The sequence below is a fragment of the Scleropages formosus genome, chromosome 3 (genome assembly GCF_900964775.1).
Source record: "Scleropages formosus chromosome 3, fSclFor1.1, whole genome shotgun sequence".
NCBI lineage: Eukaryota > Metazoa > Chordata > Actinopteri > Osteoglossiformes > Osteoglossidae > Scleropages > Scleropages formosus.
This window is the reverse complement of record NC_041808.1, coordinates 14,244,300-14,359,493: the sequence shown is the minus strand read 5'-3', so window position 1 is coordinate 14,359,493 and position 115,194 is coordinate 14,244,300. Positions and strand designations below refer to the sequence as shown.

The 115,194-nt window shown below is 44.1% G+C and overlaps 4 protein-coding genes, 1 long non-coding RNA gene, 4 other non-coding genes and 1 pseudogene across 17 annotated transcripts; all 10 read right to left on the bottom strand.

The window, feature by feature from the left end:
- Nucleotides 1-2,325: 2,325 nt before the first annotated feature.
- LOC108935170 (tetratricopeptide repeat protein 39A-like) lies at nt 2,326-30,349 on the bottom strand. Of its 6 annotated transcripts, XM_018753549.2 has the most exons (21): nt 30,082-30,349; nt 27,311-27,361; nt 26,289-26,339; nt 25,885-25,938; nt 16,224-16,328; nt 12,238-12,369; nt 9,315-9,367; nt 9,067-9,134; nt 8,820-8,884; nt 8,067-8,166; nt 7,794-7,859; nt 7,586-7,694; nt 6,725-6,792; nt 6,325-6,384; nt 5,846-6,007; nt 5,651-5,742; nt 5,408-5,528; nt 4,544-4,655; nt 4,163-4,277; nt 3,600-3,716; nt 2,326-3,274 (listed from the first exon to the last, which is right to left on the bottom strand). In XM_018753549.2, exons 1-21 carry the CDS (start codon nt 30,132-30,134, stop codon nt 3,157-3,159), a joined length of 1,872 nt encoding a protein of 623 aa, XP_018609065.1. In that variant the 5' UTR covers nt 30,135-30,349; the 3' UTR covers nt 2,326-3,156. The 6 variants fall into 6 exon arrangements, with proteins under 6 accessions (XP_018609065.1, XP_018609062.1, XP_018609066.1 ...); XM_018753546.2 differs by having other exon boundaries at nt 7,586-7,859; XM_018753550.2 differs by lacking the exon at nt 30,082-30,349 and adding an exon at nt 27,535-27,641 and having other exon boundaries at nt 7,586-7,859.
- A 4,259-nt stretch (nt 30,350-34,608) lies between these two features.
- Nucleotides 34,609-44,496, bottom strand: LOC108935219 (epidermal growth factor receptor substrate 15-like). The gene is made up of 12 exons (XM_018753654.1): nt 43,730-44,496; nt 42,096-42,257; nt 40,940-41,137; nt 40,524-40,766; nt 40,241-40,324; nt 39,520-39,640; nt 39,330-39,374; nt 38,070-38,386; nt 37,880-37,952; nt 37,560-37,630; nt 36,956-37,103; nt 34,609-36,318 (listed from the first exon to the last, which is right to left on the bottom strand). The coding sequence occupies exons 1-12, from the start codon at nt 44,081-44,083 to the stop codon at nt 36,077-36,079; spliced, it is 2,058 nt and encodes a 685-aa protein (XP_018609170.1). The 5' UTR covers nt 44,084-44,496; the 3' UTR covers nt 34,609-36,076.
- A 5,117-nt stretch (nt 44,497-49,613) lies between these two features.
- On the bottom strand, nt 49,614-57,045 carry LOC108935221 (calreticulin-like; annotated as a pseudogene).
- LOC114910300 (small nucleolar RNA snR60/Z15/Z230/Z193/J17) lies at nt 56,431-56,512 on the bottom strand. Its single transcript, XR_003797602.1, has one exon. It is a non-coding gene; the product is annotated as a small nucleolar RNA snR60/Z15/Z230/Z193/J17 (small nucleolar RNA).
- Nucleotides 56,904-56,985, bottom strand: LOC114910301 (small nucleolar RNA snR60/Z15/Z230/Z193/J17). Its single transcript, XR_003797603.1, has one exon. It is a non-coding gene; the product is annotated as a small nucleolar RNA snR60/Z15/Z230/Z193/J17 (small nucleolar RNA).
- Nucleotides 57,046-57,130: 85 nt separating the features above from the next.
- On the bottom strand, nt 57,131-58,644 carry LOC108935222 (uncharacterized). Its single transcript, XR_001966190.1, has 4 exons — nt 58,592-58,644; nt 58,081-58,121; nt 57,504-57,534; nt 57,131-57,315 (listed from the first exon to the last, which is right to left on the bottom strand). It is a non-coding gene; the product is annotated as an uncharacterized LOC108935222 (long non-coding RNA).
- LOC114910308 (small nucleolar RNA SNORD75) lies at nt 57,381-57,449 on the bottom strand. The gene has a single exon (XR_003797609.1). It is a non-coding gene; the product is annotated as a small nucleolar RNA SNORD75 (small nucleolar RNA).
- LOC114910298 (small nucleolar RNA SNORD74) lies at nt 57,720-57,801 on the bottom strand. The gene has a single exon (XR_003797600.1). It is a non-coding gene; the product is annotated as a small nucleolar RNA SNORD74 (small nucleolar RNA).
- A 2,480-nt stretch (nt 58,645-61,124) lies between the features above and the next one.
- Nucleotides 61,125-84,761, bottom strand: LOC108934918 (oxysterol-binding protein-related protein 9-like). The gene is made up of 23 exons (XM_018753132.2): nt 84,629-84,761; nt 82,399-82,449; nt 80,428-80,506; nt 74,846-74,922; nt 71,642-71,737; nt 71,211-71,258; nt 70,883-70,912; nt 70,703-70,753; nt 68,633-68,726; nt 66,783-66,887; nt 66,045-66,204; nt 65,720-65,823; nt 65,483-65,601; nt 65,257-65,342; nt 64,979-65,150; nt 64,212-64,296; nt 64,003-64,113; nt 63,765-63,828; nt 63,523-63,663; nt 63,264-63,342; nt 62,951-63,042; nt 62,366-62,501; nt 61,125-61,863 (listed from the first exon to the last, which is right to left on the bottom strand). Exons 1-23 carry the CDS (start codon nt 84,737-84,739, stop codon nt 61,789-61,791), a joined length of 2,166 nt encoding a protein of 721 aa, XP_018608648.1. The 5' UTR covers nt 84,740-84,761; the 3' UTR covers nt 61,125-61,788.
- Nucleotides 84,762-90,676: 5,915 nt separating this feature from the next.
- Nucleotides 90,677-112,155, bottom strand: LOC108935246 (tyrosine-protein kinase ABL2-like). 4 transcript variants are annotated; one of them, XM_029250472.1, is made up of 11 exons: nt 111,472-112,155; nt 98,907-99,074; nt 97,832-98,127; nt 97,205-97,477; nt 96,979-97,063; nt 96,467-96,644; nt 95,170-95,354; nt 94,613-94,765; nt 93,484-93,573; nt 93,127-93,291; nt 90,677-92,914 (listed from the first exon to the last, which is right to left on the bottom strand). In XM_029250472.1, exons 1-11 carry the CDS (start codon nt 111,683-111,685, stop codon nt 91,158-91,160), a joined length of 3,564 nt encoding a protein of 1,187 aa, XP_029106305.1. In that variant the 5' UTR covers nt 111,686-112,155; the 3' UTR covers nt 90,677-91,157. The 4 variants fall into 4 exon arrangements, with proteins under 4 accessions (XP_029106305.1, XP_029106306.1, XP_018609221.1 ...); XM_029250473.1 differs by having other exon boundaries at nt 111,535-112,155; XM_018753705.2 differs by lacking the exon at nt 111,472-112,155 and adding an exon at nt 103,329-103,568.
- Nucleotides 112,156-115,194: the final 3,039 nt, after the last annotated feature.

The window sequence follows — 115,194 nt, the reverse complement described above, 5'->3', positions numbered from 1 at the left end:
TCTCGGTTTTTAACGTGGTAAGTTCTGTAAAAACTCAGATAGATGTTTAGGTTTTAAAAGTGAAAGACAATTTCAGCAGCTGCTCATCATATGCAGGGTCGCTGTGTTCCAGGGCCCTGAATGTGAACAGAAAGAGGTGATGAGCGGCAGGACGACAGTGTGTCGCTGGACTTTATTTTTTGTACTATTGTTTTTATGGACTTGAAGCAACATTGAAACTAAGCGTACTTCTAAAATGACCAAGAATTAAAATAAAGCCCTCATCTCCTATTCGGTGCCCACGGTCCACCAATTCATCGCATAAGTATGAACGTTTGTCAACTTCTGGTTCCTTTCAATTCTTTTCATTATCTACAGTATACAGTACTATGCGATCAATACAAGTATAATAAGTCACACCTTCATTTATTCACCGGGGAACTTCTGTAACATTTCCGATGTAACTAAAATACACACACACGCTGTATCAAGCCACTTGCCAGGGTTACGGCGAACCGGAGCCTAACCCGGCAACACAGGGCGCAAGGCCGGAGGGGGAGGGGACACACCCAGGACAGGACGCCAGTCCATCACAAGGCACCCCAAGCAGGACTCAAACCCCAGACCCGCCAGAGAGCGGGCACAGGCCAAACCCACCGCGCCACCGCATCCCCCCTGACTAAAATACCCGTGAGGTTCATTTTAATATTTTTAACTTCATGCTACATTGACGTTAAAATTAATTTCTTTATAATGAAGGACCATTAAGATTCCATCCTGTTCAAGGCCCACCGTTCAGCGATTTATCCCATAAACGTGCAACTTACGGTAACATTGACCAAGTCTCAAGAACACCAGACACCAGGTGTAAACGCTGTGGAAGCTAGTTGAATTAATCTGGTCTCACACTTCTACCTGTTTAACTCACAAGATTAATTTAATTCAGTGAGTTATTAAGTATTTGGGCTACTAGCTTGCTTTCTCAACTTTTTCATATTTGCTAATACAAACAAGAATAGCACAGTTAAGTGAAGTCAGTCCTTCATCTGAAAGAAACTGAAATTATGTACTGTACGTAATGGTAAAATTAGGAATTGTGGTAGTATTTAAATAAGGTGGTTTGTTATTGTCAGTTCCACAGTAAGTCTGCATCTTTTTCTGAGTCACATAGTCATTAGTCCTGCTCTTTAATGGCTTTATGCTTTTTAGCTTAAGATAACATGAAAAGCTGAAGAAAAATTTAGAATTCCAAAACCAGACTGTTTCATGACATTTATTTTCATCTTAACTTTAAATTACATTACCAAATATCTGTACAGGAATGTCGATCTATATAACACCAATATACCATGTGTAGACTATGAACACTTCTTGTATTACAGTGCCTACGAGATTTACTGTAGTTTGAAGATTTTTATTCTTCTTGTTGAAAAAATATTTCTGTTTTTCAATCTGACAACTTGAGAAAAGAGTTTTTAGGATTCAACCAAATTTAAATGTCAAAATAATGTATAAATTTATTTTCTCTAACCCCTTAATAAAATTATCCATCAAGTGACACCAGGTCAACTTCTATTACCCCAGAAGAAAATATCTTTTGAACTTGCAAAAGTAGCACAAAATATGTCTAAAGACCACAGACACACTTCCACAGTAACGCAACTTAAATTACACAGGATTTTCACAGTATCCATAAAAAAAATAATAGCTCTTTTTTCAAGTTAGGAAGTATATTTAATCATGTGAGCATAAATGATATAGAAACAAATATTGGTCTGGAACAGACCTATGACAATATGAGTATTTTAAAAATTAACTTAAAATTTTCTGAAATGACCAATCAGTAATTAGTAACTTATATTCTGATAACAATATACATTATAGACAGAGCCATACATGTGCGTGTACACAATACACACACCGACTATTCATTTCTTATACCTGTTTGGGAAGCATATTAATAGCTGGTGAGTGTCCTTGACAGACTATAAAATGGAATGGATTGTAAATTTTACCTTGCTATAGAGTGAGGCCAAGGTTAGAGGTAAAATGTGGTATTTGGTGACAGATATAGCTTTGGATATTCAGTAAATGATGACTGAAGTGTTGAGGTCACAAGTGATTGACTGATAACTCAGAAAATTGCTGCTAAAGTTGTACTTGCAGGCTATGTGGAGCTATGCGGGCTTGTCCGATTAGAAAAGTGAAACTGCGGTGAAAATTGGTCAAAATAGCTTCTAGTGGCCGAGCAAGATTTCAGTCTAAACCCCGCACACGCGCACACACACACGGCTGGAGGGGGAGAGGGCACCCCCAGGACAGGACGCCAGTCTGTCACAAGGCACCCCAAGCGGGACTCAAACCCCAGACCCACCGGAGAGCAGGACCCGCTGCGCCACCGCGCCCCCCCCAGTCTAAACTATGCTGTCTGAAATTCCACAGTGAGGAAATAATGTTAAAATTGCATTTTCCAGGTGAATTTAATGCAGCCTGCATATACCAAATAAATGACAAGGAGAAGAAAATAATTTTGAAACCTGTTGGTGCATTACACTGTGCATTGTTAAAACTGCATCTGCCAGCTGAAGTGTTTGGTGTTGCTTTTAAAGACACTAGACATAAGACAAAATTAGTGTACAGTATACGTGTGACATTAAATACTCCAGAACTTCTGGTGTACCTCAGGAGAGTTGAAATATCTCCATGATAAATCTGCATAATTTGACATTTTCTGTCATACATTCTTCCTAAAAATCCACCTTAAAACCAATTTTAAATTAAACGTAACAAAAAATAGGAATAAGGGTTTACCCTGGAAATTTCATGGGTTGGCCACAGTATGTTTGGTCATTCTGCTCAGAACGCAAAGGGCAAAACCAATGACAATAATTTAATAAGACCGACTACAAAGCACCTTTGGTGGACTGTGTGTATGATCCTATGTGTGTATGTGCACTTGTAGTGTGTGTTTGAAGGTTGCCTTTTTCTTAATCTGTGTGTGTGTCTGTGTCCTCGTTCAGACTGTATCCGTGCGTCTTCATACTACTCTCCTTCTCTCTGCGTTTCTCCGCTCCCGCGTGTGGTTGTGGGTGTCGCCGTCGGCCCTCCGGATGAAATCGGTTGCGCAGCTTTCTTTGCTGGATGAAAAGGAACTCCGCCCCGCTGTAGCAGCAACAGTCAGGGGCTGGGCGGCACACACTGAACGCCGTTGGCATCTGTGGCCCGAGCCTTCTGCAGCGCAGCCTGGATTCTGAAATGAGTCCGAGATTCCATAGAGTAGTTCTTGTAATTTTGTCTGAAAGAGAAGAAACACACACGCAGCAGCAAATTAGTTTAAGGTCTGTATGAGTCTCGAAATGTTCAAACACGAACAGATCGTTTATAAAATTTATGTGCAGTGAATGAATGCGCCGGTTACAAGTTCTTTTGTTGTAAAAGTGCAAAATAATTTGAAAAATTCCCTTAACAGAGCTATGTGACCTGCCTAACCTTACCGGTATTCTTTACAGCGCTTCACTCTCCGTAAAAAGTAGGACATTTTAAACCGTTCTACAGTTACGTGTACGAATTTAAGAAGTCGAGGAGGTGCTCTTGGCAGAAGGAAAAGCCCTGTGACTCACTTTGCTGCCTCCAGGAGTTTGATGGCCTCCACCCTCCTCCCTTGCTCCAGACATAACAGACCATGTTCCAGGAGAGCGTTGGGCACCAAGTAGTGGTCAAACTTGATCTGATTTTCACTATTCCCCAAGAAGAAATAAAGAAAGAAAAGGTCAAGAGAGTTCACGGTGATGTGATTTGTAATCAACATCGAAACATACATTTACCTCAACTAGCTGAAGGTTCCCAGAGTACTGGGAGAACTCTCTAATCTCTTTGTGGAAAAGCTTCTGCTTTCCGCAAGGCTGATGTCACTGTTTTAATGAACTGGCAACCGGTTGGATGAGCTTTTACTTCTAATAAATCTTCTAAATATTAGTCACCCGTGGAAAAATGGGAAACCTGACAGTGAGCAGTGCCTGGGAAGCCCTACATCATCGTCAACATCTTGTGGAATTCTGCTGCATCATATTCGGACAAGGATGCAATAAAACCACAAGTTCTCTTCCTGAAAGAGGGACCAAACCTTCTCTCGAGCACCCCCCCCTCCAAAAAAAGCTGGGCCCAGCTCATAGAGGGCACTCACTTGCAGAGCACCAGGGTGAAGTAATGCTCAGCCTCCTCCTGGAAGCCCAGCTGCTTCAGGCACAAGCCCTTGAGGAGGCTCACCAGACACTGGTCATCTGTGGACAGTTCCGTCCCTGTGGGGGAGGGGGAGGACGTCAGGGAGCGTGCTGCTGCAGACTGAGACACCTAGGACTAAAGGCACAGGCTAATGCTTATGGTGAATGCAGCACGTACTTATGAGAAAAGCATGTCAATAGCAAAGGTGCATTAACTCGTAACTGTATCGGTTAAACGACGGCAACACGTTGGAGTAAAAAGAGCAAGACCATCAGAAGCTGGACTTGACACCCCTGCGGCTGCACTCTGGAGTAACAGGGTTAATCTTTATTTCAAATCATACTTGGGTTCGACTCAAGCTGTTTCTGGGCCTCATTGAGAGTCTCCAGGATCCCTTCGGTCAGCTCCTTGTGTTTTCCAATCACCGTATAGCCATTCCAGATGTACATCATTTCCTGCGACAACACGGTACAGCACAGCCAACACATCAAGCTCCTGCTACACTTAGTACTGTTGGCTACAGATACCATTTGGTGCAAAGTGTGCTGATATATAACTTGTTTATTACATTGTTATTATGAACAAAGATGCATAAAATTGCTGAAACATCAAGAAACCAAGACTTTACAGCTTCAATGTTACAACAAGTCTGACTTTCCTTTTACAGGAGAGGCCTAATCCTATGAAAGACAGAGGCACACAGGTGTCAGGATACTTTTTAAACACCAGACTTACACATGAAACAGCAGAATTCTTATTACTCAAACACAGCAGATTAAATGTAAGTGAAAAACACTATGACTACTGTACAATAGTAGGTGGAGTCATTGTAAGTGATTTATAGTGACTTGCAGTGACTCATAAGATTGCCGGTTCCAGGTTCCAAGTCCCAGGAACAGCCCTTCTGCTCTGAACGTAGTAATAATAATAATAATAATAATATAATATTTCTGATAAAGTTTTATGCAGCTACTCATGTGATGAACATTGGTTCATATGGTGGAAAGAAAAACTGACTGTACTTAAGAATTACACGTCTGCATCTATGTCTCTTTCGGCGAATGTAATGAACACATTGTATTTTCTATGAGATGTGTGTTGCTTTGGAGAAAAGTTTCTGTTAAATGAATTAATGTAAATATAAATGTAATACAAATACCACTACTACTGCTAATAATAATAATAATAATAATGGGTTATCACAAACCAGTGGCGGTACAGGCAGGGGTATGGGTTTCTCTGTCAGGTACCGACGAGCTTTTCGGATGGCAAACTTCTCCGTGGGCAGAGATTTACCCGCAATCTTCTGCTTCAGCCCCGGCACCTGTCTGGATCACGGAAGCAACGAGCGCAACACGCATCGCAAAAGAACAGTGAGCAGTGCGCAGGGTTTTCTCAACGACACAGATTCCATCGACAACTGCTTCATTCCTGGATGGGACCCTCATACCTGAAAAGGCCCTCTTCGCTCTCCCCAAAGACCTTACACTCCTCCCTGGTGAGCATGCTCAGGTAGGAGCCCTTCATGTAGGCATATGTGGCCTACGTGAAATTACAGAGCATGTTTACTCGTGCCTGAACTACTGCATATTTAAAGAGAACGTCACGGTTCTGGTTATCGATGGTCCAGTTTGGAGTATCTGACCTTGGACCAAGTGTTCTCTTTGCTGAGCAGGTCAGCATAGAAGTAGGCCATCTTCCAGTGCCTTTTGTAGGTGAAGCACCACATCAGCTCCCAGTAGCACATGTGGTGGAACTGCTTCCAGGCCTGCTGGGCCTCGCAGCACTCCTCAAAGCGCCCGATAGCCTACGAGAAGGAGAAACGCACACGCATACACTCGCATGCACATTTCGGCCATGACAGCAGGTGGAACCGCAGGCCGTTGAAGAACTGCACTTGCGATTAGAAGATTTACAGCTGAAATCCAAAAACGGCATATTTTGCAGCTGTTAAAGATCTTTAATGGTTCAACTGTGACAATGCTGAAAATATTAATTATTGTGGATAACAATGTGCATTAATCAGATGACTTATAAAACAGGCATAAACACAGTTGCGCTTATCCTGTAAACTAAAGCAAGGGTTCTTCATTTCACAGAATGGGTTACAGAAATTGTACTCACAGCATCAAGGTTTCCTTTGATGACCTCAATTCGACCAGAAAAGAACAAGAAAATTGCTCCCTGGACAAAAAGCAGTACAGAAAGTATTAGATAATTAAAAAAACAAAGCACTGTCTTGTTAATAGTTCCTACTGTAACATGCTATTTGTAACAGTCAATCAGGGCTTTTCACTGCAAGGACCTGGTCGGGGGGGGGAGAGTCCAGTCCTGCAGGTTTCCTTACTCTTTTAGACCAGTAAGAGTTCAGAAAGGGAGTTAGATTGATTTGGTAAATAAATGTTATTTGGAACAGACGGATCGGGTTCAAAGCCCCGCGTGGAATAAAAATCTCCTGGACTCGGTCCTCCGGGACCACTGGCAGAAGGGCCCGGCTGCAAGTTGAATCAACAAAGAGGTTCACCTTGGGGTACTGCTTCAGGTAGGGCTGTAATAACCTCTCTGCATCGGCCACATCGCCCTCCCCTGTACCTGTCCAGCCAGGTAACAAAGAGAATTACACGTGTGCTAGAGATCTCCATCACTTCCACTTATCTGTGCAGAAAGTGGCATGTGCAGCGAAAAAGGACTGTTTCACAAAGCAAAGCCTTTAATATCTGGAGGGCTTGTAAATGGCATCTTGAGACTATGATCATTTCAAATAGTATAGTTATTTCACAGCTCTTAGCATATATTTTGGAAGGATGAAAGAACAGTTGAAAATACAGTGAAATGTGGCTTATACAGTAATACCTCACCCTACGTCGTTTCGTGTCGCGTCGTTTTCGACTTTACGTCGGTTTTTCGTTAAATATATATGGAAAAATACAATTCGAATTTGGTTGGCTGACGCGGCTTTACGTCGGTCAGCCGAAAATATTAAAAATTGTTAAAAACTTAAAAATCACTTGAAAACAATAAAAAAGTATAAAATCAAATAAAAATAAATGTTAAAATATATAAAATAATATACTGTAATCTATAAAATCAATTAAAATCTTAAAAATAAAACAAAAAAAATTGTCTTATTTACCTGCCATTTTTTTTTGGAATTTGTTTTTTTTTGTTTTTTCTTTACTTTAGCATTAATTGAAGTGTATACACTTAAGGGGAATGCTTGTTAGGGGTTTACAGGGGGTCTAAATCAGTTTTTTAGGGGTTATGTCGTTTTCCGTCGCCCTTTGGAACCAATTAACGACGTAGGGCGAGGTATTACTGTACAGAGCAAATTGTTATTTCAAAAAGTAAAACTATTTAAGACCGGCTGTGTCCAGCTGTGCCTCACCCAGGATGAAGCTCATGAAGGTGTGATAGCAGAGCAGCAGCATGTTGCACAAGAAGGCCCTGAATGTGTGTGTGGAGGAACCCTCCTCCAGCTGCTGCAGGCCAAACTCCTGGAGCGCCACAGCACACGTGAACATGAACATCGTCTGAAAGTCCCAGAATGCCTCACGTGCGCCGCTAGAATTAAGGACGCTCCCGGAAGAACCCACCTTGTTCCCGGAAAAGCCCACAAACTCCAACAGCCGGAGGATCCTAGTGGGCAACATGGACAGCATCTGGGAACGAGAGGGAGAGGGAGGATGACGAAAGAGGGGCGCAGAACAAAAAGAGCCGTTTCCGTCTCCTTCCTAGTGCGCGTTCATACGTGCGTAAAGTTGTGCGGCGGTCAGACAGTTCAGTGAGTGCATGACGTGTCAGTGTGCCGCTCTGCACAGCTGACGACATGTGATTGTGAGGAAATCACATGTTGACACAATACTGACCAGATTAAAGGACCCCACTCCAAGCTTGACTCCTGCTTCGAAGTGCCGGTGATTCTCCCCCTGGGCGTAGCCAGCTGACTGCAGCACAGCGTGAAGCTCCCTGAGTAAGAGGACGACACCGCTGAACCACCGAGGCCTAAAACTGCGGCCACCCGCAGGTTCCAGTCCACAGCCGGGAACAAGATTGCCATTGTCACGGGCCGACCGACTGCGGCCCGCCAGAGCCGCTTACTTCGCGCCGGAGTCACTGAAAGTACTGTGATTTTCTGCAGAAAGTCCAGGAATGCGACCTCACGTGTTCAGTTGCTTCATATTAAATGGATTTAAAGAAACAAGCGGAATGTGTGACCGCGGCTCTGCCAAGTGACCGGCGCCCCTAAGAAGGTTTTGCACTTTAACTATTAAATATCAGACAAGAAGCGCCTGAAATGAAGCAAGTACCTGGTGTTAGACCTGCCGTGTGAAATCATTTACGGATATGTTTCCGAAAGACTCAGGCGTGCGGGATATTTACCGCCGCGATGGTCACGTGCTCGTATTTTCCTACAGCACTTATTAACAGCACATTATGAAACAACAATTTCAGATCGTGCCAGCAAACCATACGTGGTGAGGTCGGGGTGGATCCGCTCCACATTTGCTCGGCGCCGAACGAAGTGTTCACGTAGGACAAGTGTGTGCGAAACCTGAGCTCGCAGATGGACTGACACTCCAAGAAGCCCTGCTTTTGACGCAGGACACAACAATACTCACTTGTAGGTCTGGTAACTGTTCCTGACCTTGATCCCTCCTTTGATGAAACTGATCATGTTCTCATCCTGCGACAATGAATAAAACAGGGATGTTCAACGAAACACCGTATAGTCGGAGTTCTGATTCTAAATGATGACACTCCTTTTGCATTTGTTATATTGTTAAGTGTTGCTCTATACCTTTTGCACACTGTGTTTCATGTTCTGTGCCTCCACCCCCCCCCCCAATGCATTAAAAACCTTGTTACCTGGAGGAAAGTTAGTGCTGCCCTCTGCAGGAGACACTCTGCATAGCATAGCTCAGCATGCAGTTCCTCTGAGATGAAAATGACAACACTATTACCAGACAGCCTGCAACCACCATAGGGGCTGTACAACAAACCAAAAATAACAATTTTACTCTCAGGTTACACGTGACACACGGGCACACTGTCAGCATCTGCTGTTACGGTACCACGGCTTCAAAGAGCGGCTCTCCTTCGAGAACGACACTGACCCTCGGTGAAGCTCCTGCTGGCCAGGCTGTTGAAGGAGGACTTCTTACGGGACCTGGGAGAGAGGACACACAGAGGACCTCGCTGAAGCACCTGTCACTGAGTGCTGCGCTTCACAGTGTGACAGCCTGGGCAGGAGGAAGCACAGCACTCAATGACAGACTTATAAGCTGCAGGTAATCAGTTCCATTCCCACCCTGGAACATACACACACACACACACACACACACACACATTTTCTGAACCGCTTGTCCCATATGGGGTCACGGGGAACCGGAGCCTACCCGGCAACACAGGGCGTAAGGCCGGAGGGGGAGGGGACACACCCAGGACGGGACGCCAGTCCGTCACAAGGTACCCCAAGCGGGACTCAAACCCCAGACCTACCGGACAGCGGTCCAACCCACTGCGCCACCACACCCCCCTCACCCTGGAACATTGCTCTTATTAAATCTGTTCATCCAGATCAGCTCAGAGATAAACTTCAGAGACAGTTTGCTGGGCAAGAGGACTTACAACATGACGTGTAGTGAGCAGTGTCTGTGCCTGATGAATAAGACACTAACTGAGCACCTGTTGCCCCCCCATGTCTAAACTATACAATAAAGCGCATGGTGCTCAACTGTTGACATCAAGGCCTACACATCACATTGGTTTTGCTGAAAGTCACCTCCTAATCGTTTAAATAATTTATAATTATTATTATTATTATTATTATTATTGGGGGGTGCAGCAACACAACAGGTTTGGCCTGTGCCCACTATGTGGTGGGTCTGGGGTTCGAGCCCTGCTTGGGGTGCCTTGCGGAGGACTGGCGTCCCATCCAGGGTGTGTCCCCTCGCCCTTCGGCCTTGTGCCTCGGGTTAGGCTCCGGCTTGCCGCCACCCCACTTGGGACAAGCGGTTGTGGACATTGCACTGCATATAATAATAAGGCCACTTCACATAGTGCTTTCAGGTGCATGGGAAAAATATATTCTTAAAAATGAAAAAAATACTTAATCAGTATCTTAATTAATTAAGTATTATCACACACACACACATTTTCTGAACCGCTTGTCCCATACGGGGTTGCGGGGAACCGGAGCCTAACCCAGCAACTCAGCGCGTAAGGCTGGAAAGGGAGGGGACACACCCAGGACGGGATGCCAGTCCGTCGCAAGGCACCCCAAGCGGGACTCGAATCCCAGACCCACCGGAGAGCAGGGCCCGGTCCAACCGACCGCACCCCCCTAATTAAGTATTATTCAAAGTAAAAATGTATTCCAATTCTGCGGGACTCAGAATCGGACATAGACTGTGTCTCAGTATGGATGTCCAGGGAGAATTCTTTATTTCATGGCCTGGAAATTTCTTTGGACAAATACTATGAAAATGAACACATACTATTTACTAAAAATGTTATTTTGTCAAAGGGGGCGCAGTGGTGCGGGGGAGCAGTGGGTTGGGCTGGGTCCTGCTCTCTGGTGGGTTTGGGGTTCGAGTCCCGCTTGGGATGCTTTGCGGTGGACTGGCGTCCCGTCCTGGGTGTGTCCTCTTCCCCTCCAGCCTTATACCTTAAGTTGCCAGGTAGGCTCCGTATGTGTGTGTGTGTTATTTTATCTTAAAAACAAATATTTCAAGCGCTCTTGAAATTGTATTGCGGCAACTTAGAGACCAAAGCTTTAATGACTGATTCAGCTGGAACCAGAAAACTGACGTAAAAGACAGATGTTCACGTTTGAAAAATGTATAAACAAGAAATGCAAACAAGCTTCTTTGTGTGAAAACTTTTACAGAAAATGTACCATCCCATGGGACAGGAAATGAGGTTTAAAGAATGTGGCTAGTTTACTGTGGTCATGTGAAGACACGTGGATGGGACATTCCACCCCGACGCTACAAGTGACCGAGCTGTGTCCCTGCAGCAGCCTGGACACTGGGCTTTGTCCTGCGTCTCCCACGCCGCTTGGTGCCAATGTGCAATTTCATCAGTGCGCAAAATCTGATCTGGACGTGTTGATATTAATGATTCAGGATGTTTCTCAACATGAACTCTCACATCATTTACATTTATTCAATTAGCAGACACTTTTCTCCAGCATGACTTCCAATGAACTCTATGTAGTGTCATCAGGCCACACACCTCATTCACCAAGGTAACTTACACTGCTAGATACACTACTTACACTGGGTCACTCATCCATACGTCAGTGGAACACACACTCTCTCTGTCACTCACACACGGTGGGGGAAGCTAAAGAGCATGTCTTTGGACTGTGGGAGGAAACCAGAGCACCTAGAGGAAACCCACACAGACAGGGAGAGAACATGCAAACTCCACACGGACTGAGCAGAGATCGAACCCATGTCCTCTCACACCACCCAGGCGCTGTGAAACAGCAGCGCTATTCACTGTACCACCGTGTCCCCAACATTATACATGCAAACTTTATTTTATTTATTTCACAGCTTAGCTAAAACTTTCATCCAAAGATATTTTCTCCTATTTATAAAGTATGATGTCTTATTGGGGAAAATTCTACTTAAGTATTTTTTCTATAGTACATCAGCAGAGTCATTCCAGTAACTTAACATGTATAATTAGCAACCTGTGTCTGCAAAACACCACGGCACTGAATCCTAGAATATTAAATCATACACATGTATGTATATTATATTTTCCATATCTGTAGGAAGAATGCTACAAATACAATACACACTACATATCATCTACTAGGACCAGGAAAGAATAGAGCAGAGCAGCAGCTGACGGGGGGTCGACACAACACGTCAAGCCAAAAACTGCTTATAACCCATGCACCACATAAACCCTGTAGGACATATTACATAGTACGCAAACACATTTATGACAAATACACTGTTATACACTGATAAATAAGAAAGCAGCAGCACACGCTGTACGAAAGAGAAAATGAGATCCCACCGTTGGCACACAGCCTGGGCATCTTTCATGGTACTGCCAGCTGTCAATATATCCTCAGGGTTAAAGGTCATCATGGCCTGCATCTCCAGTATGGTGGCGTACGTGAGGGCATGGTACATACTATCTTTGATTCTAAAAGACAAGACAGCGATGCAGATAAACAGCAAGGTCAGATGGCAATACATTCAAATACATAGTATTGTAATATAATAGAATAGAAATATAATAGAAAACTGTGAAAGAGAAGAGATAAGAGCACAGGATGTTTCTAAAGTTTATAGGAATGTTTACTTAGAATTAATTTTTGGTATTTATTTGTCCAAGGCAACTGTCAATGTTAGGTTTGTATACAGAGCTACAGAAATCACAGTGATTTAGTGTAGGTCCCCTGACGAAGGACACTACAATGGGAATGGAGACTCAAACCCAAGACCTTCCAGTGGCACGGCAACAGCTCTAACTGCTGTGCCACCCCGTGCCCATTTCTAAAAAAAACAAAGTTATTCCTAGTTTCACTGACTCAGTGAATTCAATTTAGGCGGTATTCTCGCCAACGTGATACAGAGCGCTGGGTGATTTATCTGGAGACCTGGATCCCGTCGCAGGAAGCATGGGGTGCAAAGTAGGGCACCCTTGTCGTGACGTCCAGGCACTCGAATGACAAAATACTGTACCTGAGGTTTGCATCTTTTGCCTGCGGTCCAGTGTTTCAGGCGAAGTGAGCCCAAATCGCATCCAGAGCGTGAAAGTCGTTCATAATGAATGACTGAATGGGTGAAGTACATCTGTTGCCGAAACATTAATTTTCTAAGGAGCCACTTGCCCCGTGTTCAGGAGCTGTATGCTTGCATTAGTTGCTCCACGATTTGTATTGTTGCACACGGATGCTCCTCGACTTACGACTTTTCGATTTTACGACGGTGAGCTGGCGATAGACATTCGGTAGAAACCGTGCTTCGAATTTTGAATTTTTATTTTTTTTTCCCCCATGCAAGTGATATACGGAGCGATACTCTCTCGCGATGCTGGGCAGCGGCAGCGATCCGCATCTCCCGGTCTGTCGCGCGGTCACTGTACAGATATCCATCCCCCTGTATCCACTTTGTGTTTTGTGCATCCATAATGTCACAGAAACACCCATCTGCGGTTCCTGCTACCGGTGGGAAGAAGAAGCGGAGGGCAATTACTCTTCAGGAGAAACTCAAGGCGGCAAGCCCGTGACGGCCATCGCGCGTATGCTAGGCCACGATGTTCGCTAGGGTAGGTGTATTAAATGCATTTTCGACTTACGATGGGTTTCGCGGAACGTTACTGCATCGTAAATTGGGGACCGCCTGTATTTTACATACCGAGTGTGCGTATATATGAACGAATCAGTGTGTGCGATTGCCCCGAAATGGACTCTTGTCCTCTCCAGGGAGTACCGGGCCTCATACCCTGTGCTTCTGGGATGGGCTCCGGACCGCCGTGGCCCTGAACCGGGCAAGCACTTATTGGTAACGGATGGATGGATGGATGGATCAGATTTACATTTCCATTTATTCATTTAGCAGACGCTTTTGTCCAAAGCGACGTACATCTCAGCAGAAGTACAATTTATGCATTACACTAAGAGAAGGAGACATGGATGGAGGATGAACCAGTTTCAACTCACAGCCTCGGAGCTCTAAGGCCACTGCAGGATGCGCTGCGCGAACGAGCACCTCCGTTGCGGAGGGCACACCTTCTCAATGCTTATTTTAAACGATGCTTTTACAGAACGCGTCCTCCTTTCGGACAGCGGCTGTTCCCTTTTCCGTGCGAGATAACGCAATGCGACATGGCTCGATGGGCATTCCACCGGCAGAGATGTGCCCAAACAAGTTCTCGGCGGGTTCAGCTCGCAGTGCTGGGAATGAACGCGACGGCTATTCACGCGAATACGTCACGTTAAACATTCCAGCACTACTGTCGAAGAAAACGCCATTTCCACGGATGACGACAAAGTGAGAGCAGCAAATCACACAAATATAGTAAAGGACCTCAACAAATGACTTTGCCTTTTTTGGAGGAGAAGGTTCTGCAACGCCAGACCGAGTTCCATAGTTAAGAGACCGTCACCGTGCCTCAGAGAAAGCCGCGCGTTTGTTTTTTAGTTCACGTCCTTCTTTTCTTGGCCACGCGGATCAAGAACGTGCCTCTGATGCAATTTGCTGGCAAAGACCTGATCGTCATTGTGGGCTCATCAAAATCACAAGACCTGCAAGTTCTATATCTCTTGAAACTGCGAACCAGGCACTTCATTTCATTGCAAATCTGTATTCCAGCTGCTTTATGAAATCGGGACGATGAAGATTTCTTGTGCGCTGTCATTACCGCTCATCGTTCTCCGCTGGGCAGACAGGGATTATAATGGGCTGAAGCTGAATCGCAATACAGGACTCACGTGGCGCCGTGTTTTGCTTAACCCCGCTGACACGTAGGCAAATTCAGCGCCGCGACGTACATCCAGCCGGACCATCCAGCCAATCAAAGAGCGAGTATGAGGATATTCCCACGTGCACTGCCGCGCTGCCAGACGCTGCCGCACCTCAGGAAACACAACACGAAATCCAAGCACACACGCCTACTGCATTATTACGGCATTGCCTGGAATGGGGTGGGCCGAGGTGAGGAAAAAAAAAAAAAAAAAAAAAAAAAATCGCTCACTGTTATGACTTGTCTGTCTGCAGGTCTGAGCTGTCAGCTGTCGCTTTTGAGGCAGATGATACATTTTCTGCTTTGACTCCTCTACTGCCGTGACCCCATAACTGTAATATTTCGCACTTGAGATCGATCGTGCAACTCGGGCCACTCACCAAAACCCATCTACTGACGCATCACAGAAAGCGAGCAGCAGCTCATCAGCAGTTTATTTTAGAAATCTGAGCTGATGTGCAATTTCCATTTGTGGCCCTCACACCTACTCACCCTGGGAAGCTGCGTGCCCAAATCAGGGTCCCGGCAATCCAGAGCCTGTCGTGGAACCACAAGGAGCCGGGCCAGCGAGGATACACCCCGGACTGGACGCCGGTCCATCCACTTCTTCTATCCGGTGAGTCGGTAAACAAATTCTGTTTTCATCTCCTAAGGCTTGAACCACACTTACAGTGTATTTCGTTATTTAGTTGATCCTTTATTCCAATGCAATTTACAGTATAGGTTGAAAGACTAAGCTGCTTATGATTTACCTGTTTATAAAGCGGGGGGGGGCGGTGGCACAGCGGGTTGGACCAGGTCCTGCTTTCCGGTGGGTCTGGGGTTCGAGTCCCACTTGGGGTGCCTTGCGATGGACTGGCGTCCCGTCCTGGGTGTGTCCCCTCCCCCTCCGGCCTTACGCCCTGTGTTGCCAGGTTAGGCTCTGGCTCCCCGCAACCCCGTACGGAACAAGTGGTTCAGATGTGTGTGTTTATAAAGCTGGCTAATTTTTGTTGTGTTTACACCAGTAAAAAAATACCTTGCTCACGCACACTACAGCAGGAGCTGGGATTCAAAGTTGGGTCCTTCGAGTGCAAGTTAGCGGCTCTAATCACCATGCTGCCTGAACCAACAGCCTAAAGGTAGTAAATCCATGTCTTTAACCACCATGTTGCTTCAGTCAGGAACACAGAGGCTCCGCGAACAATGCGGATGTAACGCTGCACGGCCAGCGGAGAAGAGCCGCTGCAGATCACCACACGCATCGCAGCTGAGACGCCACACCGACCTGTTCATCTCCGCACCTCTGACGTTTAACCGAAGAAGACATTTTTACCGAAGCGCAGCAGGCTACATAATACGAAAGAAGGCGGCGGCGAATGCGTTCGGCAGTTTTTCCGGTCTCGGTATGCGGTCAGGCACGCGCATCTGTCACGTGTTCATGTGCGCATTGAAGAGACAACGAGGCAGAAGAGAGGAACACCCGACAGCTACATAAACGCCCAAGGACGAACGATGACAAACACGCCCAGTAGAACCCGAGGTCTCACCTGCTGCGCAGCCTGGACAGCGCTTCCTCAAACTGGTTCCGCAGGAACAGGTCCAGGGCCGCCATGCAGTCATCGAGGGCCACGGACAGGTCTGATCTCCGTGACCTTTGCAAAGGCAGGGGAGAAGACGACGTTTCAAAAAGTTTAAAAAGACTTCAAGTTCCTACTCCGAAACGTTTTCTAATATACTGTTGCTAGCAGTAAAACTGCAGCGTTCAGGCACTTCAAGCTTGTCTCATGATGCAACTGACATCCCTTGCTCAGCAATCCGACCTGTACAGCACGATGATGCTTTTGTTTTCGGCGGGATATTTAACTAATTTACGGAAGGAGAGGTTCGCACTAACTTAGGATAATTCACAGGGCAGCGCAGTCACTGAAAATAAAGAAACAGGTCATATTCAACTTTGGGTTCTTAGCAACTGATCATTTCTGTTACATTATAACCGTTACTAGTTGCTAACATTTTATCTGAGTCAAAGTGCAATTTTAGATTTGTGCACTAAGATACCAAGAATTATTTATGCATTTATACAACTGGGTGTTTTTATTGTGGTACTTCAGAGCGAGTGCCTTGTTCAAGACTGCTATTGCAGGACTTGAAATGCAAAAGCAAGGTACTTACAAGGAAATGGCTCTAAGCAGTACACCACCCACTGGCCAAGGAGTCTGCATTAGCACTCAATAATGAGCTGGTATCTCTTGATGGAAGCACTAAAACCCATTAATTGAGAGACACACACACACACACACGCACACACACACAAGCAGGACTCGAACCTCAGACCCACCAGAGAGCAGGACCCAGCCAAGCCTGCTGCACCACTGTGCCCCCGACTTAACTTGGAAACGGAGGCGCCAAATGCTGCCGGTAACAAACCACATTTGACCTAACAAGACCTGAGCATCATTTCTCCAGGTCTTTCTTGTCTTTAACTCTTAATACCAGAGAGATTAGAACATTTTTAACTTTTGCATCCAACATGTACTTTTGAATTATCTTCTAAATGTAAAGGGTCAAGGTACAGAAGAGGAGACCGTGTTTAAAAAAAAAAAAAAAAAAAAATAGACCACACAACAGCCCTCAGGCTGAATCTGCTCACAGGAGTAAGTCGTTCGGTTGTAACTCGGGCACGAGTCAGGCAACAAGTGATCTATCAGACAGTGAACCCGGGAGCCTTGGCACATGCACACTGCAGCCGTAAAGCAGAGAATGGCAAGTGAAAGGTCTTGATCGGGGTTCGGAAAGAGATAACAAGAGAATGAACAAGACGTGCACACCCAGTCCAATATAGATACGACAATGGGGTCGAGAACATGAATTTCGAGTGTGCAAGCTGAACAGAGGGACGGATCATCTAGCAGAATCGTGACTCTTGTACGCATTGATTGAGCAAAGCACATCAGCCGAATGGTTCTTATAACAAATTAAAGTAATAAATGTAAAAATGTAGTTGAGAAGATGAGAAAGGTCACTGGATGTGCCATATATATGTGTGTGCGCGCGCTGATACACCACTTTCTCTGTGAATGGCATCACACACATGGCTATGAGATCAATGTCACAGATGTACATAACAAGAGAGTCTTTGTTTTCACACACACACACACACACACACACACACACACACACACACACACACACACACACACACACACACACACACACACACACACACACACACACACACACACACACACACACACACACACACACACACACACACACACACACACACACACACACAATATAGGGGGTGCGGTGGCGCAGTGGGTTGGACCACAGTCCTGCTCTCCGGTGGGTCTGGGGTTCGAGTCCCACTTGGGGTGCCTTGTGGTGGACTGGCGTCCCGTCCTGGGTGTGTCCCCTCCCCCTCTGGCTTTACTCCCTGTGTTGCCAGGTTAGGCTCTGGTTCCCCGCGACCCCGCATGGGACAAGCGGTTCAGACAGTGGTGTGTGTGTGTATATATATATGTAAGGGCAACAGAACAATATTCTTGTAATAAAACTGTTTTTTCTTAAAAAAGATAAAGCTGCTAGTTAAACCAGACCAAAGGAAGAGAGAGCATTTTTCCATAACAAAACTTACGTCAATTTCAATCTCAACAAGTTATGGACAACAAATATGATTATTTGCAGTTTACATGGGCAAATCCACATGATACTGACTGAAGATCAAGAAAAGCAGGATCTAGTTACTTTCTCAAAGCCTACAAATCTGTCAGATGCTTTTCAGAAAATTCCTTATGTAAAGTGTCCTCCTGTTACGAGAATTATCTAAGCTTCTAAGAGCAATTTGAGCTTTTGCAGACTGAATTTACCTTCCATGTCCTTTTAAATGACTACAACTGAATAAATGAGGCAGAACACTGTATGTCTTTTCCTTTTTAAGTCAATGTATTAGGTCATCATTCAATTACCATGGTTAAAAATTGTAAAACAGTCAGTCCATCAGTTCTGATGAAAGCTGAACACTCCATATTTACTATTTATTTGACACCATCAGATAAGCACTGATGAGCCAGGAAAAGAAAATGAGCAGTAAAGGATATCGGATGTCCGAACCCAGCTTTAACACACACACACACACACACACACACACACACACACACATCATCATCATCTGAAAGCGCTTATCCCATACAGGGTCGCGGGGAGCTGGAGCCTAACCCGGCAACACAGGGTGAAGGGCCGGAGGGGGACACACCCAGGACGGGACGCCAGTCCACTGCAAGGCACCCCAAGCGAGACTTGAACCCCAGAGCCACTGGAAAGCAGGACCCAGCTCAACCCACTGCACCACCGCACCCAGCTTTAAGAGTTATGCAAATGATTTCAGATACAATATTTTTTTAAATTTCTCAAATGTATTTATTGAAAATTGTTTAAATTTCCAATAAATAAATCATTCCTGGTGCCACACACCAGGGCAAAACAAAGACTCTCTTGTTATGCACATCTGTGACATTGATCTCATAGCCATGTGTGTGATGCCATTCACAGAGAAAGTGGTGTATCAGCGCACACACACACACACACACACACACACACCAAATACAATGCAGTGCATATGTGGTGAGGAAGAGTACAATGCAGCACATAAAAGGAAGTCCAGGAGTGTTTCCTACCCACAGGGAGTTGGGGCTTTTAAGCCTGCTGCAATTACCCCGAATGACGTATTGCAGAAGGAAGAAGCGATTGAGGGAGAGCACCGGCTGGGTGAACGAAAAAGCACTCTGCTCCCGGTAGGCGTCGCGAATCGCTGCGAAATACGAGGGGAAAGGAAACCGCTAGACACCGACACATCGGAAATATTGACTTCTCGAGGCAATAAAGAGCAACGCGCACCTGGACACGAAACGCTGGAGACGCGCTCACACGCTGAACTAACTTGTCAACGACTGCACGGTCGCCACAACTTTTCTCAGGAGCGGCGCTGAAAACCGCACGGAGCAGGACACGCATCCCCACGGTCCGCCCTAGCTCGCTCGAGGCGCTCCCCGTTTCTGCCGCCGCAGACCTCTGCGAAGCGAGCGAGTCGTGCCGCGCGCCCAGGGGCGAGGAGCCCCCCTCTTCCATCCCACGCAGCCGAACGCCGCATCGGCCGCCCCGCAGGCGAACAAAGCGCCTCCCCTCCCGCCCCGGTGTTTCCTCGCAGCCCCCCGGCCGTCTTACCCGTCAGACAGGGCTTCCGCCTCCCCTGACATTCTCATCTGGCAGTGCGTCGGAGAGGAGTGCGGAAACAGAACGAGAGCGATGATGTAGCCTTCTTCAGCGCTGCCGCACAGTTAACCGGAGGCAGCAGCAGCAGCAGGCGAGCCGGCACAGTGGGAGATGGTGGGCGGGAGCGGTGGGCGGGGGTGGGGGCAGCCTAATAAGATCGGGATGACTGTCACACACTGACAGCTAAGGGTATGCTGTCTGAACACTGTCCTCTGTCCCACATACACAGGAGCACAGTGCTGCTGGTCCTCCCCCACCCCCATCAGTTCACGCCACCACTGTCCTTGCGCCGCTCGATGCGGACAGCGCGCTCACTTTCCACTCCGATCGGGCCTCCCGGAGGGAAGGCTGACTGTGTTCAGCAGGGTCCGGCAAAAACGTTCCTAAAGCCCCGGCAAAGCTCGCATCGCGACCCCCACCGGGTGGTGGCAAGTTTCCAGTCAGTATTGGACCAAATACATATAAACATACAGAGAAGCATTAAGAACAAACAGGCTCACCCCCCCCCCCCCACCACCAACAAAAACCCCTGACACGGAGAAATACTGAGAGACTAACATACTAAAGTTTACTTGATTTGCTGCAGTGATTTGTTATCGTCACTGATGCAGCCAAACCGAGCGGACGCCCGAGTCACGGGGGCATCCGAGGCATCCTGGGGCAGCAAGCAGCATCGTGTTACAACTGATACCATGCATTCAAAGGACCTAGGTTCAAATCCCACTTTAGTGCCCTTAAACACCTACAAAGTGTAAATTGCTCCAGTAAAAATTACCCAGTTTCATAAATGGGTAAATACCCCTCATAGCCAAGTACTCACTGATTCCGGGCGAGCCCAACAAAGACGAGCAGTTAATGAACGTGAGTGGGTATAAATGGGTAAATCATTGTAAGTAACTTAGCACAGCAAGTTGCCTTTGGAGAAAAGTGTCAGCTGAATGAAGAAATGTAACTTGAAATGTTGGGTTTGTGTACTAAGTTACTTACAATGTGGGTGATTGTATTGAAGTAATTCAGATTAAGTACGTTTGAGGAGGGGGGTGTGGTGGCGTAGTGGCATAGTGGCACAGTGGGTTTGGCCTGTGCTCTCCGGTGGGTCTGGGGTTCGAGTCCCACTTGGGGTACCTTATGACGGACTGGCATCCTGTCCTGGGTGTGTCCCCTCCCCCTCCAACCTTATGCCCTGTGTTGCCGGGTTGGGCTCTGGTTCGCTGCGACCCCACTTGGGACTAGCAGCTTGAGTCAGCGTGTGTACGTGTGCGTACAAATTTGATCAAGGGTGCAGCAGCAGGAGGAATCCAAAGCCGAGTCTTTCGATTGCGAGGCAGCAGCTCTAACACAACACTACCTGCTGATGTAAGCAGAACAGTATATAACAGCTGGTGGTACAGTGGGTAGTGCTGTTGCCTTTAGACCCAAAGGGTACAGGTTTGACTCTCACCTCTGGCTGTAGAACCTTTGACCAAGGTACTTGCCCCAAAATACCTAGCTGTGTGAAGAGGTAAACAGATAAACACTAAGTTGCTTTGAAGAAAAGTGTCAGCTAAATAAATTACAAAAAAGATTAATAGGCTGTGGGTATTTTTAGTATTGGGGGTGTGGTGGCACAGCGGGTTTGACCGTGTCCTGCTCTCCGGTGGGTCTGGGGTTCGAGTCCCTCTTGGGGTGCCTTGCGGCGGACTGGCGTCCCGTCCTGGGTGTGTCTCCTCCCCTTCCGGTCTTACGCCCTGCGTTGCCGGGTTAGGCTCTGGCTCCCTGCAACCCCTCCAGGGACAAGCGGTTTCAGATGGTGTGTGTGTGTGTGTGTGTGTGTGTACATTCTTAGTATCTCCCCAGTTTCGCTTTTTTTTTTTTTTACCGACATGCGTTAAAGTTCAGTTTAAATGGCACTATTTAAATGATGATGTGACACGACGACTACAGTGAACTTGGCACGATGTCTCAAAGCAAACCGTGAGCTGTCCGTCATCCGATACATGGCGGTCGCAACACTACGAGCCACAGGCACTGGGGCGAACTCGCATTTGCGTCACTCAAGGACACGCCGAAGCGCTATGTAAAGGTAAGGCAGCTGAAGCGAATGAAAAGAGTCACGCAGCAAAGCGAGCACTCCCACGTCGTGCTCAGTATAAAGCTGTAGGGACAAACGAGAACAGCGGTAACTGGAGGTTTGCAACAAGGCCGAACTCTGCCGACGCGGCAAAGAGAGCTCCGGCTCGTCCGACGCGTCCAAACACTTTAACTTCCCATCGCTGACGGACATTGCGGCGCTCGGGATGCAACGTTTTACGTCAGATCGAGACACGCTCAACAGAGTCCTAGCGTACTTGACAGGAACATCTCCACGAGCGCTCTTTCGGAAGAGCGGAGCATGGCGGGAGCAGTGCTGCCTTATACTTTATACTTCGCCCAGCAGCCATACTGCTGTTTTTTGGACGTGCACATTCCACACTCAGATCTGCTCTGTGCCAGACAGCTCAACACACAGGGCTGCGTTCATTTGTATACCGTCATCGCTGGAAATATTTGCATCTTCCAGCACAGACAGCGCTGAAGAGCAGGTTGGCACCACACACTATGAAGCAGCATATGCAGTCAGTCCATCCATCCATCAATCCATCAATCCATCCATCCATCCATCCATCCACCCATCATCAATAACCGCTAGATCAGTGCAGGGTCATGGTGGTTCAGAGCCTACAATACATTTACTTTTACAGTATTCATTTAGCAGACGCTTTTCTTCGAATCTATATATATATATATATCTCAGAAATACAAAAAAAATGTACAAAAACCTATTCCAGAAACTTGGGGCATGAGGCACGGTGTACCCTGCACAGGACAATCACACACACTCATGCACATACACATACGCACACGAAGGCCAATTTAAAAGCACCAATTCATCTGAAATATACCTTAAATTTTCAGACTGTGGGAAGAAACAATGGCGAGGAGAAGACGCAAACTGCACACAGTCTGAGTTGTATTTAAAGCCCACATGAGCCCAGAGCCCAGGCACCACTACTACCTACTCTACCACTGTGCTGTCTGAATTCCAAAAGAGGCACAGTGAATACAACAGAAATCTTTACTTTTACTGAGTCATCCCACAATGCTGTTTATTAAAAGGATGTCGCAGAATATTCTAGAAAGCCAGTGGAATACCCCTGAAATTTCTTCTGTGCTTTTTTCCCTATCAAACTCCCCTACCCTCAACTCCTGATACAGAATTCACACTGAAATGGGAAAACTGAACTTTGCTCTTAAACAATCCCAAGATGTAATGTGGTCACAAAGTGACCCGTCAAGGGCTTCTCTGTAAACACTGAGCAGAAAGAACGCGGCTCATCCAGCGGTTTCCCGGAGTCCCCCCAAACAGTTGCTCTTAACACCTTAACTATAAATGGTTTTAATTTTCACCCTTCACTGCAGGTTTAATGTCAGAACTATTAAGCAGTTTCTAATTTGACAGGCAGAGAAAACATCACATTTTATACACAATGATTTACATTTTCACATCTGTTGAAAAACAATCATGTATCTGTATGTATTTTGCAGTTCAGTTGCAACTCAGAAGCTTAAATAATTCATATTTCCACTTAGATGAGGTTTGTCTTTTAAATTCTAGGAGCATTACAGCAATGGACCTCTGACTCATAAACAGAGTTGCATAAGGATCATAACCTGGAAACAAACGCTCAGAAATATGAAATAGACCCAAAACCTTCCATGTTTATAATATATAGTATTTCACATATATATCTGGCGTGTGCAGAAGCAAGCTATTATCACAGTAGGAAACTGTCTTAATAAAAATTGTAGGTAAATATTCCAACTAGACTTGCTAAGATTAGATCCATGCAGCAGTTGTTGTTTGAATAATTGATGTCCTGTCAGGATGCAGAACTGGAACTGTTGTTACCCACTGATGAAGAGCATCATTAACTTGAATAATAATAATAATAATAATAATAATAATAAGAAGAAGAAGAAGAAGAAGAAGAAGAAGAAGAAGAAGAAGAAGAAGAAGAAGAAGACGAAGAAGAAGGTGAACATTAATTGTTCAAAGTCAGTCTTGTCCAGGGTGCCATAAATAATTCATTTTGCACTTTAATGTATAGTAACACGGTTGGGTATACTGTAGGATTTCAGGTACTTTCCTTGAGGAACTGACATAAAGGCTTCTACTGAAATTCAATCACTTAATCCTCTTATCACAACTCCAGTCCCATAACTGCTATATCCCTGGTGACCCGTGCTTTTACAGACAGTAATACAACCCCTTTTATTGTAGTCCGTACAGTTTAGGCCGATTAACGGGAACAAGTGGAGGCTCAAGTCACTCCAATTTTTTAATTAAAGTTAAAACAGAATAGACATTAGACACAAATATTGCATTGTCTTTTGGTACAAAACGTTTCCATTTCTGCAGATACTATTCCATACTAAAAAGTTTACAGCCCATCCTCGAAGCAACAGTCTACATGGGGGGCAGTGTTCGTTGCACTGAAAATCTGTTGATCCCTACGTTCTGTATTTATATACAGTGTATAATATATATCTGTGAGTGCGTGTGTGTGCGTGTGTGTCAGAGCCACTATCCAGGATGAAACAAGAAGCATCCAAGAGTATCAGGAAGACAGACCCCCAGGGCAAACTGCAAAGTGAGTTCCTCAGGCAGCAGAAGACAGAAGGTGATGAGGAACAAGAGGAGACATCATAGGAGACCAAGCCCCTCCATGGGCTCTACCATCGAGAGATACAGGGAGTGGCTGACATCAAGAAATCCTACTAGTGGCTGGAAAAGGCCGGTCTGAAGGACATCACAGAGGCTCTGATCACGGCAGCACATGAACAGGCTCTAAGCACTAGATCTATAGAGGCTGGGCTCTATCACATAGCAGACAGAACCCAAGGTGCAGGCTGTGCAAAGATGCCGCTGAAACAGTCCAGCTGGGACAGCGTACACCGAGAGGCATAACCAAGCGGCTGGGATAGTGTACGGCAACATCTGTGCAGAATACGGACTGGAAGTCCCAAGTCCAAATGGGAGACGCCACGAGAAAGTGGTGGTTGAAAACAGCAGAGTTACGGCCCTGTGGGACTTCAAGTTCTAGACTGACGAGCAGCTGCTGGCCAACCAACCAGACATAGTGGTGGTCGACAAGGAGGAGAAGAGGGCAATTATGATAGGTAGCAATCCCAAGCGAGAGCAATATCAGAAAGCTGGAGCACGAGAAGATCGAGAAGTACGGGGCCGCAGGAAGAATTGGAACGGAAGTGGAAGGTGAAGTCCAGAGCGGCGGCGTCAGCGGTAATAGGAGACACTTGGGACCGGGACCCCCAAACCGGGAGAGGGGCTTCGGCAGATTCCGGGAACAACATCTGAAGCCTCTCTCCAGAAGAGCGCAGTCCTAGGAAGAGCTAAGATACTGCGGAGAACCCTCAAACTCCAAGGCCTGTGGTAGAGGACCCGAGCTCGAGGATGGACGGACGGACGGACACGGACGGACACACACACACACACACACACACACACACACACACCACCCTACGTGCAGTGAGAGGAAGATTTTTTTAATATAATATCACATGATCTTTTATTATATAAAGATGTAAATGAATATCTACAAACGTGTGCATGTTCCTAAAAAAACTTGAAGCTAAATAAGAAAAAAATTAATTAAACTTTGAGAAAGGGAATCGCCGAGCCTGGGTCATGCGCTGAGCTTTTGCTCTCGTTGCCTGACGCACAGCGCGAGCTGTGACGGGACTACGTACGCGGCCGTTCTGAAGGCCCGTTTCCCTACACGAAAAGCACGAGCCAGACAAAGAAAAAGCGAGAGAAAACGAAAGAAATCTGCGCTAAGGAAGACGAAAATGGATCGAAACGACGCAACGGTGTTTGGAAGTAACGAAACGGAGGTTTACCCTAGATCTGGGCTTGCAGCAACGGGCTTGCGGCCGCCGTCGTCCCGAGGTAACCTGAAGCGGGAAGAGGACTTTGAGACCACGTCTCAGCAGCACACAAAGCAGAAGGGAGCTTTGTTTTCCTAAAAGCAGCCATTATCCCAGTAATACTATAACTGGAATGTGGTGATGACCTGACACAGAAATGCAAAGCGTAGTGAAAAAAAAAGAAAAGCTTATGGAACAATGGCAGAAGCAGATGTATTATATGGGCTGTAATACCCATTCCGCAGCCGAAGAGCTTGATCCACTTTAGACTTCGGTAATATCCCCGGGAAACAAAGCAAGAGCCTATTGAGCCCAGAAAGATAACTCAGTGGAAAATGTTTACTTTTGACAGGTTAATGACGCTTATGGATACTTACATTAAATCAGGTATGATCGGGTCCATTTCCTTGCAGTTTATGACAGACAACCTGAAAGCAAAACCATTCATTCATATGTGAGATTGCAACGGGGAGCTTTTTTTTTTTTTATTATTTTTACTGTTTACTGAAACTGAGACAAAATGAAAAAGCTGTTATGCGCAAACATTCTGCCCTTTAATTGTCTGGAGAGCAAAGTATGGAAGGTAGTATTAAAATTTAATTTCCTAGCTTCCTTTCTCGCTTTCTCATGCGCATGTGGTGCGAGGGGAAGTTAGGGCTTCTTGGATGAAGAAGAGAGGAATGTTATATAGGCAGCGGGGGCCTTTACGCAGGGGTCCGACACCCAGAGGAGGGCGGACGCGGGAAAAGGAGCAATTGAGATTGAATGGGAATGTGTCCGAATCCCACTCGGACACCAGGCTGAATTACTGCACTGAGTCCTCTTAGAATTTTTAAAGGCTATTTAGAAGGAAGGTATTATATTTACTAGTGGAGACTTCAACGCATCAGTGCCGCAAGGTTGCTGCTCCTCCAATGGGTGTCTGTCAGTCCAAATTCGGGTACGTAATTTCAATCCAACATTTATTTAGCTATGGAGTATTTCTCACTACTTCTGTGCCGTGGGGGTGCGGTGGCACAGCAGGTTTGGCCGGGTCCACCTCTCCAGCGGGTCTGGGGTTTGAGCCCCGCTTGGGGCGCCTTGCGATGGACTGGCGTCCCGTCCGGGGTGTGTCCCCTCCCCCTCCAGCCTTATGCCCTATGTTGCCGGGTTGCAAACGTAGGGCGATATGGGCTACAAAAAATGCCCATGGACACAAAAGTGGAAGTAAAGAGAAACTACAGGAACAGCTACATCCCTTTTCCAAAATCAGTGATTTTCATACAGAAGTGAACATGCCCGCTTCACGCGGCCAGTATAAATCGACAACTTTAAGGACGCAAACGGGTGGCCGGCTGTCGGTTTTTCAGACCTCTTTCGAGCGAACACTTGAAGAAGTTTGCGAATGACCAAGCTGTACCTGGGAGGAGGAACGGGGCTGTTTCCGCTTTTCCCAGCCGGCAAGGAATTCCTGAAAGAGAAAGAGACGCATGAAAATACCGGCTCCGCATCGACACACAAGAGCGAGGTCACGGCAACAGAGTATATTTCTATGCGGTCTGGGCAGCCGCTCTAATTTTAGCGCGGTTCAAAGAATCAAGCGTACAATGCCTTTCAAAGACACAGGAAACAAGGTTCCCTAACCACTGACACAGCTTCACTTGTTAAAGAGCATCTTCAAAAGTTTCTTCTCGGAGGGGCTGCTCGACCACACGCGAAACACCTCCGTTTTAAAATACAACACAACTCCAAAACAAGGGCTGCCGCTAATTTCAGCGCCCGTGACCTTTCGTACCCTCGACGGCGAGCAACGCGAAACTCAGGCCGAAAGAACGAAAGTACAATTAGTTGCGTAAGAGAGCTCCCTGAGTCAGAGAGGGGTCGTGTAGGGGCACGCATCCGATTTCGTGTTAGGACACAGCGTGTTTCAGCATCGCGGACTGCGGCTGCTCGACATCGCTGGGATATACAGGATAATGCTATGACTGATTACTACCTACGACAGAACCTGTAAAGTTGTATATTTTAGCATGTGACAGCCATTACAAAAGTTCATTTAAATATTTGAGAAATGCAAAGTTTGAAAAATATCAGCTTTTGTTTTTCATCACACTACTGCAGCATTATTGCAATAGTGCGTCATTTGCATAATAATGTATAACAAATACAGGGTGTATAAGGATGGTGTGGCATATTTGTAATACGTGGCACAGCAAAAACATTCCTTTTCTTATATTGCTTTCGCACAATCGAGATAAATGATCTAGCCTTTCATCTTGCTAAGCTGATAGCTGTGCTTCTGTCTTAAATATCAGTCCTTTTTTCCCCCCCCATGTGCCTAGTTAAGATATGAAAAGATTTGAAATATTTAAACAGATACCATCTCTTTATGGGTTTTTTTTTTTTAATTATGTGCCCTACAAAACGGTGAAGAGCTATATATAAAGATAATCAATGCTGCACTGCATCTGGGCCTGAGGGCTCTGTGATTTTTGTTGCGTCATGATGAGTTCTGCCGTGGCCCATCTCACATTTGCCAATGTGATACGAGTTTATTATCGCTGTGCCTCCAGTGCTTGAGAAGAGCAGGTCAATCAACACAGGCAAAATTCAGACAGTCCTCATACTGGCAATGTTCACGCTTTATTATTATTATTATTATGACCTTGATGATAAATACGGTACCCAGTTCTCTCATGTCACAGTTATCGTCAATATTGTATGACAGAGCTCTTCATGGTGCCAGATTTTTTATTTCCATGATTTTGTTCAAACTACTTCCACATATTAATACTTCCACAAACACATTGTTACTTCCATAAAGGTGCATCTCCATGAAAGTTTGAATTATTGGTTTAAAACCACAGGTTCTACATTAAAAGCTCACATCATGTTGACATTCCATCAGAAGAATGGTTTGCTGTGATAATTCACCTGGTGGTTATGGGAAATGCTTATAAACTACGGGTTGCTGGTTCGAGTCCTGGAACGTGCCCTGCAGAAGGACCCTTGAGCAAGATTCTTAAACTCCAGCAAAACATCAAGCTGTTTCAAAGGGTACAACTGAACGTCACTTTTAATCATCTAAGCCACAAAGCAATAATGCCAGGAGATTTATTTCGGCGAAAGGTGGACTAATAGCACTGCAGCGACTACAGGCACCAACCCTTATGTCAGTGAGCCGTCAGAATGCAGAAAAACCAGCTGCCTGTTCACTCGGGTGCCTCCGAGTCCAACGGAGGCCCTGTGTTCTTGCCACGATTTGCCCTACGGTGGGGCGTACGACTTGATGGCACGGCAGAATGCCTCCTGTGACGGCGGCGAGGCGCTCGAGGCCACGGAGCAAGTTCGGGCCCGGAAAAGAGATGACGGACGAACGCGAGAAAGCTTCCTCCTTGAACGAGCAGCGGTAACAGCCAAGGTGCGACGGGACCTCGCGGCCACCGATGCGGGAGAGCGTCCGTGCGGAGCGGCGTCGATGTCACCATCAACCGTCACCCTCTGCGCTGTCGAGAAGAAAAACTCAGAGCATCAGTGCGAACTGGCAACAGGGGGCCGGTTCCTCCGGAAGAATAATGTATTGAACGCATTCGCATCATTAACGATTTAAATGACCATTTTAACTCATATAATTTTGTATGATAGCGAGGATGTCCGCTCGCAGCTGCGTATCGGTCTGCCGCGGACCCCCCTGTGATCACGACCCATTAGAAGCCGTGCACCACGAGCTTGTCAGGTCAGGACAGAGGCCAAGAAGGCCACGGCTAGGACATGATGTGATGAGCACAAACGCTGGCGTCCAGATTTATTGCTACTACTTATGAAGCTCAGTCACACTTCTAATTCTGAAAGCTATTTTAGAGGATTTATTGATCACTTTTTATTTTATATATTCTCTGTGTAGTGCTAATGGCTAGGAAAGACATTTTCCCAGTGGGCTGTTCTGACGGTATCAGGGTAAGAACCTTCGTGATCAGGGCACTACACAGTCACGAGTGGGATTCGAACGCACACCCTCCCGTCGCCACTTGACAGCTCTGGTCACTCCCGGCCGGATCTCAATTCATGTCATGATTTTCAGATTAAACTGGCAGAGAAGTTCAGTCAGTGCTGCTGCTACGAGTTCCACACACACACACACACACACACACACACACACACACACACACCCCGGCCGCGTGAACGAGTTACCTTTTGTCGTCATTCTTCTTCAGACTTCGCCTCCAACCCGCCATAAAACTCATCCCGGTGCAGCAGGGCGCAAACACGCCGAAACACACACGCGCACAGAGAGAGACGCGCGCGCGCTCAGCTGCCGGACGCCGGTGCGGTGGGACACATCGAAGTCCAGCGGGAGGACCGACGCCTTCGCAGGTCGCTGTCCAGCACGAGACGCTCCTCTTCCTGTTGGCTAAGGTGTGTGACTGTGTGAATGCCCTCCCCGCAAACACACACACACCGACTCTCTCTCTCTCTCTCACTCTCTCTCTGTCTCTCTCTCACTCTCTTTCTCTCTCTCTTTCACACGTGTGCTGGAATGCCGCTGCTGGGTCTTAGAGCCGTCAGTTTACAGCCACTGCTTTGCTGCCTTTACTTTGGTGCAATAGGGTAACCTGCCCTGGGTAATAATGATATAAATGTTCCTTGTTCTCTGTAGCACCTAGAGAGCACAAATAACACGTTTAACCAGTGAAGAAGCCCATTACCTGCAGAAACGTTTAATTTCTCTGCTCTAAACACAGAGATATCTACATGTGTTGCTACAGGTTCAGTCCGGCCAGCAGGTGGAGTAATGGTGTGGGAGCCGCCTTGTAATCGAATCCAACTCCTTCTCTATTACTCTTGGCCGTGGTACTTAATGTGAATTGACACAGCAAAATCCTTCCCTTTTTAAATGGACAAATCAGAGTGAGGCTCATTATGATACTTTTAGTCCACTTGGACAAAGGTGGCAAATAAACAAAGATGAATAATAGCACGTTCAACTTTTTCTTAAATTATGCTATTTCAAAATAACTGGAAGTGAGAACGATTTCGACACTGTCAAAGCGCCAACAAAATCAGTTAGTGTTTCCCTCACTGTAAAAGTCTGCTTTGTCCACTTTGACCTCTGACCCGTGTCTCCAGGTGACTGTGCCTTGGCAAACACACCTTTCACAGCTTCCCAGAGCTGATGGTGACAAGCCAGTGTGACAGGTCCCGAGAGATCAGCGGGCATAATTAGCACCCAGGCTCCACGCAAACGGCAGCTCACAAACATACACCCACTAGGAAGAAGGGCTCCGCTTTCCACTGCTGCACTTCTTCGCAAGCTGCTAGGCTTGTTCTCACGATAAGTGCCTTTCTATTCTATTGTTTGTCAAAAGAAAAAAAAAAGACAGGCCTTTCCCATGAAGACGAAAAAAGCAAAAGTACACACACACACACACACACACACACTCTGAAACCGCTTGAATCAAGCAGGGTTGCGGCAAGCCGGAGCCTAACCCGGCAACGCAGGGGAGGGCACACATCCAGGATGGGACGCCAGTCCATCGCAAGGCATCCCAAGCGGGACTCGAACCCCAGAGCCACTGGGGAGCAGGACCCAGTCAAACCCACCGCGCCCCCTCAGCAAAAGTATGGAATTGTAAATATTGTGCTTTGCGTTTATTACAGCACTTAAATTTGGGGACTAGAGTCTCCTTACTGAGGAATTGTCACTACAGACTACTACTGCAGAATCAGTAGACCCTTCCTTGTGCATGAAACATGAAAAATATAATTGTTGCATAACTATCAGGAAACTCATAATATCTGAGATATTTGGTAACTATGTCTGATAGTAGTGTTAACTTTATGAGAAAGTTCAAATCATAGCTATGCGGAAAAATTTCGAATCTTTATAACTGAATTTTATTATATTGTAATCTGTATGGATTTATAAAGGCAATTTTTTTACTTTAAAACTGAGGTTGATATGTGTTATAAATAATACCGCCTTCACTGAATGTGTTAATAATCTACTAACATTCTGTGAAGAGACAAGGAAGTAACAAATCAAGACACAGCACCCATTATTCACAGTAACGCGGAGGTCAACGGATGAGTATCCCTCTTGGCTGTTCATAGCTTCAATGTTCATAAAGTATTTAGTTTCACAACATCTGAAAACCTTTGATTTTATTTTTCCCTTCATGCCGTTGTGAGTCAAAAGAATAACTGCACTTCCACAATTTACTAGGAAAAACATAATGTACCATTTTTACAACAAGAATACATGTTCTAAATTTATTCATATTTGAGAAGTTATGTTACTGTGGAAAAATCATTTGAAATGATAATTGATTTTTTTTTATTTGCTAGGGCAGGTCAAACCCACACCTGAACTGACTGGAATTCCTGACTCCAGTTACCCTCTTTTCAACATGCTTTATCCATCAATGGCCTTGATTGTTTAAACCATTTGTTCAGTTCAGTTAAGATATGGAAATGTAAAATACCGTGTGTTGTTCCTTAAATAACACTTTATTCATTACTATGACTAAGATCACATGACATTTTAAGAGCCATTCATGCAGAAATTCAGATGATTCCATAGGGTTCAAAAATTTTTTTCTCACACCCATGTCGTCTTTAAAAATACATATTCGGGTTATAGTTATGTGTTAAAGCTCTATATGGTTCCATCATAAGTTCGAATCTTGCTCAGTCTGTGCAGAGTTTGCTTGTGCCCCGTGCCTGCATGGCTTTCCACCGTGTGCTCCGGTCTCTTCCCAGACTCCCAACATTTGCAGTTCAGGTGATTTGGTGGCACTGAATTGCCCATAGTGTGTGTCTGCGTGCATGCGTGGCAACCTTGCGATTGACTGGCATCCCGCCCAGGGGGTACCCCTCCTCGCATAGAGAACCAGGGATTCCGAGATGATAGGCTCCAGACTGCTGCGACCCCAACAAGAACAAGCGGTTAATCAAAGTGAGTGAGTGTTAAAAATAACTAATACGGAGATACATTAGCTAGTGAAATAAATGTGATCTAGAATGTGAACCATTCACTAAGGAATACATTTATAGAACAGTTGTAATTTTATGATAACTCATACACTCATTCACGATAATTAGTTTTTTATTATACATGTTAAGTGACATCAACCACTATTCTGCAAGCCATTAATCTGGCTTTGCATATGGGTGAATTATTTATTCACAAGAGCTGAAAACATTCATGTAAATTAATGTATCCTTACTGTAAAGTGTTAAGACGATAATGAATGGTACTTTCATAACCATTTGGCACAGGGAAATAGAGCACGCAACCAGAACACATTCATTAAAATTGATGACCCACTCAAAACAACTTACAAATATGCAACACAGGCTGCCCCTATGGCCACAATACTGCAGCCATATGGGCCTGAGTCTTCTGCTAGAGCCCGAGAAACAATGACAAATTTATGTTGCTAAGGCCTCTTTCCATCTGGCTTGTGTGTGGAACTCAGGAGTCCAACTGGTCTCTTTTGTCACTAATAATATAACAAGAAGTGTAAAAGCACGGTAGAGAAGGTCAGAGCCGTTGAGAGCTTCAACAATACTGACGCCATTGTTCGCATGAAAGCATTCGCTAGGATCCAGCACGAAACGGTGGCTTGTTGCCTCACGTTGTCCTCATAATTCATACGAGAGGTTCACTTCTCCACCGGACAACCACTGCTGTAAATTGTGTGACCGTTAGCAAACTATGGAAAGAAGGGAGCTCCTCCAAAAGTCATCGCAAAATGTGAGCAGTCCCTGTCGTAGTGAGTGACTAATTTGCCAAAGGAAGGGGAAAGAGTGAAAAAAAATAGAATCTACCTATTTTTATACAGATTTGTACTTCGTCCGGTAGATTACGCGGACGGAAAAGCGGAAAGTTCAGACTCAGTTAAGTCATCAAAGCACAGCCAGATGAGGTATCTTCTTGAACTTCTTTAGTAAACAGAGAGTGTCTCAAATGTATACACATTCCACTCGCTTGTTTGCCAAATTCAGAAGTGTCTAGACGTTAACGGTGAACATTTCAAGCACTTGGCTTAATTCACCATTTGTCACAACACTTCTTCCTTCACACGCCAAACATGTACCTGCAACAAATCATGTAAGGACCATTTTGAGTACGTTGAACAGTGAAAATGAAATAACAGAGTGACGTAAACCGAAAAAGTAGCATCACTAGCATCAGTGCCTGTACTGTTACCAAAGGATGTGCGCTCAGTCATCCCGACAGGATCCCTCGAAATCACAGTCCACTCTTCCTACCTATTGCCTGCCTCTCCCTATATCGACATAGTATGGAGAAAGCTGTTTTTTTATTATTCAAGCACTCAGGATAAAAGCATCTCCTGAACAGCTGTAATAACAAGAACAGGGTTGGGAAATAAGAAAGACACTGTAGATGCAGGGGGACAGTGGAAGGTCAGCTGGTGGTGGAAGTAGGTCTATGGAGCTGTGGGCCTTTGTAACCCAGATTTTCCCCTTTCACTCCCTGTTTATGAGGGCCAGGCTGGGCAAAGCGGCACAGAAGGCATGGGGAGGTGCTCCCCTAGTGAACAGTGTCTGCCAGCCCGCCAGCCCTGCTGAGAGCAGCCCATCAGACGGTGCCGCTCATCCCGTTCACTCTCCTAACCCACTGCTTACCCTGAAGGAGGAGGAGAAAGACTACATCCACACGGAAACACCCCCGACTCCCAGGTGAGCCGTGTACATGTGGTTCCACCCGAGCGTGTTGCTACAAGGTCAGATTTTATGCAGAAATCAATACCTATGCTATAACAGTCCATTCCTTAGTGTTATGCAACTAACATTTCATATTAATATTTCACTTCATTCTTATGAAAATTATGACAGAATAACTGCTCAGTAAAAACAGTATTATGTTTATTCGATATCCTGCGGTATGTAATTGTTTTCTATCACACCTAGTCCTAAAACAAAACGATCGTTGAACATCACGATAATTCTAATGAACATGCACATATATATGAATATAGAATGAGGTGAGAGTAAAGCTACTCTGGAGTGGTGTAAGAATAAGGACGTGAAAGTCCTTGTGTGGCCCAGACAAAGTGCTGAACGCCGTTCTACTGAGAATCTCTGAAAAGTCTCAAAAACTGCTGTTCATAAGGCTTGAAGCTTGCGGTCCGGGGCAAGTGTGCAGCGCCTGTGCCAGTCAGTCAAAAGGAAAGGGAAAAACACCAAAAACTGCACATCACTGCTATGCAAAGCTGGCCAAGAACAAAGGCCTGTGGCTGAAACTGCCACAAAATCAAATACCGCATCAAGTTCCGGGCTCTGAATATTTACGCTGTCCAAAGCTTCCCCTTTTTAAATTATTAAAAATGTCGGGAAAAATTTCTTGTAGCAAGAAATATTCGGCTTGATGCATCCAGCGTTGATAAAATATTAAGGGCGTGAACGAGTAGAGAACTGAAGGGCCGTACAATTTAAGGCATCTTCGTTCTGATTGCTAGATTATGCTGAAGTGTTAAAAGTAACAAAAATCAATATAGTGGATTCCCATAAGCTGCTCACAAATTGAACATTTTTTAGAAAGGGACCAATTTGTCTTGAATTCAATTCTTTTCACAGGTGAGGGATAAACTGCTGGGGCTCATTTCACATACAGATCAGGAAGCGGACGCATGGCTGCGCTTTAGTGGGACGGGACAGGGGACTGCGCAGGTGCTGTAACCTGTGACATCGCAGTTCAAGTTCAGGACGTCAGTGTGAGCCCAGAAAACACTGGGACGTTTTCTAAATCAAGTCACTGGGGCCACGCTGAGGAGAGTTGAAGGAGGCTTCCCTCCACAGCTAGGAGGCGCCCTTCTCCATCGGAGATCAAGGCAACCAAGAGCAAAGGAAGGAAGGACGTGTAAATATCCAGTAACATTTGGTGGCAACATAATGGCTGGTTACTGCAATCATCATCAGTTCCAAGGAATGAATTAGAAAAATAAATTTGATTTGAATAAATAAATTATTACATTAATAATAATTCTACTTTTAAACCATAGAAATCTTATTGTAGTGTATTGCCTTTTGTCTACTTCTTTCCTGTGGTGAGAGAGAAAGAAATCTGGCTGCTCTGCGGTTTATGATTTGCATATGGCTGGGTATGACGGGAACTGCAGTTCGACTGAGTGATTTGTGGTAGGGCGAGATGGGGCCGGGGCTACAGTGTTTCCACGGGTGATAGAGAGGGCAAAGTGGATCTCGCACGTTCAGAGCCAGTGACGCCCTGTGGGTCTCCGGGGGGAGGCTCACACTGAGGCGTGGAGAAGGGGTCGTGGAACGACACCTTGTCGGGCCGTGAGGAGGAATCTCCTAACTGCAGCGGCAATGGGGGAGTCCTCCGGTCCAACCGCTCTGAAGAGTCAGCTTGAGAGTCAGCTTGAGAATCAGCGGAAGGCCTCCCTGTTCATCAGATAAAACAGACGGGAACTGTTACGTGCTGCAGTTGAAATTCTGAGGTTAATGTTGTGAGAAAAATTATTTCCTGACTGAAATCCCAGTACACGGACCAGTTGATGGAGAGGGATGACCTTGTGTAAAAATTATCATCGAAGGTAAACCGACACTAGCAAGACCTAGCCTCTCTCTCAACATTACCATGAGTGAATCAGACAGCGTACATTGCAGTGTGAAGCTACTCAAGGTACTCAAGAAAAGGCCAAATTGAACTAAAAATCAATCATCCATCTATCTGTTATTAGTAACCACTGGTCCATTGTATGGAGATGGTGGTCCAGAGCTTATCTCAGCAGCACAGAGTGTGAAGATACTCCCTGGCTGGGAAGCTGGTCCATTGAAGGGAAACAGCGCACACACACACACATTCACTCAGAGATTCACACAATGGGTCCACCGCAGACCTCCGGGGTTCAAAGTCGACAGTGTGAGAGGGTGTGATTTGTGCTATGTTTTTCTTCTGCTTTTACTGCAACATGTTTCATTTAATCTAAACAAACAATGTAAAGATTCATTTGTACATTTAAAAGAAAATTATTGGTTTGTAAAGTCACTCTTAAATCTTTCAAATGAGAGGACTTACTGGCATGCAGGGGGGAGGAACTGGTGGGCATTATTTCTGTGTGGGATATGGATGGGGGCACATAAAGGATGCCTTGGTGACCATCCTCTGTGGGAGATTCATCTCCGACTCGGGTACCAGAGGACCTGAAGCTTTCCATACTGCTTGACTGCAAAGAGGACAGAAATGTAGAGAAATAACACCACCACCTATACACTTCCCAACATTTACATATTTAGCAGATGCTTTCATCCATAGCGACTTCCAACAAACTCTACGTAGTGTTATGAGCCCACACACCTTATTCACCGCAGTGACTTACACTGCTAGATACACTACTTACACTGGGTCACTCATCCATACATCAGCGGAACACACTCTCTCTGTCACTCACACACTATGGAGGAACCTGAACAGCACGTCTTTGGACTGTGGGAGGAAACCAGAGCACCCAGAGGAGACCCACAGAGACACAGGGAGAATATGCACAAGCCACACAGACTGAGCAGGGATCAAACCCATATCCTCTCACACCACCCAGGAACTGTGAGACAGCAGCACTATTAGCTGTGCCACAATGCCGCCCAGTTCACATTCCAAACACAAACATCCAATATCACTTCACCTTGGACAGCTGGCTGAATTCAGCAAATCTTTCTCCGAAGGACTCACTTTCAAACACAGCAGAAAATGGATCTGTAAGACAAAAAAAAAATCAGTTTTCATGGGGAGTTTTCTTGCTTACATTTACATTGCATTTACATTTATTCATTTAGCGGGTGCTTTACTCAAAAGCGACGTACATCTCAGAGATTACAATCAGTTTACAATCAGCACTGACATCTGTATGCATATCAAGGTGCTTTGATATGCAAAATGCATATTAAGATGCTTATACACAGGGCAATAGTCTCTGAAGACCATGTGGAGTAAATGGATGAGAACCTGGGTCAGAACAAGCATTCACTGCCATGCCTCCTGGAGCAAAAGGGTTGCCAAATGCTGAAGACATGTCCTCCTGAGAGACAACAGACAGCAGATGTTGTTAGTGGGAAAGAGGAGCTGCAGGAGAACACCACTCAATCTCGGGTAAAGGGGTCAAACAAGAAGTTAGTGCTCCTTCTTTGTAACTAACCACAGAGGATCCCTCGGCATACAGAACGGTCACAAAGGGGTCTTGTTGAGGTGTGAGGTTTGACCGAGAGCTGAAAAGGTCATGACCATCGCTGTTGTCAAAAGCAGAAGACAGAGCTTCCATTCCTGCTGCACTTCTGCTGTCCTTTTCCAAAAGGAAGTGGTCGCCCTCGGCTCTGTCCAGCTGGCAGGTAAGTGGGTCAGGATCCGCGGAGATCAAGGGCTCAGCAGAGCAGAAGGGGTCGGAGGGGGAGTCCTTGAAGAAGGCTTCTTCCGAGAAGGGATCTGTGCCTTTGAATGGGTCCCTGCTGAAAAGATCTGACATTAAGAGACATACAGGGGTTATTAAAGATTACTGATTCATGTTCATAAAAACTAAGCATGTATGAAATTGGTCTATTTAACATTTGTCAAACTCAGCTCCTGGTGGGCCTTTTGCATATGGACTGCTGCTCTCATAGTCCCCCATGCTGACACGACCATCAGTAACCTTGGGCAGGAGACCTGTTGCTCATTTACAATCAAATGCACAAAAAAGGGCAATCTCGAGGCACCACTTGAACCCCATCCTAAGTGGGGGAAGAAATCCATGTGAACACGGGGAGAACATGCCAGCTCTGCACAGACAAACTGGGGCAAGATACTGGCAGTGTATCCTTTAAACCATGCAAACCTGTACTAGACTGCCTCTGTTAGTCTGACAGTTTTGACATTTAAAATAATGATTAGATACGCATGAAAATACTAGCCTGCATTTTGAATAGCTTGTATGATGTCATGCATCAATACAGCAATTCTTTACTTGGAATGGCATTTAGTTAAGCACTGCCAAAGTACTAAGTAGGCATATACAGATCCCCTTATAAAGTCTTCCCCAACAAGGAAACCTAGCTTGTCGTGCTTGGGGCTTGTTTGCGTCTGTGAAGCTGGAAGCTATGCCGTCGGTAGTCTTGACTACCAGAAGGGCCACCCAAGACGGACAGGTTCTAGCAGAGGTGCCAGACTAAATGGTTTCCACCCATCTGGGCAGCAGCGGATGGGCAGCGTTGGAGACGGAAGATCACACTCCATTCCAACAACAGCAACAACACTGAATCTATACTGCGCAGAAGAAAGGCCAGGCAATCTACTTCTGTATCTTGCCAAGAAAGCTTGATGGACAGTTGGTCTATCAAGTCACCAAGACTCGAACCCGAGTTGATGGCACATGACACATGACATAAAGTCTTCACATGGCACAAAGGTAAAAGAAGTCATCCACCTGAGTCGTCCGCTTTTCCAAAGAGGTCATCTTTGAATGGATCACCTAGTAACAATTTGAAACAAACAGTTGAAGCTTATTATAGCGTCAGTGAATGTGGCAAACTCTAAGATGACTACGATTAATAAAGACTTGTGCAAAGAGGCCAGAGGTAGGCTCTGCTGCTTTGGTGTGGAGTGGATGCACTTACTGTCTGTGAAGGGGTCTGAATGGAAGAAGTCGAGCTCAGCGACAGGAGGGGTACAGGCTTGCTGGGCCTGCGATGACTCTTCTGACTCGAACCCGTTATCCTCTTCAGTAAATGTCTCCTTCTGAGAAGGTGCAATTTACTTCACATCAACTGTTTGACCAAGAACGTAGTCATCCGTTTAAACCCAAAGCACATTATCTACATCTCCCACCAAAAAGAACGCAAGTGATATAATCTAGAGAATTGGTCCAGACTAGTGATACGTTGTCTAGTACTTTCTTAAATAAAATTTTTTCCTGGCTAAATGTTCTATATACAGTATATGATGATGATGATTTAACCGTTCAGTCGAGGCCGACTTTCAGTCACTTTATGGATCATCATTCTCCATGCTTCGCGATCTTTGACCACTATACAGTATATAACATTTCTATATTCAGAGCCAACATTTTATCAACTAGATTTGTAATAAAGGTGATCAAAAGCATTGATCTGATTCTACCCAAGATTACTTGAGCTTCACGAATTCTATGCCACTATGCTTTCCTGCGATTAAAGTAATTTTGGAAAATTAGACGGTTTGGGACATTTGACAACAGAATCAGTCAAGATGAAAGACGTTTCACAGAAAGAACTGTTCAATGGTCTTAATGACTAACTTGAGTAATGTGAAAACGGTAGAAAGGGAAGGCAGCAGGTGCGGCAGAGGATCGGCTCATACCTCCAACACACTGGATATTAGTGGCTTCTGGTTCTCATCTTGAACATCTGTGATTTCATGGAGAGGACTGGAGCTGTTACTATCCTAAAGCAGAAGGAGAAAAAAAACACGTTTCACGTCACGATCTTGAAGGTGGAAATCGTTCCTGAACTGATAATAAAATGTATCCTTGGTAGACTTAGCAAGAAAACAAACTGGTCGTAGAAATGATAAGTGCATTTAGGATAAATATGGCATTGTGCGTGCTGGAGTGTTCCAGGCTAGCAGCACATGGTGCTCTAACCACAGTGTCTTGTGGACAGCATGTTGGGGCGGCACTGGTGTAGAACTCTGCGGGAAAGTCACAGATCTTCTTCTTTCCCTCGGGGGTCTTTTGTCTCTTCTCTACTTCCTGGTCCAATTGCCCCTCCCCCTGCAACTCTGGCTCCACCTTCACCCCTGGCTCCTCCTCTTGGGGTGCCTCCCCTGTGGGAAGTGTGGCTGCGCCCTCCTCCTTTGTCTGGAGCTTCTCCAGCTTCTGCTGCAGCTGGACCAAAGAAGAGTACCCATTTGTCAACCCCATGCTAAAGTGATTGTGATCATATGGCAGATACACAATACAATACAGCTCTTTACAAGGTGGGAGTGCTGTGCACCTTCAGTGTCTAAGTGATTGTGTGTGTCACTCAGTGAGAATATGAGCGTGACGCACGCAAGCACCTGCTCTACATCCGCATGGGACTTGCAGATCGAGTCCTTGAGTGGGTGGAGCCTGGCACGCGTCGCCTCCACCCTCTCCTCTGCGCACTTGGCCTCCTCTCGCAGCAGTCGCAGTTCCTCTCGTGCCCGCGCCAGCTCCTCCACGTACTCCTCGATCTGATGCTGCTGCTCCTCCTGTTCCGCCTGCAGAGACAGGATCTGTGCAGAGAAAGGAGGAAAAGGTGACAGTCAGGGAGAACAAATAACTGCTCTTCGTAACGGCTGCAGAACTGACCAGGTTTACTCATTAGTTCGTCCCGTTAATGTGTCTCTTCGTCTTCTTCATAGCACTACATTTACATTGATTCATTTCCCTCATGCTTTTTTTCCAAAGCAGCTCACAATGATTTCCTTATTTATAAAGCTGGGTAATTTCGACTAGAGCAATTCAAGGAAAGTACCTTGATCAAAGGGAGGATGATTCAAACATTGGTCCCTTCATTCCAAAGGCGGTGACTCTAACCATTATGCCACCTGCTGCCCATGAAAGATCTAGCAACAAGCTGTCATTCACATCACACACATACACACACACACACACACACACTGTCTGAACCGCTTGTCCCATACGGAGTCACGGGAAGCTGGAGCCTAACCTGGCAACACAGGGCGTAAGGCTGGAGGGGGAGGGGACACACCTAGGACAGGACACCTGTCCATCACAAGGCACCCCAAGTGGGACTCAAACCCCAGACCCACTAGAGAGTAGGACCCGGCCAAACCCGCTGCACCACCGCGAAAGCTAGAGGTGGAATTCCGAACCGGTTCTTTCGAGTGCAGGGTGACTCTAAGCACTGCGCGACCTGCTGCCCCACCAATTATTTGGAGAGCAGTCCATCTCACCTGCTGTCTCAGGTAAAAATGAGGAACTTAAGGAAATACATTTGAAAGATGGAGGTTCTTGTGCAGCAGTTACAACCGTTTGAGCCCAACACGTTTTCTACCTCCATCTACCCCGACAAGATCTCAGATGAGAAGCTCAGTTCCAGTCGTTCGCTCTCAGCCACACATATCAAAGACTGTCAAAAGCGAAATGCTAATCTGCCCCCTGCTCACTAATTGCATTTGCCCAGGGTGCCCCTGCTCATGCGCATGCTCCCACAATGCACTGCTTTACCAGCTGGTTCTCCTGGCTGCACTGTTGCCGGATGTGTCCCAGCTGCTGTTCCAGGGAGCCCTTCTGCAGCGCCAGCTCGTACAGCGAGTCCTGGACATGGCGCCGCTGGGACTGCAGCTCCTGGAGCTCCCCGCTCTCATGCTGCACCTCCTTCTGCAGCTCCTGCGAGGCACAGCGGAGGATCATAGGACGTAATGGACTGACGGAGAGGGGCTAGAGGGGACAGAATTCCTTCCCCTGACACATGTGCAGCTCCTTTTGTACCGGGATAGACGTTGCCTGCTGTACGGACAAAAACATGGTAAATACTGGTCAAAAGTATCAGTTCTACATGCTGCACCTAATGCATATTCATAATATCACGCTAGCACAGACGGGGCCACACGCAACACACCGTATTTGCCGAATTCATTGCATACTGTATACGTGTGCGTCCGTAGATCGATGTTATTATTTTTGACGGCCATAAATAACCTGAAGACGCCAGTCAAGATTTTTGTCCCCGCAGTCTTTTTTAGATGAATATGCAGTATATTTATATATTTCTCATATCAAGGCGAGAGCTGAACAGTTACATGAGCAGTGAGTCACGCTGTCAGGAACACTGGCATCGAGCGGCGCCCACCTCTCACAGATCTCCCCGCTCCGTCTGCAGTCGCGTCGCCTTTCACCACTAATGAGTCACCTCATGGCTTCTCCACGCTCCCTGGTCAAAGCGGCCCACTCAACCGGAATGAACTGGCCAATGAGCCTTGAGCTCTTCGCCGAGCCGTGACGGCTACCGCGTATTCTCGGAGAATTAAAGCGCCCGAGATTCCGTTTAATGGCTGCAGTATTAACAGGGAATTTGATTTGTGCTGAGCTCTAACTGGACAGCCAGTCCATCGCACTTCCTTCAGTGGAGCTCCCCATGCTGTGGAACAAATGCTTTTGAGCTCCAACTAAAGATGTAATCAACCATGTCAATTTTCATGCATTTATTTAAACCTACATTCAAGGCAACCCACGATGCAGCTGCCCTGCCACCCCCCTACCTCTAAGACCTTCCATTGATCCAGAGAAAATCCATTTTCTAGCTGACCATCCCTCACTCAAGGGCAGTGTCAGATTATCTGCCCATAAATAATGGGCCTCCTTGGAATCGTATCTAGTGACGCAACGCTGAGAGATGAGCTTCTTGAGGCGTGAGCCGGGAAGAAAGAGCAGAGAGCCGTGACACCATCAGCGGCGTCTTTTCCTAGTGCTTCTGATCTGGATGGACTGGCAGTACACCTTCGTACCGCATCCCTAAACGCAATCCCAGCACCACCAGCCGCCTGTGCTAGGAGCTCAAGGACTCCAGCAATGCAGCTTATCGCAGCACACAGAACGTTTCCAACATGATTTTATTTTTTTTTTTTTTTTTGACTTGACGCAAATGTTGAGGAGCCACAGGACAGGTGCACTTCATGCAGCGCAGACGTGTGACCGGCAGTGAGGTCAGTGTGAACAAATACATGTCGAAAGGAAAAATCACAGTCAAGCTCACATCCCAAAGTGCAGCTATTTTTATATGAACCAGCACACACGCATGCACACACACACACACACACACACACACACACACACACAGGCTGACTGACTCTCAGTCTTACCTGCACTTCACAGCTCCTGATGCTCTCCTCCTCCTTCTCCTCCTCCTTCTCCTCCTCTGTCTCGTGCCCCACTGTGTCCTTCTCTCTGAACCAGCAGAGAAAGCATGAGTATTTAATAAGGGCTGAGACAGGGGGGACCAGCATCCAGTCCCGTGCGTGGCCCCCTGCCATGGTTCTGGTCTCAGCACCCTGCTCCACCATCCTGTGTGCACTGTGGACCAGGCAGAAGCTAGCTGCTAACTGCTGGGGCTGGTGTGTGAGAGGGGAGGGGAAACGGACACACAGCGCATGAGCCAAGCGGGAGCCAGGACAGCATTGGAGGGGGGGGGGTGTTTGAGCCGCCTCTTCGCTCATTTTGCAGCAGCGGCCCCCGTGACCTCCCACGTTCTGTCACACTGCAAGGAGGAGCAGCTGAGATGGATGAGGTTCTCTTTCACCATCTCTTTACATCACGATACCACGTCTGTCAGGATTCCCTCACTGTGAACGCTGGTAAACAAAGGGAACATGAGAGCAGATGGGAGGAGGGGTGTGAATGTGGGGGTCCAGGAGGAAGGGGGCAACTGCACTGAGTCTCTGTGATACATCCGAATTCTGCCATTGTCCAACGGGACGTATATGGGGGTATATGGGGCTGTGTGACGACTCTTGATGGCCGCTGTAACTCCTTGCCTCTGAGTTCTATTAAGCACTTGTAGTATTAACATTTCATTTGTATATCGATTATGTTGCTATATTGCTGTCACTCTGTTCTATTCTCTTGCAAAAAAGCCAACCTGTATAAACAATGATTTATCCAATCATGCATAACATCCAATTGTATTTAACTGTTTTAAAACAATGGTGTTAAACTGCGTATCCTAAATAAAGAAAAAACAAGAAACACAAGAATGTACATAAATACAGTACATTTATTCACTTAGCAGATGCTTTTCTCCAAAGCGACTTATAATGGATACTATGTAGTGTTACTAACTCACATACCTTATTCACCAAGGTGACTTTCACTGCTAGATACACTACTTACAATGGGTCACTCATCCATACATCAGTGGAACACACTCTCTCTGTCACTCACACACTATGGGGAACCTGAACAGCATGTCTTTGGAGTGTGGGAGGAAACCGGAGCACCCAGAGGAAACCCACAGAGACACAGGGAGAATATGCACAATCCACACAGACTGAGCGGGGCTCAAACCCATGTCGTCTCACACCATGCAGGGGCTGTGAGACTGCAGCGCTACCCACTGTGCCACCGTGCTGCCCACAGTAACACAATGTGAAATAACTTAAGTAAAGTTGACAGTACAATTGTTAAAAACAGAAGCCTGCCAGAAGGGTGCAGTGGTGCAGCACGTTTGGCCTGTGCCTGCTCTCTGGTGGCTCTGGGGTTCAAGTCCTGCTTAGGGTGCCTTGTGATGGACTGGCATCCTGTCCAGGGTGTGTCCCCTCCCCCTCCAGCCTTACACCCTGTGTTGCTGGGTTAGGCTCCAGCTTGCCATGACCCTGCTTGGGACAAGTGGCTTCAGCAAGTGTGTGTGTGTGTGTGTGTGTGTATATATGTGTACATTTATTTATTTAGCAGGCACTCTTCTCCAAAGCGACTTCCAATGAACTCTACGTAGTGTTATCAGCCCACACACCTTATTCACCAAGGTGACTTACACTGCTAGATACACTACCTGACCAGCATGTCTTTGGACTATGGGAGGAAACCAGAGCACCCAGAGGAAACCCATGCAGACACGAGGAGAACGTGGAAACTCCACGCAGACTGAGCGGGGATCGAATCCACATCCTCTCGCACCACCGAGGCGCTGTGCCACCCCAAGCAGAATTACAAAATTCAAAACAATCACAATGCCTTTTTTTCAAATTTTAGTCAGTGGAAAAAACTTGTTTAAAATTTATTTAGACTCCACGTGAAGTACTGTCCTCTGCACGTTCACTTGAGCAGTGACTTCAGCTTTTGTGTTTGTGTTCTGGCAGGTCACCAGTCACCGTGTGTTATGGAAACATCTCTGGTTTGCGCTTGTTAATAGACCGAGAGACAGGATTCATACACAAACAGTTATCACGAAGCCCGAAATGTCCAACGGCTGCTCTCTCGGCACGCGCGCACACGTCCCGCTGCGAGACAACAGAATGTAAACCATATAAACCATCGCCTGTGTCCCCTGAGCCCCACCACACCGACAGACCTTGATTGAAAACACAACCGTGCAGAAGAAAAAAGGCAAATCATTTACAGCCTCCTTCAAAGTTCTTTTGAGACTTTTTGGCATGTCTGGCATCAGTTCTGGACCCCTGTATTGAAGCCCTGTGCATAGTTACCATACATAGCTACTAGTTACCGTACACTTGTTACTGTGCTGTTCTGCGCATTTGAGCAGTGTTTAAAGCAGGTGAGGTCACAGGAAGGCCACAGACTCATTTGACACTCATTTCCTGTTCATCGCTGAACCCCAGCAGTCCTACTTCCGGCTGCTGCCATGGGCATTTTCATTGGTCAGAGAGTAGCGAAGGTGAGCCGGAATCAGCCAATGAGACGCGTCCTACAGTCAAACGTGGACGCGTATCTACTGCACCTTGGTTTTGATGATGAAACCTGTAACACTGATTATTCAAGGCTCAGTCAAGAATGAGCGCAGCGCGAATAATCATGCAAACGACGATGTAACACGCAAAACACTGAGCCAACCTTTTACCATAGTAAGAAGCAGGTAGCCTATGTGAGAAATAAATAATAGCTCTCGCGTCTCTTTTCTACCTCGATCTCTCTGTCCTCCCTGTCCTGAAGTTTTGGTGTGTGTCAGACCTGTTAAGAGTCATGTGCGTGCAAGTTGAAGTTCCTCTTTAACTTTTCTCTCTTTCTTTGTCTATATGCTCAAGGGCAAACGGACGCGACTGCGGTATCACATCACATATAATATATCCCCCCTCTAATACCCTCTCTGTATGTATAATCAATCACAGTGTGTTCTGTTGCGTAACATTACCTTTTATTTATAGTTTTGCCCCTAGACCCAGACTCACTTTTTTTTTAAGACAATTTGAACTTATTTCTATCTTTGTTCTGCAAAATACTATAGTCTATGAACATGCAATAAACTTGAGGAGGAACGAAACACGCTGCTCCTCCCAGTGATCACTGGTCTCTGGTGTCCGGGCGGCTCTGAGGTGGCAGAAGGCTGAGATAGAAGTGAAAATAATTTCTAATCTAACACCTATCGGCCCATATTCTCCCTCGCGATGAACGCTCAGGTGAGCGCAGGCGCACGTGACCGCGGGGGGAAGCGCGCGCTCGCTCACCTCTGGCCAGAGGCGGACAGGTACTGAGGCAGCTTCAGACAGTCCAGCACGACACGCATCATCTTCGCAGCGCGGGCACCGAGATCCGGAGCGCGCGCCGCGCTCGATCCCTCGCTCACTGCCTCGCGGAGCCACGGCGGCGCGCAGCGGACACGCACAGAGCAGCCCCCTCCTTCCCCCCCCACAGCCCACCCGACGCCCTCCTTGTTCTCTCTCTCTCTCTCTCTCTCTCTCTCTCTCTCAGTCCCTGACTTTCAGGCTACAGGGAACAATGTCCTGTCCCTCCATTAATGTAAAGCACAGAACCTGTGCACATGATAGAGGGAGGTAAAATTAGCCTTTCCCATGGTACTGGCACCCTTAGTTTTTATTTTAATTTCCTTCATTTTTATTTTCTTTTTACTGGCACCACTAGTCTTTATTTTAATTTCTTTCATTTTTGTTTTTATTTTCTTTTTACTGGCACCCATGTTTTTTTTTTTTTTAGTATTTTTACATACGCCTTATTTTCTTTTTTACTGGCACCCTTAGTTTTTAAAATTTATTTTGGCAGGCGCATCTATTTTATTTCCCCGGCAACCCTTAATTTTTGTTTACTGGCGTCCTTTATTTTATTTTACTTTACACACTGACTGACTGAAACCGTTTGTCCCAAGCAGGGTCGCGGGGAGCCGGAACCCAACCCGGCAGCACAGGGCACAAGGCCGAGGAGGAAGAGGACACACCCAGGACGGGACACCAGTCCGTCGCAGAGCATCCAAAGCGGGAGTCGAACCCCAGACCCACGAGAGAGCAGGCACAGGCCAAACCCGCTGCGCCACCACGCCCCCCTATTTATTATTTTATTTTATTTCATTTTATTTTACTGACCCCTAGGGCCCCGGGAGTGCGATGGCTGGGCGTGCAGTGCGAGCGCAGAGGGAAAAAAGAGGAACGGAGGAGAAGCGCTGCAATCTCCGTCCCTCACTCTGCACAAAGTGCTCCCAGAGTGCTCTGCTCTTGAGTCTTGTCACACGTTTCTTCTTCCCCCCACATAAGGAGAGGATTTACGGAACGTGGCAGATGTCACGACAGGGATGGGGGGGAAAAAGCATGTTGTTTTGTTAAAAACAGCGCTTTCTCCCAGCCGTCAGTCCATGATCATGCAGTTTCCCTGCAATGTAAGGTTTACACTGCGCATCTTGATCGTTCTCAAATTTTCCTTTATGTGCGTAGAGTTTCCAGTCGGTAACATAATTATATAACACCTTGCCCAGTGAAGAGCTGTGATGGTAAAATAATGAAATTTGTGAACCGTGATTATTTGACACTGCGTTGTTTACGTGTCTCCGTCAGTCAAATAATTAACGAACAAAATAATGGAATGAAATTTGTGAAATGTTTAACATGCATCTTCCCTTTTTATATAAAAAAAAGAAAAAAACCGAAACACTGCCATCTGTCGGTAACTATTTGTAATCGCATGCAGGACAATTTCCCAACTGAACGAAACGATTCGCTGTTTATCTGACACCTTTGTCCAAGATGAATTGTTATTTGAGAAAATCAGCTCATAACCATTTACCAGTTTGTACAGCAGCTTATTCTTTCTGGATACATTGAGACTGAGGATCTTAATCAGATGACTAGAGCAGGAGTAGGGCTCGAACCCGTGACCTTCAGAGTACAAGGTGACAGCCCTAAACCCTACATGACATTATACCTGAGATGGGCAATGAAATGATGTGCTGCAAGTGCAGAAATATAGAATGGCAACATGTAATGAGCTGTGCTTTCATACAAATACAAACCAATGTCATTCGCTTCTCACAAAACTGCTCTGAGATTAAACCGCAACAATGTGTAAACCAGCATTTCTCGCCGTCGCCACACCTGCGCCAGGTGAAGGTGAGAAACTCACACTCCATGTTTTTCATACTGTTAGCATCACACGGCGGTCAGAAGAGTCCGATTCAGCGTCTACTCTTTATTTCCGAGAATCTTTCTCCATCCCGTAATGTTCAGCTTTAGAAAAGTTTACTCCTTCGACCACCAACTACACGGATTAATGAGAAAAAAAAAAGCATAATCATGCAAATGAAAACAGTGGTGGTTTACAAAGATACTGAAAATTATTTCTGATGGATTTGTTCCATAAAAATGTGTGCACTATAAGTCACCTTGGGTGGAAAGGTGTGGGGCTCATAACACTACACTGTGTTCACTGGAAGTCACTTTGGAGAAAACCGTCTTCTAAATGAACAAAGGCAATGTCAATAAATACACAAAAACATCACCTTTAAAAATCCATACAAGGCATCAAACATAGCTTACAGTTTCAAAAGATATACGGCGTGCATTAAGAAACCTTTGGCTGTAAGGGACACACAATTTGGCACAAATGAGCTGCGCTGTTCAGGAACGAGAAGACAATGTGGTTCTTTTGAATGTTTTATTATTATTACTCCACTGTAATTCGTGTGTATCGCTCCTTCTTTTGCTACAATCCGTAATTGGCAGCTGCCCCAAATGCAAAAGAAAAAAAATGCAATATAAAGATATACAGAAACACAACATAAAATGAAAAAAACTGATGAATTTACTGTATATTACATAACATAAAATTATTACATAAAATAAAAAAATCTGATGAATTTATATTACATTGACACCGAATGTAGCGTTGGACCCGAGCAACATCTCAGCGCCATGGAGACACTGGGCCCCGAGGAGCAGCAAGATGGGAAAGTTTCTGCAGTTAAACACTAACATAATTTAATATGTTGACCTCTTCTTTGCACACCAATAAGTTACCAGTTTTCCAGCCAACACATCATTTTCAATACATACAAACACAAATGGAGAACCGGAAGCACAAACCTTCTGCTGATGAAGGTTAATGGGTTCTTCAATTACATGTAATGTTCTTTTTTTTGTTTTTTTTTTTTTTTACTTCGAGAGCAAAGGCCCCACTTCCGCTCGAACCCCTTTGTCCGTTGATGAGGAGATTATCGAAAATAGTGCCAGACTTGACCTGTAACACAGATCACAGTAAACCAAAAAAAAAAAAAAAAAAAAAAAGATGATGATATGACAGGTCAGTAGTCAGAATGCTACCGGTCCTCCCACAGTACCTGCAACAAGTCAAGGCCAATGACTCCAATGCTGTCATATTTGTGCAACTCTGCATCTGCAACGTACTCAGGGTTGTCTATTTTTGGGTGCACCCACTTGCCCTTGTAGTCGGGGTTATCAATCTTCCAAGGTTTCCACTCTCCCTGCGAAAAGTATTATTATTATTATTATTACTACTACTTACTCATTGAGCCAATACTTTTTTCCAGTGACTTACAATGTGAAGTTTGTGTATTAATATAAGTTATTTACGATCACACTCAGCCCACATAACAGGGTCCCATACAGCAAAACTACAACAATATATCTTTTTCATACAGCAGGTTTATTATTCAGTACAGCAGCATTTTTAATTTTTTTTAAATTTTTCTTCCTCAATGGGTATTTTATTCTGTATAAGGGCTTGTATCAAACATTTTGGGACAGACATTCACATATGGTGTCTGAAACCCAAATGGTTTTTGTTGCTCAGTGCAGTCACTGAATTAACACAGTTAAATGTCTTCTGTAACAAAAGAACAAAAAGCCAAATTATCAAAACTTCGTACCCTGTCTCACACACACGAGGCTTCTGGGATAGACTCCAGACTTGCACACTCTGCACAGGACATGCGGTAATAATGAAGGAATTAATGACAAGTCAATGACATTAAATGACAAGTTAGAAATAATTATTTTTGTTACAAATATACACATGCTGGAGTTATCATTCTCATGCATAATAAAAAAACCTATTTTAATTAATGTTAGGTGAGATATATTTTTCTTTAAACCAAATCACTTTTGTCTGAGAACCAATTACTTTTCCTCTCCATAAGAAGTAATGGGAATTTGACCCCCTTGCAAGTGGAATTTGCCTAACGGGATGATTTCAAGGAACAGACTAAGCCCATTATGTGAAGGATGTTTGTCTTCACCCATTTATACAGCTGGGTAATTCTTGCGTATCTATGAATTCCGATCTTTCAACTACATCAATCCAGTACTGAAGGGCACTATAGAGTGAGTGGGATTTTGGTATTTAAAAAGAAAACTATACATTTCTGTCTCCAAACCACAGGATACTGAACTGCCTACCGATTATTTTGAGCAGCGCAGCCAAACCCATCCGATGTCCTTTGTCAGGACTGCCACGGGGCATCTGCAGGGCCACCGGTTTTGGCTCTAACCTACCTTGTACTCAGGGTTTGTGATCCTAGGCGGTTCCCACTCTCCATCCATCTCATCGTCCCAATCGTTAGGCTTCTTGGCATCAGGGTCAGGGATGTCCTCTGGCTTATCCCAATCCTTGAGAAAATGTATTTCCACAGCACTTCAGCACACAAGTGAATTAATTTACTGAGCAGTTAATCAGAAATGCAAGCATTTTTCTGCAAAACAGAACAAAACGCCAATTTACCGTGCATTCCACTTAAATCATTTCATTTAGAAAGGAGATGATGTCTGGATCCTCCTAACGTAAAAAATCCATAGATCACCTTAACTAACACTACCTCCAAAGAGCACTGGCTTTAGTTTTTTTAAGGAAACAGCCTTTATTTTTAATTCTGGAGAGCAGATTAGAGCTACGTTACAGCCGCAATGAGGAAAAAGGTCCCACCTCCGGCTTTCTGTCATCAGGGTCGTCCACCTTCTATCTGTCATCCCAGTCTTCTGGCTTTTTGGCACCTGGGTCTTCGATTCTTTTTGGGGACAACATGTCCCAGTCCTCCTCCAAGCTCCCCGACTCCACCTTCTTGTTGTCAATCTTCACCTCGTAGGTATTGTCGGGACTGAGGATCAGCGTGTACGGGTGAGTGTACTCATCATCCTGGGTAGGACAAACAAAGAGTTCTAACACCAACCTCTGACCAGACATTACAGGCAAAACATGGACTTGCAACTGGAATTGCAAAGGTGGCCGAATTGTAGGAGAACGAATTTAATGTCTGTTTCCACTGCAGTTTTCAGCTGTAAATGCAGAGAGATGAAGGTCATCTGGGGGAAAAAAAAAAAAAACACTGAGCTGTGCAGACCATCTGAAGCATGCATCAAAAGCAAAATATGAAGCGGTACTTTTTAGAAAATCGTACCAAAACCGCTGACAAAAGTGCATTCGGAAATGATCCTTTTTTGAGAAAACTAAGGTTCCTGCACTCTGCTCTTGTTCTGTGACACAGTAGTCATTTTTCTTTATGTATTTAGCTGATGTGTAAATGGGAAAATCACTGCAAGTAGCTCGGTATACGAACCTCATAGAGTAAGGTGCTGGAGAAACACAACTGGGTAATTTTTTAACTGTTATTATTCAGGGTAAGTATCTTTGTCAAGGGTTCTACAAACAGGAGTGGGATTCAAACCAGGAACCTCGGACTACAATGCTCTAATCGCTGCTCTATGTGCTGCCCAACCGACAGCTAGGGAATATGGGACTATTATAGCAGCACTTTTTAACACCCATCTGAGTGCTGAGTATTTCGTATCATAACTTGGTACCTAGTCATAGGTATACAAGAATGCACCGTAAGCTGATCTGTTCATAAAGCATTTTTACCTTACCTTGCATGGTATAGCTTTGTTAATCGGGTGATTTTCCCCCTTGTAATTAAAAATAACGTGCACTTTTTTTTGTACCTGGACCGCAAATGTCAGGACCTGAACAGAACAGAAAGGCCACAAAGAAATACATATTAAGAGAAGTATTTAAAACAAAAAGCACTATGTTCTAATTCACCAGTCCAGGAAATAAAAGAAGTATGAAAACTAACCCAATTTCAGAAATGTCAGAAATTCAAATGGAATACAACAAAGTTTATATGAAAACCAGTTTACTCCAGTTCGTTCTTACAAGGGCTACAGGGTCTTGGGATTTTTGTTGAGTCCAAACTCTCAATTGTGTGCAGGATGTTTTTATTCATAGCAAATATAGGTTAACTTAATACATGTACGGTCATCCCCTAAAACACAGCCATTTCTATTACAAAAATTCAAATATACAAAGAACCAGCCAACAGCAACAACTGCTTGCCCCGAGTGGGGTCACAGCGACCTGGAGCCTAACCCGGCAACACAGGGCGCAAGGCCAAAGGGGGTAGAGGACACACCTAGGACGGGACGGCAGTCCATCACAAGGCACCCCAAGCAGGGCTCAAACCCTAGATTCGTCACGCAGCAGGCACCAGCTGAACCCAGCATGCTACTGCACCCCTCATACAGAAAAAATTTGGATTGCTGATGTAAAGCAGAGTCAGTCCACTCACCAAACATAATGTTGTAAAGTGAGTCCCCGAGCATGTCTTCCTGATTGAGATCTGCAGGGAAGAGCTTGACGTAGCCACCGCCGCAGTTGATGCTCTGCTCATGCTTCACAGTGAACTGCACCATCAACGGTTCACCCGCATTACCAAAGGCCTTGAACCGTGCCGAAAAAGCATGGAAACGGGCATCTTGGCTAGTCTGCAGTCCTGGGATGTGGAGCGGGGGATAGATAGGGACTTAAAGTTATGCAAATTCAGCCAACCCCCAGGAATGTATGAGATAGCATGTAAATGCCAGACTAAGTCTTAACACAAACCATGCAGTGGCGTAGTGGTTAAAGCTATTGTCCTGAGCTAAAAGGGTTAAGAGTTTAAGGACAGCTGGCACCATAGTGGTTTGAACTACTGCCTTTAGATACAAAGGTTGTAGGTTTGATCCTCAGCTCTAGCTGTAGTACCCTTGAGCAAGGTACTTACCCTAAATTGCACCAGCAAAACTACACAGCTAGGTAAATGATTGTAAGCATGTAATAATTGTGACCTTAACATTGAAAGTGTCAGGTAAATGAGAATCCAAAATATTCCATTTAGCTTTAAATCTCAGCTACTATTGTAATACCCTGAACTTGCTCTAGTTAAAAACAAAACTACCCATCTGTATAACTGGGTAAAATAATGGTTGGTAGCTTAATACCGTGTCATTGGAGAAAAAAGCGCGAATGAATAAATGTTTATTTTTTGGCGAAGATGCCAAAGAAGACCTGATGATAAAGACAAGACCAAGAGTATAACCTTAAGAACTAATCCGGATGTCCAAAAACCCAACTGAAGATGGTTTAGGAAGCAGTGTAATGGCTGAGACCTTTACTTTGCCTTATACAGATCTCTGGTTTCAATCCTACTCCTGCTGTAGTACCCTTGACTAAGGTACTCACCCTGAAATGGTACAATAGCAATACTCTACTGTACAAATGGGTAAACCACTGTAAAGTTGCTTTACACTGCAAGATGTGATGTGAAACTGTAAGTCAAGACTGCTGTCCTATAAAATCTTCTCCCACACGAGACAGGGCGGCCGGCCATGAGCTTCCTGGCAGGTGTGCTTCACGACAGCGAGGTTCACCTTGGTCTTTCATGGGGTCCCCGTAGAATTTGCCCGCAGAGAGAACAAACTTTCCATAGTCAGACTCCTGTTTAGATTCTACCTATCGGCTCCTCCGTGCATCTGCCAAAGAGCCCCACAGCATCTCATTACTAATACACTTATGTTGTAATAATCATTTAAAACAAATGTTGTTGCAGGATTTCAGTCACCCTGTTCCAACACAAAATACCACGTCTGCTGTGGCTTCCTCAACAAGACACATCCAATACTGACCATTTTACTATTCCATGTGCATAAATAAGTTAAACCTGAATTAAAATGTACATGGCAAGTCATTTGACTGGACTAGGAAACTCCTCCTAGCCCTAATAACACCAGCATTTCTAGCAGTGTACAGAGCCATGGCTTTCATAGAACACACAGTAATCATCTTATTTTTAAAATGTGTAAATAGACAAAGTGCTCTCTGAAACACACTGTGGAGTCTGCTGAAAGCAGGAGTGCCATGCTACACAGGAGCAGTGCTCTCATTTCCCGATTTAACCTTGCACACTTAGAACTTTAAATGAAACAGACCTACGAACAGCAGCAAAACACAACCCCTGGATACGCCTTTATTAGCCCTGACCCAGCAAGCGAAGCACTTTGCCGCTTTAAGGGCAGCTTGAACAGGAGTCCACTTTCACCGGCCAATTACCCAGAAGACCGTACATACAGCAGCCCATAAAATTCCTTACAGGCATAGCAATTAAATCAGTCCCAGAAAGTCCGGCAGCACTTGGGGAACCCATAAAAGCCTCAGCTGCTCAGTTCCACGGTGCAGGTCACACGCTTGAGCAGTGGACTGACCTGACAGCTGTACTCCTTCGTGAACCCTATGGGATGTATGTTATATACAAACCCTTCACATGCTTAAATTAAGGCTTACTTATGAGTTCAAAGCAAGAAAACCTAGAGTCAGAGTATCAACCCCTCCCCCTTGAAGAATTAAAAGTATCAGGGAAATAGTGCTTTTAATAGACAGTTTTACTAGACTATAAGGTTCCCCCTTCAGCTGGGATGTACTTACAGTATCAATGATTTAAAAAGGAACGAAAGTTAACAGGGTCGTACAAAAATAACTGGAAGTTAATTATGAAAAGCACTCCATTACATACTACCCAAAGAATCAGACACACAATGCAAAACCAGAAACAAGTTTAATTGGGTTAAAACCAGGGTACAGCCATAGCAATGTAGAGCGCAGCTGCCGTTGCTTTGTCACCTTGACACCGCTTCTTGTTCCTGAAAAGGAAGGATATTACAGCTTTAGCTATTCTGAAACACAAGCTCAAGGTCTGGTAGAGCTGTCATGGGATGTGATCAGAAGTCTTAATTATCATCAACAGCTCAGTGAGAGAGTTCAAGAAGGTGCTCATCATCCATCCTCTATATTATATTTTAAAATGAGGAGATGCTGCATACTTGGCCAAGACCGTTACCTGATTTAGCCTGAAGTGCCTTAGGTTCTTCAACTTCATGCAGTGCTGGGGAAAATTCCCCTTTAAACAAGGTTTTATTCTTAAGCTTCTGAAGTCAGAGTTAGGCTTCCACAGCACTGTAATCACTTCAATGTCTAGGGGGGGGGGGGAGAAATTTATGCAACAAAACCATTTTGCCATTGCACAAGGATTTGGAGCTCACAATGCAAGCACATTTTACATTATCCATTCCTGAACATGCAAAATTTAAGACACCATCTACTAAAGAGGACTTGACCTAACACACACTTGAACAGTTTGCTAGAGAATTCAAGTAGGAAAAAAAACACCCCCTCAGAGGTGGAACTGCCATACCTGTGATGACAGCTGAACACCACCCATGACCACTGTAATAATGACAGCAGGAAGTCAGCTGTGTCACACAACATCTTATTACATGCTAAAGTGAGGTTGATACATCAGTTAGGGGCAAAAGACATTGGTTTGTTCTTCAAAGATTTTCTGCTGAACTATGCACTCATCATTGTATCAGGTCATCTTACATTCTTGGTTAAAAAGGGAACCCACTTACTGAGAGGTCATTCAGTGGTCATCTGCCTCCTCCAGGACATGAACTGTTGAGGAAATTGTCAGTACACTAGTAATATTGAAATGGTGATTTGTATCTGGTGCAGCACTTTCAATGCAAGCGATTCTTCACTTTCAGAGATGCAATATTTGTCACCTTCAGTAGTGCAGCAAATGTGTACAGATGAACAACCATTTAACACATTCCTAACATAAACCCAGAGGTGCTTCAAGCCATACTAGGGATTTCTTACCAGATCCTGCTACATCCACATGACTGAGAACACCCAACCTACAAGAGGAGATTAAAATCAGTACCACACTCCACCTGCAACTGACCAGCTAGGCAAACCAGGCCGATACATCAGCTAGGAGCGAAAGACCATTGTTAGTTCTTCATGGGTTCTCTGCTGAACTATGCAGTCATCACTGTATCTCACAGAGTACAAGCTGAGATAACCAACAATACTTACAGGCCAGCCAGGCTCCAGGACAGGAGAAACTTCAGGATAAAAGAAAACACCCAATGAGCACTGCCATTACAACATTTTGTAGAACATTAAAAAAAGGCACATTATCAGTTCACAATAGACGCATCACTCTTTTTTCAGAGAGATTCCCATTGATTTGTGAAATCATCATTAAGCATTTGCTTAAAACAAATAGAAATGATAAAAAAAAAAAGCTGTTTTACCTGTTGTCTGATCCATAGCCATCCTACAACAGGGATGACCGTTACCTCTGGATTCTTCCTTTAAGCATTCTGGTCTGTTGGAGGAAGGAGAGCATAAGTCTATGTACATAACAAGTGAAAGCAATACTCAGATGCAAGAAGCCTCAGTATTTAAGTTGTCAGAAATCGCTTCTGTCCACTACTCTTATCTTAAAATTCATCACAGGCTCTCTTAGCATACAAATTGCACATACAGGAAAAAAAAAAATCAACAAGAACTCACCCCTGTGACTTCAGAACTCTGTGACCACCATCTACACATAGAAGCAAAGACACTGATTAAACATAAAACACTGTTGGTCACATGTGTAGCTCATCACTGAGCTCTCAAGTCTAGCTATAGTACCCACAGACATCAACTGTATTACTGATTTATCACAGCAAGTTGGCATGAATTTTGTGCCATTCTAAATCAGTAAACTTAAGTCGCACCACTAAACCACGTGAAATCAGAAAGGTTGGCATTTCATCAGATTTTCTCAGATGTCCCTACCAACACATTTTCATCATATTCAACATGGGCACAGGATCATGACCTGGTAACCAAACATGTTACAACTCTAACAAGTCCTTTTCAAACCCACATCTTTTGCTGTTACAAAGCAGGGGTTTCAACCACCTCTCCACCTAGTGCCTCTGCCAAAGAGTCTAAAATATCAGATCTAGATGGCTCTTTAAAAGCCCCCCCCATTCCCCAACAGTAGTGATGTTGCCAGTGTAACAGTAACAATATCACAGTACTTTCTAAATCAGTTTTAAGTTCAGGACAAGAGACACGATACAAGCAGAAGCAAACATACCTTGATGATAAAGCAGCAGATCTTAATAATAATGCCCACATCTAGAAGAAGAGAAGATCACGATTACGCGCATGGACAGGCAGACACGGGCCACACTGCATTTGGTCACGTGTTTCCGGGTCTCTGCACGCGGCCCGCAACTGCTGCTACTATGCATTTAGTGGACAGCTAGTAAAAGCACGTTTGCTAGTTACATTTTTTAAGCATAAAAAAACTGCGCCGGGTAAGAGATCCCTTCGAAACCCATTCGGACAAAACATCGAAAACAAACCCCTCCCTGCAATAACGCCGGTACCTCAAAACTGTATCCATTTCCAAGTATTATATTTTACCGCAGGTCGAAAAAGACACACCAGGACCTGCCAGGTAGGTAGGTGGTAACTACAAAAATAAATGAACTGCGTAAAAATAATATTTATAACGCAATGAGAACTAAGAACGTAAATACCCTAAATTACATTATCTATACATAATGCACCACCAATTGTAAGACACCCCTAAACGACCATACCTTAGTATGTCCTGAGCAAAAGAGAGAAACATGCGCTGCGACTCCATCTTTTATAGAGTGTCGCAGTGCATCATGGGAAAGTTACAACATTAACCCGCCTGAAATTCGCCCAGAGAACTTAACCTGGGGTCATGTGATAATAAGAAGGCTATTAAGACTGTTTCTTATTGTGATATTTTTAAGGTCTTGATGTAATATTTGGTTATTGGAGTGTTTCATAATTTTCTTTTTTTTTTTAAATTTAAAAAAAAAAAAAAAAAAAAAAATTTCCCCTGGCAAAAAAAAAAAAAACTTAACCTGGGGTCGAACACCCAGGCTTGCCGGAAAAAAGTAGCAGCGTCGACTTAAATAGGCGTCAAAACTAAGAAAAATGCGACACTAATACATAGTTCTGTGTGAATATAATCAACTTTCATTAAATAAATTGAGTGTAGCACTTCTGTCATTTATTCATGACAGTGTCTCCAGGAGAGGACCTTATTCCTCTAATTTGTAAAAAGGGTCGTGACCTACGAACCTGTCGCTTGAAATATTCTAGATGCACAATGGGGAAATATTTTAAATATATATGTATAGACCTAAATATGAATTATTGTATGTAAAATGGTGGCAACTGAGGTGAACTAATGGATTGTGTGCAGTGGTTAGTGACCCTGTACAGTAGAGGACAGTCTGCCCCTTATTATAAAGCATTATTATATGGTTCATGTCCAAATACATGCTGTTCAGGTGGATTGTTGACTCGAAGTCACCCGTAGCGTGTGAGTGACGGAGAGAAAGAGAGTGTTCGTTCCACTGATGTATGGATGAGTGACCCAATAAGTTTGTCTAGCAGTGTAAGTCACCACGGTGAATAAGGTGTGTGGCCTGATAACACTACATAGAGTTCATTGAAAGTTGCTTTGGAAAAAAGGGCCTGCTAAAAGAAGTAACGTGAAAGCTGTACGTGTAGCTGGACTCTAGACAGTGCTCACAGGTGGATGGTGCCATTGAAATTCATGCAGAATTCATCTCTAACCCATCCATTGTAAGGTGGTGCTGGTGCAGAGCTTAACCTGGAAACATACAGCATGAAACAGTGTAGACCTGGCATGGGATGCCAATCGATTGCATAGCAATTGCATACACAGACAAATTAAAGTCACCAATTCAGCTTTTACACTTGTGTGTTACTATGAGAGGAAATCCCAGTCAACTCAGAGATAAAAGTCCTCACAGACCGAACTGGGATTAAACCCACATCTGCTCGCGCAGCTCAAGCAATGTGAGGCACCAGTGCATCTGCTGCATCACCATACCATTCAGAGGTCCTGCATTTTAAAACCGGTAAAAATGTTGTTAATGTTACACCTGATACCTGGTAACTTTCACCAGAGGATCCATACAATCAAACCTGGAAACTTAATTTGTCTGAAATTTTAGAGTATTGAATTTACATCTATATCCCTGTCTGAAATGCACTTTTGTTTTCTTCGAGTTGTTTGTGCCTGTTAGAGAAAAGTGTCTACTAGATAAACAAACATAAAATCCAATGATTTGCCGGGTCACTTAGGAACCACCAGTTCCACTATCTTTGGCTGTACATTAGGTTCTCCCCTTTCCCACAAGTAGAACTATGTTCATACAAGTTCAGTTGAGGTCACCATGACCTGATTTGTGGCATTCAGCACTACAGTGAATTTAAGTACTCATGGCATAAGAATTTAAACTAGTGGAGATTTAATGTTCAGCATCAATAAACATGAAATAATGGTACAATCAAAGGAATCATGTGAATCAGATGCAAACTAAAAAAATACAGTTTCAATTTTGTCAAACAAGTGACACTTAAATTATGGCAAGGCCTCATTTTTATATTACATCACAAAAAAAAACACTTAAGAAAAGAAAATGGCTATAGTTATTAATCCCTGCAGAGTCCATTAAAAAATAAGATCAACTCACCTTTGTTTACACTCTGAGGTAAAAAAAAAAAAAGCATGTTTGCCAGCTGAAAATTTCAACAACACGGATGTACAGTTAAGAGTTCCCTTATGTGTTGTTCAGCAGAACTTTGTCCTTTTTTTCCTCACTGCCTTCGATTTACAAATAACTGTGGCAGAACACTCGCAAATGAGCATAATGCTACCTCTACCTTCAAAAGACAGGAAATAAGCTTGAGGTCCCATCTTTATTGACTATTAAAGCTATATCCGCAACAGACTGAGTACACATTTTCTAAGTGGTGGCAGCTGGCAACATACAGTATACACCTCAAATTTGTTTTATGAGCCTTAGTAAGAATCAACGGGCATGTGGAAGCGCCAAGTTTTGTGCTATTCAACAGGCTTTGCCATTAAGATGGAGAATTATACCTCCCTTCAAACATCAGATTCAAGTGCTCCACCCTTCTAACCAAATATATGCCTTGTTTCTACCAGCGTTCTAGGAACACACCTGTGAGGGCCATTTCACCAATTGGTTCATATCCTACAAAAACAGACAAAAGCATGGCATTTGTAACAAGTCTCTTTTTGTATCCAGTTCTCTCTTCTTTTTTTTTAAACAGTGTTAAACAGTCAGAGTATTCAAGTTAACCTCCTTTTCAGGTCACCCTCAGCATACAAGTGGAAAATCATTATGGCAATATATAAAGAAAACATTGAGTATACACTGATTTCAGCCATATGTTTCAGATATAATATTGCCAAGAAGGAAGGAAAATAATATACACAGTTTGTATTACTTATAGCTGGCTATAAGCAGCTGTAGTCAAGACAAGCTCTTTGCTCTTGCACTCACTGAAGGAGCATTCCAAACAGCAGACTGAGCAGTCATTGCTTCAGTCACCACTGTCCCTGAGATGCGGAGCACTCTATGTTCAGTCAAAACACCTTACCACCCTCATGTTAAAGGGGACATTGTAAGAAGATAAATCATCCCGTGGTAAAGTGAGTGCTTACATAGTGTCAGCACTCATTTGAACTCTCAAGTTAGGTGTGGGTGTGGTGTCGGGACTCAGGGAAGATGCGTTTCCCCGGAAAGGACCGTTCACATTATTCGATGGGCTGCATTTCTTCACTTCAGTTTCTTTTAAACAGCCAGTGCTCAATGCATTTCTGTCATCAAGTATTCAGTGGCTTGCTTGAGAAGTGGCTCATGAAGTAGTTCATTTCTTTTGCATCCACTATGTTCTGTATTCTCTTTTTGCTGCATCCTTAGCGCCTTGGTGCTGCCATCCTTTTCAGCAGTGGTTCATCGTACACCCAGCACTCCCCATCCTCGTGGAACAACTGCAATTGAACACATGCACTCCTCAGCCATGTACAGAAGCATTTCATCATTCAGTGCTAGTCAGTCACAACACAATGCACAAACCCAACAAAATGAAGCCATTTAGTCAGAATATGCTTGCTTTTCAGAGTAGACAGTAACATCACCGACAGGAAGAAAACAATAGCTAGCTGGAGTAAGCATGTGCATCCAGTGTACACAGTCGGTAAAGGACTAATCACAGAAATCAGAACGAAGAGGAGTTTAAAACTGCTCTTAAAAGTAACCCTTCTGGATCAAAACTCTAAAAAAAAATATGTTGCTGCCAAAAGAGTTAAGTGCTTGCTGGGAGAAGTTCTGTGATGCCCAGTGCTTGTTGTCATTTTCAAGACACTGAGTTTTAATGGAAACATTCATAACACTCTTTCCATATCATGCAAAGGTTAAGAACAGAACTAACAGCATAACTGGTAGATATTCTCCCTAATGATGTAGAATTGCTGTACCACATAGCATCCTCACCCTGGTTTCCCACTGCACCTCCTTCTCCTTCCGCTCTCGTGCCTCAGCTCTCTGCCTCTCCTCCAGCTGGTGTTTAGCATCTGTAGCAGCATCAATGTCCTTCAGCTTCAGATTTAAGGTCACATCTTTCCACAGTCTGGGAAATACAGCGAGATGGACAATGAGATGGAGGCTAAAATGGGAGAGAAAGTTCAAAGCTCCCAGTGATAGGAGCCAGGGTACAAGGAGAGAGGCACACAGTGATGTCCAATCAGGCCTTGCAATTTCAAGAGCTTGGCTTTTATATGGATCAACCATTTTTAAAACCTGTTTTCTTGAAGGGGGTGCACATTTGACATAACAGTAGAAATACAGAAATTTTTTCCAAAACCACAGAAGTTATAAATGTTTGTGCCCAGAAGCAGTCAACAATGTGGAGAAAGAGGCACATTCAGTCCCCTTCCAAAACCAAATCTCTTCTGCAAAATGCATGTTGCATAAAATTACACCATAGTTTATATTTAAGACTGTAATTTACATTTGTCATTTTAGAAGTCACATTTATATCTCACATAAGAGACAACAAAAGATTTAATGCTTATTTACCTGCGGGATTCATAATCCAGCTGGTCCTCCAACTTTCTGACCTTCTTCTTGATGATGCCCATTTTCTTTGTGTCAATAAATACTGAAGTCTCCTGCATGGTGAGAATGTACCACAGAAATCACAAAAGCACACTTCTTGTGATAAAAAAAAAAAAAGATATTTATATAATATATTTGATATATTAATTCATACAGGGATAGTTCAAGTCAAAGCCCAGTCTGAGTTGCAAAACCATTAATCTAGCAACAGCATTAATATTTGCATTTTTATACAGGCTTACTGAATATTAAGTTTCATGTATGCTGAACTTACCCCTGAAGTCCACTTGGCATGCATTACTCCATTCCACTCTCCCTCAATGGAGCAGAAAGGTTTCTTATCATTAGGAGTACTAAGTCAAGCCAAAGAAACATACCACTATTAGAAGGCCTAAGCAAAAAATTCAAGAACAAGCAGTCGGACAAACAAAATTCAAGTTTGAATGCGTTAAAATTCAAGGCAACATTCAAATACGTGGCTGAAATGATCAGTGTCTTCAGTTGCATGTTACCTCACTAAGGACCTCACTTACAAAATGTCTGCTGTTATCCTGTGCTTCTTGCCGCCGTAGAATGGCTTTGTGTGGAACACGATGTTGGCGCTGTAGCCAGACTTGGAACAGGAAATGCTGCACTCTCCTCCCAATTCCACCCAGGGGACAGTCAGGATCGACCTGGGTGAATTAACGTCTTTTCGGAATCGGAAAGTCGTCCTCCATATTTTTTGTGTTCACAAGTGAGCCCCTCGGCCAAAGCAGGAAGCAGGAAAGCCTACCTGCCGTAGCCATTGGGGAAGGTAAGAATGTAGTGCTCGTCATGTTCCAGGCAGGACACACAACCTGCAAGGGAACAGAGGACAGAACAGGACAGAGACATGGGACTGAAGGTAGTATTTGACAGTGTCAATGTTCCTTCTAATGGGCACATCCATGTGATGCACTAACATAACTTCATATTTCAGATCTAATATAACACAGCAGGCCAGATGTGAAACTTCTAACCTGGTCCCCTACCTTGGCCAATGTTATGGACTCCAATTGACATCCCGAGGAACTTTGACTTGGTCCAGATGTGGGCATTGAACTGGATCTTTTTGCTGTAGCACTCAGCATAGAATGCTGAAACTGAAGGAAGAAAATGGGAGAGTTACTGATGCTCTGGACAAGTACAGCTAAGCGGTCTAAACATGCCTCTTCTGTAGACCGCACACAAACGCACTCACTGGGAGGGTGATGGGAGACCTGCTCGGCCACAAGTGACACGCTGTTCTTCCCACACCATGGTACTGGGCCCTCGCACACGGGCTCCTGGCGGCACAGGACAACAGCAGCTTTTTGATAATACAAAGTCCCTATCAGTTGTTCTTTTAAATTTAGTTTTAATACTACTCCAGCAAAACTTGCTCCGTATTTGATTCCAAAGGTGCTTCCAGATTCTTCTGGACTTAGACAGTAGTTAACTTTTCAGTACTGCACAAAAGTTTGCATGTCCAACCCATTCACAGACCAGCTGGGTACACAACATGCTCTACATCTCATGCTCCTCCCACAGTTAAGAAATGTCCTGATCACTAACTGAAACAGAATTAGTCAGCCGAAAGAATAACATAGTAAATGTTATGAATAAAATTTCAGTAAAATGGTATATATTATCTGAATGCAGTTCAGGCAGTTAAAGAGTGAATTGATCACAGAAGGATGATTCATGCTAGATTTTTACTGAAGCTCACCTGCACCATTACATTTTCAGAACAAGTCAGTCCTGCAGTATGTTTAACCAAATCCCTTCCAGGTATGTATGACAATCGTACATTATATGAACATGAGGACAAACTGCGTTGACATTTATTCATTTAACAAAGGCTTATACCCTGATCAAAACTCCTGCCAACAGCAACTTACATTCCCATCAGTGATGAACAGAAGCAAATTAGACTAAGGCTGAAATGCATGAGCATTTCCTGCAGTCCCTCCCATCTCTTACCCCAGCTGTGGCCTCCTCGCCCTCCACAGCCAGGTCCCAATGGCAGAGGAAGATCTCGCCCAGGATGGGGTTGTAGGGCTTCTTGGCTACAGAGCCCTTGCGTCCAGCATGGAAGGCTGAGAGGTACCACTTCACCACCTGGACCATACGTTCTCTAGGTTCCATCTGATCTGCAATGCTGTGCCAAAAAACAGGTAGCTCCACTGAGGCTGAGTCAGAAGTGCTGCTGAATATCCACTATGTGTCACAGCATAGTTGAACAAAGTATTTATGTCACTCCATACCTAACAAACAGGTCTGGATGCGCAAAGAAGTCAGCATACATCTCTAACAAAGACCTCCTCTCCAGAATGAATGTGGGCAGAACTACCTAGGAAGAGAAATGTACATGACAAGAAGTTTAAGACAGCACAATACTCCCACACTGACTGAAAGGGGGCCAAAACACAGTCACATTTATTCATTCACACTTGGCAGAGCAGCGACAGCAGTGAGGCTGAGGGGACATACCTTGGTAAGATCCATGCCTAAGCGCACCTGGGAGAGAAGGTGCATGATGACACTCTTGTGCTCTTCCACAGACTCTCCCTCTCCCTCATCATCACGGTCATCATGGCTGTCAAACAATTCTGCCAACATCAACAATTTTACTGTTGTAATTTCTGTCAACATCAACAATGCAACACAAGATGCACAAAACTGTTGAAAAGGAGTACTCGAAGAAAATAAATGCATCAAATTTGGTACCTGTGTCAGTGGTGCCATTGGACAAGGACGAGTTGAGGGAGTCATTGGTATCAGGGCGTTTGAGTCCTGTTCTTGCACCACTTGCAACTGGAGAAACCGAGGAACTGGAGGAGTTACAAAACAATTCAGGGAAAGAGAAATGGAGTGGACATTTAAAGTGACTGTGAGCACCATCACTTGGTTAAACACATTATAAATTTAATACTGCTGATTTCTCTTATCCAATCACTTCCTGATCCAAAATGAAAGTATGTTAAACAGTATCTTGCAAAAACATCAGTCAGGGCGTAGACATCATTACGACAGTAGGTCATCCCAAACTCACGATTCACAACGCTTAGGGGAGGTGCTGGACTGGTGGAACTCATCAGCATCATAGAACTCATCTTCACTGCTGGAGTAGGAGAACTCGGGGACCGTGCTTGGCGGTACGCTGGCATGACATGGGGAGGCTACCCCACTGCTGGGGCCAGAGAGGCAGCTGGCTGCAATGTGGAAATGAAAAGGGGCACAGAACAAGAAAAACCTCAGCAAAAAAAAAGGCTCCCACCTACTAGACCTAAAGAGAAGTGAGTGCTGCTTTTTAATGCATCATTCCCTTAACACACACACACACACACACACACACACACATTTTCAGAACCGCTTGTCCCATACGGGGTCACGGGGAACCGGAGCCTACCCGGTAACACAGGGCGTAAGGCCGGAGGGGGAGGGGACACACCCAGGACGGGACGCCAGTCCGTCGCAAGGCACCCCAAGCGGGACTCGAACCCCAGACCCACCGAAGAGGAGGACTGCGGTCCAACCCACTGCGCCACCGCACCCCCTTTCATTCCCTTAACAGTTTACCTGAATTTATTTACCTATAAAGGTCTTCCACCTTTAGCTTATAGCAATGGTGTATCCATTGGGTGTATAGATTCATTTCCAACAGTCAGTAACTAGTTAAGGCTTGCTTACATATGGAACTGATTTGATTTAATCATGCCCTTAACTCCTGAGGTGGAATTAAAGGCTGCCAGGATAAGATCTGAGGAATGCCAGCGTATGGTGTAACTACCTGTGCTGTTGGGTGTGGGGGTCTGCAGGCTGCCAGAGGCATTGCTCACAGGTCCAACAGCAAGCGAGGATGGTCGTTCATCTGCCTGTCCCGTCTGGGCGACATCTAAGTGCCAGGAGATACAACGTGTTCAGTAGTGACCACTCAGCACTGCTTAACTGACCACAAAGAAACTGATGTACCTTGATGTGAAAAACATCAGTGGGACAAACCCAAAAAGGAGGGTTTGAAAACAAGCACAGGACTGACTATACTAGAGATGGTTAAAAGAAATTACCTGTTAAAAGCATCCATTAACCTGGAAATGATCTATTCCAGCTTTTGACCACAGTAAGGACATATATTAATTTCACACCAATATTACAGCACTATTTGCTTTCAAATATATGATATTTATGCATACACAGCATTTATAGTATTGTGAAAAAGTATACCCCATGAAATTCTCCCCCCCTCATTTTTGGGCAAAAGGATATTACACTTCATATGCTGACAATACTGAGGGATAATGGTGATCTAATTTTTAAAAATATAATTGAACAATCACATTCCGCACTTAATTTGTACCATTTCAATCAGCCTATATGCAATTGTGTGCTTTTTCTACGCAATTTGTACTATTTAAGTCAACATAAATGCAATTTCTTTGTGCAGAAAAAGTTAGTACTCTCCTAGGTAACAGAATCAGGTGCAACAAAACAGATATAAATGATTAGAACATACTTAGAGAGTAACTTGGAGGGAACTGCCCAATATAAACATTAGAACCATGTGGTCAGGTTGGATCTTAGCAATTGAAGTGTGTGGATACATCATGTCAAGAACAAGAGGGCCCTCAGAGAAAAGACTGTTGATGCCTATTAGTTTGAGAAGGGTTTTAAAGCCATTTCCAAGCATCTAGTAGTCAATTGTTCCTCTGTCCAAGTGATAATCTACAAACAGAAAAAATTTCAAACCACTGGCAATACATCAAGGTCAGATCATGCTACCAAATTCAGCCCAAGAGCTGACTGAAAGGAAGTGCCCAAGAATCCCAGGATAAAAAAAAATCAAGTCTTCCCTCCATTAATGTCAAACTGTATGGATCAACAAAGACAATGACCCAAAACACTCAAGCAAATCCACAAATGATAAGAAGTAGTAGAGGGTTATGGAATAGCCAAATCAAAGCCCACACCTTAATCCCATAGAAATGCTATAGTGGGCACTGAAGGGGGCAGTACATGCAAGAAAGTTCATCAACAGCACACAGCTGAAGGTGTTCTCTAAGGCAGAATGAACAAATATGTCATCTAGTCCGTGTAAGAGACTGATAGACAGTTACAAGGAACACCTACAAGAAGTGATTTCTGTCAAAGGGGGCAATACCAGCTATAAACTGGGGGGGGGGGTTCTTGTTTTTTCCACAGCAGACACTGCACTCCCCTTTTTGTTGAATAAATAATTGTAGAGAATAATTTTCGTTATATTAGATCATCTTCATCAATACTGTTGAAATAAAGACCAAACATCGATAAATGCAAAAATACTGAAAAACACACCTTTTCTGGGGGTGTACCTAGTTTTTTTCCCCCCCCCCACAGTACTGTATATATATTTAGAACCCCTCAAAAATTAAAAATTGCTACAGTGTAACCAAATTACTGTGGAAATAAACTGTTCTATGATGACCAATGAAATTTCACATATTTCAAAAACCGCACAGATGGGCTACAGTATAAAACCACACTATCACACGTTAACAAGCACCATAAAGAGTGGTCACTCTTTCCTGTGGCTGTTTTCAATTACTGTAAACAACAGCAGCGATACATGAAAACGTAATGATGCTGCAGGTGGATCATACACACCTGAGGGGGCAGTGCTCTGGGTGGGCATATTGTGGACTGTAGATGACTGCAACGGACCGAGAGGATAAATCCCATCCACTGGGTTGATGGTGCTCTACACAAACAAAACAATAATGCAGAATAATGACACATAAAGTATGCAAGTTCAACACAAAAGTAAAGGGTATTTAAACTTTTTTCAAGTGTTTATTTAGCTAATTTGCATTTATTCCTGCACAACACCCAACAGGTTGTCAGATTGCTTAATATAAATGTAAAAACGCAAGCATTATGTAAACTCAGTTCACACTCACAACCCACTTTTCAGTAGGAGGAACATTAGTACAATAAACTACATTACTTGCAGGAATCCATAACTTCTCCCCCAGTAACCCAGCAACAAACTGGTACGAGTCATATCAGCAATACTCTCCACACAACGCAAAGCTTAGCAAATCATAACTTTGGAAAGATCAGCCATCCAAGGTTCTGTGGAAGTGTATAACACCAAACTGAAAAATCCTCATCTGATGTAGGGTCTGCTAGACAGGCTCTAGCCATCTTTCATGAAGGTCCACTTCTGAAAGTCAGCAGGCTTATATGAGCTCCCTTATTGTGAAATATTTCACACAAAGCGAGGCTCTGGTTTTCCAGTAAGTCCACCACAAAAGCAAGATATGCGGTCTGCAAATGACATCGTGAACGTGTAAGAGAATATGCAAGCAGATTCCAAGGAGGAAAAGGTTGGGGGGGGGGAGAGAAAACCCTCAGTGCCACCAAGTGGGTAAAAAAGGACAGCATTGCAAAACTATCCTTCTAAAGACTGAAGTTAATAATTAATCAGAAACCTCATAGCACTCAGGGTGGAAGGTTGGGGGAGGAGGCAAGGGGAAGAAAAACAAGGGGGGGGGGGGGGGGGGGGAAATTCAATATTGCTGCCATTCTTTACCCATGATTCAGTTGCAGGTTCTGATTAGGTACAATATTCACGTTACAAAACACATTCTTCATTTCTATTGGCACAAAAGAATTTACACACAAATCCAAAATAATGAGAAGCAGCACTGTATTTCTGGTTAAATATTAATGCATAATTCAATTTAGTTTATAGTTCAAGGGCTAAGAATTTGATGAAAGCTGCAGTTCAAGGGCTAAGAATTTGATGAAAGCTGCAGAGTTCCTATCTCTGGACATTCCTCTACAAGATTTACTGCACTGGTAGCAGGGAACTGAAAATCTGGCTTCAGTAAATTATTAATGAACAGTACATTTCATTCTGAAATATTTATCAGTGTTATTTTTGATATTTCCAATTTTAATGTTTGTAAACTCCAGAGTTTCCTTTTTTTGAACACAAATGTGAATTTATGAACCAATATTAAGGAGCTGGTAAATGAGGAAAAATAATAAAACCTGTAGTTCTGGATTAAATGTACTGGATCTCTTTAATATTCTCATCATTTCTATTTACCAAAAAAATAAAAAATGTTACATATATATGATAATCATATAAGATATCACTTTTTAATTCCATTTAAATTAAACTGCAAATAAAATGCCACAATGGAATAATCATGGCAACTTCCCATCAGAAAACAAATTAGCCAAAAAAAAAAAAAATTCAGATGCCAAATATTAGAAAGTAAAACTTAGAGGTTCCCACTTCCGAAAACAAGGGGTGTCATCAAAAATGACAGTGAAAGTGACAGCAGCGGAAAAAAGCAGTAAGATGAAAAACAGATTTAACAAAAATACTTTTTTGCCAGTTTTTCCTCTCTTTTTTAAGTGAATAAGAAGAAAAAAAAGAAGAGATACAATAAGTGTTGCTGCTTTGTGTTTTTGATGTTCAGAGAAAGTGAAAACTTACAATTAGTCTTTGTGTGCTACTGCTCATTACTTTGGTCCTTTAGATTTTAAAAAGAAACCATCACAACGCATTTATCATCCCTTACATTTGTGCAAATGTCAGTGCTGGACATTTGACAACCTCACAATATAATGTGTTATTAATGGAAATTTACCATAATGGCTTGTGACATTTTGTAGTCATGTTGTTTCCACAATTCAAAGAAACAAACGAAATCATTTTACCTTGGCAATTTGCAGCAATACAATGCAGTGCTTAATGGATTCTACCATAGTCTGGAAAAAAGAAAATACAAAATAAGTGGAGGTTTTGGGCAATTTTAAATGACTGTGAATAAATGTCTATTTCCCATGTTTCCCAATCAGTAAATTATTAATACGTATATCCAAAGGTATGATACTTACACATGTAGATTCCTTAAGGTTTTCAATCTTCTGTAAGGAAAATGACCACAGAAGAACGTGAGCATGTATAATGCAAATGTTGAACAGAACAAAATATTTACTCTTTTGATCTGCATCAATCTTCAGTAACTTTCCTTTTATCACCACAATATCTGATAAAACATCTTCTCAGTGAGATCTAAAGTAAAGAAGATTCATCATTGTAAACACATCCACTGGTGCTATCCTTACTGAGTAGGTTCCACCCAGCAAAGAAGTATCAGACAAACACAGACTTTTACATAAATCAAATTTCACCACCATAAGTCATACGTGGAGGACGACTTACGCGACGACACTCATCTACTTTGCAGTCCTTTATTTTGTCATCAAAAAGCTGCGGGTGAAGAAGTGCAAAGTGAGATTAATTCCTCTCACCACGTAATACAAGCCCTTTGTGTTTACAATGCACAACAAGGCCATAAGGCTGTTGCTCTGTTCTATAAAAATCACTGAGTGATGGCTGAAATACAAGGCTAGAACTTGTCTTAAATTGTGCTCTTAAAAACAGTATTTAACTTGAATTGTAATGAATCAAAACAAGGCCGCATAAAAAAGGAACCTGTTGAACTTTAAGCGGATCCCAGCATATACTGGGTAAGAATAGTTAAGGCACTAACAAAATTACCACAATGTTGATGTCACTGATAGGTGACAAAAAAAAAAGACAAAAAAAAAAAAAACAAACACACCCAACAAAAACACATATAAAGTGCTTACCTTTAATTGATCAATCAGAATTTGCAGGTATGCATCTGCCTCCGTCAGTTTCTTGTCAAAATCTTGTACACTGGGCACAAATCCTGCCTCTGTCTCCTAAATGACAACAGAATGGAACATTATTTTAGAAATGACATGCTTTTCACATTTTCAGACAACTGCACACTGAACTTATATTCCCCTTCAACACATTGACAGCCACCATACAAAAATACATAGAGCGATACCTTGATGGGAACAAACTGGAGCATTGGCTTAACCCTATACTTTAGGTTTGTGATTTTCCAGTTCTAAGTTTTACAAAAAAAATAGTTTGTTGGTTAAAACACAAATAAATGATTGCCACAACACGGTAAGCAGTAAGCTTACTCCCAAAGTGCAAAATGTAAAGCCCTAGTATGGCAATACAGATATGACACAGTGCAGCCAGTAAAGTGCCCAAGCTCTACACATCTATCAGGTCACTTTGGCAGCATTTGGTCTGAATACCCATGTGCTCTTAACTCATCCTTTACAATTTTTCCACAGTTACACACATTTCTTGATGCAGTTTCATTGCTGTATGAGCAGATGAGTTAATTCATATGATTCTATCTATTCATTCCATTCAACAAATCATAAGTAATGGGAATATTGCCAGTCAGCAAAAAAGGTGAGACCAATCTTGTGAAACTACACATAAATTGGCTTTACTTCTATTTATTGAGGGAACTTGTTGCTTGTATGAGATATAAAAAGACCCATCATGAATACACAGGCAGTCAGCATTCAAGATACTCATACAGATACTGTGCTAGTGATGCAACAGAAAGGGAGGGGAAATCCTGACAGTTAACTCACAGAAGTACCACCATGTTCTGTTTCGGGTCCTTTACTCTTCCTAATCTACATCACCGTCAAAGCGCAACAAATCATAATGGTTAAAATGATAATGGACAAAAGGCAATATACAAGAGTCTCAGGGGGGTCTACTGGTCTTATAGTTGCACAATAAGCATGACCAAAAAAAAAAAAAAAAAAAAAGTGGATGGATGACATCAAAGCACATAAAAATCCAGAAATACAGTGAGAATAAAAATCATTCACCCCTTGGATACTTCATCGTGTTAAACATGATGGTTCCACAGAGCAACTTTACAGTATTTTGTGTTGACGAGTGCCAAAAAATCTCATTTAAATACATTATGGTCTGCAGTGTTAGCACAATAAAATGTAAAAACTTTTATATGCATTGTAAATTTAAATATTAGCATTGCTTCAATATTATTGAATATTTAACAACACAAGGCCACAAGTGGGGTGGGGGGGGGGTCAGTTCAGGCCTGAGGAAAGAAAACAAGCTTGAGACGCCTGAAAACAAAATCTTAGGGACTGGGATGAGCTTCCGATACCCTGGAGGCACTGTTTTAAATTAATTTAAGTAGTAGATAGCAATCTCCTCATTATCAGAATACCAAAACAAGCAAGACTGGCTAAGTGTTGGCTATAATTTGTAAGACCTCTTTAAAAAGGCTAGATTGCACAGATAATTCTATTTCATAGAACCAGAAGCCCAAGACTAAAAATAGATAATTCTGTGATGCCTGAACTCAGTAATAAACCACTCAAACACACACACACACACACACACACACACACACACACACACACACACACACACACACGAGTGAGCCTGAGTATCTCACAGCAGCTATAAATAGAGCAGAAAATCATTGCATGGATTGAAAAGTCTGTCCTGCCCAATACATTACAAAAAGCAATCCCATATAATCCTGAGCAAATATAAACTAAATAAAAAATTAAATCTCCCTAGAGATTTCCTGAAGCCAGGCACAGGGTGTCTAAAAGTATTTTCTGAATAAGTAGGGGTCCATTAATCATTCTAGTCGTTCTTTCTAAAAACCCAAAAAAAATTATCTGTACAACATCAATTCACTAAATGTCAATCAAGATTTTGTAGCAGGACATAAAATGAACATCTTGGTCACATCCACCGCATTTCTGTGCTATTGTGGCTTTAAACAGACAAGAGTATTTTACACAAACTGAACTCTATGAATTGGAAACAGCAAAATACAATAAAAATTAAGAAATAAAGTGTCAGCAGCAGCACATTGTCCTGTTAAAGAGATCATTCTAGCTCAGCAGACGGGGTCATAAACTCACAGAGCTGACCAGCAGAGAGTGCCGCTTCAGCAGATGTCAAAGTGTGGTCATTCTAGCCAAACACCACAGAAGTGTAATCATATGCACCGCATCCACAATGAGTGGCTCATTTCTCTTCACTACTCCCAACTTTCTGTACAGTTCGAATGCCCCACCGTGCTTTTTTCCCCCCATTGTTATTCTTACTGCCTGTGACATCATTGGCTAGAGCAGGTCAAATACGACCTTTTCCTTTCTCGAGATACGAAGCTGCTCCTTGCTCCTTTTAACACCGTCTCAAACTTTGCGACAAGCAGACACTGGCACGGACGAACACAAGATGGATGAGTAGAATATGAGGATTCACTCCCGGGGGGAAGATGGGATCAGCTGGAAAACAGCAATGATTTAAAGAGAAGCAGTGGTGCCTCCCTTTGACTAGATAGGAATCCCAGTCAGATGAGCGAGTCACCAGCAAGCCCTGCTCGGACTGGCTGCAGGTCCCACATTCCTCTAACCTGAGGACGCAGGAGAAAAACAGGGCTGCAAATTGACCATGAAGAATGTGGAGAACAATGAATGTTACTAGATTAAAAAATAATGAATAAATTCAATTCGGTCCTAAGCATCATTATCCAGTATGTTAATGATGTTAAGGAAATTCTGACTTCTGCTTCTCAGTAACTAATTTATTTTGTTATTCATCACTACTCGAAAGCCTCCTACTGTCACAACACCCTTATCATGTCTGTATCCTGGAAGACATTCATGTCACAGGTTTATCCTCTTTTCTTGCAGAAGTTTGTGGCACAGTTCTGTACATAGTTCTTGTTTCCGTTTTGCATTGTTAAATATAGAAATATTGATTACAAAAAAAGGAACAAATTAATATTAAGACAGTATATCATTTAAAGTGAAATGCTAAATGTAGCATCTGAAACAGGAATGAAATTTTACAGGTTCCAGCCAAAATCTGTCAGAAAAGGAGGGGGAAAAAAAGAAGCATATAGATGAACCCTAACCTTACACCATGAGCAATAAGTATGCCCAAGCCCATACCTGCAGCTGTAGGGTATGTCTGAGAATAGTGCCCTCTAAGGCGTGGATCCACTTCTCCCTCTCATCAGCATCACGAGCTGAAGGGGAACACACACCAACACAAAAACAAACCCGTTAGTTTGAGCAACAGGACAGCGCCCATAAACAAGGCAGAAAGTGGGAACGCCCAGCCTGGTTCTGCAATAGGCAGGATGGGGCAGCAGGGTGGTTAAGGACACCGAATAGTGGTCTCGATTTCAGGTTTACGGTGGGGTCCTGCTGCAGGGTACTTAACTTGAGCAAGGTAGTCAACCAAAGTGCCTCCGCTGCCAAAAATACCATGATGCTTATATGGGGAAAACTGCAAGATTGTTTGAAGAAAACCATCCAGTGAGCAACAAAATAATATTAAAGTCCTAACTGAAATATGGTTAATGCATTTTAAGACCTTATTTCAGCCCTGGAATGTTCCTTGAATCAGACTGACCTGGTCAAGTATGAGAGTTTAGGTCAGTTAAGTTTTATTCCGCATCATTTGTCGCACACCTCATGTTGCGGTAAACTCTGAGACGCCTTATTTGGAAGGGTGATACGGAAAAATTAACCGAATGGTAGTGAACTGAATCTGATTTAGCTTTGCAGTGAAGTGGGACCTGGAGACAGGAGTCACAAAGCTGGCTTGGCCGGTCCAGTGGGATTTGCAAGGGACGAGACTGAAAATTAAATGGAAATAAGCGTGGTGGGATCTTACAAAACAGTGGGGAGTAATGGGATATACACTTTTTTAATTAAGGCGGGCAGAAATGAGCGTGAGCCCACAGCGCTGAGGTCGGCACACAGGAATAGAAAGGCTTTGTCAGCAAGTAGAAGGACTGTTCCTGCATTAAGTACACATCACTGCCCTGGTGAGCAGCATCTTCCTCCAACAACTACTGCATTTATTTATTCCACACCGAGTCAGACCCCACATTCTTGGGGTGGGCCTTGCATCAACACTCAATTACAGACAACTACACCTGAATCAAGACTTTGTCCAAACAGCCTGAAGACCAACCTGAGCCACTGAAAGGTCTGACCCAAAGATACTGAAAGCTGATAGTACTCTTTTGGTGCCATTTTTACATAGAGTACAATGGTAAGGATGGCTTGCTGTTAAAACATATCCATGGATCAATTTTACATTTATGCTCACACTATAATAAATACACAGACAACTGTATTTCAGTTGTAATCTTTCATAAAGATTTTTGGTGAGCACATAGTAAATTTTCATAATTACACCCAAGTACACATACTGTATTACAACACTAACAATTGAACTACAACAGCTAATGAACTAAATGGGGGTTCTCCACAGTACCAGCAGTGTCTACTCTTTTTAAACTCAGCAAAATTATTTAAAACAACTGTTAAAAGCATTTTGTGTTCCAAAAACGACATGTTTTTGAAATGGCTGATGACCTATTTTAGATTACATGAAGCCATATATACGAAATGAGATACTGGTTCGCTTCTGTTTGAGTATAAAAGTTAACAGAAGCGATAAATCTTACTAAATCTTGTTTGTTTGTTCCGAGAGCGTAACATCATCTTACCGTAATGCATTTATAGGCCAGGACTGAATGGAAAAATCATTTTCACATTGGACAACACTACTGCATGCAAAAAGTGTAACATCAGAAAATAAAAGCACAGGCTGAGGACAATTCTTTACTTTTATTTCACTTGTCAAGTGCATGCATAAAATACCCTACCTTGTTCCATCACCCTCATACCTACCACAAAACTTGTGCGAATAACTTGATAAATCAGCTCCTTGGGTGAAATTCCACCAACAGAGCAAGTTTATCAGGCAAGAGAACAACCCTACCTTGAACATACAGTAGACTCCAGGTGTATCAAGTTACCTGTTCATTTCGCATGGCCATATTAATATCCCCCATGAGATGATGGCAATGCGTATCTAAAACTTTTTCCTGAATTGTAAAAGCAGAAATGAAAAATGAATCAAGAAAAATTCTCTTCTTTGCATACTGCGGCAGAAATCCTTTCGCAAACTACTGCGAACTGACATTTCAAGAGAAAGTTTTTTTTTTTTTTTTTAAAAAAAAAAAAGCCTCTACTAGACAACCCAAACACCAAAGCATGACTAAACAACCTGTCAAATGCATCCACTGACCAAAAAGAAAACTGTTAATGCAAACAGACGGAAAGCTGTCTCTCACATGTCACAATACAAACACTGAAAAGTTTAAAATCAGACGAGATACCGATATGCTTCGTAACAAAACGATGAAACCTTGGATTCAGGTTGCCAGGTGTGAAACAGACTCATCGCTGAACCTTAACACGAGAGACAACCCTGTCCATTGTTTGCCCAGCGCTCCAGGCAGCATCTCATCTAGCTTAGTTTACATCTCCTGGTTGTGAGGAAGATGCTGGGGGAGCTCTGGAGGATCTCAGTGCACATTCTAAGGGAGCATTCCCAGTACACTCTCCAGAGCTTGTGTAGCAATGGCTTCGGGCAACACCCCAGTGCTGTGGCCTGTTTCTTTGAGTATTTACATCCAAAGACACATTAAAACACTCCCTCTCACTTCAGATCACACAAAATCAAATTTCACCTGCCATTAATTCCCTTCAATCTGACCCTATCCCTCAATGTTTACAATTATTTATTTAGCTGCACCTTTCCTGAAAAGCTCTAGACAGCTGGTTAATTCTTACTGTATCAATTTATGGTTAGTACCTCGCCCAAGGCCACAACAGCAGGGATTCAGCCCTATGATGTTTCAGTACAAGGGAGTAAGTAGCTCTAACCACTACAACACCTGCCGCCCCTTGTGGACCTTTGCCCCAGTGTGCAATGATGACATATATAGCACTGAATTGTTTTGAGAAAGCATATGTAAAGCATCCATGGATACTGCTCAACTCAAATCGTAGACTTGTGCAGATAAGGTATTAATCTGGAAAATATTAATTTGGAAAAATTCCAAAGCTTCAGGTTTGCATGAGGGCTATATGGGAAAGCATGGGGGGCAGGGGGTGAAGCAGCGCATTTGGCCTGTGCTTGCTATGTGGTGGGTCAGGGGTTCGAGCCCCGCTTCGGGTGCCTTGCGGTGGACTGGCGTCCTGTCTAGGGTGTTTCCCCTCTCCCTTCGGCCTTGCGCCCTGCGTTGCCGGGCAAAGCCCCGGCTTGCCGTGACCCCGCTCGGGGCAAGCAGTTGTAGGCATCGTGTGGGTGTTGAAGAGCCAGTGTCACCAGCATGTCTACAGGCATTTGCTGGCAGTAGAGTGCATCAAAACAGAGTGAGATTTTAGGATAAAATTAATTTGAATGTCTTCCATTGAGTTTGTGGCCTGTATCTTGTGTTCCTGTGATTCGGTGAGTAAAAAACATCACACGTTCATGGGAAAACCAAAAAGTCTGCAATAAATATTTTTTCAATATTTTTAGATTTGTTTTACCTTTATAAATTTTTAAAAATGTATTTTTATATCCATGCCTTTCACAGAAGCTACCCAGGCAATAGTGGTACATCTCTTCTATCATACTTGTAGATAGATAGATAGATAGACTTTATTGATCCCACAAGGAAATTATAATGTTGCAGATAAAGTTTTATGCAGCTACTAATGTGATGTATGTTATTTTTTTCCACCATATGAATTAAACTAACTGTACTTAAGTCTGCATCCATGTCTCTCTTACTGCTAATGCAACGCACACATTGTATCTTCCACGAGATGTACATCACTTTGGAGAAAAGTGTCTGCTAAATGAATAAATGTACATGTAATGCAACAAAGTACATGTAGGTGTACATGTAGATGTAGGCGACAAAGCAAAGTGGCCAGATGCTGAGAAATGTTACATATATTGCTCCAAGTTAACAAAAGACAATAAAACAAAATTCTGGTGACGGACTGGTGTCACAGCTATGGAGTACCCTGGCGCAAGCTTTTAAGTTTGCGCAGACAAAATGACCCTGCATAGGACAGTCGGTGAAAATGGAATAAATAAGTCTCCTGGCAATTTCTGAATTAAATTTTAGATATATCCCAGGTTTTTAAAGAACATATTAGATAAACAAACAAGGGATGTCTGTACTAAGTTTGTATTGATTGTGAAGTAATGATTTCACTAAAAACAAATCAAGTTATGAACAGACTTCCAATCCCAATTGTGTTTGTATGTTCCTGACACATTGTATGGCTCTTTCAATCTTCACCTACTGTACACCATTTGCAGATATTCCTGCGATGAGTTACCTGTGCATCAAAAAATAAAACACTACTTACGCTTTTGAAGTTTTAATTTAAATTTTCTGACATCCTCTATTTCACAAGAGCACTAGCTGCTGAATAATTCTAAATCTGCAAAAGACTCGATTTCTGCAGAATATAATTCGACATGGAAAGAAAACATTAAAAACGTAAAGATCTATGCATCTGGCAGAGCAGTAAGAACCATGACTCAGCATCGACACTCTGGAAACTTAACAGCCAAATTTCTCATGACAGACAAACGTAGTCAAGATCAAAACAAGCTCGATAACTACTGCAGAGACCTAACGGATGAACCTGATGGTTTCAATGCTGAACGGCCAGGTAACTAATACACAGCTGTCATTTTTCCCCATTGCTGTCAAACCATGTCAACATGCTGAGGACTGACCGCAGTTATGCGTTTCAATAACATGTTCAACAACTAATATTAAAAACTACTAAAGTTACATGTTATGTGAGCAAAAACACTCTGCCTTACACTAAGTTTTACAGCGATGCTCCAGTGTTTATGTTGCTGTTCATCATTCTGTAAAAAAAAAAAAAAAAAGCACCAAAAGTACTACTGTGTTGGCAAGATTAAACGTGGTATCGCACTGTTTTAACACACACAAAAAAAAAAAAAAAAAGCACACTAGGAAATAAACGCACAAGAGCCAGCGCTCCAGAGACGCAGCCTTACCCTTTTGACTGCAGAGCGCCAGCAAACAACGCCGGAACATAGCAACGGGACAGGGCATGGAGGAGGCGGAGGTAGGTGCCAGGAGACAAGAGAGGACGCAAGAGGATGGTGAGGGTTCGAGTGGTACAGCAAGGAGCTCCTGGAAGCATCTCTCTTGCTGTCAGTGCCCAACAGGAGTGGAGGCAGAGGGACTGTATATCGAGCTTTAGAACAGCACAGCTGCAATTAGCTGCCATTCCAATATTCCCACAGGCAGGAAAACTGCAACCAACAGCAGTTAATAAAGCAGGCTGGCACCTCAGCCCAGTGAGGAGGAGGAGGAGGAGGAATTCCTGCTTGCTGAAGCTGGGCTTCTGCATTCTGGAAATGTAAAAAAAAAAAAGTGTTTCAAAAGCACGGTGCTTCGCCACCTTGTGTTTGTTTCTGTGTGCTTGAGCAAGGATGCGTGCCAGCAGCCGTGGAACACGAACCAAGAGAGCGAATGAGTGAAGCAGCGAGAGTAAAGGACGCGTACGTGTCACGGAGCGGCAGATGCAGCCTACGCGAGAGGTAAGTTTACGCGAGGGGTGACGGTGCAGCGGAGGCAGGAGAGGGAAAAGGAGATCGCCAGGGAGAGCGGCGGCTCGCTCACCTTGGAAATGAAACGTCTTCTGGTCCACGGTGATGGTGAACGTGCTGTCGTCCTCGTCGTCGATACCTATTACAGCTCCCTGGGAAACCAGAGAGGGGTGAGGCGTCACGTCACCACCTACTGCATGCAGAACACAGGAGCCAGAAACACAGGGGGAGGGCTGTCTGGGAAGGACTGGGAGGCTATGAGAGAATGACACTGAACTACAGGGTAAGGCTTGGGGGGCTGGATCATTAACTCTGGATCTAGGACAAAAAGCCCCCCTTAATACATTTACTGTACACATTATCAACACTCACAGAGGCATTAATCACTTGCTCTCATTTTTTGCATGCGACAGCTCCCCTGTAGCGTAAGCATGTTTTTTAGCTAATATTAAAAGACACTTTGCCTCCATTTACACATTGCATACATAATTGATGGAACAGTAGCTATTTTATACTGACAAAAACAGGGTAAGAGCAATTCAAATCTGACCGGTGGATACAAAAACATACAGAGGGTGCTATTTCAACAGTAGGATGTTTACACTTCATCAGAGCTCAACAGATCACAAAGGCTGAGCGTTTATGCAAATTTATACTTTGACTAATTGGCCCAATTAATCCATTACTGAATGGCATACATATTTATACAAGGCACTTGTGCACAGTTCCAAAATTACAGCACTGTGATATCATTTAGTAATTCATGATGAAAAATTAAATCGTTCAGATGCTGTGAGAAAACGGCTACATGTTCAAAACATAATGTCCTTCCCATTATCAATAACCACTTGACAAATGCAGGGTCAGCCAAACAATGTCGAACCAACGCAACGATCCTCGGGTTTGAGGCCACAGCAGTCAATGTAAAACAAAGATTAACTACAAAATAAAACATAACCTGGTTACAGCTGAAGCCATCATGTGACAGCGATGGACCCTATCCCCTGGCTTCCCAAAGGCAGAAATGAGAAGTGGAACAATGCGGAGAGCCACATCGATCTAATCATGCCAATAATGCGGTCGTGATTGGGGCAACATGTGAACTTTTCTCTCGTGTCACTCAGAGCTCCTGACTCGCGTCCTTGTTTACAGTCCATCACAACGGCTTACGGCACCTCAAGACTCCAGTCATTCCCACGTGACGTAACAAAATCCTGTCGCTCATAAAACAAGCAGCAGTATAAATAAAGCCCACTTCTAAAGGCAGTATGAAAACAGGAATTGACAAAAGGCTGAAATGTGTCTGACTAGCTGAGCAGCTTCCATATCAGCTAGAAATTAAGTTGACCTCAACTCTTCTTCACTTCCTTCTAGAATCGGTTAACTGATAACCTTGTTTGGCTGAGAAGTGCAGATCACAGTGCAGAACACAAAGCGATTCATTTTAAGGCACAACGTAGCATTATGTTTTTATTATGCACAGCAGCCTTGTACCACAACCCTTTTTGGTATTAAATTAATCATTTGCTTTTAAAACTTACATCAACCTCGAGATGTAGAAAAACACTGCACAAATAAAACGTGCAGCTACCCGTCTATTACTATTATTAGTAGCAGGGGGCACGGTAGTGCAGCGAGTTTGGCCTGTGCCTGCTCTCTGGTGGGTCTGGGGTTCAGGTCCCGCTTGGGGTACCTTGCGATGGACTGGCGTCCCATCCTGGGTGTGTCCCCTCCCCCTCCAGCCTTGCGCCCCGTGTTGCCGGGTTAGGCTCCTGCTCACCGCGACCCAGCTTGGGACAAGCGGTTTCAGTCTGTGTGTGTGTGTGTGTTAGTATCAGTAGTAGTACAGCTAAGAGAGGATCAATACTGCCATCTCATGGTAGAATTCAAACTGTTCCTTTTTGAAGCTAATTTCCTTCCTAATTTTCTATACAAAGAGTTAATTCCAGAAAGAGCTGGACTGCAGGACATCCGAACAGGGCACAGCAAATAAATGTCACTAGCATCACATTTTTAGCAGAGGAGGAAGATCTTGGTTTCTCACCCGCAGTCGAACACAACCTCTTCTGGAGCCACGCATCATCTTATCCTTGGACTTAGAAGAACAAAAAAAAAAAAAAAAAAATGAAATTTGGAATTTATTTTTATTCTCAGTCCCATTACAACACATCACAGTCCCAGTAAAACACAAGAACAAGGTTAGGGAATACATGCCACTATAAACACGGAGAACAATACTATTAATAAAATATATTTTTTAAGCAAACTTGTACATGCATAATGAGTACAACGACACTTTGCGAAGGCTACACATAATGCGTGAAGAAGCATTAATGACAAAAAGGTGAAAAGCTCGGCGTTAAAAGGCCGAGCGAGGCTTCGCTGGTCTTCCTTCCTGAGAAAATAAGGACAAAAAACATTAAGCCTTGTGACTTAGAGCACAGTTCCGACAAATGTGTTGTATAATACATTTATTTCCAGCTACAGTTACGGGTTGTTCAGCAGATACACAAAGTGAGTGATGCAGACGTGAGATATTCAAGGCAGACGCTTCAAATTTAGATTCACGGGGGCCCTCCGCCCAAACCTGAGTAAGAAACAAGAGCTGCAGTAAGAAACAGGTGAACCTGGACACGTGTCGCTCAGAGGGATTAATATCACATACAGACAGGGTGCTTTCTTGTAAATGAAACAAATCCACCGCGTTTCAGGAATATTCTGTGCTGTAGTTCCCTGCGAATGAGCCCCGCTGTGAGAATATGCAGGGCCATTTGATACTCATTCAAATGATAGATTTACAGGACAAATGTACAATGAAAAGGTGAGATACGAGTTGAAAGGAGGAGGAGATGACAGCTGGTAGCGTAGTGGTTACAGCTACTGCCTCTGGATCCAAAGGTTGCAGGTTCGATCCCACCTCTGTCTGTAGTAGCTACCCTACAATCGCTACACTAAAGTTACCAAGCTGTGTCAATTTACCCATTGTGTCAATGGGTAAATAACTGTAAGCTTGTAAGAAATGCAACCTTAACACTGTGAGTCGCTTTGGAGAAAAGCAATAGCTAAGTATTAACAGTGTAAGTCGCTTTGGACTTGGAGGGAAAAATTGTGAGCTGAATGAATGTAAATGGGACAAAAAAAAAAAAAAAAAAAATCATAGGAAATTCCCAACTCTAGCAGATGCTGTGTCACTGTCACACACGCAGGCTCTTGGAGCCGCTTCGCTTCGTCAGTTCTTCGCTCACTCAGGCGATTGTTATGTGCGCAGCCCTACAATCTATAGCATAGCGCCGCGCTGCCATAACGCGAAGGTCCCGGATGCAAACCCTCGCTCAAGGTACCTACCCTGAATCAATGGACAGTTACCAACCTTGATGTGTAAAATGGCTCAAGCCCTGAACTGAAGTTATCGGACACCGGCGTAACAGCCCCCAGATGAATAATCTCCAGAGAGTTTATCATTCATTTCGGGTTTAATGAAAAGTGAAGGAAAAAAGACGAGAAACAGAAGTGCACACACCCCCCTCTGTCTTGACTAGTCGTCACACCGGTTTCCTACTTCAACGGTCTGCACGTGCAGCAGTAGCTGGGGCTTCGCGCCGCTCTTCGGTTTAAAAGTCAGTGCAGTTCTACTAGTCGCAGTGCTGCTTCCTCTCTCGGACTCTCCTGCCTCACAACTCACTCAGTCTCCACGTTTGAGTTCTGACACTCCTCGAGCAGCTCACACGCCTGAAATTAATTACAAACAAAGACAGGTAAAAAGAGAACTAAAAACAGCCCAGAGCAGAAAACTCTGGTGTCTCTCTGAAACTGCCCACGGCGGAGAAAGTCACAGGAAAAATCTCAGCAGCCACTGACTCGGTGAATTTGCTCTGCACTTGTTTGACTCAAACAGGCAGACAGCCGTATAATTATTAGAAGAACTAAAGTTGTGTCCAGTTTGACGCCATCGGATTCTGCCTTTCAAACCAAATCAAAACAATCACTGAGAACCACTACCGATTTAAAACACCAGGAACAGTTTCAACATGCACCCGCCCACTACAATTATGATTGGCTGTTGCTTTGCCTTGTCCCGCCCTGACACGAAAACTGGCCAATCAAAATCCGAGCACTCGAGATTGGCAACCTCGACATCCAACGGATATCCGCAGAGCTTCCAGTCTCCGCCCTGTGGCCAGAATACCGATGCAAATCACCCCACTGCACTACTGCCAAACGCAAACGGTCTTTTCACCGAGCTGGTCATGTAGCTTAAATATGCCCATACATACCGTGTAGTAGGACAGCAGCCCGGCATTGTAATCCAAAACAAACCAGCGGTACTGCCAGCCTTTCATGACGTTAGTCCATTTGCTCAGCGGACCTTCCATTATGGATGCCATCCTTGCACACACAGGAGTTTGGTCTGTAGACGGGAGGAGCGTAAAAGAGGGGAACGTGTACGTGTCTGCGTCATCACGCAAAGATGCTTATCAACTCGTGCAGCACATTTAAAGGGGAAAGGCCCTATTTAGAAATATACTGCGGGCAAGGTAAGCGTCAACACTTTCTGCGAGCGATTAGTAACGTCTGAATGTAACTCACGTTTCTTAATTCAACTACAGCCCAAGCACATGCTTTATGTAGTGCTATTGAAATGAACACCAAACAGCAGGATTAAAATTCTAGGGAGAATATTTTCTTTCCTATAACCAGGGTGTCATAAAAACCACCTCAGTCTTCTCTCATCATAGAACTTTAATATAGTGTACAGCTAACAAATGGTAATATGTCAGTGATACTCTGTAATTTTCCTTGCACTCATGTTGCATATTTCTATCTCATCTCCCACCGCTGCTGTGATGCAGTGAAGTAAAAATAAATGGGTGATACTGACTAAAAATTTACACAATTATACAATATTCACTCAAAGGCAAACCCTCAACTGGACTTGTAGGTCATGTGGGCAGTGAGACTATGTGACTGAAATAAAAACAACACATAATTTGCATTATTTATTATTTGCACTGATTTATTTGATAACTTTGGCAAACCTTAGAAAAACCCCTATATACCCTGACTGTAACATTTACATGATTTATTCATTAAGCAGACACTTTTCTCCACAGCGAAGTACATCTTGTAGAAAATACAATGTGTTCATTACATTAGGAGAAAGAGACATAGTTGCAGATGTGTCACTCTTAAGTACAGTCACTTTGTTTCTTTCCACCATATGAACCAATGTTCATCAGGCATGTAGCTGCATAAAACTGTATCATCCAAATATTCACAATGTTTGATCACCTTCCAAGTAATTTTTTAAGTTTTCTATTTTATAAAGATACATATAAACATTTACACACATCATTACAGGATTAGCTGTGTACTAAAGGTATCCGGACACGATCTTAAAGTTTATAGTGCATGAACATTTACACCTTACATGAACTTAAGAGATCATCATGAGTGAAGTGAGTCTGGAAGAGGTGAGTTTCTAGACCCTTTTTAAATGTGGACAAAGATTCAGCAGTTCTGAGTGAGAGGGGGAGGTTGTTCCACCACAATGAAGACACAACCAAGAACCTCCGTGCTTTATGTGCTTTATAACAGGGAAAAACTGTTAATTAATGCCAGATATTTTCAGAAAAAAATATATAACTTTTCCCAAGCAAGGAAATTTTTAGTTTTGGTCCTTTATGTTTTCAGAGGTATAACTTCTATTATTATTATGATCCATTTCCAACAGCAGTCAACTGCGTAAAAGCCCAAAGGTTTAAAAGATGGCGAAATTAATGAATCCAAAAGTACATGCATTTTCATTACATTTGTAGCTCTGCAGATGTTTTGTTGTGCTTATTTCTGTGCCTCGGTGCACATGATGATGGTTGAAGAAAGCGACAGAAACACAGCACCACATAATGAATTTGTACTGTAACTTTTTACTCCTGGTTATAACACACTACATCGAAAAAAATGGAAAGGAGCTCTACTGAAAATACTAAAACAATACATGATTTACAATCAACTTCAAACTCAACTTGTATGTTTGAGATGAGAACATATTGCATAAGTCCAAGTGAAATTCAACACAGTCAAAAAGTGATATGATCACGCTGCAAAAAAAATGTTCCAATATATTTAGAATTCTTCTTGTATTCAGGAAATATCAAGTTTATTCCTCACATATTTTTGTCTCTGCCTTCTGCGAGTTTTTTTTTTTTTTTTCCGTTTGCGCGGGAGCAACTTCAAAGTGAGCGAGCGCGCGTGCGCTTTACAAAGCCCGACCGCCTGAGAGAGAGGACCTACCGGGTAATTCAGTAGACGCTAAGAATTGAAATAAAAATGTGATAGTATTCTGATAATAGCTGTCTACCTAACGATAAATAAAAGAAATTGTGTTTTAAGAAAACCCTACACTGTCTTTTTTAAAATCATGTCGACCGTTAACAGACAGATTAGGGCTAGTAGTTTCGCCGAGTCACGAGTGGAGTGGTGATCGTCGTTTTTTTTTTTTTGAACAACAAATACACAGAACGGAACAGTCAACCTAGCCAGGGGGAATAATAATAATAAAAAAAAAACACTCTAAAAACCAGACATTATATCAAGACTTTAAAAATATTACAAATAAAGTTAATGGCCTATGTGATTACACTCCTAGTGTTTATCATAAACTTTATGTACTGCTTATGAAAACAGAAAATATAGGTTGTTTACTAGCAAATTTTGACCTGTATGATATTTACGCGAAATGAGTAATAAATTAAAGATATATGCTTTCTGCTCTGTCAAACGAAACGAAGAACACTAGCAAACAGTACATATTCATAGTACAAAGCAAAATTCATAGTTTATTAATAATACATTCAGAGACATCTCTCCATATCTTTTTGGTATAATGGCAGTGCCAAAAGAGGTGAGGCACCGTTTCTGGATGCAGGTTACAAAAAAGAACAATCTACCTCAATCCCATCCTTGAATCTTCCAAGATGTCGTGATCATCATCATCATATCGCGATAGTCGCGACAATCAATGTTCATCGCGGGAGTTGCCTCTCGCTGTGTGCCGCCGGTGTTCCAATGACTCTTTGTGTGTTGCTTCTGAACGAAAGGCCATTAAGTGTTGTACAGCTGGGTATTTTTTTTTTTTTTTTTTTTTTTTTTTCCTCTCACTGGAGTAATTTAGGGTAAGGACCTTGCTCAAAGGGTACTACAGCCAGAAGTGGGGATCAAACTTGCAACTTTTGGATCCAGAAGCATCAGCTGTAACCGCTACTCCACCAGCAGCTGTCCTGTTACCTTGAAAAGTGCTGTATAATAATCATGTCTTCAAGATAAACATTTACTCCACATATATTTAACTGCATTTACAGATACACATGGGTTCTTACACTACTTGGTGAAATATGCAGTGATATTCAGGACTTCCAAATGTAGAAACAACCATCTGGTGTGAGGTGGGAAACAAAATTGTACAGTATGTTTAGGTTTCCTTTTTATTTAAAAAAAAAAATTACCAAAACAGTGAGGATTCATTGTAATCTTTGTTTTTATTTCTTTTATATACATCAAATTTAAACACAAAATTTCACAGTAATACGATACTGAATGTGAGATTTAAATAAAAAAAAAAATACTGAATGTATTTTGTTAACATCTGCCATTTTAATCCCTGTTAAAATTCACATATTTACAATAAGAAATGTTCCGATTCCATTGCACTGGTAGAACTGAAGTGGCCTTTGGTATAAACAATATTTACGTAAAAGTTCTTCAGCACAATTTAACAATAACATACAAGGGAAAAAATAATGCCATCGAAAATATGGCTTCCGAAAGGAAAAGAAAATAAATATAACCAACTCAAGTTTATAAAATTAGTAAAAATGACAGACCTTGGGCAAAATAATTTTCTCCTCAAATATACACAAACAGAAGTAAAAACTACTTTGTGTAATCAAAAAATATAAAAAATAAGGGACATTTAGCAACTTTTAATTAAACAGGTAAAGAATATAAGCTTTATGCAGTAGTGTTGTCAGTACATACTCATAGTTTATCGTATTAACCTAGGGAAGTGAGGCTTGCCCTTTAGAGCAGTTATACTGTGTGCTGAAAACCCAATTTTCAGAAAGGAAGCTCAGACCTTTCGATGATGTGAAATGCAAAGGACGCCTTTTGTCTTACCACTGCAGGATGAACTAGTGGAATGGGAAACCAAAAATTTTTACCATGGCATTTTCACGTTGTGCAGTATCAATATGAATTTTGCAGGACATGCAGGTCCCAGTATGAACCAACTCTCGCACAGAACAATGGCTCTGGGTTCAAGGCAATGTTTGGCATCAAGTGCTCCGCTCTTACAGACATCAGAAAACACACAATTGTAGAGGAGGACAGCTTCTACCCTGGGTACCGACAAACCATCAAGAGTTCTCGCTTGGCCATATATCTCAGTAAGAAGCACAATTTATTACTTTAGACTATGTGATTGGGGGGGAGGGGAACCAATTATGCACTGGTGACAACTTCTGCCTTTCATCACTAAGCGGTATTTTTCCGTTGGTGACCTCGCAAAGCCGTCAGAACCATAGCAAAGGGATGTTCAACATCAAACCTGAATGACCGACATATTTAGATCATCTTAACCTAAACGGCCTCGCTGAAGACAGCAAGCGGGACCGGCACAATGGTGGCAAGCCGAACCTCCTTGAATCGGCGTGCCAGCGCTGCAGTCAAAAAGCCCTGATGTCGAGTGTGACGCTGCATCTTCTTGCAGGTCATATGTAGGGAGAGCCTTTCTTCACACAAAACGTGTGACAATTACTGCAAGGTGAAAACGGGACACTCTGGCTAGCAGAGTGCCACTGACAGTAAGACAGCTGTGACTGGCACAGCTACATTTCATCAAGGTGTCAAAGCAGAACCTCAAAGCTACACTTTTGCAACGATGCTTAACAAGATCCAGTGTAAGTGGCAAAGCCACTGCATTAAGGTTTTAGACAAAGGCTGTGCTCCACATGCTCTTTAGCTTCAAGCACAGCAAAAGGTGGCAGAATACAGCAGGCACAAAACCAAGAATGAATAAGCAAGACTTAATGGACATAGTGAATTAGACAAAGACTGACTGAACGATACAGCAGTTTAGATTAATAAATAGAACTACTTTTGAAATTACTGATAGATGCATGTATAAAAAAAGATCCATTAAAATATGGAAATGTCATGTAATTATTCCCTGTGGCAGATGCAACTTTCCTCTTTTAGCGATCAGTCAGATCCCTCCTACAACACATTCACTACTTTCCAGTGGCCAACTTATTCAGGAAAATTAATACTCTCAATTACTTTTAATCAGAATCCAAAGGGTCTGGGTTCATTTTGATAGGACTATGAACACTATTTCAATAACATTTGATAATCTAGCCATGTTAAAATTGTAAAATGTAAATCAATGCTAATCAATGAGTGTTTAAATTATAGTCTCATCCTCAATTTATATGAAATCGACAAAGTCAAATTCAGAGGCAGAACTGCTGTAGCATTAAAGTCATCCAAGTCAGCATTCATATGACAAAATCACAAGAGTGAGGCATACCATCCACACTGGAGACTGACAGAAAAGAAATCCACTGTGAATGAAGCATCTCACACAAGTGCCTCCTCATCCTCATGTGCTCTTGTTCATCTCTCACTGTTGTCTGTGTGCAGTGAAGAAAGGAATGAAACTGCAGGGGGTCAACTTGAACAAAACATATGTGCTTTCAAGGAAAGAAAAATTAATCTAAAATTCAAGTTTTTATGTGAAGACATTCTATAGCTTGTATAAGGTGACACACAATTGTCTTTGTGCTCCAGCACCACTAATCTGAGTTCAATATAGCTGAAGTGTCCATTGTTTCTTTTACTACGTTTGAGACAAGGCCAATGGATGTACCCCCACCCACCTGGTGTGAGAGGTGAGTCCTGATTCAAGACCTTGAATCAAGTACACCTGAACAACAGAACTGAAGGGCACGGCCCTCAATCTACTTTACTACCTTCAGAAGCTCTTCACCGAAGGCTTTGGGATCACTTTCCATAAAGAGCTTCTCAAAGAGTCCAGAACACGTACAGTACAGGTGCAAGGCAGCTACAGTTAAAACCTTGAGAAGTAAAACAATTTAATCTCAAATGTCTGCAACATTAGTCTGTATTGTCAAAAAGTCTGTACTGTCATTGTAAGAATGCAGTACTTACATCTGTTACAGTATCTGCTACAAAATTTTGATTTTGAAGTGTTTAACTCTGCTGACCACAGGTAGCCAACAACTTCACCAAAAGGAACACACACACACACACACACACACACACACACACAAATGCAACAGACAGGTATATTCGAGCTTGTGCCCTGTGGCTCATAACGGGGAGTCCAGTTGAACTGAACAAATGTGGTTCATGGTAATATTTTATACCAGATCAGAGGAAGGGGCAGAGGTTTCATTTCTCACACTGATCTTAAGCTTCTTTACTGATAAAGCTGTAGACCACAGTCTTTCGGAGTCTCCACATAGTCACTCTTGACCGCATCATGAAAGAATGAGGTCATTCCGTACAGTAATACACTTTACCCCTTTTCTGGTTAAGTATAAATATTCCCTCTAACACAAGGAGACCTAAACAAGAGTGCTCCGTAGACATGTTAATCACTGAGAGCTGATTGTAAACAATGTGCAATTCGACATGTGGGAGTTAGAGGTACGGATGAGATTTGTCGTCATCTTCAAAAATAAACATCAAAATGGTGGTGTGGGGAAAACATGGGGCTTGTGCCAGCTATCTCTGCACTACATCACTTATTTCCTTGATGCAAGCGTGCAAGTTGTCCACAACTACACTGGCACCCGGCACGGTGCCTCCGCCAACCCCACCCCCTGACGAGGATGCCCGGAGCTCATGCAGGCTCAGCTCCAGCTTCCCCACGGCCTCCCTGAAGGCGAACTTGTTGCGCGTCTGCGAAATGCAGTCCACGTAGCCTGAGCAGCAGTCGAGCAGCTGGTGTCCAGCGTCCAGGACGTGGCTGCTGGAGGAGGGCTCCGGACTGGCCCGCAGGGCACTGCTCAGGCCCTCGGCACACTCCAGCAGGGCCTCCTTACTGACCTGGCCCAGCGGAGTCCTGTCCGCACGTGCCCGTCGCAGGGTTACCTTGCCACTGCCTGCGGGGGCAGAGGCCGTGGGAGGGGGCGCGCCATTGGTCATCTTAGTCTGGGGAGTGCTACCGGAGGAGCACAAGTTTGACGACGAGGGCGAGGCTGCTGGAGGCACTTGCGGCGGTGGCACTGATGGTCTGCCCCCCGATGACCCTGCAGGCCTCCCAGGTCGTTTCCCCACCTCCCCATTGACCTCTCCGGAGAGCTCATCCCCCTCATCTCCGCAGTAAAAGGACGGTGGCTGCTGTACGAGCCGCAAGTTCGGGGGAGGTGGGGGCGCACACCTAGGCTTGACTAGCCGCGGCCGGTCGCGGTCAGCCTGGTGTTCTGACAGCAGCTTGAAGCGGTTACCCTGGGAGTCCATGGCCACAAGATGAGCGTCAGGTGGGCTGTGCTTCAGTGTGGGGGAGATCAGCACCGGCACTTTATGGTTGTGGGGGGCGGTTGATGTGGCAGACCCTGATGACTTGGAGGGGGAGGACCAACCCTGTCTGTCCTGGCCAGCCAACTCTGACACCTCCCTCACCTGTGAATGGCAGTCCGAGTCAGCCTCACCCCCGACTCCAGGTGCTCTCTGAGCAACTACAGAAACCCCATTGCCACTCACTCCCCGGGGCAGCAGCTTAGTTTTATGCCGCTCCCGAATCTGGGCGCTGCCCTCGTCGGTCCTGCGGGCAGGAAGTTCTCCACAGCGTGAACTCCCGCTCTCCGGCTGGGAGGTAGTCGAGGCGGTGCGCTCTAGTGGGGGTTTGCTGCGGTTCCTGGGCAGAGTCAGGGCCATGCGGTCCAGGTCTGGCAGACCAGCCGACATAGAGGAAGTGGAATTAGACCTGGGGAAGGGCTTGCTCCCCCCTCCCACAGCCCCATCCTCAGCCCCACTCGGCTTCCCTGTCCGCAGCCCCAGGGTCTTTTTGATGAGGCGGGGTGTAAAGAAGCCAGCAAGGCCTGCCCAGCTGCTGCTGCTGCCAACTGCAGAGGAGCAGCTGGAGTTCCTGGATCCAAAGCTGGCTCCACAGCAGCGTGACGGGGTTGAACTCGTTTCCCCATGGGAGGGTGAGAAGCCAGAGGTGTCTACCTGCGCAGCAGGAGGCGGTATAGCGCCAAAGCCAGCTGCTGGCTCGTATTTCTTGTGGGGCTGATTCTCCATCTCCCTAAAAGAGCTGCTCCTCTTGGGCGGCATGGGCAGCGTCTGCTGCGGGTGAGAGGTGGGCGAGGAGGACTTCTTCTTCATGAAGGAGCTGAAGAAGCCAGCCTTACGGTCCCGCGTGAAAGTGGTCTCACGCGACTCCTCCAGGAGGCTGCTGGGAGATTTGTCCCGCTGCTTGCGCGGTAGGGCTGGAGAGGTTCCCGTGCCATTGTCGGCCAGAAGATTAGCCGTCAGACCTAGGGAGAGGACGAGGAAATACTACATGGCCCAGCCTTTCACAGAAACTCAAAACATCCCTGACTAGAGTACATTCCTCGTATAAATCATTAAGGGAACCCAGAGGAGCTGCTTATGACAAGAAGCTCTAAGCCCAGTGATGTTGTTTCTCACAATTACAGCATATTTGTACATAAATAACTTTTATACATTATAGGTACAGATGAGATACCTGATGTGCCGCTGAGTCCGAGGGCCTCCTGCCGCTCTTCAATGTTCTCCTTGTTGTCTATGTGTTTCTTTGGGGAACGAGGCTTGAGGGGCAAGAGCGGCTTTCCAGGGATGAAACGACTGGATGAGGAAGATGTGGCTGTCTTACACAGTTCCTCTGCCACCTCTGGAGCGAGGGCACAAGGCAGGGGTACAGGGGAGGAAGGTGGTAAAAGAGGGAGTAGAAGGAGAGTATTTTACACCACCCAGCATTAACTGAACAGTGGGTCTGTTTGCATGGGGAGAATCTCTAGAGCTTATAGCAGAATTTTGAGCAAACAATAGCAAAAATAATGTAATATGTCAAGTGCATTTTTACCTTCAGAGATACTGGAGTCATGGAACATGGTTTCAAAGGCCTGATGTATCTCAGCAAAGGATGGTCGATCCATTGGGCTCCACTGCCAGCCTGACGTGACACACAGGAACAGTGAAGTCAACAGCCAGGGAGGACAGATGTGCTTCTCAATGTTCTTCAAGGCCAGTTAGTAAAATCTGAGTCAAAGTATTCTACAATGAACACTATGAGGCTGCCACTGGCTGCTGCTCTTTGTTGCTGTTGTCAACAAGCTTTAATGACTTTTTAGAGTAGTAGGTTACAGCCAAAAGTAGTCATTGTTACTGATTTTAAAATTTTTTCCCTTTGCAGTGGGCAGCATGGTGTCTCACAGTGCATGGGTGGTGCGAGAACACATGGGTTCGATCCTTGGCTCAGTCTGTGTGGAGTCTGCATATTCTCCCGTGTATACGTGGGTTTCCTCCGGGTGCTCCAGTTTCCTCCCACAGTCCAAAGACATGCTAGTGTATGACTGACACAGAGAGAGTGTGTTTCACTGATGTATGGAAGAGTGACCCATTGTAAGTAGTGTATCTAGCAGTGTAAGTCACCTTGGTAAATAAGGCATGAGCTGATAACACTACACAGAGTTTAATGGAGGTCACTTTGGAGAAAAGCATCTACTAAATAAAATGTAATAAATGTAAACAAATGTAATGTAAACACACTAATAAATCTCTAGCCAAATATTATTAGTCCAAACGCCAGTAACGTGAAATGATTTAAACCACAGCAAGGTATGGGAATAACCAGAGTCTCTGTGAAAAATCAAAAGTACCACGGTGCTAGTGGATTTCAGTATTCACTGTGATAAGAATAAAGGAACAAGAAAACAAAAAAAAAAAAACGTACAGTGTCAAGAAGAGTGTCAGCTAGGTCTTTTTTTTTAATGATAGCTATGTCTTTTTTATCCGTTAGAACAACCAGCAAGCTAATGTTTGTAATTCCCCTATTAATTATAGCAAAGTATGGAGTCTATCACTGCATACAAACTATTAAAACTTAACCTTACATGTGTACTAAACTTGAATATTTACATACATAGCCAGGGATATGCATGATGACTTTGTGTGTGTGAGAAACAGAGTGTATGAGAGAGAGCGAGACTCACAGGCTCTCATGAGCTCGTACACCTTGGGTGGACACCCCTCCGGCTGCTCCATTCGGTAGCCTTTCTCCAGCAGATCGTATACCTGAGAAAGGTCGATGCCTGGGTAGGGGGACATGCCATAGGTGGCTATCTCCCAAAGCAGCACCCCAAATGCTGAGGAAAAACAAATGGTTGTGAGACTAACATCCAACTGCCCAGCAAGAATCACAAGAAACTGGAGGGGAATAATTTGTATGAAAGATTAGCCGCATCACTCAATTCAGTACATGTCATGTTGTAAGAGATCAGCTTCAGTCAATCAGTTAGCATAAATGAAGATTACATAAACTTGAAAGCTGTTTTCTACTGAAGGAAGCTGTACTGCAATTAAAGAACTAAGAAATAAATACTTTTTCTGGCATAAGTGTGACAAAAAGCATTTACTAATAAAATAGCTAATAAAAGTATTTACTTCCAAAGAGAGGAGCTTAAACCCAAGCCTGAATCCCATTTAAGAAAACAAATGTCTCTCTTGCTGTTACTGAGCCCTTGAGACTGCGGTCTCGGCCCCCACTGACCCCAAACGTCAGACTTGATGGAGAAGGTGTTGTAGGCAAGGCTCTCTGGGGCAGTCCACTTGATGGGAAACTTGGCGCCGGCATGGGCTGTGTAGGTGTCCCCGGTCATGAGGCGACTTAGGCCGAAGTCGGCAACCTTCACCACATGGTTCTCGCCCACCAGGCAGTTCCTTGCTGCCAGGTCCCTGATGCAGAGATTCAGTGAACAATGTGAATGAATTTCAGTGAACAAAGAACAAAAAAACAAGCGAACCTTCTCTTGGCCGCTTTGAAACAAACTCAAAATCAGGGCACAAAATAACATCTGATACTCTGATTAATTTTACAAATAATAATCAAGCAGATTAATATTAATGTGAACCTTCTGCGAGATGACGACTAAACATTTTCTAGAGCTGTTAACTGGCCTGAAAAAGAAAGTAGAGGGAAGGAGCATATGTTAACAAAATACATATTTCCTTCCTACTGGGTATGAGCAGATCAGATAATTACATGACTGCAGAACACTGTCCAGCATCTGCAACACCAAACAAACTCGTTAGGATGTAGTGCCAGCAAGAACAAACCTCACCATAATTCACCAAATATTTGTATGTTAATTAAGCATTTCATCATAAAACAGATGTGATATAGTTCAGACAGACATAGTCCCATAGCCCAATATAGTTTATATAATTGATCTACATATGTACAAGGTTTATTTTTGAAAGTACACCCTGAGATGCCTGGAATTTTAAGGGGAGGAAAAAGGAAAAAAAAAAAGAAAAACAATGTAAAGGAGGATCATGCTGTTCATGCTCTTAAATGTAATGCAGTTCAGTTACTTTAGTACACATCCAGCTCTGTATTAGTGTCAACTGTGTCATTGTTTAAACAAAACCTTCAGGTTTAAAAAAAAAAAAAAAAAAAAAAAAAAAAAAAAAAAGTGACTGCCTCCCATTCCATCAAAGTTTAACTGGAAACTACTTTATGCAGCTACACGTGTGATGTACATTGGTTGACATGGTGGAAAGTAACTAACTAACTGTACTTTAGAATCACGCATCTGCATCCAAGTTGTTTTCTGCTAATCTCACTGTATTTTTCTGTGAGATGTACATTGCTTTGGAGAAAAGCATCTGCTAAATGAGTAAATGCAAATGTTACTGTAAGACATGTATTAGATTAATTCTTGCATAGCTCCCTTTAAAAACATGTGCATGTTAAAGGTCTTACCGAAACCAGGAGAAAAGTGTGACTTTCAGCCTTTACAGCGACCCATTCCTACATGTGTCGCAGGCCTTGAACTGCACCTCACCTGTGGATGAAGTTCTTCTTTTCCAGGTACTCCATGGCCGAAGAGATCTGTGTGGCCATGTAGAGAAGCACCACAGCATTCACCTCCTCGCGGTTGCACTCGCGCAGGTAGTCCAGAAGGTTCCCGTGGGGCATGTACTCTGTCACAATGTAGAAAGGGGGCTCCAGTGTACAGACGCCTGTCCAGGGAGAGTGACGGATCCCACAAAACAGTTAGCTATGACCTGACACTGTGGACCTCCAACTGGGTCAGAATCTGAATTGCAGATTGATGCAGAACCACAACTATGCCAAGCAACAGTCACCTGATATATGGATTTCAATCGTCATGAAAGTGAACAATTAGTCAATACAGCTGGTGACACATTCATAGAAATGGCCAAAAGTACCTCAAAAAGGTGAACAGTGAAACAACAGCTACTTGCTGTCCTGATGGATACAGCTACGATGCACACATTTATACAAAGGAATGCCTTAGAAAGAAGTGTGAACAGAAAAAGAGCAAGAGCTCACCCAGCAGCTGTACGAGGTTGGGATGTTTGACCTCTTTCATAACTGAAGCTTCTTTAAGGAACTCCTCCACTTCCATGGTGTCCTCCTGCCTCCCAGAAATCAGCAAAGTGCAGTACATAAGTTACACTAAACAATTTACTCTTAATTTAGGTGATACAGTAAAACATGTACTACCACCATCAACCTCAAGGTGGCACACTTTTCACAATGCCCGAGGATGGCTGACCTTCAGAGTCTTTACTGCCACAGTGAGGTTGTACTTCTTCCAGACACCGACATACACCTCCCCATATTGTCCACCTCCCAGCTTGTGCTTCATAGTAATGTCAGTGCGCTCCATCTCCCACTTGTCATGGATGGGCGAGACCCCGTAGATGGTGGGCTTGTTGCACTTGGGCGCTGGGTAGTGCAGTGTGGTCACAAGGCCATCTGCCACCGTGGAGTGGTGGTGCACCAGTTCGGCCAGAGTGCTGAAACGGCTCTCTGCTGTCACATAGACCTGCGTATATGTGTGTGCATGTAGTGGGATGAGTTGACTCATCAGTAAGAAAAGTGACACACACACACAAAATAGAGCAGATATAATGCAGCTGCTATCATGCTCTTTAAGAACATTAACACTCCAAGGGTTCAAGCTGCAGAAGTAGCCCTGAGTAGTCATTTGACCTGAAGTGCTCCAGAAAAACACGCAGCTATTCAAAAGTATAAACTACAAGTGTAAACTATAAGTGCTTCAGATAAAGGTATCAGTCAAACAGCACAATTACAAAATAAACACAGATTATACAAGAAACTGTGAGTAACAGTCAAAAACAAAGCGAAATGGGTGGTGTGCTGTTGGATTGCGGCGCACCTTGCCATCGGATGCCGTGTTGATGCGGTAGTGGTAAACCCGGCCCTCGTAGCGCAGCGAGATGGACAGTTGACCAGGGCTGCTCTCGCTCTCTCGCACCAGGAAGCTGCCATTGATGAGGCTGCTGAGCAGGTACTCGGCGGCGCTGCGGGATACGGGCCCGTGGTACCAGCTGTGCTTCTCCAGGCTGTTTACCGGTGTGATGTAGTTGCTGGGCACCCAGCCCTGCCCATTCTTGGAGCGCACCTCACTCCACTCGCCGTTTTGATTGTAGCCCAGAACCCGCAGCTTTTCACCTGGTCCAGCAGGGACAGGGAACACAGCTTAGTGACACACTTTCATTGATCCATCCATCCACCAACCCCTCCATCCCTCGATTCTCTAACCCAATTATCTAATTCGAGGTTGCAGTCAGGACATGTAAGTGGTGGGCCATCTTCTGCTAAATGAATACATGTATAAAAGTCTGCACGAAGCAGCTCCTCTTGTAGAATGCCAAAGTGCTTCTGGACCCACTGAGAGTTTTACTCCTTTGAGGAGGTCCTCATTTAACCCCTGAATGTCCACCCACGGTGAAGACTCCAACTCCAGAAAACATTTCCTCCTTATTTACCCTTTTCTGCATCAGTTATCAATCGACAATTAATTCTAAACACTCCTTCTCTGACAAAAATTACATTATTAGAGGCCAGAAGCTGTTTCCTTTAAACCAAAGGATCTGTGGTCGACTCTCATATCCCATTGAGCAGTACCCGTGAGCAAGACACAAACCCTGAACTCGAACAATTACAATTATCCAGATGTACAAATGGACAGTTAGCTGACACTAAGCCACATTGTAATATAGTGTACTTAACACTGGACAGAAATATCCACAAAAAGAGTACATAAAAATGTGAGACAAATTACTATGATTAAGCTTAAGATACTGTCATTATGAGCCAAAGAAAGTCTGTTTTTGGAAGTCTAAGTAAAATTTAAGAAACGAGTTGCTGCCGTCACTGTTTATGAATGTAGCGCCAGAATGGCGACTGTGTAATTCTTCGGGTTACGAACCAGGGCTGAGAGCTCATACCTTTAGTGATGCTCAGCGTGTTGTCGCCACTGGCGACAAAGTCGTAAAGTGCAACGAAGAGGTTGGGGTCGCTCTCAGTGGCACCCAGCAAGTTCTCCTTAGAGCCCCAGCGGCCTGCCTCGGCCAGGGCGGAGTCGTGTTCCAGGCCGAACGGGCGGTGAAGGGCCTCTGTAGAGAGGGAAAGAGCGCACTTCATTACACTCCAATGTGCCATTAAACAGAGTAGACATCCTTAAAGCTATAAAGCACGAGAGGCCTGTACACTGGCACCGCATGTAACGAACAGCTCAATTACAGCTTTTCAAATACAAATATTTTCCAGTCCATTTACTCATTTAATTGCACACTCTTAACTTGCCTATTTTCGAAAGACTGTAATGGAGCGAATACAAACAGCAAACCTTCATGCTGCCATTTTAATTTTCATCTTAAATTATATTCAGGAACAGCTACAGGCCCAAGTTTATTCTACAAAATGTCAGATGTTTTGAGTTTAGTTGTTCAACAATATCTGATGCTTCATAATGATTTTCTGGTCACCATTTCCGTCCAAAAAAGTAACAAAGCAGCGTACCGCTCACAAAATACACACACGGTGATTCACACTAGCCTTCCGAGGTAGAAAGATAATAACCTGGTACTAAATGTAACTAAATATTAAACATATCCCATATACCACCTCCTCCAGACTGTGCAACAGCCCCTTCCCTCAGGCTGTGAGAACCTTCTGTAGCACGAACTCCCAGACCATCTGCACACCCATCTTCTGACATAGGTGACTGCCCCCCCCTTCCTCATACAAGTCTGGCCCAGTCACTTGAAAAAAGCACATGTCACTTCAAGCAAATTAATAAATACACTCAAACAGCAATTTCAGTTATTGCTGCTCCTGTATCTAGTGTTTAGTCTAGTGTCTATTTTGTAGCCTTCTTTTGTGTATTTATATTATATGCAAATCTTTTTAGCATTGTGTATATTGCCTGTGTATCTAATATATAATTATTTGTGTACATTGTCATTGACCGCTCTGGCCTGTGCACCACACCGTCCTGTATTTGCAGGATACGTCTGTTTTTAACACACTGCACGTTCTTTGTGACACGGAGGTCCAAAGAGAAACGGAATTTCGTTCTCCTGTGTGTAACTCAACTATAGGTGAAACAACAATAACGGTGACTTTGAATATTGTCACCAAATTCAAAGATGTTTTCAAAAGCCAGAATTCAGAAAACATGACACAAATTTTCACGCTTTCCCAGTCCAAGACACGAAGACACCTGTCTGCGTCCTTGGCACTGATCGGCACGGCTCTGTCACTGAGAACAAGTTAAGCTCGCCAGTCGTCACCACGAGTAGATATGCTGCTCTACCATTTCCCCTCCTCTGCACAGCTCAACAGTTGGCGGCGGCTTTGGCAAGCGGTCAGGACAGCTGCTGAGAGCGCGAGAGAACAGCTAATGGGTGGAAGACCTTGTGAGGCCTACGGGCAGATCCCCAGGTGGCTGAACTTGGACACAACACCTGTGGGGTCCATCCATGCTTTAGAGAGGCTCAAACGCCACCAAATGAAGGCAGACACGTGACCAATCACTCCATGGATGCTCCTCAAGGACAGAGGAAAAACCGTCTTACTACAGCCTCTTTCAGAACAAATATGGCAGAAGTCAATCTTTTTCCAGTGCAACTGAAGAGTCTCCAACCACCCACACAACAGAACAATTTAACACACTCTTGTTCACTCAAGAACACACACACTCTCACAGGGCCATTTAGAGTCACCAAGTGACTAGAAACATGTCCTTAGACTAGGAGGAGCCCGGAGCACCCAGAGAAAACCCCAGGGAGAACATGCAAAGCCCACACCGACAGAATTGGATCTGAACCCACAACCAAGGAGAGGAGCTATGAAGCACCAGTGTTATCCATCGTTCAGTCTATTAACAATGAAAAATGTTTGGCTGACAATCCTAAACTTCATATTTAAATCGGCTCCAACCCAACATTTCTGCTGAGAACGGGTCCAGCTCACCTTTGTTCCCCTCCAGCACGTGCTGCAGTGCCGTCCCGGTGACGCGGCTCAGCCGCATCTCCCAGTACATCGTCCACAGCCCCAAGAGTGCTGCCTCTGCCTCCTCTAAGCAGGCAGCTTGTCTTCACCGTTCTCTCTCCGAAAACACGTTGGCATTACTCATTCTCAGAACCCTAGCAGCCAGTTTAGCTGATCACACTTGTTTCATTAAAGCGCAAACGAAAATTCCCCTCTGGCTATCACTTCTCCAACTCACAACCTTCCCTTCTAAATTCCTTTAAATAAAGTCAGCTTTTCCTAAACCGCAGGAAAAACAGCAAAGTAAATCTTTGCTTTCGATCCTCCGCAGCAGTTGCTCTTCTGAGCTTTGTTCCAGTGAGGCACAATGAGAGGAAAGTTTAGCTCTCCAGGAGAAGTGGGGCCAGTTTCCTTAGAGGTGCTTTTGTATCTGCCTCCAACGTTCGGCGTCTTGTCTCCCAGGCGAGACGCGAGAGCTTCTCTTCGTCTCTACTTCCCGGCGGGCTCGCAAACTCCAGATGGTCTCCCCCATCTGCGAGTGCTATACGGTACTGCCCGCCAGAACAAAATTCCCTGCCCACCCACCACCCCCTCACCCTCATCACGAGGCCCAGAAAGAAGCATTCAGAGAAGTGGGCGGTTCCTGTATAATGAACTCTTCCCCCATCAACTATATCAGAGGCCTTTCAGTATTTTCAAACCTGCAGAAAATTCCACAGTGCAGTTCTTACTTCAGCTCATAATTCAGCTGGTGTTCACTGAAGGAGAACACTGCGATGCTGTTCACCCCCCCCCCCTCCGTCATAACGCAAAATCCCAGAGAGTCACTCTGGGTGTGCAAGTAGCACCAGCTGAGACACATGTACCAAACAGAACAACAAGCGCTCGCTCCCTGGAGCCGATACACCAATTTCCATAACCCATTTATTCGTGTAACACAGGCAATAGCAGCACATGAAAAGAGCGGAAGACCCGCCTTCCACCTCTTAATGCCGCATGTATTGGTCTGAAAAACTGGGAATTTTCCCTGTGCATGAGGGCACTTGTGTGTGTATAAGGGATTCCATCTCACTAAGTGTGTGTGAGCACAGGGGGCCACGGGGGGAGGCACCCAGCTCAAGGTTTGCCTACAATGGACAGGCGCAAGGCCAGCGGCGGACAGCTGAGGCAGCAGCGCATTCTCAGTGCAGCTCAAAGAGGGCATTGAGCGGGGGGACCCCCCCCCTACAGTGTGTGCCTGGTCCACCCCCTCCCCCGTCGTGCAGCTGTCAGCAGGGTCTGCCCAGGCATGTGGCAAGACAATGACCCCCCTCCGGTCGGTCAGGCCCCAATACCCCCCGGTCATAAGTGCTCCACAGACCAGACAACAACACGACATAACTTTGCAGGAAATGCATAGTACCCATTTGAAATTAATTATTAAATTATTTTGCAATTAATAATTTATTGTGCTCATTACTTTTTATCCACTGTCATCCGTAATTGCACTTTGGGTCAGACAACATTGCATTTCAATATGTTGCTTCCTGGCTCACAGCAAAGACCCCAAAAAAAAAAAAAAAAAAAACGTAAGTACCACATATGAAAAATTCTAAAACACTGTTCCTAGAATTTAACAGTGCATCTTGAGACACGGAAGGAAGTGAATGTTTTTAAGGGACAAACAACGGATTTTGACAGGTTTGGTCTAACTAAAGTAATGGCTGGCTGAGATATGAACATATGGCCAGACAAGCGCGTAACAGTAAAGAGTGCGACGATGCAACCTTACAGGGGACAGACAGGCTGCCACAGGGTTCAGGAGAGTGGGTCTCCACACTTCCTGTCCAGCAGCTGCCCCGCAGACACACACACTGGCTGCAGAACAATTTCCGTCATACGTATGTTTTTGAGTATCCGCAATATTTTTAGCCATGTTCAAAGCAAAACAATATGGACCCAAATATCTCCCCAACTGTGGAAGCCTTCAGACATGAAGCAACAGGAAACATGAACAATGACCTGAAACAATTACACCTGGTTTGGGAAGAACATGTTTTCTGGTCACGCATCACAACGGGATTTGGGACAGGACCTCATCGCCATCCACAGCAGCTTTCGGTTATGTCGATTGCTTCCAAAGATTACATTATTATACTAAATTATTGACCTTTACTTCACTTATCACAAACCCATAGGTAAGACTTACCCATATATATAGCAGGGTATTCTTACTGCATCAATTCAGGGTAAGCACCTCAATCCATATCTCCACAGAAGTGGGAGTTGAACAGGAAACCTCCAGATTACGAGGAAAGAGCCCTAACCACTACTCAACCCGCAACCCATGTTAATGCTAACATATATTATTGCGATTTTCCTGGTGACCCACTTACCATTTGGTACACATTTAGATGATCCACTGAAAAATGTGGCCAGCACATATCTCATGAGGTCCTCTTCATAAGTATTGTGATATGCTGGAACAATTTCCTTTCAGAAATTCAAAAATTTATTTAAAGTGCAGTTTTTTCCTCCATCACCAAAGCTTAAAAATGTTCACGAAAGCACATTTAATGTACATGTACATTGAATGTAATGTTTTTCTGCTTCTGTTCCAACCCAGTGCACCAAAATGTTCGTTAATCCTAATTTAAAGTGAAAAGGTACCTGTAAAAACCGAGTACACATGTGCAACCTGGACAACACTTGTATGAGACAAGCTGGACAGAAGAGTGAAAGCAACCCACAAGTCTCCTACATTTCTGGGAACTGCTGCAGAAGACCTAGCAGCTCATCTCCTGATAGCCTTGGTATCCAAACATCAAATGAAAAACCTTTCCAGCAAGTGTACTTATTTACATACATTTACTTATATACAGTACATACTAGCATTTGCATTTATTTAGCAGACGCTTTTCTCCAAAATGACTTCCAATGAACTCTATGTAGTGTCATCAGCCCACACATCTTATTCACCAAGGTGACTTACACTGCTAGATACACTACTTACAATGGGTCATTCATCCATACATCAGTGGAACACAAATACACTCTCTCTATCACTCACACACTATGGGGGAACATGAACAGCATGTCTTTGGACTGTGGGAGGAAACTAGAGCACCCAGAGGAAAGCCGGGGAGAAGATCCAAACTTCATACAGACTGAGCGGTGATCAAACCCATATCTTCTTGCACCACCCAGGCACCGTAGGACAGCAGCACTACTCGCTGTGCCACCATGCAGCCCTACTCAAACTCTTCACTGGTGTTGTATGTTTACTCGGTTTATATGTCTGAAAAGGAAATGCAGAACTTTTCCCAGACTGTGGAATGAAGGACATCCTCCTTCCTGAGGCTGGTTTGTGCAGTTGGGATGAATAAGCAGCAACTCATAACAGCATGGCCACCTGCCCTTTCTTGTGTCTCCAGAAGGGAGGCAATTCTCATCATGAATGGCAAATGTGTACCTGTACACCCCCACTGCTCCTGCCCCTGCTCTGGCAGCGCTGCTACCTCCCAGTGGCCTGCATCGGTCGACATGAGCACAGCGCCTGTGTAACGGCTAAGCCGCTCTCTTATGAGCCCCTGGAAGCGGCTCACTCCTCAGGGACATTATGACGATAGCTATGGGCAATAAACCACCTGACTCATTAGGCAAAGAGGACACTTAAAAGGCACTGGAAAGCTTTATGAAATCTGAGCATCCTGTAGAGAGAGGAAACCATGATTCACACAAAGAAACTACAATGATGACAGAATAACTTAATATTACAACACACAATCCTGTTATAAACTTTTGAGTCCTGGGACATTAAAGTAAAACCAGCAGAAGAGAGATGTCGCTTTGGAGAAAAGCGTCTTGTAAATGAATAAATGTAAATGTGAGTGAGGACAAAGGCCATGAATATCTTCTATGAATGCTACATTTCCTTAAAATGTGATTAATTTGGTCACAAATTAGTATTTTTCCCTATAAATGTGGCACCTTCTCAGCAGAGGAGGATATTGATTGACTGTCCCCATGTCCAAGCTGGCAACGCCTTCTGAATTTTCATGCAGCAAAACACAAAACAAAGCTGATACGGTCTACAATTTGACAAACTTTTTTTTTAAAAAAAACTAAAGTTCCAGAATGAACAAAACTGTATAGAGTTCTAGTTTTTTTTTTTTTTTTTTTAATTTTACTGACACAGACTTCACCAGTTAATGTTTCCATTAGTAAAAATCAAGCAGATTCAAATACTAAATACTTAAAAACAGCAGCAAAATGACATTGGATGAATGAATGTCAACAAAAAAAAAGCCCTCAAATTTGGAGTGTGTCTTCAGATTAAGAAAGCAGTGACACCGGTCTGTATTTCGAGAAAAGCCTGATTCTAACATGTCCATAATCATTCGTAAGTGTCCTCAAAGTTTTGACCAACCTACCATGGGTCATCAGGTGAGGAGTCATACAGTATGTATTTGAAAGTTGCTAGGGTTTACTCATTTTCAAATTCCAGGAATTTACATGACTAATCCAGTACAAACAAGCAAGTGAAAAATCTGAGATAAATAAATACAATGTTCACAATTTAGGGATTTGTGAGTAGAGTGAACAATAACCAAATAATTGGAGTCACTTTGAAACATTTTCCTGCGATTTGCTCGCGTGTTTGCTGCACATTTCTAATGGACATCTCGTACATTAACCCCACAAGAAGGGTGCTGCACTTAACCATTTCCACTTCCATGTTTCCTTGGCTTATTTGGAGCATCCACACACACTTATCTTTTGCTCAGCTGTACAAATGGGTATAAATGGGTAAATAATTATAGGGAGCTTAACATTGTAAATTGCTTTGGAGAACAGTGGCAGATGAATGAATAAAATGTAAAGCAATGCTTTACTCTTCACAGGTCGCCACAGCGGATGTCAGAGGCGGAAAAATCCCACTTTGGACAAAAGTGTCGGCTAAATGAGAACGTATCTGTACGTTGCAGGGGAAAAGCAACAGAATCGCTCTCTTCCTTGCTTTTGTTCACTTTATAATGTTTTGTCCTTTCTTGTAGCTTTTACATGCACTCACCCACATGTCAGGTGGCAAACTTCTGCATGCAGTAAACAGCATCCCGCCAAACGCTTATTTGCTGCGTCCTGTTGAAGCCAGTGTTTGTATTTGCCATTTTCAGCCAATGTGTTCATGTGTTCTGCCCATTCTGCCTCTGACAAGCATTTACTGTAGTAAGCTACACTATATATTTGGACTGTTACACTGGGCACGTGCCAGCGGTACCTTTGATTAAGGCAGCGCGTGCTCACACTGAACTGTTAAAAAATATAGAAGTACTATTACAATTTAAAGTGCATGAAATAAAGGAATTCATGCTAAATTTTTCCATGATTCTAAAGTACTTTTTTTTAATTTTACTTATCATGAAGGGTATTTCAGTACTGCATTTTTTTTCACATGCATGTTGTGTGACTTTAAAGGTGTTCCAAGACGCAGGTGAACACTGATGCGAGAAGGTGGTGGTGGTTCAGAACAGATATGTAACCAGACGGTCAACAGTTCAAGTCCCAGTAGAAGTCCTCATAGAAAAGGACGTAACAGCACCTAACCTGAATCCCTCCTGCAAAAGATGCAGCTACAAAACTATAAATCACATAGGATGACCTGACTTGTCCTCCAGGTGCCACATGCAGAGAATAAGCAAATAAATTATGCAAATCAGAGCTTTAAAACAAGCAATTATACCAAAAACCTTTTTCAGTTTATGCTAATGTGCTTTTATTCAGTGTTATAAAATCATTATGTGGCAAAGAGAAAATAAAATTCCTGAGCCCTGGAATCACTTATGCAGGCACTTCCAGTCCGTCAAGAAAATTCTGACTCGTGTATGACTCAATAGATATATGGTAATTGTGCATTTGTCAAAATTATCTGATGTTTCAATATGTAGTGGAAATCATCTTCAGTCATTTAGATCGAGTTAAAGCACATATTTTCATTTCTGAAAACCAAATTGGAGGTGGAGCTGAGCTGCCAATGTTTTTGCATATCCTGTGAAATCCTTGAAAATCCTTTATGTGCTCGTATTAACATCGGAAATGTACTAGCATAAAATCTCAGGGCTTTTTCCCCTTTAATGTCACTGCGAGAAGAGCGTTCTATAAAAATAAACTGATCAGGGAAATTAATTTTTCAGCTTCTCTTTTCAAATTTCATTGACCTCCATCTGTGACCAGACTCAAAACATGCTGCGACCCAGTGGACTAAGCAATGAAATAAATAAAATGTACCAGCAAACACAGGGAAAGGTTTACAAGGAAAGTTAAATCTCTGCACAGGCATAATTCAGATGGCATTTCAAAGCCACAACCTTGGTGCCGCAAGCTGACAGCATCACCCGCTGAGCCGCCATGTCGCCCCTCGCCACAAGACAGAGAAAGCAAATGAAGAAGCACAGCAGGGTCTCGAGCCGACGGCAGATCCCACACGCAATCTGTGCTGCAGAACACTCAGCATTAAGGGTTAAAGAAGTGATGAAAAATATAAATCACAAGATAGGCAGTCTATAATGCAAATAATTAATCACCACATGAAGGAAAATAAACCGTACATCTGTTGGATGTGGTCGGAGCACTGGAACATTCAGCAGCTCCCATTTACAGCCGTGTGCTCCTTCTTCATAGTTTCTTTAATATTGCTCAACGGTAACCGCCGCACAGTGACATTACCAAAAATCAAGAGAATATCAAATAACGAAAATGTAATAACATCATGAAAAATAGAGAGTAAAGCGATATCTGGGTCAACCCCACCCCAGGCTAATAATAGGGCCATGACCACGCTTACACTCTGAGCAACACACCTGCAATTACTCACCATTTCTGAAAAAACCAACACATTATTGTGCCATCCATACAGTGAACCAAGGGGGAGCAAGGAACGTGACGGCTGGAGCCACCCCCTTGCGCCTGAAAGATTCGGGCTGAAATTCCAGCTCCTGCTGTAGTACCCTTTTTCAAGGTGGTTACTCAGAACTGATACAGTAAACATCACCCAGCTGTATAAATGAGTCGAGAAGTAGCATAACATTTGAAGTCACTATGGAGAAATGGAGTCGACTCAAATTAAAACAGTAGTAGTGAGCAGCAAAAATAATGAATACTGCTTCAATCACCCCCTAAGCCCACCCTCTCTCCTCCTGACAATCCAAGATGCTCCCAGAAAGTTCGCCATGCTGCCGTGTGATGGACAATTCCTAGAGGGTTACCTGAACTCATATGGGGGGAAAATGTAATTGATTTTCTGCGATACATGCATAAGAACCTTTCACACACATCTTGCTAACATCGCTCATGGTAAATTCTAACATGCCAAAGATGCGGATGAAAGAAAGCAAGAGAAAGAGTACTGCGAGAGCAGCATAAGCTGACCTAACCAGGATGTACTGAGTCAGCCTGCGGTTAATGAGGGGACTCAACAGGCATCGCTCAATGGGCGGGTGGGTTGGTGGAGGGGGCATTACAGTAAGCCCAGGACCTTATTCATCTTCTCAGAAAGTAAAGCAACATGCACAACTGCTTGCGTGTTCTTCCCGTGTCTGCATGGGTTTCCTTTGGGTGCTCTGGTTTCCTCCCACAGTGCAAAGACGTGCTGTTCCGGTTCCCCCATAGTGTGAGAGTGACGGAGAGAGTGTGTTCCACTGATGTATGGATGAGTGACCCAGTGTAAGCAGTGTATCTAGCAGTGTAAGTCACCTTGGTGAATAAGGTGTGTGGGCTGATAACACTACATAGAGTTCACTGGAAGTCACTTTGGAGAAAAGCGTCTGATAAATAAAGAAATGTAAATTTTCAGAGTGTTATCATCCAATCTACCCTTTGGTAATCGAACAGTCAAATATTAAAAATAAAAAAAAAAAACTAAACATAAGACCTAAACCCACAGCAGAACCCGAGTGTTTGACTGAAGCAATCATCACCCTAGTCTAACTACCTTAGCGTTTTCCATGAGTCTCCAAAATGACTTGAAAAGCAGCAAAGATTACCGCCAACCTGAAACAGGGTTGACCACCACTAGCTGAGTGTAAGGTATGCAGTGCAGACATAATATGCACATTTCACAAAAGACAATCAAATATTTTAAAATGCAAAGTTAATATCCAGCCTAACAGATCACCTTTGCACATCTTTATATTTACTAGACCCATCCTGGGTGTGTCCCCTCCAGCCCTGCGCCCTGTGTTACCAGGTTAGGCTCCGGTTCGCTGCGACCCCGCTCGGGACATGCGGTTGTGGACGGTGTGTGTGTGTGTGTGTGTGTATACTTACTAGAGAACCCCATCAGAAATGTTTCTCAATTTGGTGCTGTACAGAGGACAAAGAAAAACACTGGAAAGGTTCTTCATCTATCACTATTACTGCTTGACTTTTAGTCTTATGACATTACAGTCACATCAGATTCTCCACATGCCTTTGACTGAGCTGCCCTTGAGCTGGAGGGGCAGTGTGTGTAGATACACAGGCCAGCAGCCCATCCAAAGGTGCGGTGGGAAGGGAAGGGAAGGGAAGGGAAGGGGAGGGAAGGGGAGGGGAGGGGAGGGAAGGGGAGGGAAGGGGAGGGGAGGGGAGGGGAGGGGAGGGGAGGGGGAGGTACACAAAGGAACATCCAAACAGTGAGCAACACAGCACCTCATTCTGAACAAGTGACTCACGTAACTTCCTGTCACATATGTGATTATGCTTGCAAATATGAATATTTACATTCACAGGCACGTACCCTCCTATCAGCTTGTTTGTTAGCCCAAAGCAGAGCAAATCGAAGTATACCTTATGGGTTACCGTATGCACAATCTATATAGCTCTCCAGCTACCAATGTTCATATTGGGAAAGAAGTCAAAGCCCATTAAATGCGGCAAAGGACTGATTCAATGAAGCCCCTAATCGCCAAGACTAAAAAAAACTGCCTTCACTTCAGCGAGGCATGATAAGCAGGAAAGAACCCTGGCGTTAGGAACAACTGTAGGTGCTATACTATGGGAATTTTGAAAGTGGAAATGGTAATACTTGCTAAAGATAAGATTTAAAGAGCAGAGCATCATCTTGCAGCAGAAGAGAGGAAGCAATCAATTATAAACCAATCAGCTAAGAGATTTTTGGAAACACTGTCCCAGGCAACAGCGCTTGCTGTCTGCCAAGTACACGGTAAAAGAAAGTAACTCTCAGTGGGCCTCTCGGATGACACAGAGTTCCCGATCACTACAGAATCTCAATGGGTGCAGTGTGTGACGACAGCATCACACCGCATACAACTCCATAAACCTGACAGATGAGTCAGACCCCACTGTTCGGCCTCACCAAAAACAACCTTCAACTGATCACTGCAGTCCTGGTTTTCATTTAAACTATTTCAAGGCAGGGGAAAAACAAATCACATGCCCTTTGAATACATCCCAATTCTTCATTAACCAGTCAGACGGCTGGATTAACTGTCCATATCAAAACAATCTTGGCCATTTAACATGCACGTTAAATTATGACACAGCCACTATTAAACAATAATTAACATTTATTCATTTAGCTGACGCTTTTTCCCCAAAGCAATTTATAACGTTATGGCACTTACAATTATTTACCCATTTATAAAGCTGGGTAATTCTACTGGAAGAATCTAGGGTAAGTACCTTGCTCGAGGATGGTACAGCCAGAGGTGGGAATCGACCCTGCGACCTTTGCTCCCCGAAGGTACCAGCTCCAACCACTACACTAATTTGTGATGGTTATTACTTGATATTCTTACTTTATATCCAGTACTAATCAGGTGTGATTAATACTGGATATAAAGTAACAACTATCTTTACATTGGAATATCTCAACCATGTTGAAGTAATAATCCGTATTATAGACCGTCACGCTGTCACTGCTAGACAGGAGTAATCCGTACACAAGTGTCACTACTACAGGGGAGCAATTCGCACACGTCACCGCATGAGAGGAAGACACGTGTGTGCTTTGGGACCGAACGAGGTAATGTACTGATGGCTTGTGCTGCTATGAGAACTAAAAGATGTTCTACGAAATAGATGTTAAAAGGGTGAAATGATGGTTACTATAGCAATGAAAACAGTTTAATGGAAATGAATGGAGAGAGAAACATGAGCATTTGGAGTAAAAGAGCATCGCTGCCACTGACCGACCGACCGACCAGCCGAGAGCACCGTGTGGTCAGTCAATTTGTCGACCGCTCAGTGAAACGCACACATGATCTTGTCACTTCCCGCCACCTCCTCAGCTCCCTGCCCTGACCCCCCTGTCTCTGTCCCTGTCCCCTCTCTCTCCTCCTCCATCCCCCCCGCATCTGTCCTGGCTCCTCTGTCTCTCTCTGTCCCCCCTGTCTTTCCTTCCCTGCTGTCTCTGTAACCCCCATCCGCCCCCTCCCCTTTGTCTCTGTCCTCCCCTTGTCCAGCCCATCCTCTGTCTGTCTCCACCTCCCTCCCATCGCGGGCCCCCATGGGCTCCCCAACCCTCCCGGGTGGGTCCGGTACCTGAGTGCTGGGTGAACACGTTGATTGCCGGGTCCGAGAGGCCCACAGCGACGGCGCTCCTACCGGTCTGCGCTCCGCCCGCGGCCGCTCCTCTTCTGGCGGCTCCAGCGGCGCTCCGGCTCGCCTTCCCTTGGAGCCCCTGCTGAGGCTGAGGCTGAGGCGGCTGGAGCCCCGGCGGAGCTGCCTCCCCGACACGGCCTACCTGCTGCCCCATTGCCCCCCTCGTAGTCCCTACTAGCGCTGAGCCGCAGGACCAAAGCCGCCCCTCCGCTGGCAGCCCCCCGGCTCGGTCACATCCCCCGTAGGCGAGGCCTCTGTCCTTCGCGGAACGAACGGTGAGCCTCGTCCTGCGGCGCAGCTCAGCTGCTGGCGGGAGCGACGGCAGGACAGTGAGTGACCAGCAGCCGTGTGTGTGTGTGAGCCTGGCAGAGCTGAGCCTGAGGCAGCTCGTTGAGGGGACGCGCTGAGCGCTCCGCTCCGCTCCCCGAGTGGCCGCCGGTTCTCCGAGCGTCCGAGTCAGCAGCGGCCAGAGATAAGGCGGCACAAGCAGCTTCTCTTCCCGAGAAAAATATCTATTTCCCACGGGAGCGTCCCGTCTTCCTCCGGCCACTGCGTGCCCCCTCTGCCGCCGCCATGTTTACCACAGGAGGAAGCGCGCTGAGGGCTCGTCCGGTGCGGCGGATCCGGCGGAGACCTCCCGGCCACTAGGCGGAAAACCGCCGCGGAGGCCGACGGGAAATGGGGGGGAGGGAGTGTGTGTGTGTGTGTGTGTGTGTGTGTGTGTGTGTGTGTGTGTGTGTGTGTGTGTGTGTGTGTGTGTGTGTGGCTCCAGATCGGCGTCGGCGGACAGCGGTGCTCTAATTTTGCCGAACAGTTATCTTTCGTAAAAAACGTGCTTTTTAAAGTCCGCATTTTAAAATATATATAATATTTTTTTTACAGTTATATATACAGTACTATATATAAAACGTCGAAAGAGCGACGCTCCATTCCATCGTCAACTTTAAACAATTTAAACTTGTTACGTGGAATTGGACGATTTATTTATTCCACAAATCACCGTTTTGAGTTTAATCCTAGTTGGCTGCAACTAGGCTGTGCTGGAATAAATTACTGAATGCAGGAAAACCAGTCTATAGAGCATAATTCAGATACAAACACGTCGGCAGGATGGCTTGTGCGAATTAAAAAAAAAAAAAAAAAGTCTGATTTGTTTCTAATTCAAATTTGTTTTAAGAGCTACCATGTAATTGAAACATGCAATCGCAATAATTAATTCTGAAAAGAAGGGGGTGTCACAAAGCAATTTATATTAAAAAGGTAATATCAATGAATATTTCTTCAATAGTCAAGGATGCTCTTTCTCATAATTAAGAAAGACCGGGGTCAGATCTGCTATGAGACGGTCCTGCGCTCTCTACCCACTTGCCTTTTGTAGCAAATGTGATGTTGACTTTTACCGGGGCACCAGGTAAAGTACTGTACTGTACTGTACCGGACTGTCATCACTTGGGCTCTTGGACTGCTGTCTTGAAACGTGAAGATGCTGCTCCTTAGCTAAGCGCCCTTGATCAAGAGCCTTACTCACTGAATCAATGTAGTAAGGAAAATGGGTAAATGACGGTAAAGCTGATCATCTTACACTGTAAGTAAGTCTCCTTGGACAAAGGCGTGTGTTGAGGAAAGGTTACAGTACGGATTTGCTACGGGACTGGGCGGCCCGGCCTCACAGCGCCTGGGTGATGTGAGAGGACATGGGTTCGATCCCCTGTGTGTGTGTGGACTTTGTATGTTCTCCCCTGTCTGCGTGGGGGGTGCTCTGGTTTCCTCCCACACTCCAATGACATGCTGTTCAGGGTCCCCCATAGTGTGTGAGTGAGTGACAGAGAGAGTGTGTTCCACTGATGTGTGGATGAGTGACCCATTGTAAGTAGTGTGTCTAGCAGTGTAAGTCACCACGGTGAATAAGGTGTGTGGGCTAGTAACACTACGCAGAGCTCATTGGAAGTCGCTTTGGAGAAAAGTGTCTGATAAATAAATAAATTTGCGGATGATGTTGTCCTTTTGACACTGTCACATGGCTGCCTCCAGCACACACTGGAACGGTTTGCAGCCGAGTGTGAAGGGGTGGGGACGAGGATCAGCACCTCGAAGTCTGAGTCCATGGTTCTGTCACGGAAAAGGATGGTATGCCCCCTCCAGGTAAGGGGAGAGTTTTTGCCCCAGGTGGAGGAGTTCAAGTATCCTGGGGTCCTGTTCACAAGTGAGGGAAGGGAGCGTGAGATCGGCCACAGACCGGGAGCAGCGGCAGCAGTAATGCGGTCGCTGGACCGGACTGTAGTGGTGAAGGGGGAGCTGAGCCATAAGGCGAAGCTCTCCATTTACCGGTCGATCTACGTCCTTACCCTCACCTATGGTCATCAATTCTGGGTGATGACCGAAAGAATAAGATCGCGGGTGACCAGGTGAGGAGTTCGGACATCCGGGAGGAACTCAGAGTAGAGCCGCTACTCCTCCGCACTGAGAGGAGCCAGTTGAGGTGGTTCGGGCATCTGATAAGGATGCCCACTGGGCGCCTCCCTTTGGAGGTATGCTGGGCACTGCCAACCGGGACGAGGCCCCGAGGTCAGCCCAGGACCCGCTGGAGGGATTATATCTCACAGTTGGCCTGGGAACGGCTGGGGATCCCCCAGGTTGAGCTGGAGGAAGTTGCGGGGGACAGGGGTGGCTGGGCCTTTCTGCCCTCCCTGTTGCCACCACGACCTTAGAAGGGCAAGTGGGACAGAAGATGAGATGAGATGAGATGAGATAAATAAATAAATGTACATGCTAAGTATGTACTGTATGTACAGTACTTCAATGTACTGTGGCTACTGGCAGTTCCTGTCCAGCAGGGGGCAGTATGCAGCAGGAAAGAAAGTACAGCAATTGAGCCTCCTACTGTGGCATTTTTACTTCTAATGTAGTTAATTTAGTATTTTAACACATGCAAATATATATGCAGACCTCTTCTGCATATATAGCTCTATGGTTTTCTAAAGGCTGTTCATTTAAATAGCTTAGTGTTAATGTGCTGTGGAAGAATGGATTTCCTTTACTCTTTTACGGTACACGCACATTTTGCTGAACAACTTGTACTACATCCCCTACAGACCCTAAAGAAATGCAGTTTAACCGTATTTTCCTCGATTTTTTTGCTGCAGATTTTTTTTTACTCCCAAGTTTTCTTGCTGTCAGCGTGTCCTTTGACATCCCTCTATGACAGGAAAGGAGCAGAAAAACTCTGAGGACATCACTATGGTTACCAGTTAGTGGAGCTCTCTGCAAATGGGGCATCGCTCCGGGGGGGTGAAACAGAGACATATTGTATATTGCATTATATCTTATTACTTCCCTAAATACATGCATTATAAGTTGAATAATCTTTTATAAATGCACGACATTTTCAACCTGTATCCCAAATAAAATGCGCTGAATGTTTTTCTGTCTGGCTTCATGGTGAGGTCAGTTGGACTGGATCCTTGTATACCGTCATTGTAATATACGCATGAGTTATGATGTCTTGTTCTGTGTATGTTGAATGTGAGGAGTTCAGGTACAGCGTGAGTCTCGCTCAACAGGTTTGCAGTTCCAAACCGGGTACCTTAAATCACTAAATTTCAATGAGGCCATCAAGCTCAGGAGATAGGAAAACTATTTTACAAATTTTTTTTTTGTTTTAAA

Bases quoted from the DNA above. Each gene is read 5' to 3' on its own strand.
- LOC108935219 (XM_018753654.1), bottom strand. From the start codon at position 44,083: ATGAGCGAAGAGGCGGCTCAAACACCCCCCCCCCTCCAATGCTGTCCT. The intron at 42,258-43,729 runs GTAAGACTGAGA...TGTGCCTCGCAG, and splicing joins TCAGGAGCTGTGAAGTGCAG to GAGCTGCAGAAGGAGGTGCA. The intron at 38,387-39,329 runs GTGGATGACTTC...TCTTAATGTCAG, and splicing joins TGGAAAAGCGGACGACTCAG to ATCTTTTCAGCAGGGACCCA.
- LOC108934918 (XM_018753132.2), bottom strand. From the start codon at position 84,739: ATGGCATCCATAATGGAAGGTCCGCTGAGCAAATGGACTAACGTCATG. The intron at 63,829-64,002 runs GTAGGGGACCAG...GTTCCCTTGCAG, and splicing joins AGTCCATAACATTGGCCAAG to GTTGTGTGTCCTGCCTGGAA. The intron at 63,664-63,764 runs GTAGGCTTTCCT...TAATTCACCCAG, and splicing joins TTCCCCAATGGCTACGGCAG to GTCGATCCTGACTGTCCCCT.
- LOC108935246 (XM_029250472.1), bottom strand. From the start codon at position 111,685: ATGGGGCAGCAGGTAGGCCGTGTCGGGGAGGCAGCTCCGCCGGGGCTC. The intron at 98,128-98,906 runs GTATGAGCTCTC...CTGCTGGACCAG, and splicing joins CACGCTGAGCATCACTAAAG to GTGAAAAGCTGCGGGTTCTG. The intron at 96,645-96,978 runs GTGAGCTCTTGC...CTCCCTGGACAG, and splicing joins CAACCTCGTACAGCTGCTGG to GCGTCTGTACACTGGAGCCC.
- LOC108935170 (XM_018753546.2), bottom strand. From the start codon at position 30,134: ATGAGTTTTATGGCGGGTTGGAGGCGAAGTCTGAAGAAGAATGACGAC. The intron at 6,793-7,585 runs GTGAGGCACAGC...CTGGCTGGACAG, and splicing joins CTTCATGAGCTTCATCCTGG to GTACAGGGGAGGGCGATGTG. The intron at 3,275-3,599 runs GTGAGTCACAGG...CTTCTCTTTCAG, and splicing joins AAACTCCTGGAGGCAGCAAA to ACAAAATTACAAGAACTACT.